At 35.9% G+C, this 144,179-nt stretch overlaps 3 protein-coding genes, 2 long non-coding RNA genes and 1 pseudogene across 5 annotated transcripts in view; 1 reads left to right on the forward strand and 5 right to left on the reverse strand.

Annotated features, from left to right (window-relative positions):
- Positions 1–471, reverse strand: part of LOC110802451 (uncharacterized) — a 929-nt gene extending 458 nt beyond the window's left edge. The window contains exons 1-2 of the mRNA XM_022007885.1: positions 223–471; positions 1–130 (exon numbers count right to left, since the gene is read on the reverse strand). The exon at positions 1–130 is cut by the window's left edge and continues 458 nt beyond it. Of these exons, the coding sequence (XP_021863577.1) occupies positions 1–130; positions 223–471 (379 nt within the window). The remainder of the gene's footprint in view (positions 131–222) is intronic.
- Positions 472–24,581: 24,110 nt separating this feature from the next.
- LOC110802457 (uncharacterized) lies at positions 24,582–30,110 on the forward strand. Its single transcript, XR_002537168.2, has 5 exons — positions 24,582–24,767; positions 24,853–24,937; positions 25,420–25,537; positions 27,554–27,754; positions 29,854–30,110. It is a non-coding gene; the product is annotated as an uncharacterized lncRNA (long non-coding RNA).
- A 2,340-nt stretch (positions 30,111–32,450) lies between these two features.
- LOC110802459 (serine/threonine-protein kinase GRIK2-like) lies at positions 32,451–50,236 on the reverse strand. The gene is made up of 8 exons (XM_056833389.1): positions 49,630–50,236; positions 49,384–49,505; positions 48,337–48,432; positions 35,620–35,730; positions 35,204–35,362; positions 34,743–34,905; positions 33,694–33,943; positions 32,451–33,418 (listed from the first exon to the last, which is right to left on the reverse strand). The coding sequence occupies exons 1-5, from the start codon at positions 49,706–49,708 to the stop codon at positions 35,321–35,323; spliced, it is 450 nt and encodes a 149-aa protein (XP_056689367.1). The 5' UTR covers positions 49,709–50,236; the 3' UTR covers positions 32,451–33,418; positions 33,694–33,943; positions 34,743–34,905; positions 35,204–35,320.
- A 27,786-nt stretch (positions 50,237–78,022) lies between these two features.
- LOC110780482 (L-type lectin-domain containing receptor kinase IX.1-like) lies at positions 78,023–86,973 on the reverse strand (annotated as a pseudogene).
- Positions 86,974–113,724: 26,751 nt separating this feature from the next.
- LOC130462679 (uncharacterized) lies at positions 113,725–118,751 on the reverse strand. Its single transcript, XR_008923332.1, has 4 exons — positions 118,578–118,751; positions 117,448–117,513; positions 115,508–115,627; positions 113,725–114,002 (listed from the first exon to the last, which is right to left on the reverse strand). It is a non-coding gene; the product is annotated as an uncharacterized lncRNA (long non-coding RNA).
- Positions 118,752–123,940: 5,189 nt separating this feature from the next.
- Positions 123,941–129,810, reverse strand: LOC130463011 (uncharacterized). Its single transcript, XM_056832024.1, has 9 exons — positions 129,801–129,810; positions 129,585–129,707; positions 128,327–128,390; positions 128,138–128,209; positions 127,743–127,770; positions 126,755–126,838; positions 125,300–125,438; positions 125,126–125,207; positions 123,941–124,169 (listed from the first exon to the last, which is right to left on the reverse strand). The coding sequence occupies exons 1-7, from the start codon at positions 129,808–129,810 to the stop codon at positions 125,391–125,393; spliced, it is 429 nt and encodes a 142-aa protein (XP_056688002.1). The 3' UTR covers positions 123,941–124,169; positions 125,126–125,207; positions 125,300–125,390.
- Positions 129,811–144,179: the final 14,369 nt, after the last annotated feature.

A 144,179-nucleotide genomic window follows, 5' to 3' on the forward strand; every position in this document is an offset into this window, starting at 1 on the left:
TAAATGCTTCTACTTGTCCATTGGCTTGTGGACAACCAACGGATGCAAAATAGGGCGTGATGACGTGGTCAACCAACCATTCCTCTAACTTGGGCGTCTGAAATTGCGGCCGGTTATCAAAGACGATCGACTGCGGATACCAAAACGAGTAATAATTAACGTTTTTCCAAATGAATGTCTGACATGTTGCGTCTTGATGTTTTTTAATGCTTTTGCCTCTACCCATTTGGTAAAGTAGTCCATGGCTACTATGACATATCGTAAACCACTAGATGCTGTTGTGTAAGGTCCTAGCAGATCCATTCCCCACTTGGCGAATGGTATTGGACTAGTGATAGGGGTCAAAAGCAGAGCTGGTCTTCGGATTAGGTGAGCAAACTGCTGAAACTTGTCGCATCTTTTTACTAGACTAAGCGCGTCTTCTTTTAAGGTGGGCCAGTAGTACCCAGTCCTAAGGAATTTTTCTGCCATGACTCTGCCCCCTATGTGAGAGCTACACAACCCCTAGTGCAGATCTTTGAAGACTTTCTATCCTCTTTCTGACGTCACACATCGTAAGAGGGGACGTGAGAAGGATTTGTTGTGTAGGGTTCCGTTCCACATTTCAAACCAGGAACTCCTCTTTTGAAGCTTTGCCGCTTATTTATGATCTTCTGGGAGAACTCCATTCATTTTGAATTTGATTATGTCGTTCATCTAGGTGAATATCCGATCCATAACGGCTGCCGCAGGTTGCTGAAATGACCAATTTTGACAGGGCATCAACTTTGTTGTTTTCAGATAGAGGTATTTGTCGTACCTCAAAGTTCTTCATATTTCGTATCTCTTGGTGGACGACTTCCAAGTTTTTTTTTTTATCATAGTAGCTTCTCTACTTCATATTCTCCATTCACTTGACTGAAAACTAGTTGGGAGTCGGATAAGGCCAAAATTTCTTCAGCTCCTGCAGCTTTGCACATTTGAATTCCACATAACAATGCTTCATATTTGCCTTCATTGTTAGACGCTTGGATTTTAAAACGTATGGAATATTCGTATATATCTCCTTCTGGTGGTTCACATATGATGCCTACCCCACACCCATTTTGAGTGGTGGACCCATCCACATAAACTGTCCATAACGTTTTATCATTTTTTTTGCAAAGGTTGGCCGAGTCATTTCTATAATGAAGTCAGTAAAGGCCTGCCCTTTTACCGCCTTCCTTAGCTCATATGAGATGTCAAATGCATTAAGTTCGATGGCCTAGTTTAGCATTCTGTCTGCCGCCTCCAACTTAGTGAATGGCCGTTTCAGAGGTTGGTCATTGTAGACTACTAGCTAATGAGCCAAAAAGTAGGGTCGCATATTTTTGCTTGCCAAAAATAGAGCTAAGCCAAATTTTCTACAGCTGGATATTTTAGCTTAGCATTCTGCAATACATGACTTACAAAATAGACGGACAATTGTATTCCTTCCCTCTTTGTCAGTAAGACAACGATGAGAGAATGTTCTGAAATTGCTAGATAGATGCACAAGACTTCTCCTTGGAGGGGACAGACAAGACGTGGCAGAGTGTGCAAATGTTCCTTTAGACATAGGAAAGTGGCTTCCGCCTCATTCGTCCATTCAAATCGAGCCTTCTTTTTTATGGTATTGAAGAAGTAGAGACACTTATCTTCTTCCCTTGAGAGGAAGCTTCCCAAGGCCGCCAGACAACCCGTAAGTCGTTGCACGTCTCTAATTGTTCTGAGGGAAGTCATGTTGATGACAGCTTGCACTTTATCAGGATTTTCTTCTATCCCCCTTTCGCCTATTAAGAAGCCGAGAAATTTACCAAAGGTTACCCCGAAAATGCACTTTTTGGGATTTAGCTTCATTTGATAGGCTCGGAGTGTCTCAAAAGTTTCTCTCAAGTGGGTAAGGTGTAGTGATTGATGTTTACTTTTCACAATCATATCATCAATGTAGGTCTTTATGTTCCTGCCAAGCTGTTTGGCAAAAACAGTGTTCACCAGACGCTGAAATGTGTAGGCCAAATGACATGACCTTGTAACAATATAACCCATGTTCTGTGACAAAGTAAGTCTTTTCTTGGTCTTCGGGCCACAAAGGGATTTGATGAAACCGGAGTACAGGTGCATGACACTCGTTATAGCGTGGCCTATAGTAGAATCTACCAGCCTCTTGGGTAAGGTAAAGCTATCCTTGGGGCAGGCTTTGTTCAAGTGTGTATAATCAACGCACATTCTCCATTTTCCATTTGGCTTGGGGACAAGGACCACGTTAGCCACCTAGTCGGGATTTTGGCTCGGATGAATGAAGCCTGCATCCATAAGCTTCTGCACATCAGCTGTTGTGGCCGGATTTCTGGCTTCACCATGATTTCTCTTATTCTGACAAACCGATCTCATTTTTTCGTCCGCGTTTAACTTGTGTACTGCTACGGCTGGGTATATACGGGGCATTCCCTCCGCTGTGAATGAAAATATCTTCTTGTATTCTTGCAGCAGGCAGACTAACTATGCGGCCATTTGATCATCAGGAGGAATTCCTATCGGAGCAGTTCGAGCCGGCCTTTCAAGATCTAGGACAACGTCATAGTGTGCCCACACGGGCTCTGGACGCCTATCTGCTCTGTGAGTCGTAGGAATTTCCAAGAGTATCCTTTTGCCTTTTTGTTCGTATTTATGGTCGACTTCCTTAGCATCTGTCCCCCAGACTGCAGGGTCAAGCGTAGTGAGATAACAATATGTGGGCAATTGATGATATCAATAAATAGTGCCAATGCCTCCATTGTCTCCCACAAATTTCATGAGTAACATGTGATGGACGATTATTGCTCTAATATAGTTCAAGGTTGGTCGGCCTAATATAATGTTGAATGCAATTAGGTGTTGTATAATTATAAAATATACTGAACTCATCCTAATCAGCGGAGTCTCTCCAATATGAATAAGGAGGGAAATGACACTTATAGGACCAATGATGCTTCCTCCGGAACTTACTAACGGGCTATGGACGCCCATTATTGTGCTTGGATCACATTGCAACTTCTTTAGGAATTCAAGACTGATTATATCGAACGCGCTCCCCATATTAATGAGAACTCTTTTTACTCTGAAATTGGCCATTTTGATCTCAACAACTAAGGGGTCATCATCATATGGGGTTGCCGATCCTCGGTAATCGTCCTCCGAGATTTCTATGCTAGGGATACTCTCCAGATTGCTGGTATTTTTCTACTTAGAACTCCGTTCATAGTCTTGAAGCGTTGGATTCGTGGGTCCTCCAGAAGCTAGCCCACCCGAAATGACAGCTACGAACTCCCCGTCCGAAGGAGTATCCTCATCTTCAGACGTAGGTAGCGATGTCTCTTTGCGACTTCTAGCACTGTTGCTGATTGTCTTGCGGATGTATTGTTTTAAAAAGCCTCTAGCTGCCAAACCATCCAGAGCTCTCTTCAGGTTTCGACAGTCCTTGGTGTCTTGACCTGTGTCATTATGAAATTGGAAAAATAACCCGGAATCTCGATTCTCTATAGACGACTTCATTGGGAAGGGACGCTCTATCTCTAACTATTGTCCCACGTACATTAGGATTGCAAAGGTTAGCATTGTATTCATATGCGTTATCAGCTACCGGACATTCTCTCTTCAACCCGTGTGCTCCTGATATTTTGTCATTTACAGCCCAGATACCATTAGACCGAACAATTGAGTTATCTCTCTTGACTTTGGAGGGGTCGCTGATCGAGGTCGGTAGGTTTCAACTCTTTTGGGAAGCTACATATTTCTGTGGCGTGTATGAAGGCTTCTGCCTCGTCCTGTACATCTTCCATTTATCTCACACTCTGTTTTACCAGGTCAACTTTAAAATATCTCCTCTTCAACCCGCGCACAAAGTTATCAAGGGCTATCCCATCTGGCAAGTCTGGGATTTGGTTAGCTTCCATATTGAACCGCTTTACATAGCTTTTCAACGACTCTCCGTGCCCTTGTTGTATGTGTCCTACATGCACACTCGTCTTTTTCTCTTCCTTGTGAGCCATGAATCGAGAGGAAAACAGGGCCTCTAACTCGCCAAAGGAAGTTATAGACCCAATCGGCAACCTTTCAAACCATTTGGACGCGACTCCTTTCAATGTAGATGGGAAGTATTTGCCCCAGGTGGATTCATTAGTCCTTGCACGTACATGTGATGCCGATACGCAACCAAATGCATGTCAGGATCCGAGGTACCATCGTAAGCGTCCATGGCTGGTGCTTTCAGACTACTACATCTCTAATCAGATGCAACACCTAAAATCATTGCAGTAGGCATGAAAATCCGTTGCATTAGACCTAACGCAACGATCACTGACCAGATGCAACGGTAAATTACTACCGTTGCATTAGGTGGACATCTAATGCGACGATCCTTAGATGGGGTGTCGCATTAGTTCTTTAGCTAAGGCGACGGATATTTTAGCTAAAGCGACAGGTATATACGATGGCTTAATGAAATAATGCAACACCTTTTTCCCTAAATGCAACGGTAATTTATCGTCAAAAGAGTTTGTTTGTACCTTTTGCAACGACTCCATTAGCAACAATTCCTATCTATATATATATATATGTATATATATGTATATGTATATATATATATATATGTATATACATATATATATATATATATATATATATATATATATATATATATATGTATATACATATATATATATATACATATACATATATATACATATATATATATATATATATAATCAGGATTTGGTTAGAACCACCCCTTAAGATGAGAACTGAGAACTAATCTCAGCCGTTGATCAATTGAATCTAATGGCTGTAAAGCTACCCGAAATTTCAAAATTAGTAAGGGTAAAATGGTAATTTACCCGCATTGAATGACCTCCCCCAACCCCTCAATTTTCAGAATTTCTTTCTCTCTCTTCCTCCCTCCTCCCCTACGAATTCTCTCACTCTCTCTCTCTTTCAATCTCTTCCTCCTTCTTTCTCATATCTTCTTCTTCTAAATTCATATTTTGGAATTTGTTTTTCGTTTCTTCCGTTGCCCAGGTAATCCCCTTTTCAATTTTTATTTTCGAACAAGTGAAATTAGTGTTAGGTTATGATACATATGAAAAACATAAATCATGCGGGAAAACCTTAATGCCAGGAAACATATTATTTACACATAATCAGTTAGCATAATTTAGATGCATACACTTTGTAGCGTGCCCTCCCTAGCTGCGCCCGAACCGAACAAGAACAAGTCTTTAGGACTCCAAGTGTCGTCCCGCCGTAGATAGTCCACAGCACGTCCGGATCCGCCTTAAGATTGACCAACTAGAATCGCCTTAAGGTACTATTATTTTCGGCTAATATGGGCAAGTAATGTTACAGATTTTTCTGCTCAAAACCACAGCTTTAATTGTCTGAATACTTGTTAAAAAACTCGTGTGTAAATTTATGACCCTAGGCATATATTTATAGAACCGTGGAAAAGGATTTCGAATCCTGTTAGAATACTAATTAATTAATTAGAATCCTTTTAGAACTCTAAATAATTAATTTTATCTTTTAGGATTAGGATTTAATCATAGCACGAATTCCGATAGCTTTCGGATTCGTATAGCACGCACACGAGCACGAGCACCGAAAAGCCCGCGCACATGCCTCGCGGCCTACGCGAGCTGCACGACGCCTTGGCCCAATGCTCGCAGCCCATTCGCTGAGCGCGCGCGCCATACCTTGCTCGGCCTGGCCTTGCGCTGGGCCTGGCAAGGCTTTTGCGTGTGTTGATGCGTGTGGCTTGCTGGGCGACGGCCTGGCTTCGTGCTGGGCCTTCGTCTAGCAAGTCTCGTCCGATGCTAATTCGTACGATAAGCTTCGGATTAAATTCCCGATTTTCGGAATTCATTTCCGATACGAACAATATTTAACATTTCCGATTCCAGAATTAATTTCCGTTTCGAACAAATATTTAATATTTCCGTTTCCGGAATTATTTTCCGATTCCGATAATATTTACGATTCTGACAATATTTCCGTTTCCGGCAATATTTCCGATTCCGGCAATATTTCCATTTCCGATAATATTTTCCGATACGTACCATGTTTCCGTTTCCGGCAACATCTACGACTTGGATAATATTTATATTTCCGATGCGATCCATATTTCTGTTTCCGGCAATATCATCGTTTCCGGAGTATTCGCTTGCTTGTGACGATCTCAGCTCCCACTGAAACCAAGATCCGTCGATTCCGAATATCCATAGATAGAGTATTTAATACCATTAAATACTTGATCCGTTTACGTACTATTTGTGTGACCCTACGGGTTCAGTCAAGAGTAAGATGTGGATTAATTGTCAATAATTCCACTTGAACTGAAGCGGCCTCTAGCTAGGCATTCAGCTCACTTGATCTCACTAATTTATTAACTTGTTAATTAATACTGAACCGCATTTATTAGACTTATCATTGAATGCATACTTGGACCAAGGGCATTATTTCCTTCAGTCTCCCACTTGTCCTTAGGGACAAGTGTGCATTTCCTAATTCCTTTGTCGCTCGATGCTTGCTCTAGAACATAAGGTAAGAGTTGTCATCCTTATTATGTCCAGAGGTCTTTCTCGATTTCAGAGTTCAACTGATCAAATAAAACAGATAATCATAGCCTATGATTCATCCGAGCACGGCCATGCATTTCACAGTTTCTAGCTCTCCGAGTGGCCTTGTACAACTTTTAAGCATCTCATCCCGATTTATGGGAGGACAATCCCAATCTTGCGATCTTGAGATTAGACTTCGTTTGATAGGTGATTACCTGAGCGTTGCCTTTATAGCCTCCTTTTACGGTGCGACGGTTGGTCAACGTCAAAGCAACCAGTACGTTCTCAAACAAGTAATCTCAAATCACTCAGGTATTGAGGATTTAGTGTCTAATAATTTTAATGAAATTTACTTATGACAGATTTTCATCTCTTACAGTAAAGTTTCGTAGGTCTGTCCGATACTAGTCTTCCCGAAGTAAGTATCTATGCAAATGATTATGACATTGCCATGTCCACATAGTTCAAGAAACATAACTACTAGTCATCTTGCATTCTAGTCGTCTAACGTTTTCTATGCGTCCAATTTTATAGAAAACTCCGACCAGGGACCATTTTCAACTTTTGACATTCAAGTTCACTTGATAGACATTTCTTAGTCACAGGACTGGTCCTGACAGTCTATCTTGAATATATCGTCAAATTGAAGGGACTCATCATTTAATACTAAACCAAGATTAAATGGAATATGAAAATACATTTCATATATGATAAATGTTCAACCCCATTGTTTTACAACCATGGGCCTCAAACCCATATTTAAAACAGTTCATGGAATTCAAAGCTATGCTTGATTTCCAGTGCCACAATGTTAGTGTTGTTTCTCACTTGTTGCATAGGTTTAGTTATCATGCTTTGCCAATCTTAATATCCTTTTCATCGAATGTTCTTAGAGATAGATGATAAGATCTTTTGAGTATGTTTATTTTGTGATCTAGTCTTTCTTGCTACAATAGTGGTTCTACGCATTTTGCAATGAAGAACCATTAAGTCAACAAACATGTGATCTTCCCAAGTTCAATGAAGAACTCTGTTTTATTGCTTCTTAGGCAATAAGTACTTTTACTTCAACTGTTTAGGTTGCTAGTGATGCTTTGTTTGGATTTACTTATCCAAGCAGTTCACAGATATGTGGAATACTTTCCAGTTGTATCTTAGAACATAGAAATTAATATTTTAATTTCCCACGCAACAACTCATGGTCTCCAATCCATGTTGCCATTTTAAAACACGATGCTCTATAGCTCGTCCTTATCAATGGTTAACTCCAAAGGGTCTTGCTTGATCCTTTGCCAGTGTTTATGCGTGTAGCATCAATATTTAGCATATCTTTATTTCCTTGAATCAAGAACTATTCCTATGTACCTTTTCAAGTACCATAAGTATTCTTGATCTCAATCTAGTTGATCTTCACTTAGATCAATAGAGATTGGTATATGTTCGTCATGCCTAAAGTCATACAATACGTTTTTGGCGATCCTCATATTATATTATACATGATAAATTCTTTTGCAGAATAATTCCCAATTGAATTCTATTCATATAACTTTAGCTCATTGGAGTTTCAGTAGATACTAAATCCAGCTAAATTCCTTGACATATAATATAGGTTAAGAATCTCACTTAGATCCTTTGATGTTTAACTTAGTAAATGCTTATACATAGTTCAAACATTCATTACTTAGATTTATTCATATGGGTCGAATATCTCCAATGGAGTCTTTCGTGTTTGATTTAGTAAATGCCATTACTTAATCCAAAACAATATTATAAGATCTTTGTAAATAGATCTTAATACCCAGTATATACTAAGTTCCGCCATGGTCCATAATTGATGAATAATTTCAAACCTAAGTCATTAGCATTTGAATGTTATTTCACAATAGAGAGATATGTGTGTGATACACATTGGACAAATTAAGTTTTTATGTACTCCCACTAAACTTCTTATATATTTATAAGATTCATGTACATTTTATGAAACTAAAATGCTTATTAGCTTCACTAAAATACAGTTCCAATTCCCAATTGCTTACTTAAATCTGTACTTAGATTTCATAAGCTAGCTTTCACTTTCAAGCATTTATTTGGATCCATAAATCCTATGACATACCATGTACATAGTTTATTCCAACATTTGATTGAGGAATACGTTTTGCAATCCAATTGCCATATGTACCAATATGCAATTATTGCTCGATTTATAGACTTGAACATTATGATTATGCATGAGGTTTCAACACAATCCACGCTGTGAATTTGCTTGTAACCTTTAGCAACTAATCTAACTTTGTGTGTGAACCCAATTTCATGTTTGATGGTTTTTATCCTTAAAACAAACTTGCGACCAATAGGTGTAAAACTATTCTTGGAAATCAACAAAATTTCAATTTTGTCATCAAAACATTGAGTATGTTTTATGGCCTCTAACCATTTAAAACATTTGAGTCTATTTATGGCCTCTAACCATTTTAGGGAATCTGGGTTTCGTCATAGCTTTCTTACAAGTCACAAACTCATTAATCTACGTGATAATAGTTTGACTGCAAGTTGTAGGTTTCTTCGCTATCTAATAGAAGAATCGCATAGCTTCAGTGACCTGGACTCCATGTTTCTTCACTATCTAATAAAAGAATCTCATAGTTTCAGTGCCTTGAATTCTATGCCTACTTGGGTATAGAACATCAAACAATAGAATATCAATAGCCACTTGAAAGTCCTTTGAATATTCTGTTCTCTTTGAAGCACTTGTAAAGTCTTCTAAGGGATGTCTATTCTTTAAAGCCACTTCTAAATTCCTTAACAATAAGTGTTCGGATTTTCTGAAGAACTTCGAAAAGCCTCCTGAATGTCCGTTTATGTTTGTTGTTCGCCTCGAAGACTTTTGAGGTCTATTTTCTCCCACTTGTCATTTTGGAAACGAATCTCCAAAAGGACATTATTTCGAACAAACAAACATTATGTTCTCAAAATTTCATGGAAGAAACAATACCCTTGTGTCTCATTTGAATAAATTACAATGAAACATATATATATATTTGGGCCTTAGTTTGTTGAATAACAAACACTAAGCTCCCACTGAGTTTAGCAACTCGTTAGATATATATAATTGAAAGATATCCTGAAATTACTTTTCAATAGCTTTGACGAATTTGGTTTAGTTTGGTGGTAGTTGAGCATTTTGTTTTAGAAATTATAGGAAAAGTCTTTATGATTCATCATTGATCGAATCAAGTACTAATTGACTTCGATCATTCCACTTAGATATGCCATATCTCATGGAGCTAGATTGTGAAATTACAACACACAATCATTGATGATCATTCTTGGTATAAGTAATCAACAACATGATCTAACCTAGATCTTTATGATTTCTTGCCAAGTGGATTTTATACTTCTTAATCTTTGAACTAGCCAAACAGATTCAAACTTATATCAAATTGAGTAAATAAACCTATATTCACTCAAATCTGTGTGAAATAATAAAGTCATAAAACCTTTCTTTAGCTTTGAACTCTATCGTCTAGGTGTTCTAACAATAGTTCATATCTTTTGTTACTTTCAACAAGTAAGACTAGTTGTCTTAAATTGATATACAAATCAATGAACTTTCAAAAGTCCATCAAAATAGACTTTTTGAATGTTAACTAGTTGATATGGTCTAAGCAACAATGCCAAAGATTAGTTGAACTCAAATCAAGGGGTTGATTTGAACCTAGTAAAGTTCTTATTGTTTAAAGAGTTGTTTGTTTTAATCAAGCATATTGACTCAACCCGTAAATGACCATTTCATTCAAATAATCAAACAAACATTGTTTTTGTTTTTCTTGAATGTGAGTCTTTCTGTGTTTGAAGCAGAAATTTAGGTATGCTGATTATGGAACAAAATAGCCATTAAGTTCCAGCCTTGAAAGGACTTAAAACAAACCAGATGACCCTACAACTAATGTAGCATTTCCATGCTTCATTTCCCACTTGTAGGCCATTAGTGTATCCTAGCTTCCATTGTTTGAGTCATTACCGAAGTAAGAACCTCAAGCGATATATGATATCAAGGAAGTTTGATTGCTAGGTCACTTCTCTTTAAATATTAACTTTTAGGTAGAAACGGAATTGTAAATTCCTTTCATTTGTTCCTTTGTTTTCCTATTTCTTGTACCCTTTCTTATAGTCTTAAGAATTGAATTCTTTAGAGTTGACTTTTATACTTTGTTAGACATGTCCAATGTCACTCCAACAAGGTTCTTACCATTTTAATTTATGTTGAATATTTTGTTTCAACTAGATGATCTTACCAGAAGCTTCTAAAGTTCTCTAAGCATGGATCTATTCGGATGTCTAGGGACTAGACTCATTCGAGAATTAAATGGACAAAGATGTTAGGTTGTTAACCATTGGTAAAACTGAGCGTTTAAGCTCAATGCTTTATGATCCCAAAACTACAGTGTATTTTGAATTCACAAGCACCAATTGGTTTGCCATTCGATTTTGATACTCGAAAACAACCATAAAAGTCGCTATAAGAAACGTACATTTTAAATTGCTCATTTTCCCTCATTTCATTGAATTGTTCTTGGATTCACTACCAATCGAGGAAATTTACTGTTACCTTTCTAAAAGGATTTAGCGCAGTGCAAGATATTTAATTATAAACAATAATTAAAACATACATTGAAGCATGCAAAGTCTAAACATTTATCATGAATAATAACTTGAAAATTAAAGCAATCATGCAATTCAAACAAGTTATTAACAATTTATTCGAATTTATTGTTCCGGCAGGTGTGAATAAAATGATTCCAAGACCCTAAAATCCATTGAAGAATTAAGCACATTATGTATTTAGACACAATTCTAAAATCTTTTAGGTAAGCAAAAGCCTTTTGCTAATAGTCTAGAAACTATTCTTGGTTGATAGCCACGTCTAAGAACTTATTAGGTAAACCTATCGATTTTGCCACGACATAAAAGGACTCCTTACTTATATCGTTGAGTTTCACCAAAACTAACATGTACTCACAATTATTTGTGTACCTTACCCCTTTAGTATCGACAAGTAACACTTCGCTATGGCGGAAAACTATTACTAAGATCGATGTAAAGGATATCCAAGTAAGTGTTATTTTGGCATGGCACCTTTTAACTCAATTTTTACGTTTGGAACTTAAGGCTCTTACTATGTTGGTTAGATTTTAAGTGAACTAAAATCCTTAATCATGCAACATAATCAAGCTTTGATCTCATGCATATTTAAGACATATTTAAAGCAATAAATAACTTAAAGCATGCATAAGATAAATGTGATCTAGTATGGCCCGACTTCATCTTGAAGCTTCAACTTCAAAGTCCGTCTTGAAAATCTCCGTGGGAGGCGCCATTTTTTTCAAATAGGATAAGCTATAATTAAACTAATTACAACTATTTGATGGTACGCAGACCATATTTGAATTGAAAAACAATTTTGGTACTTTAGACCAATTACATTCAAATTAATGGTACGCAGACCATATTTTCTATCCTATTTGGGCCATACTAGTCACTTCATAACCTGCAAAACAGTACATATACAATATATACCATTCACCCATTCATTATCATGAATGGCCCACATAGCTGGTTAGTAAAACACGTTATGCATCACATAAATATTTGCAGCAATTAATCAAGGGCACCAATAATCTACAAATTATTCACTCCTTATTAATTCTAATCAAGTTGTTCTAACCTTAAGGATTTGTAGACCTAATCAAAAGTTTATGACTAAAAGGGCTCCCACATAAACCAATAAATTCATATGCTTTACTAATTTTAAACATAAAAATGTATTTCTAGTCTAACCGGAAACATACAAATTTAATTAAAATTTAAAGCTCATATAAATTTATAATTGAATCCACATATTTAATTTATTTTCAGTCGTAATTAAATTAATTCGTGATTTTAATTTTAGTAAAATAATTAGAATAAATGAAATTTATTATAATTATAATATTCAAAATTAGAATCCAAGAAAACAATTTAAATTATTAATTTTAAAATTAATTAAAATTACATAAACTGAAAATTTCAAATTAAAATTTTAAAACGATCTAATCGTAACACAAGGTACGCAACATCACCACGCAACGCACAGCCATAGGCCACACGCACGCAGCCATCGTTGGCCATGTGCGCGCAGCCTATGTGCTGCGTCGCATCCATCGCTGCACACCATCGCAAGGCGCCTCGAGGCACGCTTGGCCTCTGGCTCGCTGCGCGCGCCTGCCCTCGACGCACGCGAGCTTGCGCTCGTTGCGTGCGAGCGTTCGTCGCTGGGCGTAGCGCTCGTCGCACGAGAGCTTGCGCTCGCTGCGCGCGAGGCTTCGCACGTTGCGCGCGGCAGTTGCGTCATGGCGCAGCTCGCTTGCTGCCCACACGCGACTGTCGCGGCCTTGCTCTCGCCCTTGCCCACTCGCCCATCGCACATAGCACATGACACAAGGCAGGGCTGCTGCCTTGTGCTCGTGCACCATAGCCTTGCTCGCTGCATTCGTACCGCATGGGCGACGAGCTCCCTTGCTCGTCGTCGCATGCCCGCACTATACAACACCCCTTAAGGGTAACACGTAGTGTCCATTGCTTTGTGCGTGCAAGTTATATGAGCGAATCGCATAAAAATTAAAAAATTTATTTTCAAAATTAATGACAAATTAATAAATCATATTAATTTCATAATTTTAGAGCGAAAAATCGAAAATTTATTAATTAATTGATTTCCGATTAACATGGATTCAAGTCTAGGTCATAAAAATTTAAAATTTAACACAAATTTACAATTTTTATGGTGGTTTTTAATCATAGGTATCTAATTAAATTATTAATTAATTATGAAAATCAAATGAATTCTAAATTATTCCAATTTTCAACAAATTAATCATAATTACAAATTAGATTGCATAATTAACAAGGTTAGGCATTCAAACTTAAACATATACAGTAGGTCAATCAAAATTCAAGATTTATCAACAAGAATCGCAAATATTTAATTTAACATCTTAAATTTACAAACTTTTGCGTTCGAAAAACTAAAACCTCCGAAAAGTCATAGTTCGGCTTCGAATTTTAGAATGCCTTTTACATGCGGAATTGACTCAAAAATCACTCAATTTGGTTGAGTAACGAATATTCTGCCGAAAAACTGCGTACATATAATTAAATAAACGCAATTTGCAATTAATTAACAATTACGAATATTAATCACCCCTTTTAATTTCTTGCAAATTTGTATAATTTAACCATGTTCATTCAATTTAGATTATGAAAATAATAAGAGGCTCGTGATACCACTGTTAGGTTATGATACATATGACAAAACATAAATCATGCGGAAAAACCTTAATGCCAGGAAACATATTATTTACACATAATCATTTAGCATAATTTAGGAGCATACAATTTGTAGCGTGCCCTCCCTAGCTGCGCCCGAACTGAACAAGAACAAGTCTTTAGGACTCCAAATGTCGTCCCTCCGTAGATAGTCCACAGTACGTCCGGATCCGCCTCAAGTTAGACCAACTAGAATCGCCCTTAAGGTTACTAGGAATTTCGGCTATTGTGTTTGCAAGTGTATGGCTGATTTTTCTTTCAAAAACTTACCCTTTGAATACTTCAATTGTCTCTATAAATAATGACCCTAGGCACTTATTTATAGAGGTATGGAAAAGGAACTGGAATCCTATTAGGATGCGATTTAATTAAAACTTAGAATCCTACAAGGACTCTTATTAATTAAATAATCCTTTTAGGAATAGGAATTTAATCATACACCAAATCCTAATAGATTTAGTAATTGTGCATGGACACGAACACACACACGCACGGAGCCACGAGGGCGCCCGCACGCGTGCGCTCGGCCCACGCAGCCCACGCTACGCAGCCACGCCTTGGCGCGCTGGGCCTGCCTTGCGGTGGGCCTGGCGCTGCCTTGGGCTGGGCGTTGGCGCGCGTCTTGCTTGCTGGGCGATGGCCTGGTTTCGTGCTGGGCCTTCGTCCGGCAGGCCTCGTCCGATGCTTATTCGTACGATACGCTTCCGATTAAATTCTCGGTTCCGGAATTCATTTCCGATACGAACAATATTTAATATTTCCGATTCCGGAATTAATTTCCGTTTCGAACAAATATTTAATATTTCCGTTTCCGGAACTATTTTCCGATTCCGATAATATTTCCGATTCTGACAATATTTCCGTTTCCGGCAATATTTCCGATTCCGGCAATATTTCCATTTCCGATAATATTTTCCGATACGTACCATGTTTCCGTTTCCGGCAACATCTACGACTTGGATAATATTTATATTTCCGATGCGATCCATATTTCCGTTTCCGACAATATCATCGTTTCCGGAGTATTCACTTGCTTGTGACGATCTCATCTCCCACTGAAACCAAGATCCGTCGATTCCGAATATCCATAGATAGAGTATTTAATGCCATTAAATACTTGATCCGTTTACGTACTATTTGTGTGACCCTACGGGTTCAGTCAAGAGTAAGTTGTGGATTAATTATCATTAATTCCACTTGAACTGAAGCGGCCTCTAGCTAGGCATTCATCTCACTGGATCTCACTGAATTATTAACTTGTTAATTAATACTGAACCGCATTTATTAGACTTATCATTGATTGCATACTTGGACCAAGGGCATTATTTCCTTCAATAGCCTCCTTTTACGGTGCGACGGTTGGTCAACGTCAAAGTAAGCAGTTCTCAAACAAGTAATCTCAAATCACTCAGGTATTGAGGATTTAGTGTCTAATAATTTTAATGAAATTTACTTATGACAGATTTTCATCTCTTATAGTAAAGTTTCATAGGTCTGTCCGATACTAGTCTTCCCAAAGTAAGTATCTATGCAAATGATTACGACATTGCCATGTCCACATAGTTCAAGAAACAGAACTACTAGTCATCTTGCATTCTAGTCGTCTAACGTTTTCTATGCGTCCATATTTATAGAAAACTCCGGCCAGGGACCATTTTCAACTTTTGACATTCAAGTTCACTTGATAGACATTTCTTAGTCACAGGACTGGTCCTGACAGTCTATCTTGAATATATCGTCAATTTGAAGGGACTCATCATTTAATACTAAACCCAGATTAAATGGAATATGAAAATACATTTCATATATGATAAATGTTCAACCCCAATGTTTTACAACCATGGGCCTCAAACCCATCTTTAAAACAGTTCATGGAATTCAAAGCTATGCTTGATTTCCAGTGCTACAACGTGAGTGTTGCTTCTCAATTGTTGCATAGGTTTAGTTATCATGCTTTGCCAATCTTAATATCCTTTTCATCGAATGTTCTTCGAGATATGATGATAAGATCTTTTGAGTATGTTTATTTTGTGATCTAGTCTTTCTTGCTACATTAGTGGTTCTACGCATTTTGCAATGAAGAACCATTAAGTCAACAAACATGTGATCGACCCAAGTTCAGTGAAGAACTCTTTAACATAAACAACCTTGTTTTATTGCTTCTTAGGCAATAAGTACTTTTACTTCAACTGTATAGGTTGCTAGTGATGCTTTGATTGGATTTACTTATCCAAGCAGTTCACATATATGTGGAAGACTTTCCAGCTGTATCTTTAGAACATAGAAATTAATATTTAATTTCCCACGCAACAACTCATGGTCTCCAATCCATGTTGCCATTTCAAAACACGATGCTCTTTAGCTCGTCCTTGTCAATGGTTAACTCCAAGGGTCTTGCTTGATCCTTTGCCAGTGTTTATGCGTGTAGCATCAATATTTAGCATATCTTTATTTCCTTGAATCAAGAACTATTCTTATGTACCTTTTCAAGTACCATAAGTTTTTCTTGATCTCAATCTAGTTGATCTTCACTTAGATCAATAGAGATTGGTATATGTTCGTCATGCCTAAAGCCATACGATACGTTTTTGGCGGTCCTCATATTATATCATACATGATAAATTCTTTTGCAAAATAATACCCAATTGAATTCTATTCATGTAACTTTAGCTCGTCTAGTTTCAGTAGATACTAAATCCAGCTAAATTCTTTGACATATAATATAGGTTTAAGAATCTCACTTGGATCCTTTGATGTTTAACTTAGTAAATGCTTATACATAGTTTAAACATTCTTTACTTAGATTTATTCACATGGGTCGAATATCTCCAATGGAGTCTTTCGTGTTTGATTTAGTAAATGTCATTACTTAATCCAAAACAATATTATAAGATCTTTGTCAATGGATCTTAATACCCAGTATGCACTAAGTTTCGCCTTGGTCCGTCATTGATGAATAATTTTCAAATCTAAGTTATTAGCATTTGAATGTTATTTTCACAATAGAGAAATATGTGTATGACACACATAGGACCAATTAAGTTTTATGTACTTCCACTAAACTTCTTATATATCTATAAGAATCATGTACATTTTATGAAACTAAAATACTTATTAGCTTCACTAAAATACAATTCCAATTCCCAATTGCTTGCTTAAATCTGTACTTAGATTTCATAAGCTAGCATTCATTTCAAGCATTATTTGGATCCACAAATCCTATGACATGACATGTACATAGTTTTCTTCCAACATTTGAGTGAGGAATACGTTTTGTCATCCAATTGTCATATGTACCAATATGCAATCATTGCTTAAATTATAGACTTAAGCATTACGATTTTGCATGAGGCTTCAACACAATCCATGCCGTGAATTTGCTTGTAACCTTTAGCAACTAATCTAGCTTTGTGTGAACACAATTCCATGTTTGATGGTTTTTATCCTTAAAACAAACTTGCAACCAATAGGTGTGAAACTATTCTTGCAAATCAACAAAAATTTTATGGCCTTTAACCAATTAAACATTAAGTCTATATATGGCCTCTAACCATTTTAGGGAATCTGGGTTTCGTCATAGCTTTCTTACAAGTCACAAACTCATTAATCTACGTGATAATAGTTTGACTGCAAGTTGTAGGTTTCTTCGCTATCTAATAGAAGAATTGCATAGCTTAAGTGACCTGAACTCCATGTTTCTTCACTATCTAATAGAAAAATCTCATAGTTTCAGTGACTTGAACTCTATGCCTACTTGGGTATAGAACATCAAACAATAGAATATCAACAGCCACTTGAAAGTCCTTTGAATATTCTGTTCTCCTTGAAGCACTTGTAAAGTCTTCCAAGAGATATCTATTCTTTAAAGCCACTTCTAAAGTCCTTAAGAATAAGTGTTCAGATTTTCTGAAGAACTTTGAAAAGCCTCCGGAATGTCCGTTTATGTTTGTTGTTCGCCTCGAAGACTTTCGAGGTCCATTTTCTCCCACTTGTCATTTTGGAAACGAATCTCCAAAAGGACATTATTTCGAGAAAACAAACATTATGTTCTCCAAAATTCGTGGTAGAAACAATACCCTTGTGTCTTATTTGAATAAATCACAATGAAACATATATCTAGACTTGGGCCTTAGTTTGTTGAATAACAAACACTAAGCTCCCACTGAGTTTAGCAACTCTTTAGATATATATAATTGAAAAGATATACTGAAATTACTTTTCAATAGCTTTGACAAATTTGGTCTAATTTGGTGGAAGTTGAGCATTTTGTTTTAGAAATTATAGGAAAAGCTTTTACGATTCATCATTGATCGAATCAAGTACAAATTGACTTCAACCATTCCAACTTAGATATGCCATATCTTATGGAGCTAGATTGTAAAATTACAACACACAATCATTGATGATCATATTTGGTCTTAAAGTAATCATCGTCATGATCTAACCTAGATCTTAATGATTTCTTGCCATGTGGATTTTATACTTTTGAATCTTTGAACTAGCCAAACAGATTCAAACTTATATCACTTTGAGTTAATGAACAAATATTCACTCAAATAAAGTCATAAAATCTTTCTTTAGCTTTGAACTCTACTGTCTAAGCGTTCTAACAATAGTTCATATCTTTTGTTACTTTCAACAAGTAAGACTGGCTTGTCTTGAATTGATCTAGAAATCAATCAACTTTCAAAAGTCCATCAAAATAGAGCTTTTGAATGTTAACTTGTTGATATGGTCTAAGCAACAATGCCAAAGATTAGTGGAACTCATATCAAAAGATTGATTTGGACCTAGTAAAGTTTTTATTGTTAAAGAGTTGTTTGTTTTAATCAAGCATATATGACTCAACCCGTAAATGACCATTTCATTCAAATAAACAAACAAACGTTGTTTTTGTTTTTCTTGAATGTGAGTCTTTCTGTGTTTGAAAACAGAAATTTAGGTATGCTGATTATGGAACAAAATAGCCATTAAGTTCTAGCCTTGAAAGGACTTAAAACAAACTAGATGACCCTACAACTAATGTAGCAATGCCATGCTTAATTTCCAACTTGTAGGTCATTAGTGTATCCTAGCTTCCATTGTTTGAGTTATTACCGAAGTAAGAACCTCAAGCGGTATATGATACCAAGGAAGTTTGATTGCTAGGTCACTTTTCTTTAAACATTAACTTTTAGGTAGAAACGGAATTGTAAATTCCTTTCATTTGTTCCTTTGTTTTCCTATTTCTTGTACCCTTTCTTATAGTCTTAAGAATTGAATTCTTTAGTGTTGACTTTTATACTTTGTTAGACATGTCCAATGTCACCAACAAGGTTCTTTACCATTTTAATTTATGTTGAATATTTTGTTTCAACTAGATGATCTTACCAGAAGCTTCTAAAGTTCTCTAAGCATCGATCTATTCGAATGTCTAGGGACTAGACTCATTCGAGAATTAAATGGAAAAAGGATTTTAGGTTGTTAACCATTGGTAAAGCTGAGCGTTTAAACTAAATGCTTTATGATCTCAAAACTACAGTGTATTTTGAATTCACAAGCACCAATCGGTTTGCCATTCGACTTTGATACTCGAAAACAACCATAAAAGTCGCTAAAAGAAACGTACATTTTAAATTGCTCATTTTCTCTCATTTCCGTGAATCGTTCTTGGATTCACTACCAATCGAGGAAATTTATTGTTACCTTTCTAAAAGGATTTATTGCAGTGCAAGATATTTAATTATAAACAATAATTAAAACATACATTGAAGCATGCAAAGTCTAAACATTTATCATGAGTAATAACTTGAAAATTAAAGCAATCATGCAATTCAAACAAGTTATTAGCATTTTATTCGAATTTATTGTTCCGGCAGGTGTGAATAAAATGATTCCAAGACCCTAAAACCATTGAAGAATTAAGCACATTATGTATTTTGACTCAATTCTAAAATATTTTAGGTAAGCAAAAGCCTTTTTCTAATAGTCTAGAAACTACTCTTGGTTGATAGGTTCGTCTAAGAACTTATTAGGAAAACCTATCGAATTCGCCACGACACAAAAGGACTCCTTACTTATATCGTTGAGTTTCACCAAAACTAACATGTACTCACAATTATTTGTGTACCTTACCCCTTTAGGATCAATAAGTAACACCTCGCTGAGCGTAAAACGATTACTAGATTGATGTAAAGGTTATCCAAGTAAGTGTTATTTTGGCATGGCACCTTTTAACTCAATTTTTTTTTTTTTAAGTTTGGAACTTAAGGCTCTTACTATGTTGGTTAGATTTTAAGTGAACTAAAATCCTTAATCATGCAACATAATCAAGCCACAATCTCATGCATATTTAAGACATATTTAAAAGCAATAAATAACTTAAAGCATGCATAAGATAAATGTGATCTAGTATGGCCCGACTTCATCTTGAAGCTTCAACTTCAAAGTCCGTCTTGAAAATGGATTGGAAACTTCGTCTTGAATTTCACCGTGGGAGGCGCCATTTTCTTCAAATAGGATAAGCTATAATTAAACTAATTACAACTATTTGATGGTGCGCATACCATATTTGAATTGAAAAAACAAACTTTGGTGCATTAGACCAATTACATTCAAATTAATGGTACACATACCATATTTTCTATCCTATTTGGGCCATACTAGTCACTTCATAACCTGCAAAACAGTACATATACAATATATACCATTCACCCATTCATTATCATGAATGGCCCACATAGCTGGTTAGTAAAACACATTGTTATGCATCACATAAATATTTACAGCAATTAATCAAGGGCACCAATAATCTACCAATTATTCAGTCCTTATTAATTCTAATCAAGTTGTTTTAACCTTAAAGGATTTGTAGACCTAATCAAGAGTTTATGACTAAAAATGCTCCCACTTAAACCAATAACTTTATATGTTTTACTAATTTTAAACATAAAAATGTATTTCTAGTCTAACCGGAAACATACAAGTTAATTAAAATTTAAAGCTCATATAAAATTATAACCGAATCCATTTATTTAATTTATTTTTAGTTGAATTAAAGGAATTTAAATTAATTCATGGTTTAATTTTAGTAAAATAATTTGTATAAATTAAAATTTATAATAATTATAATATTCAAAATTAAAATCCGAGAAAACAATTTAAATTATTAATTTTAAAATTAATTAAAATTATTTACGAACTCAAAATCTAAAATTAAAACGAAACGTATCAATTGTCGCAGGACGAGGCACTTGGGCTTGCGCCCAAGCCCCATCGACCTACGAGGCCCCATGCCCCGTGCCATTGATCGTTGCACACAGCTTGCACAGCCACACGCACACTGCCCCTCTGCCACGCACACACGCAGCCTTGCTGGCTACGCTGCGCGCAGCCTCGTGCTGTGTCGTGGCTGCCTACCGCTTGGCGGGCCTGGTGCGTCGTGGCGCAGCTCATCGCTGCCCACACGCATCTTGCTCGTCGCATATGTTGCCCATTGCCCTCGCCCATCGCCCAACATGCACGCCTAGGCTTCGAGCCTTGCGTGCCGCCTAGCTTGTTGCTCGTTGCATTCGTACCGCACGGGCGACGAGCTCCCTTGCTCGTCGTCGCGTGCCCGCACTATACAACACCCCTTAAGGGTAACACGTGGCTTCCATTGCTTTGTGCGTGCAACATTTATGAGCGTATTTCATAAAAATTTAAAATTTTTAATTCAAAATTAATGACAAATTAATAAATCATATTAATTTCATAATTTCAGGGCGAAAAATCGAAAATTTATTAATCAATTAATTTCCGATTATCATGGATTCATATCTAGGTCATAAAAATTTAAAATTTATCATAAATTAACAATTTTTATGGTGGTTTTTAATCATGGATACCTAATTAAATCATTAATTAATTATGAAAATCAAATCAATTCTAAATTATTCGAATTTCATCAAATTAATCAAGTTGTATATTTAACAAGTTTAGGCATTCAAAATTGTTAAACATATACTGTAGGTCAATAAAAAATTCAAGATTTATCAACAAGAATCGCAAATATTCAATTTAACATCTTAAATTTACAAACTTTTGCGTTCGAAAAACTAAAACCTCCGAGAAGTCATAGATAGGCTTCGAATTTTGTCAAAATTTTAGATTGCCTTTTACATGCGAAATTGACACAAAAATCACTCGATTTGGTTGAGTAACGAAGAAACTGCCGAAAAACTGCGTACATATAATTAAATAAACGCAATTTGCAATTAATTAACAATTACGAAAATTAATCACCCCTTTTTAATTCTTTGCAAATTTGCAATTTATAGATTATGCAAATAATAAGAGGCTCTGATCACTGCTAGGTTATGATACATATGAAAAACATAAATCATGCGGAAAAACCTTAATGCCAGGAAACATATTATTTACACATAATCAGTTAGCATAATTTAGATGCATACACTTTGTAGTGTGCCCTCCCTAGCTGCGCCCGAACCGAACAAGAACAAGTCTTTAGGACTCCAAGTGTCGTCCCTCAGTAGATAGTCCACAGCATGTCCGGATCCGCCTTAAGATTGACCACCTAGAATCGCCCTTAAGGTACTATTATTTTCGGCTAATATGGGCAAGTAATGTTACTGATTTTTCTGCTCAAAATCACAGCTTTTATTGTATGAATACTTGTTAAAAAACTCGTGTGTAAATTTATGACCCTAGGCATATATTTATAGAACCATGGAAAAGGATTTCGAATCCTGTTAGAATACTAATTAATTAATTAGAATCCTTTTAGAACTCTAAATAATTAATTTTATCTTTTAGGATTAGGATTTAATCATAGCACGAATTCCGATAGCTTTAGGATTCGTATAGCACGCACACGAGCACGAGCACAGCAAAGCCGCGCGCATGCCTCGCGGCCCACGCGAGCTGCACGGCGCCTTCGCCCAATGCTCGCAGGCCATTCGCTGAGCGCGCGCGTCATACCTTGCTGGGCCTGGCCTTGCGCTGGGCCTGGCGAGGCTTTGGCGTGTGTTGATGCGTTGGGCTTGTTGGGCGACGGCCTGGCTTCGTGCTGGGCCTTCGTCTAGCAAGTCTCGTCCGATGCTAATTCGTACGAAACGCTTCAGATTAAATTCCCGATTTCCGGAATTCATTTCCGATACGAACAACATTTAACATTTCCGATTCCGGAATTAATTTCCGTTTCGAACAAATATTTAATATTTCCGTTTCCGGAATTATTTTCCGATTCCGATAATATTTCCGATTCTGACAATATTTCCGTTTCCGGCAATATTTCCGATTCCGGCAATATTTCCATTTCCGATAATATTTTCCGATACGTACCATGTTTCCGTTTCCGGCAACATCTACGACTTGGATATTATTTATATTTCCGATACGATCCATATTTCCATTTCCGGCAATATCATCGTTTCCGGAGTATTCATTTCTTGCTTTTGACGATCTCAACTCCCACTGAAACCAAGATCCGTCGATTCCGAATATCCATAGATGGAGTATTTAATGCCATTAAATACTTGATCCGTTTACGTACTATTTGTGTGACCCTACGGGTTCAGTCAAGAGTAAGCTGTGGATTAATATCATTAATTCCACTTGAACTGAAGCGGCCTCTACCTAGGCATTCAGCTCACTTGATCTCACTGAATTATTAACTTGTTAATTAATACTGAACCGCATTTATCAGACTTAACATTAAATGCATACTTGGACAAAGGGCATTATTTCCTTCAATTAGGATTTTTAGTTCTTATTCGTTTGTCGATGTTGTGTTTACTTTTTCTGATGTTGTGTTTACTTTTTGTCGATGCTGTGTTTACTTTTCATTATTTTCTGTTTACTTTTATCCGATGTTGTGTTTAGTTTTTCTAATCTTGTGTTTACTTTTTCTGATCTTGTGTTTACTTTATGTCGATATTTTACTTTTGATTATATTGTGATTACTTCAACTCGATGTTGTGTTTACTTTTTTTGATCTTATGTTTACTTTCTGTCGATGTTGCGTTTACTTTTGATTATATTTTGTTTACTTTTACTCGATATTGTGTTTACTTTTTCCGATCTTTTGTTTACTTTTTGTCGACATTGTGTTTACTTTTCTTGATCTTATGTTTACTTTCCGTCCGTTTTGTTTTAATCCAACAACTATCATAGGTTCTCATTATAAAGAAGGTTCTCATCTTAAGGGAGGTTCTCACCAGAACCTGGTCCTATATATATATACTTCCTCCATTTTTTTATTATTGCACCATTTTCCTTTTTCGGAAGTTGCATATTAATTGCACCATTTCCTTTTTTAGTAAGTTTACCTACATGCAATGACATTTTTATCCTTGTATGGGTGGTGGGGACCAAACCCCACTTGTTCTTTACCTACAACTTGTACTTAATCACGTGGGTATTTTTGTCAATCTCTCACCTTTTAACACCTTTCTTAATTTTGTGCCCAATGTAGATGGTGCAATAATAAAAAAATGGAGGAAGTATATATATATACACTCAAATGAGAAGGGATCTTAAAATGAGAAGAATGAGAAGAGATCTTGTGCGTTGGCTGTGATCAGATCTAACGGAGGTAAGTTCTACATAACGCGTTTAGTAATGGAAAAATTGTAAATATTTCAAATATTTTATTTTTCCAAATTTGCTCCTGTTTCTCAGTTTCTCTCTCCTCCTGTTTCAATCTCAGCAGCTCCTTAGTCTCTCTCCCTCCATTTTCGTTCTCCTTCGTGGTTCTCTCTCTTGCTGCAACCACCGCGCCGCCACCATCTCCAAGCTTCCATCATCTACGCGTCGTCTTCTCTGCTGCAATTTGTGAGTGATGTTTTTAGCTCATTTCTCTAAATGGTGGGTTTATGCAATTGATGAGTGATTCCTAATGTTTTATAGTAATTTTCAGCTTCGATTTTGATGTTTGCATCTGGATAATGCTGCAACACTTAATTATTCATTTGAATTTGCAATAATCGAGCTTAAAATTTAAGGTAATCGTTGCTAATTTAGTCCAAATAGTTTTCTAGGTTTTCAATTTTCGTAATGTTCATTGTGTTTTTTATTTCATTTCCGCATACTGCTTGAATTTAATGTTTATTCATGCTTGATTTCTGGGTCTCAGAGTTTTTGTGTCCGGGAATCTCGAATTTAAATCAAGTGTAATTTGTCAAATACTTGTGGGAATTGTAATCAAAAGAGTCACTTCCAAAGCTTGTGAATGGGTTCTTTTTCTTTTCCATTAGCATTGTTTTCTTGTAATTTTGATAGAGAGTACATATATTATCTTATTCAGAAGTAAGCCCTGGGCTTTGAGTACATAGCTCGTGGATTTTGTCAATGTAATTGTGATTATAAACCCGTCCCCATAGAGAATTGGATAGTAGTCCATGTTGAAACCCTTCCCTGTATATGTCCCTTTGACTAAGAATTTGATAACGTTGCTGACAGATAATATGATATGAATTTGTGTTAGGCGCATGACATATGCAATGACTCAAATAGACAAATCATAGATGCTGGAGATTTGTTTAATGCACTAGAGGAAGTTGAGTTTTCCGAGTTTGTTGATCCACTCAGAGCTGCCCTTGATGGTTAGTGGATTTTTTTTCTTTCAGGTTACTGCTTTCAGATACATTTTATCCCTTTTCAATTGAGTATTTCTCGTGTTTGATTATTCCTTTTGCTTTGGAATGATTTCCATCTTTACTCTACACTGGTGTGCCCTCGCCATAGCCTAGGATGATGTGAAGTGTTATGAAATTGAGATTTATGTGTTGGATTTCAGAATTTCTCTCCTTACAAAGACCTTATTGATGATTAAATGGATATTGTTAAGTGTTATATGTAGTGCTGGAATTCAAAATCTTGCTCATCACAAAAGTTTCTTCTTGTTCTGTGTTATGATCTGTTATCCAAGGGAGTGAACCGAAAGATTTTTGCTCATTTGCACAAATGAGTAAAATTTATTTTGCCAATTTGTGTAAATGAGTAAATTTATTTTGCTCATATGCATAAATGAGTAAACTTATTTTGCAAGTTTTGGCGAGATCCTCCATGAGAAACTTTTCTTGCTGAGACCCAGCACATGAAGCTTCTGTAGTCGACTTATCTCAACTGGAATACATCCACGAAGGTGGTTACCTTTGAGGTATATTGCTGGAGGCAGGTGTGCGAGTTGGTTGTATTGGTGGCTACTAGCGCTGTTGGGGGAAACGAAGACTGGGAGCTGAAGATAACTTCGGTTTAGTTTTTGAGCAACTTTCTCTGAAATCAATGCTGGAAGCCTTGAGAGTTGTACAGGAAATTCTTCTCTGAGAAGATTCATAGACAAGTCTAAGTAGAAAAGGCTTGGCAGATAGCCAATCGAATCCGGAACTTTACCTGTAATTTGATTGAATGACAAGTCCAATACTTCTAGACTGTTAATATGAACCAGCCACTTTGGAACTTTCCCCTTGAAGCCATCCTCCCAAGGAAAGAACTTGTAGGTTTTCAAATCCTTCTTGGCCTATAAGGTCTTTTTTCTGGTAGCAGAAGTTTTTAGACACGATGAGGGTGACAAGGCTCTTGCAACCTGCAAAAATCCTGATTGCATTCGAAACAATTGTGAAGCTATTGTTAGAGAGAGAAAGGAAAGTTAAAGATGTTAATGCCATTATACTGGGAGAAATTGATCCAGTTAAGCTGTTGGTGGCTACTCTAACCGCAGTTGGTGATTTGCACGAGAACAAGCTCTCTAGCAAATTTCCTGTGAATTTGTTGTTACCAAGGTCAAGTACTTGGAGGTGGATAAGTCTAGAGAATCAAGCATAGAGTTGTTACCTATCAGGAAATGCACTCTAAGAATGAGTTTTAAAAGATTTGTGCAGATCATCAATGATTCTGGATTAGAACCATTGAGATTGTTAATGTGAAGGTGCAATTGCTCCAATTTTAATAGCTTCCCGATTTCCTGAGGAACTGTGCCAGCAAAATTGTTCGGGCGCAACTTGATGATCCTGAGGTTTGCAAGTCTGGAAATTCATTTTCCAATGGTTCCACCAATGTTATTTACAGGCAGTGATAACTCAATAAGTGAGCTTAGCCTGTAAATGTCACCGGGAGGTACTCCAGAGAGATAATTGATACCTGCTCGGAGTACTCTAAGTTTCAAGCAGCCCCCTAGTCTAACAGTGAACTGACCTCTAAAAGTGTTTTCGGAGAAATCAAGTGTCCTAAGCTGGTAAAATGCCCTTTTAATTGATACTGCATTGAAGTGAGTGATTAAATTGCTTTTCTTCAGTAGCTTCAATGTTTTATGGCTCCTTAAATGTTATAGTTAAGATGTTGGTTTCTGGTAAGGAGTTAAATTATAATTCCCATATAGTAAGATGGATTACTTCTGAATTAGAATGAGCCAAGTAACTGTATTCTACCATCAGTGCATGTATACGTATAAGCATCATTTAGTATGATTCTACCAGTGCTGATGATTGTTGTTTAGAGAAAGTTAGGTGAAGTAAGATATGCTAATCTGAGATACTTGAGTTGCTAGATTTTGCAGTTCAGGTGTCAACGTGCATTCTATCAGGCTTGCAGCTAATCGAGTGAGATTTTTTTTCTCGCAGAAAGATGACAAATATCGCTGTAGTGAAACTAGATATCATATTCCTTTCAAGTGTATCAGAAGTGGAAATGTAACAAAGGAAGCAAGTGGTAAAGTTCTCGAAAACAACCATTCTACTCAAGAAGGATCTGTTAATGCAGATAATGCTGCAGCAAAAGTCCAACTTGATAATGGCATGGTGTTTGAGGCAATGCAGATCCAAGTAAGTTTTTATCCAGAAATGTGACAATGTCTATGCTCCATTCTAGTTGTGATGTCTTGTAAATTGATGTGAACCTCCTGGAATGTAATTTTGCTCATTTAAACAAATGAGTAAATTTATTTTGCTCATTTGCATAAATGAGTAAATTTAGTTTTCTTATTTGTATAAATTAGAAAATTTCAAGTACTCCTAGTTTGTTAGTTGTTTATCTTCCGGACACCTGATTTAGAAGAGTATTGGTTCTATAATAAGAATCAATATCCCAGGTTTTAGTTGCTGATGAAAGAGTCATCAAAGCAACTACAACTGATTTCATACAAGGGTGTAACCGAGGGTTCTCATGAGTATAAACTTTCGCAAGTTCAGCCACCTATAAAAATCATAAACTAGAACAATGGTTTCAGAATCATAAACTCTGTACTGGTTTGAAATTTGAGATCAGTGGGATTCTGACCTGACGAACTGAGTCTAGTGAGTAATCATCACCCAGATTAGGATCAACCAGCTTGCATATCTCACTTGGATCAGGAAGATTCAGAACATCTTCAAACTGCAACGCAAGATAATGTGAACTCAGTTTTTAAGTAATTCAATATTGGTTAAAGGTGGCGAACTGGATGTTTAAATCAGGCTTTGTTCGGGTCATATGTCAGGTGATGGGTCGTTCTGGTTAATTTGAGTCTCGGATCATATTCGACTTTGTAGTGTTCCTGGAACTGAAATATTAGTTATGTGTTTAGTAACATTGGGCAGATGCAAAAAACGAGCGAACCAGAGCATGCGATTTTCTTTCCTTTAAGATAACTGCTTTTGCTGATATATATAAGTTCATAGATAACAACTCCAAATGCAAAAACGTCTATCTTGGCGTCACTTCGCCATATTGAACGTTCCTTAAGAAGCAATATAAGAAATTCATGGTTGAAACTGCAAAGAAATAAATTTTCATCAGCTAATCAACGTTAAAGAAAAACATTGTCATACACTAGCCTACTAGCTCAATAGGTAGGGATGGCAGATGGGTAAAAATTTGCGGATACCGCACTGCACCTTGGCGGATAGTAGGCGGGTGGTGGGTATGAAATCCATACCCGCCATGGGTAGCGGGTAGGTAGTGGATTTTAGGTCATACCCGCTCCATACCCGCCTGCCCCGCCCCGCCCCGCCCCGCCTCCTACCCGCCCGCATGTCTTATACCCGCATTCTTTGAATTTTTTTTACAAATTTTACTAATATATTAGCCCAGATTTTAAATAAGCCCATTTACTCCATTTGCACATTTGGATGAAAAGTTGAAAACCCTAGTAACTTAGTCAGTGAAGCCGGCGCCTCCTTCTCTTCGTCGGCGAGCCTCCATCTCATTCCGTCTTCCGTCGAGCCTCCTTCTCATTCCGTCTTCAGTCGAGCCGGCGAGCCGCATCTCATCCCTCAAAGTCAGTTTTACACTTCGTTTATCTACACTTCGTTTATCTATAATTCGTTTATTTACAATTCGTTTATCTACTTCCTATTCGATTAATTTGAATTCCTCTTTCGTTTTTTGGTGATTATAATAGTAATGTGATTTTTGGGAGTTGTTAATTACACTGAATAATTCAAATTCTGAAATTATGTGTGGAATTTAATCCTTTGAAACAGAATAATAATGAGAATTTGGTTTAGAAATTTCTCTATATTTTGACTTGAGTAGCTAAAAAATTTAATACTTGGTATCGAATATGGAGTATGGAAGGACTTTTCTTTATTCAGCTATTTTTAAAAAGCATATTTGAAGTCTCAGTCTGTTCCTCTGCTTCGACTGTGTACTGATGAACAATATACTTCTGGAATTGAAAATTATGGATGTAGTAACTGGTAAATAGTAATGTTGTGTGAAATAGAATAAAAAAGGGCAATTACATTAGCAAATTATTATTAACTGGTAAATAGTCAATAGTTTTGCTATTTTATTATTTGATGTTTTAATTGAGGATCTCCCTGAGATGCGCTTCAACTTGGCAATTTGCATTAGCAAATTATTTTCAGACGTAGAGTAATAATTTATGATATATTAAAATCTAATTTAGACTCTAATTATATAAATTTATGCAATTTTGCAGGTGGTGGTGTCGTTAAGGTGGTGAATATATATGATATTGAGGACGATGTCGAAGATGAAGATGATGCGAGATTGTATATGGGAGCAAATGTTGTGTGTATTGATTGAGATTTGTGTATTTCTTTAAGTAATTTATGGTGAAATTATTAATTTTCGGTATTTAAGAACGTTCTAAAAATACTTTTATTGTTAGTTTGAGAACATTGATAAACATGTCATATAAACAAGATTTTTTTTATTATTTTATTATATTATTAAGGAGGCGGGTAAAAGCGGTTGGTGGATATCCACGTGGGTGGTGGAGCGGGTACGGTTATAGGAATGTACCTGCATAGGCGGGTGTGGACGAAAAAATTATACCCGCTGCGGGTGGCGGGTAGGTGATGGGTGTAAATTTTTTTGGCGGGTACGGGTGCGGGGGAGGGGGCCCCCGTACCCGCACTGCCCAATTGCCATCCCTATCAATAGGTAGAGCATTGTGCAAATGCACAAAGGATGTGGGTTCGAATCCCACGTAGGTTAATATTTACTTTTTGTATTGTTTTATTTACTTTTGGAGCTTTGGGTTAATATTATTAAGTTCTTATCAGTTCATGTTCTTTTTGAGGTATTATGTTTCAAGAAATAAGAATAACTACCTATTCTTTTTTTCTTGGTAAGATCAAGGATCAATTTGATTAGTGCCTATAAAAATTTAAACCTTTGTAGTAACAAACAAATGAGCAAAATTTAAATTTCGAATTTGTTAATATTCAAAACTTTTACTCATTTTGTCTTAATGAGCAAATATTTTTAAATCTCAGATTACTTAACATTAAAAAACTTTGCTCATTTTTTATCCTTTACACAAATGAGCAAATATTTTTGCTCTTTTTGTATCGTTTACATAAACTAGTTGTTGGAACGTGCGCTAGCGCGCACGTTCCCCCAAGATATAAAACGCTATCTCCCATAACACACTATACAAATCACAAGCCAAATTACTCTATAGAAATAGTTGAAGACATGAATATAGTACTCCGAAGATGATAATAAACATGACTAATTACTTGATGTAGTTTACATATATAGAATTCATGGCTAAGCATAAAAAATTTACACGGCTAAGTTTAGAAAAATTAAAAAAGACCGGCCTAATAGGAGAAAGGAGAAATAACAGTCATGATAGTTCCTCGGCTAACTTTGTGGCAACATACGACTCTGCAAAAAAAGATTCATGGTTACTTAGTTGATCAATGATGAAGCAAGAAATATGTCTATCCTGCAGTTATTGATTGATTGTACACATACTACTGTCATACTCAATCACCTGATATATAAGGCTTTGTAGAGCTGTTGCTGTTGCAATTGCAATTTCAGCTAATATTGCAGACGAATCAACAACTGCGCAAGTCAAGTCAAAATCTGAAAATAGCACGAGATGCCAATCTTCAGGATTAAACTCTTTCCACAAGGGAGCCACGATCTTTTGTGGAATTATGTTTCAAGCTTCATGGCCTGTTTATTTAATTAAGTTTCTAAATGCAGCACATCACATCATCTCATATAAACAAAGAGGAACTGAGGAAGCTAATAGACTCGAACAAACTTCTTAAGTTCACAACCGCTCAACTTTACAGCATAGTAGACGCAAAGCGAGAGGCAGGGGGTTGAACTAAAACAAACTTTCTTTTCCTAGGAAGTTGTAAAAACTCACAGAAAAGTAGGTACTTAAAAAAAATTCACACTATTCAAGAACTATAAACAAAATCTAAAACCGCTAGGATGAAATGCAGTCTCTTCAAAGTTCAGCCATCCTTTCTAATGTGACAGACACAATGTTGAGTATCCTCAATGACAACATTTATATTTCCAATACATACTGCTAAATAATGAAATAGAAGCAATGCTAAGAATTTCTAATCAGCTTTCCTCTTTGCTAATGACTCTTGTCAGCGAAAAGCTGATAACCCCAAACATGATATTACATATTAGAGTTGAACATAAATGTCGCTAGGTGTGACTTATGCCTGTAGCGGCTAAACGACTGCAAAACTAAACACACATAACCCTGGTGAAATAACTGAATCATCTTTATTAGGCATGTTCATTACACATTACTGCTGAAAATATTTCTAAAGTTTTCTTAGGTGTTAAAGGAGTTGCACAATAAGTACAGAATGAAAAGAATCACAACCTTTTTATGAAACTCAAAATTGAGAGGCACAGACTGTTAGAAGTCCTAGACTCCACGATCGGTGAAAATAGAGAAATGTACATCAATACCTGATCAGAAGCATCTTTGAAAAATCTCAAAGAACTCCTTAGCACCGAATATTCGCCGCATCATTTAATTTTGCTACATCATTTGATCTCTGTCTCTCTTTAAAATTCCTTATAATCTTGAGTCCACTTCCGAACTGGTAGTTCAGTGATTCTGAGAGTTACATCGTCCCTTCACTTGCATCACTTGCATCACTTGCACTGTCTACATCCACTACCTCAATAGTTCCACTAACTGTGAAGTGATTCCAGTATCTTTCCTAGTAGTTCTCTAGTGATTTCAGTCATCCTTGTGTACATGTATCTGACAATGGCAGCATCCTCTCCTCCCTGTGGAATAGCAATATCAAATAACGGAAATTAGAAAAGCAACTGAATTCACAGTTATAAGATCAGTTCAAAAGAAGACAATAGTGGATTGCTTTCTACATAAATTATGTACTTTATAGCTTGGTGATTATTATTAATAGATCAGTATTCAACTGCTACATAACTCTTTTCCGCTCTTCGATGAAAACTGCCAACCACTCACCCAACTCCAAATTCGCAATTCTTTTGCCAAGTATGTGGATTAACTAAGTAATTACAGCATAGAACATTTAAAGTATATACTTCGTATTATTTAAGTATATACTTTAGTGGAAGTTTTGTATGGAAAATAGTAAAATAAACATGCGAATGACCTCCTAATATTGTAACTCATGGGCCTTTATGAACCTTCTAAAAACTTATGCACCAAAGCGCGGCACCGTCCTGTTTCAGCAAATGGCACAGATTTTCGATGACAACCCTTTCACATGTATAAAATCCAAAATGAAATTTACAAACAGTGAAGGCTGAATGACTTACGACAAAGCCCATATGTACAAGGTAGACAACATGTTGGGTTTAAGTTTAACCCACAAAAATTGAGCTTTTGAAGTAAAAGGTTAAAAATACTTTTGAGGGGGGGATGGGGATACAAGACTTGTTCAATAATTGACCGTAAAGCACATCAAAGGAAGAAGAACAATAAAAGAAAGAAACTAATAAACAAAATCCACAATCAAGAAGTTCTCAAAAGAATTGGGAGACATACTATGATGGCACAAGTGGACCATACGCAATACTTGGGCCCAAAATCTTACAAGCACCAGAATAACCCCACCATTTCCTCCTCCTTTCAAAAATGGGAAAATGGTTGAGGTGTTATTACCCTGGAAGAAAATTGAGATACAAAGGACAAGCCCTGCTGACCAAAACCAAAGATCCCATCAAGAGCACGTTCTGAATTGATCAAATCTCCAGATTGATAATTGTTGCATCTGCACCAGAACCATAGATTTAAAATCAAAACATACAAGCACAAAGAAAAATGTAAAAGACAGAAAACCAAGGAGAGTAGACATTAACATTCAGCAAAAGCATAGATAGGAAAATTTTCTCCTTCAAAGTAAGTTCAGATATAAACTGAATTTGCTAAAAGGTAAACTATTTATTTTGCAATGTACCAGTTTCGTATACATATTTATCCTTTACAAAAAAGTTAGCAAGATAGATTACCATTGTAAACAAATTAGAACAGAAAAATACCCCTCACCTGAAAACGATAGAGGCAGGTGAATTAGCGTTCATAGAGCTCCCTAGATCATATAAAAGTACATCATAGTAGACACATAAAACCCTGAGGTCCCACTTCCATCACCATATTGAAACGAGTAACCGCACTGTTTACTTTCAGCTGAGCAGTGAGACGATGCTGGTGGAACCATAGTACTACATACTGGGTCTGAACAAGAAACTGCGTTGGCAGTTGAGGAGCCATTGATATCATAGAAATTGAGCTCGACCTAATATCAGTCAGCAGAAACTAATAACCATCATTCAAATAATCACACAATAAAGCGCGATATTGAGTAGAAACATAAATGAAACCCACTCGCCCGTGGACAGTCAATAAATGGAACCCATAATCTGCACATTGTATTCCCTTGGGGTAGTTCCTAGTCTCACTCTTGTAAAATACAGCCTACCTTAAACCAACACCACACGAAATTCAAAAACAAACAAAAAAAGACTTTCATCAATACAATGAAAAAAGGCGCAGATTAATGCTTAGGTTCTATTTATAAACTTCTCGATTTCTTGAAGTATAACATCAAGACAATAAAACACAAAAAATACCTTTATTATAAAATGGCAACAAAAAAGGGAATTACAAAACTAAGTCAAAATTAATTCGATAAGAGAAGAGAACATACATTTAGCTACTTCAATGATCCCTTCTCTACAGGACATTTATGAGAGTTTTAACTTTTCAATGTCCTTGTCATGTAAGAAATAAAAAGATCTTGGTATTAATATGGTACCAAAGTAAGATGGCAATCAACTTGGGTACAAGTTGTATGATAGATTATGAATGTTATATACGAATGAACACAACTTAGGCACATCTATTATAAAAGATGAGTCGGACAATAAAAGGCCCTCAATCTCTTCAGTGAAATCAGCATTAAGAACATATCATACACTATGTATAAATCATAAACCCAGAAAATTAGGAAATAAACCCAATAAAATAGTATTTGCTCCACGTTCAAATGTTTTAAGGCTTGAAAATGAAAAGAAGCAAAAAGATAAGGAACAAACCCAATAAAATAGTATTTGCTTCACGTTCAAGTGTTAGCTCGAGCAGCTCCAAGTACTATAGAGGCAACCCTCTCTGCAAAATTGAGGGTACTTATTCTCTCTCCGACAACATTCACATCCGTTATTAGGTACCCTTGTAATACAGACCTTCTGTCCCACATGCCTGCCAAAATTCGTGAATTGAATTAGTCATTCTACTAAAGAGGTAGTTGCGGAATAACATCTCATTAACAAATAAAAGGAATCATCCTGAAGAAAGAGCTTCAATCATCTTAACAGCGGACTGGATGAAATAGTAAGGCTAACAAAAACAGAATCTTTTTTTTTGAGGGAAACAAAAACAGAATCTTGGTCCAGGCAACCCAGATATATCTCCTTGATTATGGAATATGGCATAGGAGAACTCACAGGTTGGTTCTCCACTACTATCATAAATATACAAAAGCATTTTTGGTCAATACCTGACACTGTCTCGATAATTGTTCGGGTCAAAAAGTGGAGGTTTCGCACCAACTTCACGATTCAGATAACAAATGTTGTTCAAAGGCTTCCTCCATATAGCAATATAACCCTCCCTTTTACCAGTTCCCAGCAAATATGGGACGTAAGATTCTCCATTTCTGTAGATTTATAAGTAAAAAGAGAAAAAAGCATAAATAAATATGTTCCTATCTTGAAGAGTATCAGATTCCATGAAATCTAAATTAACAACTCAAATATTGACCAGCGGAAACTTTGAATTTAAGTAAGGGATTTCAAGCAAACTCAAAAGTCTTAAGAAGGGGGAGGAAGGGAAAACGGTGATAAAAAAGGTAAGCACTGGTAATTCCCTACTTATGAAGCAGGAAATGCATGTGTAAGTAAATAATAATGATACCTTTCCACTGCTTTTGCAAGTTATCTTCAAGTTTATAGACTGGCAATACTGCCCATACAAAATATCCTCCAGCTCTGAACATTCTATTAGCTTCAAGAAGCAAGATTCCATCTGGCAAATAGTTTTAATAAGTAGATCAGAACTTCGGTTGAATAAAAAAAAGTCTAATGAAAAGGGTTTACAATTTAATTTTGATTTTGCGGATTATATATGTGTAGTTCAGTGATATCAATTCAATCTTTATTAGTGTTTAGTTTAGGTCTGAATCTTATTTTTTTGTTGCTAGTATGTATTATCATGAAGAACATACAAGATATTACTAAGGAACATACAAGCAAGACGCTTGTACGAAGATAATACGTATAAAATAACACATACTTAGTACTCCGTAACATGGAGGCTGACGTTCTTTAGTATTGCTCCGTTTAAAAAAGAGAACATGAAGTGAATATATAAGAACATAATATATCCCAAAAGAGAACATCAGGTCAATTATTAAACAAATAATAAAAAAGAAAGAACATGGAGTGAATATATAAGGACATAATTTATTCCAAAGAAGAACATCTGGTCAATTATTAGACATATATATTAAAAAAACATGGAGTGAATATATAAGAACATAATGTATTCCAAAGAAGAACATCTGGTTAATTATTAACTGATCGGTTTGGTCTCTGGTTAATTATTTGAAATCTCTATTAATGTATTGTTTTGATGCAAAGCCAACTCCATTTTTCTTGAAAACTTTGATTTAGGGTACTACCACGCCATTATAAAGAGAACCAAGTATGCTATACTTAATCTATATTGTAATACTCCACTATACGCTACCATAAATTGCTATACTAATCTATATAGCAGCAAGAAAATATTTACATTTACAAATTAAAACATCCATACTCCAATACATTCTAATCACCGTATAATCTCAAAGTACTACTACATATTTGATCCAAAGTCTTTGTTCTTTTAATAAAATAAGGCTAGACTACATACGGTGATTTTAAAGACACAAAATTCCATGTCTAAAAGATAATCTGCACCTTCATACGTTGCCCTACTCATGGCTACCATACTGCTGGCTTACTCCCTCTCACTGATACCTCTTCTTGTTACTCTTTCTCTCACTTGAAACCACTGACTCCCAAATATTCAATTTGAAGGAAATAATGCCCTTGGTCCAAGTATGCATTCTATGTTAAGTCTAATAAATGCGGTTCAGTATTAATTAACAAGTTAATAATTCAGTGAGATCAAGTGAGCTGAATGCCTAGCTAGAGGCCGCTTCAGTTCAAGTGGAATTAATGATATTAATCCACAGCTTACTCTTGACTGAACCCGTAGGGTCACACAAATAGTACGTAAACGGATCAAGTATTTAATGGCATTAAATACTCCATCTATGAATATTCGGAACCGACGGATCTTGGTTTCAGTGGGAGCTAAGATCGTCACAGGCAAGAAATGAATACTCCGGAAACGATGATATTGCCGGAAACGGAAATATGGATCGTATCGGAAATATGAATATTATCCAAGTCGTAGATGTTGCCGGAAACGGAAACATGGTACGTATCGGAAAATATTATTGGAAATGGAAATATTACCAGAATCGGAAATATTGCCGGAAACGGAAATATTGTCAGAATCGGAAATATTGCCGGAATCGGAAAATAATTCCGGAAACGGAAATATTAAATATTTGTTCGAAACGGAAATTAATTCCGGAATCGGAAATATTAAATATTGTTCGTATGGGAAATAGATTCCGGAAATGGAAATTTAATCGGAAGCGTATCGTACGAATTAGCATCGGACGAGGCTTGCCGGACGAAGGCCCAGCACGAAGCCGGGGCCATCGCCCAGCAAGCGTGCGCGCCACAAGCCCAGCCAAGGCAGCGCCCAGGCCTACCGCAAGGCAGGCCCAGCGCGCGCCAAGGGCCACGGCTGCGTGGGCCGTGCTGCGCGGGCTGCTGCTCGCACGCATGGGCAGCCCTTGTGGCTGCCGTGTGTGTGTGAGTTTGTGCTCATGCATGATTCCTGAATCTGCAAGAGTCAGTGTATGATTAAATGTCTATTCCTAATTGGATAAATTAATTAAATAGAATTCATGTAGGATTCTAATTCCAATTAATTCGCATCCTACTAGGATTACGATTCCTTTTCCATAACTCTATAAATAAAGGCCTAGGGGTCATAATTTATACATAAGTTTCAAAGTATTCAAAAGTGAGTTTTTTGAGAGAAAATTAAAACACATCTTGCTCATAAAAGTGCCGAATTTTCTAGTACCTTAAGGGCGGTTCTAGTTGGTCAATCTTAAGGCGGATCCGGACGTGCTGTGGACTATCTACGGAGGGACGACACTTGGAGTCCTAAAAGACTTGTTCTTGTTCGGTTCGGGCGCAGCTAGGGAGGGCACGCAACAAAGAGTATGCATCTAATTATGCTATATGATTATGTGTAAATAATATGTTTCCTGGGTTAATGGTTGTTTCCGCATGATCTATGTAAATGTCATATGTATCATAACCTTACAGTGGTATCACGAGCCCCTTATTATTTTCATAATCTAAATTGCATGAACATGGTTAAATATTACAAATTTGCAAGAATTAAAAGGGGTGATTAATTTTCGTAATTGTTAATTAATTGCAAATTGCGTTTATTTAATTATATGTACGCAGTTTTTCGGCAGTTTCTTCATTACTCATCCGAATTGAGTGATTTTTGTGTCAATTCCGCATGTAAATGGCATTCTAAAATTTTGACAAAAATAGTATTTTTCTGCCGAACCCAGAATTCTCAAATTCGAAGCCTAACTATGACTTTTCGAAGGTTTTAGTTTTTCGAATGCAAAATTTCGTAAATTTAAGATGTTAAATTAAATATTTGCGATTCTTGTTGATAAATCTTGAATTTTTGATTGACCTACTGCATATGTTTAACAAGTTTGAATGCCTAGTCTTGTTAATTATGCAATCTAATTTGTAATTATGATTAATTTGTTGAAAATTAGAATAATTTAGAATTAATTTGATTTTCATAATTAATTGTAATTTAATTAGAAACCTATGATTAAAATCCACCATAAAAATTGTAAATTTACGATAAATTTTAAATTTTTATGACCTAGACTTGAATCCATATCAATCGGAAATCAATTGGATAATAAATTTTCGATTTTTCGCCCTAAAATTATGAAATTAATAATATTTATTAATTTGTCATTAATTTTAAATATAAATTTTAAATTTTTATGCGATTCGTTCAAATAACTTGCACGCACGAAGCAATGGACGCTTCGTGTTACCCTTAAGGGGTGTTGTATAATGCGGGCATGCGACGACGAGCAAGGGAGCTCGTCGCCCGTGCGGCACGAATGCAATGAGCAAGGGCGTAGTGCACGAGCACAAGGCAGCAGCCCTGCCTTGTGTCGTGTGCCACGAGCAATGAGCGAATGGGCATGGGCGAAGGGCGAGCCAAGGCAGTCGCGTGTGGGCAGCAAGCGAGCTGCGCCACAACGCGCGCTGCCTCGCACAAGTGCGCGCAGCCTCGCGCGCAGCGAGCGCAAGCTCGCGTGCCACGAGCGCTGCGCCCATCACTACTCGCGCGCGCAGCGCGCGATGTCGCTCGCCCAGCGAGCGATGTCGCGCCCCAGCGAGCGATGGCTCGCGCGCACAGCGCGCGATGTCGCCCGCCCAGCGAGCGATGTCGCGCCCCAGCGAGCGATGGCTCGCGCGCACAGCGAGCAACCAGCGCGCCCAGCGAGCGATGCAGCGCGCCCAGCGAGCGATCTCGCGCGCGCGCACTGCGAGCGATAGCTCGCGTGCGATGGGGCGCTGTGCGGAGGCTTGCGATAGGACAGCAGCAGCTATGCGACGAGCGCATGAGCTGCGCGCACATGGCCAGCAATGGCTGTGTGCGTACGGCCCATGGGCGTGCAACGCGTAGGGTGTTTTGCGTTACGATTAGATCGTTTTGAATGTTTAATTTGAAAATTTCAGTTCACGTAATTTTAATTAATTTTAAAATTAATAATTTGAATTAATTTCTTGGATTATAATTTTGAATATTATAATTATAATAAATGGAATTTATTCTAATTATTTTACTAAAATTAAAATCATGAATTAATTTAAACACGACTGAAATTAAATTAAATTTTTGGATTTAATTATAAATTGATATGAGCTTTAAATTTTAATTAAATTTGTATGTTTCCGGTTGGACTAGAAATACATTTTTATGTTTAAAATTGGTAAAGCATATGAATTTATTGGTTTAAGTGGGAGCGTTTTTTTTAGTCATAAACTCTTGATTAGGTCTACAAATCCTTAAGGTTAAAACAACTTGATTAGAATTAATAAGGACTGAATAATTGGTAGATTATTGGTGCCCTTGATTAATTGCTGCAAATGTTTACGTGATGCATAATGTGTTTTACTAACCAGCTATGTGGGCCATTCATGATAATGAATGGGTGAATGGTATATATTGTATATGTACTGTTTTGCAGGTTATGAAGTGACTAGTATGGCCCAAATAGGATAGAAAATATGGTCTGCGTACCATTAATTTGAATGTAATTGGTCTAAAGTACCAAAGTTATTTTTCAATTCAAATATGGTCTGCGAACCATCAAATAGTTGTAATTAGTTATAGCTTATCCTATTTGAAGAAAATGGTGCCTCCCACGGAGATTTTCAAGACGGACTTTGAAGTCAAAGCTTCAAGATGAAGTCGGGCCATACTAGATCACAAATATCTTATGCATGTTTTAAGTTATTTATTGCTTTAAATATGTCTTAAAATGCATGAGATCAAAAGCTTGATTATGTTGCATGATTAAGGATTTTAGTTCACTTAAAATCTAACCAACATAGTAAGAGCCTTAAGTTCCAAACTTAAAAATTGAGTTAAAAGGTGCCATGCCAAAATATACACTTGCTTGGATATCCTTTACATCAATCTAGTAATAGTTTTCGCTCAGCGAGGTGTTACTTATTGGTCCTAAAGGGGCAAGGTACACAAATAATTGTGAGTACATGTTAGTTTTGGTGAAACTCAACGATATAAGTAAGGAGTCCTTTTATGTCGTGGCAAATTCGATAGGTTTACCTAATAAGTTCTTAGACGTACCTATCAACCAAGAATAGTTTCTAGACTATTAGCAAAAGGCTTTTGCTTACCTAAGATGTTCTAGGATTAAGTCGACAAACTGTGCTTAGTTCTTCAATGATTTTAGGATCTTGGAATCATTTTATTCACACCTGCCGGAACACATAACTTGAATAAAATGCTTAATAAACATTGAATTATGCATGTATGCTAGAATTTAAGTTTATTAAGAGAAACTGTGAATGGTTATTTATTTGTTTATTCTTTTCAATTGTAGTTTTTAATATGGCAAACAACAATTCATTCAACATTCGATCAATTCTCGAAAAGGAGAAGTTGAACGGGAAAAACTTCCTTGACTGGCAAAGGAACTTGCAAATAGTTCTTATGCAGGAAGAAAAGGAGTATGTCCTAGATGAGGCGATGCCCGAAGCTCCTGGCGACGGGGTCACTCAGGCTGCCCTCAATCGTTGGATTGATGCCAACAAGGATGTGAAATGTCTAATGCTCGCCACCATGAGTGCGGATCTGCAGAAAACGTTCATCAACTCAGATGCTTTCACAATCATCAGTGAGTTGAAGAACATGTTCCAAGATCTGGCTCGAGTCGAAAGATTCGAGACTCATAGGCAAATTCTTGAGACCAAGCTTAAGAAAGGCGAGCCCGTAAGTCCACATGTTCTCAAAATGATTGGACTCATTGAGAATATGAGTCGGCTGGATCAGCAATTTTCTCAGGAAATGGCTATAGACACCATCCTCCATTCTCTTCATAGCGGGTATGATCAGTTCAAACTGAACTACAGTATGAATAGTCTGGACAAAACGCTCACTGAGCTTCACGGTATGCTGAAGACCGCTGAAAAGACGCTCAAAAGTGATAAGCATGATGTGCTTATGGTGCGTGGGGGCAAGTTCAAGAAATCTGGAAAGAAGAGGAATGCTAAGAAAGGTGGCAACAAGGCCAGCCCAACTAAGCAAACTGGCGCCAAATCTGCAAAGAGGAAGGTCAGTCAACCCACTTCTGAATCCGAATGCTTCTACTGCAAGAAGAAGGGGCATTGGAAGAGAGATTGCTTGAAGCTAAAGGAAGATCAGAAGAACGGAACAGTCGTTCCATCTTCAGGTATTTTCGTTATAGACTGTATACTTGCTAATTCAACTTCTTGGGTATTAGATACAGGTTGTGGCTCACACTTATGTTCCAATCCACAGGGACTAAGAAGAAGTAGAAAGTTAAGCAAGGGAGAAGTCGACCTACGAGTGGGAAATGGAGCACGGATTGCTGCATTAGCCGTAGGAACTTACTATTTGTCGTAGCCCTCCGGGCTAGTTTTGGAACTGGAAGAATGTTTCCATGTTCCAAGTCTTACTAAAAACATCATTTCAGTTTCTTGCTTAGATGCTAAGGGATTTTCCTTTATAATAAAAGACAATAGTTGTTCGTTTTATTTTAAAGAGATGTTTTATGGATCTGCTAGATTAGTCAATGGACTTTATTTATTAGATCACGACAAACAAGTATATAACATAAATACCAAAAAGGCCAAAAAGGATGATTCAGATCTCACCTATCTGTGGCATTGTCGATTAGGCCATATAAACTTGAAACGCTTAGAAAGACTTCAAAGAGAAGGAATTCTAGAACCATTTGACTTAGAGGATTATGGTTAATGCGAATCATGTTTACTTGGCAAAATGACAAAGCAACCTTTCTCTAAAGTTGGAGAAAGAGCAAATGAACTATTGGGTTTAATCCATACAGATGTATGTGGACCAATGAGTACAAATGCTAGAGGTGGTTTCAGCTACTTTATCACTTTCACTGATGACTTCAGTAGGTATGGTTATGTCTACCTAATGAAGCATAAGTCTGAATCCTTTGACAAATTCAAGGAATTTCAGAGTGAAGTAGAGAATCAATTAGGCAAGAAGATTAAGGCACTGCGGTCTGATAGAGGCGGTGAATATCTGAGCTATGAATTTGATGACCATCTGAAAGAATGTGGAATTCTATCAGAATTGACTCCTCCTGGAACACCACAATGGAACGGTGTGTCAGAACGGAGGAACAGAACCTTGCTAGACATGGTCAGGTCAATGATGGGTCAGGCCGAACTTCCATTAGAATTTTGGGGACATGCACTAAATACAGCTGCACTCACTATAAATAGAGCTCCGTCTAAAGCTGTCGAAAAGACTCCATACGAATTATGGTTTGGAAAGCCTCCAAATGTGTCTTTTCTTAAGATTTGGGGATGTGAAGTATACGTCAAACGATTAATTTCAGACAAACTTCATCCAAAATCTGACAAATGTATCCTTGTGGGCTATCCAAAGGAAACAAAGGGGTATTACTTCTACAATACATCTGAGAACAAAGTGTTTGTTGCTCGAGATGGTGTCTTTTTGGAGAAAGATCACATTTCCAAAATGACAAGTGGGAGAAAAGTAGACCTCGAAGAAATTCGAGTCGAACAACAAACTCTAGAGAATGCTCAAGATGACATTCAAGATGAAACTCAGAGATCTTTAGAAGAATCTGGTGAGAATCATGGTCAATCTAGAAATGTTACCCCGCGTAGATCGCAAAGATATAGATCTCAACCGGAAAGGTACTTAGGTATTTTGACGAACGAGAGCTATGACGTTCTATTACTTGAAAGTGATGAACCTGCGACTTACAAGCAAGCTATGACGAGCCCTAGCTCCAAGCAATGGCAAGAAGCCATGCAATCTGAATTAGACTCCATGTCTGAAAACCAAGTATGGGATTTGGTCGATTTGCCAGATGGCTACCAAGCCATTGGAAGCAAATGGGTTTTCAAACTGAAAAAGGACAAGGATGGGAAACTTGAAGTTTTCAAAGCTAGATTGGTTGCAAAAGGTTACAGGCAAGTCCACGGTGTGGATTACGATGAAACCTTTTCACCAGTTGCAATGCTAAAGTCTATTCGAATAATGTTAGCAATCGCTGCATATTACGATTACGAAATATGGCAGATGGATGTCAAAACTGCTTTCTTAAACGGCGTTTTAACAGAAACTGTGTTTATGACACAGCCTGAAGGTTTTGAGGATCCAAAGAATGCTAAAAAGGTATGCAAGCTAAAGAAATCAATCTACGGATTGAAGCAGGCATCCAGGAGCTGGAATATACGTTTTGATGAAGCAGTCAGTGACTTTGGTTTCATCAAGAACGCAGACGAATCTTGTGTATACAAGAAGGTCAGTGGGAGCAAAATTGCTTTCCTAGTATTATATGTCGACGACATATTGCTTATCGGAAATGACATTCCTATGTTGAACTCTGTCAAGATTTGGCTTGGGAAATGTTTTTCGATGAAGGATCTAGGAGAAGCACAGTACATATTGGGCATCAAGATTTACAGAGATAGATCTAAAAGGATGATTGGACTTAGTCAAAGCACTTATATCAATAAGGTGCTTGATAGGTTCAAGATGGCGGACTCCAAGCGAGGCTACCTACCCATGTCTCATGGAATGACTCTAAGCAAGACTCAGTGCCCAAAAACACTTGATGAGCGTAGACGAATGAATGGGATTCCATATGCATCATTGATTGGTTCAATAATGTATGCTATGATATGTACACGCCCGGATGTTGCGTACGCACTCAGTGCTACGAGCAGATACCAGTCAGACCCAGGAGAGGCGCATTGGACTGCTGCCAAGAACATTCTGAAGTACCTGAAAAGGCACAAAGATGACTTCCTGGTCTATGGTGGAGATGATGAATTGTTAAAGGCTATACGGACGCAAGTTTCCAAACCGACAAAGATGATTTCAGATCACAGTCTGGGTTTGTCTTCTGCCTCAACGGAGGAGCAGTAAGCTGGAAAAGTGCTAAGCAAAGCACCATTGCGGATTCTACAACTGAAGCGGAGTACATTGCTGCACATGAAGCAGCAAAGGAAGCTATATGGCTAAGGAAGTTCATAGGAGAACTTGGTGTAGTCCCCTCCATTAAAGGACCAATAGCCCTGTATTGTGATAATAACGGAGCTATTGCACAGGCAAAAGAGCCTAGACACCACCAGAGAGTCAAGCATGTACTTCGTAGATTTCACCTTCTACGAGAGTTCGTTGAAAGAAAAGAAGTCGAGATAAGCAAAATTGGAACTGATGACAACATATCAGATCCATTAACTAAACCTCTGCCGCAAGCGAAGCACAACTCGCACACTGCAGCTATGGGAATCAAGCATATTGGAGAATGGCTTTGATGTCTCTGTTTAATGTTTTAAAGTTTTAGAGTTTAAATCTTTGTAAAACATTATTGGTTAATCATTCACAATAAATGAAAGGAATTCATTTTTCCATTTAATTCGTGGTTTATTAAATGATGAGTCCCTTCAACTTGACGATATATTCAAGATAGACTGTCAGGACCAGTCCTGTGACTAAGAAATGTCTATCAAGTGAACTTGAATGTCAAAGGTTGAAAATGGTCCCTAATCGGAGTTTTCTATAAAATTGGACGCATAGAAAACGTTAGACGATTAGAATGCAAGATGACTAGTAGTTCTGTTTCTTGAACTATGTGGACATGGCAATGTCATAATCATTTGCATAGATACTTACTTTGGGAAGACTAGTATCGGACAAGACCTATGAAACTTTACTGTAAGAGATGAAAGTCTGTCATAAGTAAATTTCATTAAATTATTAGACACTAAATCCTCAATACCTGAGTGATTTGAGATTACTTGTTTGAGAACTGGTTGCTTTGACGTTGACCAACCGTCGCACCGTAAAAGGAGGCTATAAAGGCAACGCTCAGGTAATCACCTATCAAACGAAGTCTAATCTCAAGATCGCAAGATTGGGATTGTCCTCCCATAAATCGGGATGAGATGCTTAAAAGTTGTACAAGGCCACTCGGAGAGCTAGAAACTGTGAAATGCATGGCCGTGCTCGGATGAATCATAGGCTATGATTATCTGTTTATTTGATCAGTTGAACTCTGAAACCGAGGAACACCTCTGGACATAATAAGGATGACAACTCTTACCTTATGTTCAAGAGCAAGCATCGAGCGACAAAGGAATTAGGAAATGCACACTTGTCCCTAAGGACAAGTGGGAGACTGAAGGAAATAATGCCCTTGGTCCAAGTATGCATTCTATGTTAAGTCTAATAAATGCGGTTCAGTATTAATTAACAAGTTAATAATTCAGTGAGATCAAGTGAGCTGAATGCCTAGCTAGAGGCCGCTTCAGTTCAAGTGGAATTAATGATATTAATCCACAGCTTACTCTTGACTGAACCCGTAGGGTCACACAAATAGTACGTAAACGGATCAAGTATTTAATGGCATTAAATACTCCATCTATGAATATTCGGAACCGACGGATCTTGGTTTCAGTGGGAGCTAAGATCGTCACAGGCAAGAAATGAATACTCCGGAAACGATGATATTGCCGGAAACGGAAATATGGATCGTATCGGAAATATGAATATTATCCAAGTCGTAGATGTTGCCGGAAACGGAAACATGGTACGTATCGGAAAATATTATTGGAAATGGAAATATTACCAGAATCGGAAATATTGCCGGAAACGGAAATATTGTCAGAATCGGAAATATTGCCGGAATCGGAAAATAATTCCGGAAACGGAAATATTAAATATTTGTTCGAAACGGAAATTAATTCCGGAATCGGAAATATTAAATATTGTTCGTATGGGAAATAGATTCCGGAAATGGAAATTTAATCGGAAGCGTATCGTACGAATTAGCATCGGACGAGGCTTGCCGGACGAAGGCCCAGCACGAAGCCGGGGCCATCGCCCAGCAAGCGTGCGCGCCACAAGCCCAGCCAAGGCAGCGCCCAGGCCTACCGCAAGGCAGGCCCAGCGCGCGCCAAGGGCCACGGCTGCGTGGGCCGTGCTGCGCGGGCTGCTGCTCGCACGCATGGGCAGCCCTTGTGGCTGCCGTGTGTGTGTGAGTTTGTGCTCATGCATGATTCCTGAATCTGCAAGAGTCAGTGTATGATTAAATGTCTATTCCTAATTGGATAAATTAATTAAATAGAATTCATGTAGGATTCTAATTCCAATTAATTCGCATCCTACTAGGATTACGATTCCTTTTCCATAACTCTATAAATAAAGGCCTAGGGGTCATAATTTATACATAAGTTTCAAAGTATTCAAAAGTGAGTTTTTTGAGAGAAAATTAAAACACATCTTGCTCATAAAAGTGCCGAATTTTCTAGTACCTTAAGGGCGGTTCTAGTTGGTCAATCTTAAGGCGGATCCGGACGTGCTGTGGACTATCTACGGAGGGACGACACTTGGAGTCCTAAAAGACTTGTTCTTGTTCGGTTCGGGCGCAGCTAGGGAGGGCACGCAACAAAGAGTATGCATCTAATTATGCTATATGATTATGTGTAAATAATATGTTTCCTGGGTTAATGGTTGTTTCCGCATGATCTATGTAAATGTCATATGTATCATAACCTTACACAATTTCCCAGCAATAAAGCTAAATAACACTAAAGAAGCAACAATGATTCAATTTCCCAGCAACGAATAATTGATAAAACACACACAATCCCAGACCATAAAAGATAATAAGATATGATCAAATCTGAAACAAAACCGAAAATGTCAGGCACAAAAACCGAACCAACCCTGAGATAAGCTATATAATTCTCAAAAACCAACATCAATTCAATTTACCGGCAATTTTACTAACACGTACATTAGACCACAAACATAATTTAAAAAAAGTTAGTACATAAGATTTTTTATTATGTGTTCTTCTTCGGTGTTCGCCGTGTTCGTTCTCTAATTTCTAGTGCCATGCGAATTTAAATTTCTTCAGATTTAACCCCTTTTATCGAATCGGTTGTGTATAAGAAAGCTATACAAATTACACTGTGATGAAATTGGGGATAAATTCATTTTCTGGTAGTTTGGAGATATTTTAGGGATGAAGATTGAGATTGTTTGGGAAGACGGAGAAACCTCTGATTGCTGAATTAGCGAAATCAAAGGAGTTTTAATTTCTAGAGATTTTTTTCCCCTAAATTTCGGGTACAGAGGGTTATACTAAGGATGTGCTTCCCGTATTTTTTTTAATGTTTAATATGCGTTTTATATACAATTCTTTGCGTTTTGAAAGTGGTGCACGTACCTCTACGTGGACTATTGTCAGCCATCCACAAATTGGGCACACACACACAATTAAAAGAAAAGAAAAAAGATGTCAAATTGACAATAGTCTTGATAGATAAACAGAAAGGCGCACAAAGAACGTGTAATATCAGTATATGGTCACTTAAAAACAAAAATAACATTCATAGAAGTTATGAGAATTATCTTCCCAGTTACAACTGTCAACAAAAATATTGACTATAGTTTCACTTCCCATATCTTCTGACCTCCGCATGTAGGTACTAACATGTTGTCTCTAGAAATGTTATGATATATTTGCATTTGCAACAGAATCAAATGAAATCATTGTATCCTCAACCAAATAATGAATGGAAAAGATCACATGCACAAAGTTATCAAGAATAGAAATAAATTGATATTTAATATAATGAGATACTATTCCATTACCTCAAAAACTTGGCTGACACTGAAATTTGCAATCTTTACAGTGCCATTACGCGAAACCAAAAGATTTTGAGTCTTTATGTCCATATGCACTATATTCTGTTTCTCAAAAGAAAAGAAAATTGTTAAGATTCAATATATGCCAATAGCCACGTGAAAAAATGAAGTTACAACTCAGATGGTTCAAGTGCCAAATTTAGAAGAAAAAAAAAGAAAAAAAACTCCTAGAAAAAACTCATTGTTTCTTCTCCTTTCAGCAATAATATGCATTAATGAACAAGTCAAAAGTAAATAGTTATAACCAAAAGAAACCTAAACAGAACAACACCACCTCCCAAAGAAAAAGCCCTAAGTTTGGAATAACAGATTTAATAATGGGTATGAAGAATCCCCTGTTCATTCCTCTTATCTCCTTATTCTGAACCTTTGTGGAAAAAGTTATGAATGTAAATATAACTACATTAAGCTTGATCATCTATTACAACCTATCAATCTATCATAGACTTAGATTAACTGCAAATGAAAAACACCAGGAGAACTACATAAGATTCGAACTTCTAAAGAGATTAACTGCAGTAAACTTCACATCTTAATGCTAAATTACAAATAAATCAGCAAACTCTCTGCACTTCTTTCTTAATGTAAAGTAGGAGACAGTTTTTTGCGCTGAGAAAAAAGGTAGGGCAGTGAGGCAGTATTCAGTTCTTGTTTTGAATCACAGATCAAATTTTTTTTTAAGGGTATCACAGATCAATTGGAAACCACCTATCTTTCATCTTATAAATAAGCTACATACATCCAATCCTCCTTTACCCTAGAATGATCAGGAGCCTCTTTTAGAGGCATTGGGACAACATTTAAGATGATTTTGATGTAGGAAATGCAGTAAACAAAGTGTCAGAATCCCCATATACTCTTCTGGATTCCCAACACCATACGAATAGAAAAAAAATAGCACCAAGCAGACTTTTTTTGAAAAGCGCATTACAAATAAGACCAATATGGACCTTGGGGGCAACAAAATTTAAAATGGAACTAAAGTGATCTTACATGTGAATGAAGATACATTAACCCAGAAACAATATCTCGTAAATATTGTCTCATGATAGCTTCCCCTAAGCCACCAGGTGGTCCAACACCCTCACAATCCCATTTGCCCTCCACATACTCAACTGAACAAAGAAAATTACAATTTCATTGACTAAAAGGCCAAAAAAAAAAAATTCCAGATCCATTTAGCCTCCAACAAACAAAAATTCAGAAGTGTGATACGAAAGGAAATGGTGGAAAAAATACCCATATAGAAGTGATCTGTGTCTGGATCATTAATCACCTCGATAAGATTGACTATGTTGGGATAGCTTACAATTTTCATAATTACCACCTGCAAGCAATAATAGAGTACTCAGAGATTCAAATAAATTAAGGGAGATAATAATGTAGGCAATAAACCCTAGTCAATTTAGAAAAAGGTTGTTTCTGATAACTATAAAATCATCATAGAATGCAGTTCAGATAAAATTTGGCAATTTACAATTGCTTCCCAAAATAAGCCTTGACAAACTCTGGTTCTTAAAACAAAAATCTACTCCGTAACGCAATTTCCACCCCCACCGTTATGGCAAACAGGATTTTCTACGGTCCAACTTAATGAAAAGGTTTGGCAGAAAAGTCCTGTATCAGAACTCTCAACATATAATGGTTAATCTGGCATAAAAGTGAATCTTATAAAATCAAGCACCTTTATAAAATCAAGCACCAGTATTTATCTTATGGTAAGTATGGAACAATTGTCTTCATGTATTACCTTATCTTTAGAAGTAACAGACTTCATGAAATCTCAATACCAATCATATAAACTCAACTCCAATTACAATCATATAAATGCAACTCCAATTACAATCATACAAACTCATATATATCTGCCTTCACAAAAACCCGTGACCAAAATCCTCAACAATTATGGTGATGATGGGAGACATTGAAGAAGAGTAATTTTATTCTCTAAATTAAAATGGGAAATCGAGTATGATCCCAAATTCTGCCAGATGAATTCAAATTACAATTCCTAATCTAAAGTATGTGCCAATAAACTTAGTCGTGTTTCAAATAATATCAATATTCCAATTTAATTAAACCAGCCATAATTCAAAAAAATCAACAATTAAAAGCAAATCAACCATTAAAAGCAAGAAATAAAACCCTAATTCAAAAAATCCAGACAAAGGTGAATCATACCAGGGAGAAAGAGACGAACTGATAGTGAGGAGATTAAGAAGGAGTGAACCTGGGTGCCGGTTATTGAAGAGGCGAATTACGAAGCAACAGATTCGTCATATGAGAACGAATAGCTAGGGTTGAAAATGGAAGGAGACAGTGAGTTTAACTAATCTAAAATAGCAAAATCAAGAACAAAACTACCGAAAACAATCGATTTTCACCTTCAAATGTATCAATGGTTCCATAGTTGGACTCCTTCTCAAAATCCTCGAATGTGGGCCTTCGATCACCATAAACTAACATCCTCTTGAAGAAGAACGGAGATTGACGATCTGGAAATCTAGGATGATGGAAGGAGAGAGGTGAAGGGGGAGGAGGAGATTGCAAAGATGAGAGCTAGGGTTTGTTGAAAATGGAAGGGGAAAAAGATCCCATAGTCGAGGAAAGAGAAAGGGGAAACAAAGACGATCAAATAAAGCAGATAGATGATGGAACACGTGGCATCATCCAACATCATGGAAAATTTAGTAATTAAGGTTGAAAGGTGGGGTAAAATCGGCACAACACTATTGCAGCAATAGTAAATTGAAGTTTGTGTTTTTTAAAGTGTTAGGATGAGCAAATATTTTTGCTCATTTTTTATACTTAACACAAATGAGCAAATATTTTTGCTCATTTTTAAAATTTATAATTTCGGGTTTGTTAGTACTTAATATTCAAAAAATTTGCTCATTATGTCTAACTAAGCAAATTTTATATTTTCATTCAAATATCCGTAGAATCTTCAATCAAAGTACCCACCTCTTTTTATCATTAACCAATCCACGTCCATATTATAGTACATATCTGACTAACCCAGATTCCAAAAAAAAATTATGCCTAGAACTTTATATTCTTTTTTTTTTCAAAATCTAATACTTGTATTATGAGAAATCACCTACGATATTAAAAATAGAATCTAACAAAAACCCAGAATTAATAACTAAAAAGTAACTATAAATTAAACAGAGAAATATCAACAAATCGTCTAAATTCTAAATTTCTAATACCAAGAAATTAAAACAAACAGATAGAGAGAGATGAATACGTTGCCTATGTAGGATTCGAACCTACATCATTGTGCAATCGCACAAAGCTCTAGCAATTGAGCTAATAGGCATAGCTTGCATGTTGGTACCAACACAATTTCAGTAAGAATATAGGTAACAAGAAATTTCACCTTCACTTGTAGCCAAGTTGTATACCAATTCTTCTGTCGACATGCGCTTTTCTCCAACCTCTAAAATTTCCACTTTGACAGGAGCAAAATCTCTAGCTGCTAGACATCTGGCAGCCTTGCAGCTCGCCTTACTCCATTTTCTTCCTTTTCGACCCACAACACCAACGATGGATATACTAAGTTCCAAAGTTTTTTCATGCATATCATCATCATCATTAACCATACGCATCTTTGTTCCACCAGCAGTAACACCCTTCCTCTTGTAGTCATCTTTAAACTTTCCCGAAGGCATTTTTGCAGGTTTAGGTGGGGCAATTACTGCTTGAGCAACCGTTGAATCAGTTGCTAATTTATTTGAGGCAAATTTGTCAACCAGAATAGGTCCTTTCTCTTTCACAGTCTGGTCCTTCCCATCAACTGTGGAGGACATTCCCACGTCCTTCAGTATAGGCTTCTTCGGCACTGGTGGAGGAGCCACAGAAGGTCTTGTCTACAACTGAACTAAATTGATTGCCCACTTTCCGATGCCTGAGAGCCTGAAGTTTGAGATTATTCTGCACAAACACAAAATCTTTAGCTTGATCTGATCCAAACCCGAGCTTTTACCTTACACAAAATTTTTGCTCATTTTTTATAGTTTATACAAATGAGCGAATATTTTTGCTCATTTATAAAATTTTAAAGTTCGGATTTGTTAATATTCAAAACTTTTGCTCATTGTGTCTAAATGAGAAAATATTTTAAAATACCAGATTACTTAACATTCAAAAAATTTGCTCATTTTTCATAAATGAGCAAATATTTTCGCTCATTTCTTATAGTTTATACAAATGAGCAAATATTTTTGTTAATTTTTAATATTCTAAAGTTCGTGTTTGTTAATATTAAAAACTTTTGCTCATTGTGTCTAAATGAGAAAATATTTTAAAATCTCAGATTACTTCACATTCAAAAAATTTTCTCATTTTTTTATTGTTTACACAAATGAGCAAATATTTTTGCTCATTTTTTAAAATTTAAAGTTCGGGTTTGTTAATATACAAAAATTTTGCTCATTTTGTCTAAATGAGCAAATATTTTAAAATATCAGATTATTTAACAGTCAAAAACATTTCTCATTTTTTATAGTTTACACAAATTAGCAAATATTTTTGCCCATTTTTAAAATTTAAAGTGCGGGTTCGTTAATATTCAAAATGTTTGCTCATTGTGTCTGAATGAGCAAATATTTTAAAATATTTGATTACTTAATATTCATAAAAATTTCTCATTTTTAATAGTTTACACAAATGAGAAAATATTTTTGCCATTTTTTTTAATTTTAAAGTTCATATTTGTTAACATTAAATTTTTTTGCTCATTTGTGTCTAAATGAGCAAATATTTTAAAATCTCAAGCTTACTTAACATCCAAAAAAATTACTTTAAATTCTTAAAGTAAGGATTCATTAATATTTAAAAATTTTGCTCATTTTTTAAACTTTAAAGTTCGGATTCGTTAATATTCAAAACTTTTGCACATTTTTTAAATAGAGTTGATTCAAAAGTAAAGAATAATCAAGTAGGAGAACTAATATCATAAAGAAAAATACAAATAGTTGCCTATGTAGGATTCGAACCTACATCATTGTGCAATTGCACAAAGCTTTACCAATTGAGCTAATATGCATTACTAACACTTGAAGAATTCTCGTCAATTCGGGAATACCTTCCAAAAGCCATGACCCCCTCAAGAACAGAAAATGCTTTCCTTAAGTATGATATTCACAACACTGTAAAAGGAAAGGAATAAATCAAACAAAAAACCACAGAAAAAGACTTATATTAGAGGAAATTCTTGCCACTCAAACTCCCATCACTAAATATTAAAGAATCAACATGTTAATCAGGTTTGGGGTTAATTGATTGATTCAAAATATCCATTTCCAATGACTAAATGGAATAAAAATACTGCAACCTATTGTAATCTTTGCATAAGGAGACTCCAACTAGTCAAGATTATATGCATTATTGAAAAAAAAAACATCCTAGCTAATGCAACAATTGTCTGCCTCGCTCCCATATCAGAACACTAGCTTCACCTTCTCATAATTGTCAGTCTGAAGCTGTTGAGTGATGATGCTAGACAAGAATCAACATGCAGAAGAGACTTAACTTTACTGAAATTCCTTTTATCAATATAGCTCCAGAGACCGATAACATATGCAGTAGACCTCCAAATCTGGTAACCAAAAATAAATAGCTCATTTGAACCAAATGAGCAAAGTGTTTTGCTCATTTGAACCAAATAAGCAAAGTGTTTCACTCATTTTAACCAAATGGTGTGCTCGAAGTTTAAATCCTGCATGTTCCTTCAGACTTTGGATTGCATAGAAGTGATGTTGTCTCTATAGTTACGTTCCTGCCCCACATCATCCCTTCCTGGCCTCAGAAAATCCTAGAGAAATAAAAGGAGTTAGAGAGATCGTTGATTAAACCAAAAATACGCTGTTAAGGAAAGATTTGGTTACCAGACTTGGAGAGAGATTGTACTAAATCATAGAATGGCTTGTAAATGTCGAAAATAATAAGGTTAAGGCCGGGGAGCGTCTTAGACAACTTATTGGCAGCAGCATTGAGATTCCTATTGAATCCTTGCGCGTCCGAGTTGGGCCTTGAAACACAACCACCCTGATGAAATCCAAAGAGATTGATGGTAGCAGGTACACAACCTAATGGGGGAAGTGAAGTTGCCCCAATCTTTCTTGCTCCTAATCCATACAGTTCTTGTGGGTCAACATTAAGTATCATTAGTTTGTCTGATTTGGTGATCTCCTTGGTATGCAATCAGTTGTCACATTATCCCAACTTATCATATCTACGATTTCTCTAATATAACTAAAAATCCATTAGAGTTCTGTTTCTTTTTAATTAGCTTAATATCTCGAATTAAACTTCATATAAATGAGCATGTGACCATTATATTAAGACGGAGAAAGTACTATAAGCCCACAGCTAAGCGGATGATACTTGGACAAGTAGCAATATAATTGACCTTATTGGTTTAAATAAACCCAAAAAACTTAGTATATGTACAGTTAACACAACTGTTATTTCCTGAAAACCCTTCATGTTAATGGATCTTTAGCTAGCAGACTCGACATATTTCCAGACATACCAACTTAAACCAACAACTAAAAGTGCCAAAAGGAAACTTTAAGATGCCTGTAGGCTGCAAGCTAAAGATCAGATTTACAGTTGTTTACAGGAAAACACATTTACATACATGAGCAAATCAGATTTATGAAATTTGCTCATGTATGTAGGCTCAAGCACTCGTTACTTTCTTACTTATGGCACCTAGCATGAATAAGCTATAGAGCGATATTCTCAGATGGATGGCTAAGCTATAGAGTACTAATGGTGAAGATTGTGCGGCCAGATTGTTAGCACAAAAGCCACATATTTTGTTGGCTTGTTTCTGATACAAGCTCCTTGTTTGCAGAACTTATTTCGTTTGTTAGTTTGTTATTTATTGCGTGACTGGTTTAGTTTTGTTATCTGAATAAAACTGTTAATTCTTTTGAAATATAAAGATACATCCACACACTATGTATCCAATTGTTCACAAATTCTTTCATGTCCGGTGTCAACAAAAAAAGTCGTTGATAACCTTCTTATCAGGTACATTGGATACAATTTGTAGAAGCAATTTCATTTATTCCCTCCCATATTTAGCATTTTCTGCTACCAAATCCTTTGAAGAGTATTTCCCAAACAACTTCACTAGATTTAATCAAACCATTCAACTTATTCCTAACTTTTAAGATAATCTAGTAAAACTTTGACAAATAAACTTTTGGTGAGTTTATGTGGGGGCTAAACAAGGAGTGTTAAGCAAGGAGCTAAGATTTCTTGCATTAGTAATAAGAACCAGAAGATTAAGGAGACACAAGCTTACAAAATAGGCTAGTATTCCATATATACGTACTATAAAGCACCACATGATTCATACACTATGAAATTTTCTCATAATTTAAATTGCTCATTTATGCAAAACATGAGCAAATTAGCAAAAGTTGTTCAAATTTGCTCAATGCTTAAACAAAAACACATACCATATTATATATTTGGATGAATGTGCAACATTTTGAGCTAAAATGCACTCCCTGTTTTGGTGCTTAAACCCCCACTTTACACAATCCAACAACAGAGCTTAAACCCCAACGAAATTCAACATGAGCAAATCCAAATTTAACAATTTCGCAATCAAAATTTACTAATTTCCTAATCAAAGTTTACTAATTTATTCAATTTTGCTATCAATTTGTAATTGGTTCAATAATTCCGAAAGCCTAATTTGGAAATTCAAAACTACTGAGTAATTGATTACAACAAAACAGAAGAAAATACCTTCATGCTAGTGAGTCGTTAACATCTTTTCAGAAATAATGCAATGTGAGAACCAGAATTAGGAGATACAATTGATTTTGAGAGGTATAATTTCCGCCATGGAAGAGAGCTCAACAAGCAAGGGAGAGAACCGCAGGAAGGAGCAGCGAAAATCGTGTTTTAATTCCTTTAATTGGGGTTCAGTTTTTCTTATTTTCACGTGCCATATCACAGCGTTTGGTTTTAGTTCGTTTGGACAGTGGATATAGCTTCTCATTCTTCTCATTTTAGTGATCTTCTCATTGGAGGGCCCTATATATATATATATATATATATATATATATATATATATATATATATATATATATATATATATATATATATATATATATATATATATATATATATATATATATATATATATATATATATATATATATATATATATACACACACACGAGCTAGTAAAAATATTTATTTATTTATTGGCACATATTATAAAAGAAAATATGTAAACCTAATAAGAAATAATTTGTGATAGTGAAAATGTATACACATGTAACTTATCATTACCCTTTAATAAGGTTACAAAATGAAACACTACCAAATTAGTCAACAAAGTAAAACCTCCTATGGAAATATCTACGCATTACATTCCAGAGACTAGTTATCCGTATGCCATGGGATTCAATCATCATACGTCTATGTTAATCCATTTCTTGACCAATATGCCTTCACGAATTTTTTTGGAGAAAGTAGAAAAATAAATTTTTCGCCTTCTTTTCTTCCAATTTGATTCATGAAATCAAACAGAACCTATAAAAATGAACAAAATGGAAACTTAAAGATAGAGGGTATATTTAATATACAAATAAACCGATATTGAGTTTAGAATTACAAATCAATCACAAGACACTTACGTAGTTGCATATGAACTTGGACCGTCCATCTCCTTAGTCTCATTTTCTGTGATATATAGCTTAAATGTCATGTATCTGTCATTCCACCTCTAATCCATAGAACTTTACTCCTTAAAATTCCAAAATATTGACTATATTAGTAAAGTCTTAGTTGAGTGCATAAAAAATAAGTTGTAAATATTTACACCACCTTTTGTCCAAAACTTGGGTAAAATAAAACCTTAAAAGTTTATACCATCACCTCACATTAGATATGGTCAAAATTGCAAGAAAGGGAAGGAACTTCCATAATTGATTAAATCCAATGTACTTCTATATATTTTATCTAAAGAAGGAGAAAAACTAAATCTTATAAAGCATAGGGAACTGCTGAATTCAACCAAGATTAATATGTGTTGTCTTTACTTCTCCATTTCAATCTTGTCCATATCTAGTCATTTATTTATCTAGATAAAATGTATATCTCACAAAAATATATCAATTTCAATTCATCTATCAAATCATTATAATCTACACGCTGTATGAGTACAAAATGTTTTGATGTTGAATGTGCCATCTTATGAAACATAAATATCCACCAATCACTAAAAGTTTAAACAAAGATCCATATAAAAGGATTTGATAAGTAATATACCACCAGTTGCTACGATAAATAACAATGATCCCTCATGTATATAATGTGATAATAACCAATTCAAGGACGGGGAAAATAGAAGGCAAGATGCACAAAAGAGAGGAAACCATGGGAAATTCGAACCCTACATTTCCTAGACACAAAGTTATTGCAACTCTCGACCGGATAGATTCAAGACTTCTTGATCCATTACAAATGCTCAATCTGAAAAGGCTTCACGGCCATTTGAGTTAAAATGAGAGTTAGTATATGAATCCCTTATCTTCTGGTGTAAAAGAGCCATAACAGAGCCTATGAATTTGGATGATTTCTTAGAGTTTATAAGAAATGTTAAAGAATTGAGACATAAATTTTGTAGTCATAAACTTGTATCTAATTATATAAAGAAAGGACTAGCCCTAAAGAGTTTATCTTATTACAAATATAACAACCAACCAGGAAGAACAACCTTCCGTAGAAATTTTCCATCATATATAAATGCAGTTCATTACCTTAATCGTCTAGAAAATCAAGCATGTAACTCCAATTCTAGGTAATGCATTAGCTCCGAATAGATTGATGTGAAAAAATAGAAAATCAAGTTAAAAATAAAGGCAAAGCTCCAAATTAAACTAACATTAAACTTTACTTCTCCAATGACTTTTTTCTTTCAGTTTAATTCTTCTCTTTTCCAAATTGATTCCTAGAACTAGGTCTAAAAATATCTAGAATGTTAAATTCCATAAATATTTCCGGCATCAACACACAATATATTTCCAATCAAACTCTAGAACAAGAAAAAGCACAATAACTATCCTAAACACAAAAAATAATTAAAAAGTCTGTAGTACCCTAAAGATTGAACGCAAACACAACCAAACCATAAAATTAACATTAAAATCCTGAAAATTGAAGTAGGTATTGGTACAATTACTTCATCGAAAATCAAACACTAACCAGTACGTCTTTAAGAATTGTTTGGAAGGAGAAAGAGTAACAATATCTTCGGATCAGCAAGTAACCACATTCAATTCTAGAAGCCCTATCATAGAAACCATTATTGAAAATATTTAACTACCCTAAATTTTGATAAATGACAAGAAACGAAATTGAAATATTGGGGGAAATTAAGAAAGGAACGACAAAAAATTAACCTTTAAAATATTTCTCATAACAGAAGAATTTTTCAACAAAAAATAGGTAGAATCCTTTCTCAACCTGTTCTATTTCGACAGATAACAAGGCTCGAACTGTTGGCTCCCTTTGTGTTAAATAGCTTGCTATTCCTCTTTAAAGGAAGAAGAAATGGAGAAGATTGAGTTGGAGGTCTAGATTTCGAGGCATGAAAAAACTAATTAGGGTTTCTCTCTCCTCTTCCTTTTCTCTCTCTTCAGGAACACGGGAACTCGATTATTTTGAAATTATTTGGGGAAAAAAATTTTGGGGTAGGTACGATTTTATACCCAGTTGGTGCGACAAGTTAGATTTTTTTTATTTAAAACATATGGCCGTTGCATTAGCCTTATCATGTCATAGACCGTTGTTGGAAACGTTGCATTAGCCCTCCTAATGCAACGACTCTGAAGGATTCGACCAAACCGTTGCATTAGCCTCACCTGTTGTAACCGTAACGAGACAACCGTTGCATGAAATACATTTACACCGTTGCATCTGATAAAAAATGTAGTAGTGTCATCTTGGGCTCTTTTGGTCCAGACATGATGTTGATACAAAAGGGGAATGTGTGCCCTAGCATCATGGGCGTGACCCTCTTCTGGATATGATGCACTGGTCCCATCCGCCGCCATGGGCGTCCTTCTCTCACATGGTAATTGGGAGTTTCATGCAAGCGAACTACCCTAAGTGCCCTTCCGTCACCGTATATCTCCTGAAAGGGCTGAGAAGTACGTAGTTCGTCTTCGCATTCCCTGGTTTCTAGTGCACTTGACTTGGATTGTCCTGACTCTAGGCCGACTTCATTAAAAGCTCTTGCAATCTCTTCTTGGAGGGTGTATGTATTGTAGCTGCATCTGCCACTCTGCAGTGATCGATGTCCAGCCGAAGGTCGTGTAGCATCTGTTGCAAGGAGCTTACTGAAGTAGGCCGGCTTACCGTTGCATGACAGGTACCACAACTCCACGTTCCTTTTTCTGCGCGTACCTTCAGTTGTAGGCTGGAAATCTGCCATGATACTGTACCTCCCCACTGACGGTGCCAAATGATGTGGGAACTTTCGTTGGTGCTGACGTGTCACTCTTTCCACGGAGGTATCAGGTATGCGCTGGCACAATCTTCGTACAACCTTTGGATCTAGGCTATTTATAAGACTAGGGTTTTAGGGATTTGTTCCAAAACTCTAGTTGTCTGATTGGTTAGCCTTGAAGATGAGGACACGTGTCCTTAACAGATTTGGAGATAGAGGAGTTGAGTGGGTCGTTTAGTATTTGGGCCTCTTCTTGTCTTGGGCCATTCTTACCTTGTAATCCAATTACAAGGTTTGTAATACAAATCAAGAGTGTATAACACTTGGTAGGGTAGGTGTCACATGTCTCGTTACGATTAATTCAAGGTGGACAAGCCTTTTTAACCACATCAGTAAATTAGTAATTTTTCACGTCAAAAAACTAGAATAAAACAAAGTGTAAAGAATATTACGAAGCGGACTAAAACAAAAAGTGTAAATGTTATTTTAAAACGGAGGTAGGACAAAATATGAAGTAACATTTTATATCTATAGTAGTATTTAGCTTGTATAACTAATACACAGTAATTTATTTGTCAGTCTTATGGATTTAAAGGTTGAAAATGAGGTATGCGGCCAGAAAGCCAAAAGTTAAAACATTAGGTGCAATTAGAATTGATCCCTTTTATTTGCTATCCAAATACTACGTACGTCGTTGGTCTTTCTTAACAACCACGAAAAGGAAGTTTGATGAACTAGGATGTTTGTAACTCTTCGCACACATAATGCATTTATGCATGTACTCAAGTTTCTTTCAATCAACCCCAAACACACACACACCCCCTATCCCCACAAAAACTCAATCCACAGGAATCATTTTATTAGAGAACAACGACCAATATGTTTTAAATTGAGTTCATGTCATTATCACCATAATAAACTAAATAATTGCTAGTAAGTAAAATTTCCATTAGTTTAGACACGTCACCTATGTTCATCTAAAGCTAGGCTAGCAAACACATTCAATTTACAACCAAACAAAATTATATCTTGCGCGTAGACCTGTAAACAGGTCCGTCGGAAGCGCTTATTAATAAATTATTTTCTCATTCTAGTAAATTTGGGTCGGTCATTTTTAAATTCGGATTTACAAATGTTGGTTAATGATCGGAGTTTGGGTTTTGGTCGATCTAACATGTAGAATTTTTTCAAAATGGGTATTATATTTTCATTAGTTAACGTAATAATTATAATCCTATCTCAATAAAATATACAAATTCACTACAAGAATTTGTATCTTTAACGACAACCTAATTACGACGGGTCAAAAATCCCGTCGCAAAAGCCTTTTGCGACGGGGCTAACAACTAAACAATGACGGGAATAACCGTCACAAATGTCTTTTACGACGGGTTTACGACAAATTTACGACGGGATTTCTATTAACGACGGTCCTCTTTTATGACGGGTTCGCGACAGGAAATCCCGTCGTTAATCAACGATTATTGGCCTTTCGCGACGAGATTTCCCGTCGTTAATAGTACCATTTCTTGTAGTGATTGTATGCACAAATTAACAGTGTTAAAGACAAGTTTATGGGCGTGTTCGGCGGTAGCGTTTCAGGTAGCAGATAGCGTTTTGACCTAGTTAAGACGCTACTTGTAAAACTTGTAAGTGTTTAGCCTGTTAGCTGTTTCGGTAGCGGTTAGCGGTAGATGCAGCGATTAAGTAGCTTTTGTCAAATATTAAAATTAGGCCATGTTCGGCAAAATTAGCGGTAGCGGGTAGCCGTTAGCGGTTGAGTAGCGGATAACGGGTAGAGTAGCGAGTAGCGGTGAACAGTAGCGGGTAACGGTTAGCTGTCAAAGTAGCGGCTAACTGATATGTGTGTTCGGTAAAAGTAGCGGTTGATATTCTAAAATAAAATAAAAGGTAGAATATTGTTTAAAATTTATTATAAATTTGTCAAAAGCTACCCTCTACCGTAAAAGCTACTAATGTTAACGTTTGTCAAAAGTTACCCTAACGCTACCTCTATCGCTAACCGCTAGCTAAACCGCTACCTTGTCAAACATTTACAAATTTTACAAGTAGCGTCTTGACTAGGTCAAAACGCTACCCGCTACCTCAAACACTACTGCCGAACACGCCCTTAGTAGGGTTTAAGGTAGCGGGTAGCGTTTGACAAATTTATATAAATAATATTATAGCTTTTATTTTAATATATAATATCAACCACTACCTTTACTGAACACTCATATTAGTTACCTGCTATTTTGACAGCTAACCGTTACCCCCTACTATTAACCGCCACGGGTTACTCTAACCTCTACCCGCTACTCAACTGCTAATCGCTGCCAGCTACCACTAATTATATCGAACATGGCCATAGTGAAATTCAGTCATTAACCCTTCTAAAAGCAACAACTATACATTTGGAATAATAAAATGACGTCCCTAACCATCAAATCCTTCCTTGAAAAAGTAATATTTCTCTTATGAATAGTGAATTAACGATTTGACCATGCTTTCTCTCTTTTATCTTCACCACGTTTGCTTTGTTGCGCGCTCTCTCTCTTTTCTTCTCTTCTCTTCTCTACACTGGAGCTCCTATAATGGCAATATCTTCATCTTCTTTCTCCACACAGCAAACCCTAAAATTCCTTCACTTCTCTCTCTTTCCTCTACCTTCTCCTTCCAAATTTTGCTCATCTACCTTCTCCTTATCCGAATCTTTGATGCTGCGCGTAGACGAGAAGTACGCGCAGTGGAATACTCTTGCACGGTATTAAATTTCTCAATCTTCTTCTTTAATGACGTGAAAATTAAATATCAACTTTCTATAAATTATTCAGATTTAGGGTTTTCGATTTGGGCTTGTAATCTTTTTGATGTTATGGGTGGTGTAGTTGACAACCTGATTTCCAATTGTTGTACTAAGTAATAACAAGAATGTGAATTGTCCGGAGTAGTACTGACAGAGTATACACTATCTGAATTGTCCGGAGTAGCTGTTGGTGCGGTCATAAAAATTCAAAAACGGGTTACCTTGAAGTTTTTCATTTTGTAGGTGGAATCCTTGAACGAATCCTCTATTTTCTTCTCTTTTTTCTTTCGTACTTTGTACTATGTAATAACAAGAATTTGAAAATATGTGATGTTTCAAAACTGCAGCAGCAATTTAAGCACTTCATTTAGAAGGCTTGATAGCAGAATGCACTTTGGACGCCAATCATCTGCCTCTCAAGGGTACTTTACGAGGTAGGCTATGCCTTGGGCACTGCACGTACTTTACTTTAGCCCGGGGCCTCTTTCTCACTCCAAGAAACTACTACCCTCGAATTTAAGTTAACTTCTCCAGTGACATCTTTCTATATTCTAGTGAAAACATGATTTATTCCAGGAGTATGTTCTGCTAAGTGGGTAAACGAGAAAATACTACTGCCCCTGAGTCACCTTTATTTTCTCGTCCTGCCTCTATACAACCACTCTTTTCTAGACCTGCTCGAGAGGAATTGAACTGTTTCGATAGTAGTGCAACTGAACCCGTTAAACAAGATAAGATGTTACCTAAATCAAAATGTCACACATCTACCACACCAAAAGAGAAGTAAAGAACTTGCACAAGACACACTTTTTCTTCTCCAATAAATGGTAAGACAAAATGCCACATATATGTTGTACTCCAGTTTAAAGTAGCAGACTATCAGACTGTTTTACTGCAATCATATTCATCTAGAGTCACATAAATCATTCTTAGTAATCAAGAAATTATATCATATGCTATGGTTTGAGTTATCCATAATCTGTCGTAGAAATAGGATGGTCGTCAAGGATAAACGTTATTGAATCCGAATCCAGCCATGTCGTCACAGTAGAACTTCCTGGTGTTGAGATCAATGATATAAGAGTGGAGATGGATGACAAAAAGTATGACATGATTAAAAAAACGTTTATGAAACTTTTCAAATATTCCTTTGTTGATTTCATTTTCATTAAAACCGGCTATTCTATTAATCTTTGTGTTATTGTAGTTTAATTGTGAGAGGTACACGCTCAATGAAGTGGTTAAAAGTAGCAGGTTGTTCAAACTATTCTGACAGGGCCACTTACCATAGGAGGGAAATCGTGCAATGACCATACCAGATCATATGGCCTCTTCCACCCGGTGCAAACAAGAAACAAGAATTTTGTGTCTGTAGAGAGCTTGGTAAATACATATCAATTTTAAGGCATGCGCACACTCTTACAATTCATCAGCATGTTCTCATGCACCTAATATAAATTTGATTTTTATTTTGATGCAAGGAGGAAATACTTATCAATAGTGGATGCTTTTCTTTGTATTGTGTTGTTGAATTCATAGTTTCTTATCTTTCACATTGATGACTTGCTTGCAGCTGCCGAACACTGAAGAGTATATCGAAGGTCAAAAGACTGGAGATCTTCATCAGGTTATCAAAGTTTTATTTCGATACTTACTGTTATTGCAAATGAAATTTCTTAGTAGATGATTGCACCTCTTGTCTTTTTAGCATGATAAAGTAAATTTTTTGCAACTATGACTTGTGCTTCTGCCACAAACTTCGTTCCTTAGAATTTAGAATATACAAAATCATTGTCCAACTGGTTGCACCTATTTAAATTGGTATAACCAGCTGGTTTTTGGGTGACTTGTTATACTTTTGAGCTTTGAGGGATTGGTTATATATGTAGGGAGGTGACATGGAGTGATTTCTTGTTTATTGAGAGGTGCCTTTCTGCACTCCTCATCCACAAATTGGGTGAGATTGGGATTGAGCTTATGATATTGGTGTTGTGATATGATGGTTTATAGAATAAATATTTGGCTGATTAGATTCGCTCATAACAGACTATGCCATCCATTCTTTCATGTGAACTTGTTGCTGAGTTTATTTAGTTTGCATGTTTCTCATTTTAGCCCCAAACTCCAGAATTTAACACCACCTTGTATTTCTAGGGTATTTTTTTTCTTAGGTGCAACAATGTCCTATATCTTCGAGGAGTTCCTGAAGACGAGGAGATAGAGGATGGTGTTAAAGACTGACATACAAGCTTTAGGATTGTTATATGTTTTAGATCTATCACTGCCAGCTCATGGGAGACAGATATATTTGGGCGTAGAAATTACTGGCTAGGATAGGTGTGATGTATGATATACAATTTACAGAGTGCGTATTATGTACAAGAATCGCTTAATATGGCGTAACAAAATATTCGTATGAGTTTTATAGAAATGGAAATGGTTACTTGGATGTGGTATTGTTATTGATTGTTATAAAGTCGGTTGAAGGGACTTGATCGGCGTCAAATATCCATACATCTAATATTACTTTTTGATCTTGTTCGTGAAAATGAGTTTGTTCGGATATTCATCTCTACTATTATGAGTTTGGAGATGAATACAAAAATAAATTACAGAGAACGGAGGAACGAAGAGTATGCGAAAGAGAAACAAAACCACAAGGATACATAAATGACATTTACAATCTCATACGTTTCTGTTACACATGCATATAAGGATAACCTCCATGACATATAGATATGTGTTGACTATGAGACTATTTTACAGAATTTCTAAACCACTAAAACATTGTCCTCCATATTTATAAGATAATAATGATAAAAAAAGAGCAAGAAAACATATTTTATTCATTTTTTCGTGTTTGATTTAGGAGACAAAAATTCATCATTTTTAACGATGGGCATCCGCGCGCGATAATGTGCGGTCCGGGTCCTAGTCTTAAAAAAGTAGTGCAATTCAATCTTAAGTAAGTCAAATAAAAATCATGTCACACCCAAGTACCCAACAATAGTAACAATAACTTGTTTATTTTTGGATTAATTTTTTTTTTTAAATTATGAAGTGAGTTTTCAAGTGTTTTTATAGAGGTTATATAGTTACCTTTACACAGTACATCATGAGTGATTTTGATTGAATAATCAATACCTAGTATTTAAAAAAGAAAATCATCTCCACGACATGTCATCTTCTTATTCTACCTTTTTCTTTGTTGTACCACGTGTCACCTACTTATTCTCCATTCCCGGATTGGCTTTGGTTGTTGTTAACTGTCCCTTGATTACCATCTTGCCCGTTTTTATCTTCTTCCCATTATTTCCTTGCAATTAAGCCTTCCCAATTTGATTTGTTACCCCCAATTCTCTCCCTTCCCACTTAATTCTTCAATTTTGATTTAATTCAATCCCTTAATCTCCTCCCTTCCCTAATAAAACATCAATTCTAAATTAAATGGCTGGAATTAAGGAGGTTTATGGAATCTAGGGGTGTTCATCGGTCCAAACCCGGACCGGACCGGACCGACCCGGACCGGACCGAAGACCGAAATTTGATAATTTGAGACCCAAAGACCGGACCGATTATGCTTGGACCGAACCCGGACCGGACCGATAAAATCGGTCCAAAATCCGGACCGGACCGATTTGGACCGGTTGTAGACCTTTTTCTATATATTTTTTATTTTTCTAAAAATTAAGGTAAAAAAAAATATATATATATAAAAAAATCAATTTTTTAAGGCCTTTTTTGGAAGCTAAAATAAAACATATCACAATATAATAATATTTACAACATATTAAAGGAGAGAATTAACTTTTTAAGTATTTTATATTATATTTTATTAACAAAAATCGGTCCGGTCCAAAATCGGGTTTTGGACCGGACCAGACCGGACCGGACCGAAGACCGGAAATTGATATTTCTCGACCCGATGACCGGACCGATTGTCTTCGGTCCGGTCTGGTCCGGTCTGGGTCGGTCCGGTCTGGTCCATTTTTCGGTCCAGACCAATTTTTGCACACCCCTAATGGAATCTACTTTGGCAACGGCTCATCCATTTCTTCTTCCTTTCACCAGTCCACCATTTCATTCAATTTTACGGATTATATATTTAATTCATTGTCAACTTTGGCCCAATGTCCCCTCTGTTTCTCCCTTTATCCCTTTTCATTATGTATCTTGCCTACCGTAGTTTTAGCATATGAAATTTCTAAATACTACCAGCGTAGATATAATCATAAATTCTAGATGATTTTATTTACAGACACGAGGGGGAAGAAATCATGTGCTGGTGCTAGGTTACTCAATCTGGCTGATTGGAACTGTGTATGTGTTCTATGGGTGTTTTAACAGAGGGGAAGAAATCAAGGTGATATATAGGTGGTCTTGATACTGGAATTGATGCAATGAATTCCATAATTTTGCATCATTTCTTTCTAAATTCCTGCTTAGTAACCTACTATGTGATAATATATTACTCAATCTTTATCATATAACTCTTTATTACACTCATATTTTTGTAACATATTGTCGATAATTGTATGTCATATGACTATACACCATACGTGTGACCAACTGGCCATCGTTAAGTTAATGAAAAGCAGTTGATCTTTAAAAAATACAATTGTGACAGGTTTGGCATCAATGTTTTACGGTATTCATAAGGTAATATTTTTTTATAAGAAAAATGAACCAGGTTAACTCTTCGATAGGGTAAACCTAACTGATAGGGCGATTTTCCGTTGTTGAAAAGAAAACCACCTAACCAAACAAAATTATAAACTCCTAACTAACCGGCTATATGGACTATAGCGGCAAGCATAGGGATCGTCCCGTAGAAACGGTGTGCATTGAGTCAAGACGTTAAGCTTGTTTAGACAAAAGTTGGTTTAATTTGAATTAATTTCTAGGAAAACTAAGCTAACAATCTAACGAATTAACCAATATAAGGAAACGCTAGGAATCGGGGATAGGCTAGGGAATTGGGGAAAACGATCTAAACAATCCAGCAATCATGATGATGCAACGACTTGGTGCATAGGGGAATAGAATCGAATGATGTGCTCGCCACCTCTCGAATGGAGCACGCGAAGCATCTAATCTATAGAAGAGCTTTCGCCTAATCCTAAACTTAGACAACTTGCATATAGGAACCACTATTCACTTGTATAAAATAGGCTCACAATGTCTTGCCAAACCTAGACTATACATTCCAATCAAATCCAATCAATTAGTATTTGCAACTACTACTCAATTAGTCATGGATGTCCTATCACCAAATCAAATTTAATTACATCAATCAATCAACATTCAACCATCAATTTCCCCTAATTAAGCCCCTAGATTCTCCCCTATCCCTAACTAAAATCTACTCACTACACATGCTTGAAATTAGGAAATTGATGAATTCTAGGCAAGTAATCATGTAATTGATAGAGTAAAAGGAAGGAATCAAGAAGCTGGGAATTCAATTGCAAAATCAATTAAAGAATTGAGAATTAATAAAGCTAAAATCAAAGCAAAGAGGAATTCAAGAATTAAAGAAGAATTAAAGAAAAATAGCAAAATAGCAAGAACAAAGAACTAAGAAATTGAATTAAAATTGCAAGGAATTGAAAGAGTTGAAGAAATTACAACTTGAAGCTTCAAAACTATGGAGTTTCTCTCTCTAGAAATGCTGGAAAAAGTAATTGGAATTTCTAATTATGTGAATGTAAAAGTTAATGTTCTAAAATTAAAATGAAAAATCTATTTTTAAGTTTCCCCAAATAAAAGCTTTAATTCAAAAATCTGCAGCCCGCGTCGACGTTCGATCGCACATACCCTCCGTGCAATCGTACGGAGAAAGCTAATTTGAGCACACACTTGATCCTATGCGAGCAAACAAAGCAAAGATGGCCTCCTTCGTCATGTGCGACCGAACAAGAAATCTTGTGCGGTCGAATAAGCTTTTCTTGGCCAATTCTTCTAAGACTTCCAATGTGGTCGCACAAACAAGTTGTGTGGGCACACAAATATCTGTGCGGTCGAACGAAATCCTGTGCGGTCGAACGTCAAAATTGGGGACATTCTGTCTCTGAAATCGATTTTGTGCGATCGTTTAACAGAGCTCGATCGCACAAAGGGGCTCTTGTGCGATCGAACATAAAGTGTTGTTCGGTCGCACAAAGCTGCATCTTCCTTGAGTTCACCAGTTCATCACTGTTCGGGCGCACGAACTCCTGTTCGGTCGCACGTCCCCTGTTTTGGCTCCAATCTACTTGTTTTCCATCATATTTCACCATAATCACCTATAAAGCACAAGATGGAGAGAAACTTATAAAAATCATACGAAAAACTATAAAAACTATGAAAAAGCATAATAAACTAACATGAAATCCTAAGCTAAGAGCGACATAAATGTCGCTCATCAGTAACTCATTACTTCGGGTGATGAGGGAGAGAGAATGATCAAAAGATGAAAATCATAAGATTGTGTAATGGTATATCACGACTTTTTATTATTATCAACTTCAAATTTTCTTTTCCCCCAGGTTTTCATATTTAATGTTGGAAATATGTGACTTCTGTTTCTTGAGATACTCAATACGTAGTATTTGTTGTTTTTGCAGCTCGGCGTAATATTTGATTGTCCACTACTGAAGATCACAACTCAAGACCAAAAATATTAAATAACCAAGCACATCTACAACTAATAACCTTCAATAGATATTGTTTTACTTTTATGTAGCAAGAGAGGTCTTCCCTCTTAATCTCGATTATATAAGCCAAGAGGGGAGAGACATTTCGGTAACACCACTTTTGGTGTCCCCAATCAAAAAGACTATATTACCCTCTATTTCATAATTAAACCACAATCCTCTAACCTCAGTAAACCCAATCTCTCTCTCTCCTCAAAAAACCCTCCTTTAGGAAAAACTCAATCTCTCTCTCTCCTTCGCACTCAGCCGCATGGCTGATCCAAAACCCTAATTTACATCAGGTTTTTAACCTAAATTTCTGTCTTAAGTATTTGCTTAATTTTTCTGCAAATTAATGTGTTTTCGATCTCTCGAAGCTTAATTTCATCTTTAATGGCGGTTTTCCGACAATAATTTGACGGAGATCGAGTATGATGTAGCAACCAAGGTCGCAACCGTCGCAGCAGTTGTTCTCTCAAGGATTTTCGTCATAGAAGAACCGAGTTGACGTGAACCTCGCTGACAATAAGGCCGTTTTCTCTCTCCTCTTGATTTTCCTTGCTTAATTTCTCATATTATCTGGTGAAATATTACTTAGAAATTGATTGAAATTCTAGAAAGTTTTGAAATGATTTTATTATTCATTTCAAATTTCTGGTGAATTAATTTTTCGGTCGATCATCCTGTAATTAATTGCAAACACGGCTCCGGGTTTAAGGCCTTGAGATTTTAATTCCTTAATTGCAATTTTTACCTGTAAAATAGATCGAGAATGATAATGAAATACTTGATTGGTTTTGGTGAATTTTCAATTTTCATTTTGGATTGAATTTAATTATCAAGAGGGAAATTCAATCTCTATTCATTTAAAAAATGGGTGTTGAATTGAATTTGCAGAATAACAAGCAGTTGGTGTTTGGGGATGTGTATGGAGCTGTTTTGCTTCCCAAATAGGTTGAGCTTGAAAAAGCCCAGAATGTGGATCTTAAATAGAGATAAGTAAGGAGGGAAGGGACATTTCGGTAACACCACTTTTGGTGTCCCCAATCAAAAGGACTATATTACCCTCGATTTCATAATTAACCCACAATCCCATAACCTCAGTAAACCCAATCTCTCTCTCTCTCTCTCTCTCTCTCTCTCTCTCTCTCTCTCTCTCTCTCTCTCCTCAAAAACCCTCCTTTAGGAAAAACTCAATCTCTCTCTCTCCTCCGCACTCAGCCGCAGGGCTGATCCAAAACCCTAATTTACACCAGGTTTTTAACCTAAATTTCTGTCTTAAGTATTTGCTTAATTTTTCTGCAAATTAAAGTTTTTTTCGATCTCTTGAAACTTTATTTCTTCTTTAATGGCGGTTTTCCAACAATAATTTGACGGAGATCGAGTATGATGCAGCAACCAAGGTCGCAGCCGTCGCAGCAGTTGTTCTCTCAAGGATTTTCGTCACAGCAGAACCGAGTTGACGTGATCCTCGCTGACAATCAAGTCATTTTCTCTCTCCACTTGATTTACCTTGCTTAATTTCTCATATAATTGGGTGAATTGTTACTTAGAAATTGATTGAAATTCTGGAAAGTCTTGAAATGATTTTATTATTCCTTCTGGTATTTTTTAGGTCGATCCTCCTGTAATTAATTGCAAACACAACTCCGGGTTTGAGGCCTTGAGATTCTAATTCCTTAATTGCAACTTTTACATGTAAAATAGACCGAGAATGATAACGAAATACTTGATTGGTTTGTGTGAATTTTCAATTTTCATTTTGAATTGAATGTAATTATCAAGAGGGAAATTCAATCTCTATTTATTTATAAAATGGGTGTTGAATTGAATTTGAAGAATAACAAGCAGTTGGTGTTTGGGGATGTCTATGGAGCTGTTTTTCTTCCTTAACAGGTGGAACTTGAAAAAGCCCAGAATTTGGACATTAAATTCCAAGTTCCTGATGGTTGCAAATTGTTTCAAGTATAATTCGTAAGTTCAAGTGGAATGGTTTTTTTAGCTTTCAAATGTGCGTGATATATATATATATATATATATATATATATATATATATATATATATATATATATATATATATATATATATATATATATATATATATATATATATATATATATCGCGTGCATATAAGAATGGTAATTAAACAAGTCAACATGAATAGCAAACATGTAAATACGTGTATATTCACTATTTGATCTCCGTGCCATAAGCACAGCCCGTGCAGTGCGCACGGGCTAAAAGACTAGTTTTATTAAAAAGGAAAACAAAATTATCACTAAAACATGAATGCATTTTACGTTATATCGGGTACCATTTAATCAATTTTAATATAACTTTACATCCGACTTAATATATACTTCCTCCGATTCTTTATTGTTGCAACATACCCCTCTACACGGTATTTAAGAAAGTGGTACTTAAGTGGGGCCACAACCACTTTAGTCACATTATTTACTTTATCTTAGGTGTAAAATTGTAACTTTGGGTAAAAAATATTTCCATTTTAGGTGTGTTGCAACTATTGTAATATTTCCATTTTAGGGAAGTGTTGCAACTATATAGAGACGGAGGAAGTATTTCACACCGGGTTTAATTAAGAGTTTGTGATATAAGTCTGTATTAACACCCATAATTAATACAAGAGCATTATATTCCGATCACCTGATTCAAACACGAAAAATTATACAACACAAATCCGATCCATTTCCGATCCACATAATAAAATGTAAGTTATTATTGATAGGACCCTAGTAGTATATCAATTACCCACAAGGATCACCTCCAAGACAATCAACCAAACAATACAACTCCAATTCACCACAAATAATCCACCAAACAAATAACCTAACAATCAACCAATAATGAACAGCAACAATAATCAAATGCGGAAGAACAAAATGCAATCAACATCACACGAATTATACGTGGAAAACCCCTTCGATGTGAAGAGTAAAAAATACGGGACTTGTAAGGAGTCCACCCTTGCCACCTTCTCTTATTATGATAAAATTGAGGGAAAAGAACCCAAATCAGACATACAAAGGTTCACAACCCACCAACACTTTCATAGATAAGAGATCAACAATTAAGAGACAAGAGATGAAGAATATCACCAAAAACGTAGGTTCTGTCCAGCAGCGACCACGGACAAACCAGAGCTCAAAACGACGATCCAACCATTCAAAATGAGGCCCTATGTATCCTCAACAAGCTGACCAAAAATCTGCACGATCCAACCGTTCAATCTCCGGCAAACAGAAGTTTTCTGATGGCTGCCCTGAAAACTACAAACTCTCTCTTCTCTTTCTCTCCTCTCCTTTTTTGTGTGTGTTTAATCTGATTTCTCACACAGCTAACCTAACTCCCTTTAGGTCATGACTAAACATCAAAAAACACTCCAAGGCTTCTAACATAAGCCAACCCATTTAGCCCCAAATGGACTAAAACCATTACCCAATATTTTGGGCTCACAAACACAAGATAAATGACTTACTTGTGCAACAAGTGGACTGAACCCACAACAATCTCCCCCTCCAGCCCATCACGGGGAAGACACGATCATACAATGATCACTTGAACCTCATCCCGGCAAGCTTACTACAAAGCTCAACCTTGCTTCCGGGAACTACCTTTGTCAACATATCTGCACCATTCTTGTCGGTGTGGACTTTCTTCAGTTTCATTCTCTATTCTTCAATTACATCTCGCAACCAATGATATCTAATGTCAATGTGTTTGGTGCCAGCATGATACATCGAATTCTTGCTCAAATCCATAGCACTCTGACTATCACAGAACACTACATACTCCCCTTGCTTCAAACCCAACTCTTGAAGGAACCTCTTAAGCCAAAGCATCTCCTTGCTTGCTTCCACTGCTGCAATATACTCTGCCTCAATCGTGGACAAAGCTACACATTTTTGTAGCTTGGATTGCCATGAGATGGCTCCCCCTGAAAATGTAAACACATAACCTGAGGTAGATTTTCTATTATCAAGATCACCTGCCATGTCTGCATCAGTATAGCCTTCAAGTATAGGTTTGCCACCTCCATAACATAGACTCAATTTGGAGGTGCCCCGCAAGTATCTGAAGATCCACTTCACTGCTTCCCAGTGAGCCTTACCCGGATTGGATAAGAAGCGGCTCACCAAACCGACCGCATGTGCAATATCAAGTCTAGTACACACCATAGCATACATCAAAGAACCAACAGCAAAAGAGTAAGGAATGGATGACATAACTTCTTTCTCCTTCTCTGTTGTAGGACAAGCTCTCTTACTTAGCTTGAAGTGAGTAGCTAGTGGTGTACTAACAAGCTTAGCATGCTTCATATTGAACCTTTCAAGCACCCGTTCAATATACTTCTCCTGGGATAACCACAATTTCCTAGCTTTCCTGTCACGAGCAATCTCCATGCCTAAGATTTGCTTTGCAGGACCCAAGTCTTTCATGTCAAATGACTTGGAAAATGCTTTCTTCAAACTTTGAATCGTATCTGCATCTTATCCAACTATCAGCATATCATCTACATATAAAAGAAAGATGATGAAATTACCTTCAGGGAACTTTCTGAAATACACACAAGGATCGGCAGTAGTTCGTTTATAACCATTGCTTGTCATAAACGAATCAAATTTTTGGTACCACTGCCTTGGTGCCTGTTTGAGCCCATAAAGACTCTTCTTCAACTTGCAAACAAGTTTATCTTTCCCTTTTTCTTCAAAACCTTAAGGTTGCTCCATATAGATCTCTTCATGCAAGTCACCATGTAAAAATGCAGTTTTTACATCAAGTTGCTCCAACTCAAGATCAAGACTGGCTGCTAAACCCAACACAGTTATGATAGATGTCATTTTGACCACCGGAGAGAAGATCTCATCAAAATCAATGCCCTTTTTCTGGTTGCATCCCTTTACCACCAATCTGGCTTTGCACTTTACTATCTTCTCACCATCTTTCTTGTTCTTGAAAACCCATCTTTTTCTCAAGACTTTCTTGCCCTTGGGAGGCTTCACTAGCTCATAGGTGTCATTCTTTTCCAAGGAATCCATCTCCTCCTTCATTGCATCGAGCCACTGGTTTTTCTCATCATGAGACAACACCTCTTGATAGTTCTCTGGCTCTCCATCTTCACTAACTAGAATGAACTCTAAGCTTGGATACTTTGTTGAAGATTTACGCTCTCTAGTGGACCTTCGAACATGTGTATCCTCCACTTGAGGGGTAGGTTGCTCCCCCTGCTGATGAACCTCTTCATGAACCACTTCCTCATGTGCATCTTCCTCATGTATTTCTTCATCAGATGAAGACTCATCAAGATCATCAACATCATCAACATGATCTGGTACATTGTCATCAGGTTGTACCTCACCAACGTCATCATGTATATCATCAAGTACATCCTCAACATTCTCATTTGCTGGCTGAATAACAGGAGGAGTAGAAGTAGAGCCATTAGTAGTATCAAAAGACAAGTCTGAAGTAGAAGTGTACCTTGTACTCAGAAGATCTGCACCCTTCTCGTGCTCAAAGAATACTACATCTCTGCTTCTCACTACCTTCTTCTTCTCTGGATCGTAGAGTCTGAAAACATACTCTTCATCCCCATACCCAACAAACACACATGGATTGGATTTCGAATCAAGCTTTGACCTCTGCTCTTTAGGCACATGCATGTATGACTTGCTGCCAAAGACTCTCAAATGTGAATAAGTGGGATCACGTCCCTTCCATGCTCTCTCTGGAATGTCAAGACCAAGAGGAATCGATGGAGATCGATTAATCAAATACACAGCACATTGCACTGCTTCGGCCCAAAATGTCTCAGGAAGATCAGACATTCTAAGCATGCATCTCACCTTCTCAACAATGGTTCTGTTCATCCTCTCAGCAACTCCATTGTGTTGTGGTGTGCCGGGCACTGTCTTCTCATGTCTAATGCCATGTTGTGAGCAATAATACTTGAACTCATTAGAAGTATGCTCACCACCATTGTCAGATCGAAGACACTTCAACTTTCTTTCGGTCTCCCTTTCTACCATGGCATGAAACTTTCTGAAAATCTCGAACACTTGGCCTTTTGTCTTCAACATATACACCCAAGTTCTTCGAGTAGCATCATCAATGAAAGTGACAAAATATCTATTGTCACCAAGAGACTCCACCTCAATAGGACCACAAACATCGGAGTGAACTAACTCCAAATTTTCTTGCCTTCTGGTGGACTTCCTAGAAAAGGAAGCTCTATGTTGCTTACCTGCCAAACAATGATCACAAGGGTCAAGAGAAACTGATTTATCAACAAGAATAAGAGATTTACCTGCTAACAGTTTGATCCCCTTGTCACTCATATGCCCTAGCCTCCGATGCCACAAATTTGGAGAATTCTTTTCTTCAACTGCATTCAGCTCACCAGAACATACACTCAAGTATGTTTTATACAAAGAACAACACAACTCGCCACGAGCAACTGTCATCGAGCCCTTAGACAATTTCCACTTACCATCACCAAAGGTGTGTCGGTACCCTTCTAGATCAAGGACATTTGCAGACAACAAGTTAAGGCGTAAATCAGGAATATGGCGCACATTCTTCAATGTAAGCATGCACCCAACACTTGTCTTCACACGAATATCACCCAACCCAACAATGCTAGCTGAGCTCTTGTTTCCCATCTTCACACTACCAAAATCACCAGATTGATGGTCCGTGAAATACTCCCTTTTGGGAACACAATGATATGAAGCACCTGAATCTACAAGCCACTCTGTGTCTGAACTCCCTACATGATGACACTCACTAGTTGCACAAATCAAAGCGACATCATCTTCACTCTTAGAAGCGGTTGCTGCAGTATTTTTATCATCTCCCTGCTTTTGTGAGTCTTGCTTCTTACCTTGTTCTCTCTTCCAACGGTAGCAAAACTTTTTGATATGGCCAGGCTTGTTGCAGTAATGACATGTCCTGGTCTCTTTGTCTCTAGACTTGGACCTCCCCTTTGAGTTATCACGACCTTTGGGACCCTTACTCTTGCTTCTTCCACGATTCTCAACAACAAGAGCATGTGAATTATCAACTCCCATCTCCTTTCTTCTAATCTCTTCATTGAACATGCTTTCTTTGATGACATCCAAAGATAGAACACCTTCTGGAGCAGAGTTACTAATAGTCACAACCAAGGTTTCCCAACTATCTGGCAAAGAACTCAACAAGAACAAAGCCTGCAATTCATCATCAAGAACAATCTTCATAGTAGTCAGCTTGTTAATAATATCCTGAAAGTCACTCAAGTGTTCAGAAACAGACTTTCCACCTTTCAATTTCAAATTAACAAGTCTCTTGTTTAATGAAGCTTTGTTATGTGCGGTCTTCCTTTCATAAAGACCTTCTAATTTCTTCCACAAATCATATGGGTCAGACTCCTGAGACACATGGTTGAAAATGCTAATGTCAACCCACTGCCTAATAGTCCCCAAAGTTTTTCTCTTTAATTTTCCCCAATCTTTCTCTTCCATTTTTTCTGGTCTTTCAGGTTTAGAAATTGTGCCATCGGCTTTTGTGGTTGTTTCAATTGGATCATACAAATCTTTGCAATATAGAAAATCCTCCATCATCGGTCTCCAGATGGAATAATTGTTTGATGTCAATTTAACCATTGAACTACCTCCACTACTACTAGTAGACTCCATAACAATGATCAAATTAAACCCCGCTCTGATACCAACTGATAGGACCCTAGTAGTATATCAACTACCCACAAGGATCACATCAAAGACAATCAACCAAACAATACAACTCCAATTCACCAAAAATAACCTAACAATCAACCAATAATGGACAGCAACAATAATCAAATGCGGAAGAACAAAATGCAATCAACAACACACGAATTATACGTGAAAAACCCCTTCGATGTGAACAGTAAAAAGCACGGGACTTGTGAGGAGTCCACCCTTGTCACCTTCTCTTATTATGATAAAATTGATTGAAAAAGAACCCAAATCAGACATACAAAGGTTCACAACCCACCAACACTTTCATACATAAGAGATCAACAATTAAGAGACAAGAGATGAAGAATATCACCAAAAACGTAGGTTCTGTCCAGCAGCGACCACGGACAAACCAGAGCTCAAAACGACGATCCAACCATTCACAATGAGGCCCAATATATCCTTTACAAGCTGACCAAAAATCTGCACGATCCGACCGTTCAATATCCGGCAAACATAAGTTTTCTGACTGTTGTCCTGAAAACTACGAACTCTCTCTTTTCTTTCTCTCCTCTCCTTTTTTGTGTGTGTTTAATCTGATTTCTCACACAGCTAACCTAACTCCCTTTAGGTCATGACTAAACATCAAAAAACACTCCAAGACTTCTAACATAAGCCAACCCATTTAGCCACAAATGGACTAAAACCATTACCCAACATTTTAGGCTCACAAACACAAGATAAATGACTTACTTGTGCAACAAGTGGGCTGGACCCACAACAATTATCTACTGCGTATACAATATCCAGTTACATAAAACATTGTAAAATAATTCATAATTAATTTCAAACGACACCATGTACGTTTACAACTCCATGAACTAACAGATCATTAATCAAGGGACTTATATACTTGAATATGGAACATACATATAATTGAATAGATTTAACGACCAACTTCAAGGCTTGTAGTAAGCGATGGAGGGCCGCCGCTAGAGGCGGTATCCGACAATGGCAGCATTACAGGCACGTGATAAACCGGAACAGGCATCGTAGGTGGAAGACTAGGCAAAGTAGCCTCAAAGTTAAGAACTTGAATAACTTGTTTTATAGATGGCCTATAATTATAATCAGGATGAACACACCACAAACCAACAAGCATCAAACACTCTACTTGTGTAACATCAAATTCCTTACGAAGCCTTTGATCAATAGCCGAATGTTGTTCCCCATTCCCATAAAGATCCCACACCCATTGTATTAATCCCTTCATATTAATATTCCCTTCATCAATTAGATCCATTAATTTCCTTCCAGTAGCAATCTCTAAAACAACCACACCAAAACTGTATACATCTGATTCTTTACTAGCCTTTCGAGTACTCATGTATTCCGGTGCCATATACCCTAATGTCCCAGCTAAAGTTATAGTCTGTGATAAACGTCCATGTTCCATTACCGTTGCTAGTCCAAAATCCCCAAGCTTCACATTGAAATTCGAATCTAACATTATATTACTCGACTTTATGTCACGATGCACAACACATTGTTCCCACTCTTCGTGTAGGTAAAACAATCCAGAGGCTAATCCAATAGCTATTTTATACCTCACACCCCAATTCAGGGGAGCCTTTTTGTTACCAAATAAATGAGAATCTAAGCTACCATTTGGCATAAACTCGTAAACAAGTAGAAACTCACCTTCGTCATGACACCAACCAATAAGTTGTACGAGGTTTCAATGCCTTAACCTACTAATAATCTTAACCTCAGCAACATACTCTTTTTTCCCCTGTCTTGATCCTCTTAATATTTTTTTAACCGCGATTGGCATATCTGAGTCAATAAGGTAGCCCTTGTAAACACCTCCAAACCCCCCTTCTCCCAACTTTCGTCTGGTTGAGAAATTGTGTGTGGCTGATTCAAGCTCAAAGTATGAAAACCTTCTTGGACCAGCTCCTCTTTCGAGTTCATCATTGAATGATGTTTCCTCATCATTCAACAATTTCTCCTTCTTCCTCTTTCGGCATAGAAAAAACACTATAACAATAATACCTCCCAAAACAACAAAGAAAACACATGATGACACAGTAATAATAATCATACGATCATTGTTGTTAGTAGTTGAGTCCATACTAGAAAAGAACTCCCAAGATTCCACAATGTGTCGCTCTGTGCTTACCCCTGTCGCAGCTGAAAAACCTATGTTCACCCATTCAGGGATGACTTTCTTAAGATCAATTTGTAAAGATAGACTTACATTTTTATTATTAAAACTTGGATCATTCTTGTAAGACCATAAGACTCTCATAATCTCAGTAGTCGCATTGTAAATGACCCAAACATCGGCTGAATCTCCACTATGCTCGCTTGCATTCCAACGTTTTTTTACAGAAGATTTCATGGAGTTGACGTTGATACCTACATGCTCATAAGCAGGGTCATATTGATTATCATTGGCAAACGAATCAAACTCAACCACGATCATTTGATTATTATTATTATTATTATTATTATTATTATTACTTGAGGAGGAACTATATGTTGAAGTGTTAAAAAGGCCTAGAAAGCTTGCTCCTGAGTTTAGTGGGATTTCAAAACCAACAGGAGCAATGAAAAATGTGAACCCATGCCTATATTTAGGTGCCTTCTGGTTTAAAGTGTCAATGACAAAGGTGAAATGGGTTGAAAAGTTGGAGTTTTTACCTGAACTTTTATCCCAAAGGCGAACCTTGTCACCATAGGTAATTAGACCAACACGATACTTTAGTTTTTCGTTGGTTAACTCTATGGTCCCAACTCTCCCACGGACATATGAGGCATCTCCCTGATAATTTATTTTGGAATTCGGCTCAAAGGTAGGAAAGTTGAAGGTTGTAATCGAGTTAACAACCCGAAAGAGAGAAAATGGTGGAAGGGAAAAGAGAGTCAAGTATATAAAAATAACTCAAAACAATGTTAGGGAGTATACAAAAGATGTAATCATTCTTTGTATGTACTTGGTTAATGAACAATGAGTTATACTAGTTTCGAATTCGGAGGGCGGAGTTGCTCAAAGGGAAATACAATAGCAACGTACAACAACGAAGAATTCGTTCGTGGAAACAACCATCTACATCTCTCTACACTATTATTATTGTTGTTTTGGGATGATTTGAAACGGTCGTACCGAGTACTTGCGCGTAAAATATTATTTTGGTGATGAAATTGCAACGAAAAACAACAATAACAAAGAGAATTTGACGTAGGATTAATCTTAAGATTCTTTCTGTAAACTAAAGGAAATAGTGCCCTTGGTCCAAGTATGCATTTAATGTTAAGTCTAATAAATGCGGTTCAGTATTAATTAAACAAGTTAATAATTCAGTGAGATCAAGTGAGCTGAATGCCTAGCTAGAGGCCGCTTCAGTTCAAGTGGAATTAATGATATTAATCCACAGCTTACTCTTGACTGAACCCGTAGGGTCACACAAATAGTACGTAAACGGATCAAGTATTTAATGGCATTAAATACTCCATCTATGGATATTCGAAATCGACGGGAGCTGAGATCGTCACAAGCAAGAAATGAATACTCCGGAAACGATGATATTGCCGGAAAAGGAAATATGGATCGTATCGGAAATATAAATATTATCCAAGTCGTAGATGTTGCCGGAAACGGAAACATGGTACGTACCGGAATATATTATTGGAAATGGAAATATTACCGGAATCGGAAATATTGCCGGAAACGGAAATATTGTCAGAATCGGAAATATTATCGAAATCGGAAAATAATTCCGGAAACGGAAATATTAAATATTTGTTCGAAACGGAAATTAATTCCGGAATCGGAAATATTAAATATTGTTCGTATCGGAAATAAATTCCGAAATCAGGAATTTAATCGGAAGCGTATCGTACGAATTAGCATCGGACGAGGCTTGCTAGACGAAGGCCCAGCACGAAGCCAGGCCGTCGCCCAGCAAACCACACGCAACAAACACACGCCAAGCTCGACCAGGCCCAGCGCAAGGCCAGGCCCAGCCAAGCCTTGGCGCGCGCGCATAATGGGTTGCGGGCAAAGGGGTTGTGCGTCGTGCGTGGGCCGCGAGGCTTGCGCATGGGCGTGCGGCTCGTGCGTGCGTAAGTGTTTGTGTTCCTGTATGAATCCTAAACCTATCGGGATTCTACATATTGATTAAATCCTAATCCTAACAAGATTATATTTATTATTTAGAGTTCAAGTTGGATTCTAATTAATAAATCCAAATCCTAGTAGGATTGTAATTCCTTTTCCATACCTCTATAAATAGGAGCCTAGGGTCATAATTTATAGATACAATTGAAGTATTCAAAGGGTAAGTTTTTGAAAGAAAAATTCAGCCATACACTTGCACTAACCTAGCCGAAAATCCTAGCACCTTAAGGACGATTCTAGTTGGTCAATCTGGAGGCGGATCCGGACGTACTGTGGACTATCTACGGAGGGACGACACTTGGAGTCCTAAAGACTTGTTCTTGTTCGGTTCGGGCGCAGCTAGGGAGGGCACGCAACAAAGTGTATGCATCTAAACTATGCTAAATGATTATGTGTAAATAATATGCTTTCCTGGCTTTATGGTTTTTCCGCATGATTTATGTTTTGTCGTATGAATCATAACCTAACAGTGGTATCACGAGCCTCTTATTATTTTCATAATCTAAATTGCATAACATGGTTAAATTTCACAAATTTGCAAGGAATTAAAAGGGGTGGCTTTTAAAGAATAGACATCTCTTAGAAGACTTTACAAGTGCTTCAAGGAGAACAAAATATTCAAAGGACTTTCAAGTGGCTATTGATATTCTATTGTTTAAAGTTCTATACCCAAGTAGGCATAGAGTTCAAGTCACTGAAACTATGAGATTCTTGTATTAGATAGTAAAGAAACATGGAGTTCAGGTCACTAAAGCTATGCGATTCTTCTATTAGATAGTGAAGAAACCTACAACTTGCAGTCAAACTATTATCATGTAGATTAATGAGTTTGTGACCTGTAAGAAAGCTATGACGAAACCCAGATTCCCTAAAATGGTTAGAGGCCATATATAGACTCAAATGTTTTAAATGGTTAGAGGCCATAAAACATACTCAATGTTTTGTTGACAAAATTGAAATTTTGTTGATTTGCAAGAATAGTTTCACACCTATTGGTTGCAAGTTTGTTTTAAGGATAAAAACCATCAAACATGAAATTGTGTTCACACACAAAGCTAGATTAGTTGCTAAAGGTTACAAGCAAATTCATGGTGTGGATTGTGTTGAAACCTCATGCAAAATCGTAATGCTTAAGTCTATAATTCAAGCAATGATTGCATATTGGTACATATGGCAATTGGATGACAAAACATCTTCCTCGGTCAAATGTTGGAAGAAACTATGTACATGGCATGTTATAGGATTTGTGGATCCAAATAATGCTTGAAATGAATGCTAACTTATAAAATCTAAGTACAGATTTAAGCAAGCAAATTGGGAATTGGAACTGTATTTTAGTGAAGCTAATAAGTATTTTAGTTTCATAAAAGGTACACAATTCTTATAGATATATAAGAAGTTTAGTGGGAGTACGTAAAACTTAATTGGTCCTATGTGTATCACACACATATCTCTCTATTGTGAAATAACATTCAAATGCTAATGACTTAGATTTGAAATTATTCATCAATGATGGACCATGGCGAAACTTAGTACATACTGGGTATTAAGATCCATTTACAAAGATCTTATAATATTGTTTTGGATTAAGTAATGGAATTTACTAAATCAAACATGAAATACTCCATTGGAGATATTCGACCCATGTGAATAAATCTAAGTAATGAATGTTTGAACTATGTATAAGCATTTACTAAGTTAAACATCAAAGGATCTAAGTGAGATTCTTACCTATATTGTATGTCAAAAGAATTTGGCTGGAATTAGTATCTACTGAAACTATATGAGCTAAAAGCTACATGAATAGAATTCAATTGAGAATTATTCTGCAAAAGAATTTATCATGTATGATATAATATGAGGATCGCCAAAAACGTATCGTATGACTTTAGGCATGACGAACATATACCAATCTCTATTGATCTAAGTGAAGATCAACTAGATTGAGATCAGGAATACTTATGGTACTTGAAAAGGTACATAGGAATAGTTCTTGATTCAAGGAAATAAAGATATGCTAAATATTGATGCTACACGGATAAACACCGGTAAAGGATCAAGCAAGATCCCTTTGGAGTTAACCGTTGGCAAGGACGAGCCATAGAGCATCGTGTTTTGAAATGGCAACATGGATCGGAGACCATGAGTTGTTGCGTGGGAAATTAAATATTAATTTCTATGTTCTAAGATACAGCTGGAAAGTCTTCCACAAATCTGTGAACTGCTTGGATAAGTATATCCAAACAAAGCATCACTAGCAACCTAAACAGTTGAAGTAAAAGTACTTATTGCCTAAGAAGCAATAAAACAGAGTTGTTTATATGAGTTCTTCATTGAACTTGGGAAGATCACATGTTTGTTGACTTAATGGTTCTTCATTGCAAAATGCGTAGAACCACTATTGTAGCAAGAAAGACTAGATCACAAAATAAACATACTCAAAAGATCTTATCATCTATCTCGAAGAACATTCGATGAAAAGGATATTAAGATTGGCAAAACATGATAACTAAACCTATGCAACAAGTGAGAAACAACACTCACATTGTGGCACTGGAAATCAAGCATACCTTTGAATTCCATGAACTGTTTTAAAGATGGGTTTGAGGCCCATGGTTGTAAAACATTGGGGTTGAACATTTATCATATATGAAATGTATTTTCATATTCCATTTAATCTTGGTTTAGTATTAAATGATGAGTCCCTTCAATTTGACGATATATTCAAGATAGACTGTCAGGACCAGTCCTGTGACTAAGAAATGTCTATCAAGTGAACTTGAATGTCAAAAGTTGAAAATGGTCCCTGGTCGGAGTTTTCTATAAAATTGGACGCATAGAAAACGTTAGACGACTAGAATGCAAGATGACTAGTAATTCTGTTTCTTGAACTATGTGGACATGGCAATGTCATAATCATTTGCATAGATACTTACTTTGGGAAGACTAGTATCGGACAGACCTATGAAACTTTACTGTAAGAGATGAAAATCTGTCATAAGTAAATTTCATTAAAATTATTAGACACTAAATCCTCAATACCTGAGTGATTTGAGATTACTTGTTTGAGAACTGGTTGCTTTGACGTTGACCAACCGTCGCACCGTAAAAGGAGGCTATAAAGGCAACGCTCAGGTAATCACCTATCAAACGAAGTCTAATCTCAAGATCGCAAGATTGGGATTGTCCTCCCATAAATCGGGATGAGATGCTTAAAAGTTGTACAAGGCCACTCGTAGAGCTAGAAACTGTAAAATGCATGGCCGTGCTCGAATGAATCATAGGCTATGATTATCTGTTTATTTGATCAGTTGAACTCTGAAACCGAGAAACACCTCTGGACATAATAAGGATGACAGCTCTTGCCTTATGTTCAAGAGCACGCATCGAGTGACAAAGGAATTAGGTAAATGCACACTTGTCCCTAAGGACAAGTGGGAGACTGAAGGAAATAGTGCCCTTGGTCCAAGTATGCATTTAATCTTAAGTCTAATAAATGCGGTTCAGTATTAATTAAACAAGTTAATAATTCAGTGAGATCAAGTGAGCTGAATGCCTAGCTAGAGGCCGCTTCAGTTCAAGTGGAATTAATGATATTAATCCACAGCTTACTCTTGACTAAACCCGTAGGGTCACACAAATAGTACGTAAACGGATCAAGTATTTAATGGCATTAAATACTCCATCTATGGATGTTCGGAATCGACGAATCTTGGTTTCAGTGGGAGCTGAGATCGTCACAAGCAAGAAATGAATACTCCGGAAACGATGATATTGCCGGAAACGGAAATATGGATCGTATCGGAAATATAAATATTATCCAAGTCGTAGATGTTGCCGGAAACGGAAACATGGTACGTATCGGAAAATATTATTGGAAATGGAAATATTACCGGAATCGGAAATATTGCCGGAAACGGAAATATTGTCAGAATCGGAAATATTATCGAAATCGGAAAATAATTCCGGAAACGGAAATATTAAATATTTGTTCGAAACGGAAGTTAATTCCGGAATCGGAAATATTAAATATTGTTCGTATCGGAAATAAATTCCGAAATCGGGAATTTAATCGGAAGCGTATCGTACGAATTAGCATCGGACGAGGCTTGCTAGACGAAGGCCCAGCACGAAGCCAGGCCGTCGCCCAGCAAGCCACACGCAACAAACACACGCCAAGCTCGACCAGGACCAGCGCAAGGCCAGGCCCAGCCAAGCCTTGGCGCGCGCGCATAATGGGCTGCGGGCAAAGGGGTTGTGCGTTGTGCGTGCGCCGCGAGGCTTGCGCATGGGCGTGCGGCTCGTGCGTGCGTAAGTGTTTGTGTTCCTGTATGAATCCTAAACCTATCGGGATTCTACATATTGATTAAATCCTAATCCTAATAAGATTATATTTATTATTTAGAGTTCAAGTTGGATTCTAATTAATAAATCCAAATCCTAGTAGGATTATAATTCCTTTTCCATACCTCTATAAATAGGAGCCTAGGGTCATAATTTATAGATACAATTGAAGTATTCAAAGGGTAAGTTTTTGAAAGAAAAATTCATCCATACACTTGCACTAACCTAGCCGAAAATCCTAGCACCTTAAGGGCGATTCTAGTTGGTCAATCTTGAGGCGGATCCGGACGTACTGTGGACTATCTACGGAGGTACGACACTTGGAGTCCTAAAAACTTGTTCTTGTTCGGTTCGGGCGCAGCTAGGGAGGGCACGCAACAAAGTGTATGCATCTAAACTATGCTAAATGATTATGTGTAAATAATATGCTTTCCTGGCTTTATGGTTTTTCCGCATGATTTATGTTTTATCGTATGAATCATAACCTAACATAAACAACATTGGACAAAAATTAACTTTGTCAAAATCGAAGTAGTATATAATTCGTAGTGTCAAATCAAAACAACAAAAAATAATACGAAGTAGCATTTAAATTCATGGGTTCAACATTTTGTTGTACAACGTGGTGAACACTTAACGATCGATCCATATTATCCATGAATTTAATTAGATAATTTAGCTAGTAATAGTATACATAAATTTCTTGTCAACTCAAATTCAGGAAAGATCTTGTCAACTTATCGAGAAAATATATAAAATTTAACTAGGAGAAACATGGTCTTCTTGTCCTCTAAAGTCAAAGAACCTTCGTTCTTTTCTTGAATTATCATCTTGTTTTCAAGAAAATCAATGTGTACGTATTCCAGAGCCACGACCTATTTAGAGTCTTGTCACTTTGAGGTCCGGAATCGAATCCTATCCATGACAACCTCGAAATTACAAGTTCATGTCCTTAGTCCTTAAACAATTATAGTTATAATTAATTGAATTTTATTGACACCACACTTAGTCTCTCACCAATGAGGTCTTGACCTAATGAGAAAGATTGAAAACTTATGTATGTTGATACGTTATCACTTATCACAGGTGTACGAGGATATATGCGACCTACCAGACCATCTTGCTCATAGCAGAGCAAGTCGGCATCAAAGCGAATCCTCTAACAGAACAACCACAAGATAATTAGCAAAAGTAATACAATGCATAAAGAACCACGCAGGACGAGAGGTCTGCGGGGTAAGGTCCTGATAGACGACAATTGAGAGGTTTCGTTAACCAAAAGGACAAATGACAAGTACATCGCCAGCGTACACGCGGCAGCATCCGAATAGGCGAAAAGTACGCCTATAAATATCGTCCTCCCCATTCATTTGCGAACACGTTCAACTCAAGTACAATCCTCAGCCCTATTAACTTTCTCTCTCTAAGAATATAAATCTAATTGCTGACTTAGGCATCGCAGGGGGTTTCCTCGGTTAAACACCCGAGGTTAGCTTACGTTTGTTTAGCCTAACAGGACAAGACCTTCACTCAAGACGTCAACCCATTTCCGGACTCGGAACAAGTGGCGCTAGAAGGAGGGGGACCTCTTAGACCTTACCCTCTAAAACACCCAGCCCCCACACAATGACGGAGTCAAGTGAGCCAATAATCCAACAAATAGAACCACCTACCTCCAAAAACAATCAAAGACCCACCGCAAAACCCCAATTCGGCATGCCTCAAAGTGTCGAACAGCCAAAAGAAACACCACAGCCCAGAACCACAACAACCCTTAGTCAGATTGTTCAAGTTCCAATTGTTGCCTCGTTAGCACGTCTGGGAGCTCAGTTCTCGCCAGACCAGATGCGTACAGCTTTTGAAGTTCTAACTTTCCTAACTCAAACCACCCCTCAGACACAGGCCATAAGGCCGCCGCCAGAGGCAGAAGTCGAGCAAAGAAGGAAGCGCCCCAGGCCTCAGAACAACCCACGTGTTTGGAGAAGAAATTTGCAGCGAGACATGGACGACACAGACTATCAGGAATATGAGGCAGAGAGTACCACACCTAGAAGAGCTCGACCCAGGACAGGGACAGAGCAGGGACCCAGCCCAATGCACCACTCCATATCAGGTATTCCGAACCCCATTCGAGCTATAGTTAAACCTGATAATTCTCCTTTTTGCGATGAAATCCTCTCTGAAAAAATGGAAAAGATAAAAATGCCCACATGCAAGTATTCTGGGAAGACAGATACAATTAACCATTTACAGCTTTTGGGGGGCACATGATGTTGTATACCAACACAGATTCCATGTGGTGTAAGGTATACCCTTCCACACTTGAGGGGATAGCATATAGTTGGTTCGACAAGATACCCAAGGGGGCGATAACATCTTTCCGGCAATTAGCCATTTTTTTCGCGCCCAATATGTGGCAAACATTGCCAGGGAGAGGATGACAGGATAGGTGATGTCAGTTGTTCAAGGGTCGAGGAGTCTTTAAGAGACTATATTTCTAGGTTCAACATGGAGGCATCGAACATACCCAAATTACAGCAGGAGGTGGCAGTTCTGGCGATGATGTCTAGCCTCCGAGATGGAGAATTCAAGAGTTATTTGGGTAGAAAGTTATTCACGACCCTGGCGTAAAAAACTAGGAAAAGCAAATGGGTTCATAAAGAGCGAAGAAATTGGCAAGGCAACCTCTCGAAAGTATGTGGCAAGTGAGAATAACCATACTGGTCAGAACAGAAAAGAACTATACAGAAAGGAGTACACAGACAGAAGGGATAACCACCAGTCTAACAAAAAGAGTGGGGTGGACCGAAAAAAAACAGGGGTAGTGAATTCAGAGCTGAAAGGAGAGGTAAATTCAATTAATACACTCCTTTGATTGCATCCAGAACACAAATTTGTGCATCCAGAACACAAAAGTGGCAGAGGCCACCTAAGATGTACAACAAATACAGAGACCCAAACAAATATTGTGATTTTCATATGGACCATGGTCTTCTCACAGAGGAGTGCCCCCACCTCAAGGACAACATTGAGGGCCTGATCCAAAGAGGATATTTAACGCAGTTCAAAGCAAAAATCTCATATAGCAGAATGTATGAGAATAAGGATAATGATGGTAAGGTTGAAAGTAAGAAGGTGGATTACAGGCAAAACCAGTCAGCGGACCAGAAAAGGTCATGGGATATACTGGTCATACTAGGGGGACCAGTTTATGCTGGGACCACGGCTAATGGTGCCAAGGCTAGCGTGAACGAGTTCATGCACCAGGTTAACTACCACAACGCAGGCAAATGGCCTGCTCCTCCAAAGATCCCACAGTGTACCTTCACAAAGGATGATTGCAAAGGCATAATCTACCCCCATGATGACCCCATGGTATTATCCCTGAATGTCGCTAACAGGAAAATCCACCGTATTCTGATAGATGGAGGTAGCTCTACGAATATCTTGTTCTGGCCAGACATATAAAACCGGTTAATTACCCAATAATTAGCTTCGCGGGGGCGTTAGTGATACCAGAAGGGATAGTAAGTCTACCAATGCAGGTGTGGCAAGGAAAGGATATCAAATGTGTCATGGAAGATTTCATGATAGTAAAGGTCCCTGCAGCTTACAATGCCATCTTGGGCAGGCCATTCATTCACGATGCAGGAGCCGTAGTCTCCACTTATCACCTCACAATGGTGTATACCACAAATGATAATCGTTCGGCTAAAATCACAGGAAGCCAAGAGCAAGCCAAGAAGTGTTACCACATGTACAGCACTAAAATATCCTCCCAGACCGCCACCCTTGGCAGAAGCAGAACTACCCCAATCCAGAAAGCGAAAAAGAGCAGAGCGTAAAAGAGATACACTGTTGAATATGGAAAACTTTGACTTTGCAAGGGAAGCTTGGGGGAGTTAACTTTGAATCCTTAGATGATGTTTATGGACGTGAAACTCACCTGTATGGGATTAAAGTAAGAGAGTTTGATGGAAATTCTGGTGAAAAGAGGAAGGGAAATGGAAACTTCCAAGGGAATGAGAAGAAACCTAAGCTGGATGGGGATTTTAACCATGGAAAGAGGGAAGGGAATTTTAACCAAAATAGGGAAGAGAATCGAAATTTCAACCAAAAATGGAAGGAAAATTATGAAAATGGAAGTAAGGGGAACGAGGATTAGCCTAAAAGGAACTACTTTTGCAAAAAGTGTGAGAATAACCATCCAGGAAAGGATTGTGAGGGAAACCTAGTTACTTGTTATTTCTGTAAGAAGCAAGGGCATCGTGAGTTTGAATGCTACAAGAAAGCATTTGGGGAATCAACATATAACCTAGGCCAGAATGGAAAAAATTCACATTCAAGTCAACAAGGATCGATTAAGCCAACAGGATGGAATCAACAACACCAAACCTGGAGGTGGGAATAACGCCACCCAATTGAAGGGACAATTGTTCGTTATGAATCATCGTGAAGCTGATAACGCGTATGAAGTAGAAGCTGGTACTTTTTCTATTTATGATCTACTTGCTAGCTAAACTTTATTCTAAAAGTAGGGCATCACATTCATTCATTCCAAGAGTTTTAGTATTCAAAAACTTAATAGGCGAGTTACTGGGTCGTAACTTTCATTTTGAAAGGAGTAGAATGTGATAGAATTTCGCGCGCTTTTACCATATTTTAACATATTTTTGGAAATTTTTGAAAATTTTGGTCTATTTTATGCATATGCATTAGCATCTTCTTCTTTTTAAAAGAATCGAAAAAGTTGAGATATTTCCATTTTCGAAATATAGTGTGGTATTTTGTCCTAAGTTTCGGGACGAAACTTATTTTAAGGGGCGTACACTGTAATACCCCATATTTTTAGGCATTTTATTAATCATTTTATGCTTTCTTTTAATATATTTTTGATATTAAATTATTTTGGAGGGAAAAATATTCAAATATTTTGGAGGAAAAATATTCAAATGTCTTTGAGGAATATTATTTACAAAAACAAGTTTAATTTATTATTTTTGTATTTTATTAAACTAATTAGATTTGATATATATTCCTAATTCTATTAGGAATCAATTTTGGAGAAAAAGAGTTTTAATCAACTTAAAATTATTTTATAAATCCGAAAATTATGTTTAGTATTTTATAAAATCAGTTTTATAAAATAAGATATTTATGAGAATATATTTCAGATTTTATTTTGGAAAAATAAGATAATTCTATTTAAAATTGGATTTTTAAGAGTTTTAACAATTCAAAATCCAGAAAAACCGAGTACTTCAAGATAAATTCTGAAATTTTCAGGACAATTCCCAAATACTTATTTAAGCCTCTGTATAAAATTTCGTAATTTTATCTTTCGTATTTCTATTTAAAACAAATGTTACTCTAAATCGAAAACCACCACAATTATGACTAGATTCAGAATCCTACCCTAACTTAAACACCAACTCCGAATCTACCTATTAGGGTTCAATTCTGACCCTAACTCTAATCCTACAACTATAAATACCCCCTCCCTCATTCATTATTATTCAAATCAAAAGTTGAGAGCGAGTTTTCCCAAACACGCTCTTAAACTTCTTCTCCCTCTTTGGCTCTAAACCTTCTTACCTAAAACCCTTATACCACCACCGCGATACTCCCGCCGTGCACTCCTTGCCGCCGACGCCTACACCTTGGTGTCGTGACTTCCACACCCCAATTGGTTTCAAAGCCTTCTCTTTTTACGATTAGTTTTTACTATTTACACTCTTCTAAATCAATGCCGTAATTTTTAAAAGTATATTTTTTAAACAATGAGTTCGAATTTTTGATTTATAATATTGTTATTATGCATGCATAACTCATGAATTAAATTTAATTCCATTAGATTTATTTTTATTAAATTAATTGTTTAATCAGTAATTAATTAGGGTTTTATTTATTAATTGTTAGGAACTCGTGAGTGATCCGTAGCAGGATCAAATTAATCTTTGTGTGAGGTGTTATTTAATCAAGGTACGTGTATGTGGCTTGATAAATTACGTTTTAAAGCTATGTATGGTTTGAATTGTTATATTCTAATTGATTAATTGATTTTCAATTGAATTGTGATTATAGGCCGGATTTTGATTTTATTCTTGAATTTATGGATTAATATTTTATGGATTTCGATTTGATAATTAATATACTGATTTTCAAGTTTAAATGATTAAATAAAATGTCACTTCGAAAATTTTGACGGTTTAATAATAATCATTTATTTACACATGTTTTTTATCGAAAATTTTATGTTTGATTAAATAAAAAGAAGATTGTTGGTTTATCATATCGTTGGAATTGGATGGTCTTTCATGAATCATGACATTATTAGACTTTTCTAAAGTCTCAAAGTGGAATGGATTTTTATGGAACTTTTATGTTCATACGCATCACTTGTTGTGTAAGTCGATGGTCACTTGTTGACTATTTTTGTTAGGTTATGACAAATATAAAACATATATTTCATGCGAAAAAACCATAAAGCCAGGAATCCAAATTAATTTCCACATAACAATTAGCATAATTTAGGATGCATACATTTGTAGCGTGCCCTCCCTAGCTGCTCCCGAACCGAACAAGAACAAGTTTAGGACTCCAAATGTAGTCCCTCCGTAGATAGTCCACAACACGTTCGGATCCGCCTTAGATTCAATTAACAAGAATTTAGCCTAAGGTATTATTTTATTCGGTTATAATTGTGTGGCAAATTATTAAGCTTAGTTTTTAACTTAAAACTATATGAATACTTGAATTGATGATGTTATAAATTGTGATTTCCGTCACCTATTTATAGGATAGGATCATCGGAACTAGAAACCTACTAGAATTCAATTTACCTAACCTTATTAGAATTAGATATTAATTAAATCTATTAAGTTAGTGTTTATTTCAACAACTAACTCTAGTAGTTTTAGGAAAATAATCTTTAATCGAACTAATCCTAAATGCTTATGGATTCGAGGCATGCACGAACTCAACGCACACACACGGACATCCCACGAAGGGCGCAAGGCGTGCGCGCGCGGAGCTCGGCCCAGCAGCGCTAGCTCGCAGCCCATGCTTGGGCGCGCCAACCTGCTGGCCTTGCCTTGCTCGCTAGGCCTTGCCTTGCTCGCTAGGCCTTGCCTTGCTCGCTAGGCCTTGCCTTGCTCGCTAGGCCTGGCCTTGCGTGCTGCTTGGCTGGGCCTTGCTTGCCTTGGCGGGCTGCTGGCTCGTCTTGCTGTGCGCGGGCTTCGCTAGGCGCAGGCCTGGCTTCATGCTGGGCCTTGCGTCTAGCAAGATCGTCCGATGTTTATTTTGTACGTCGCGCTTCCGTTTAATTTTCCGATTCCGGAATTCAATTCCGATTCGAACAATATTTAATATTTCCGATTCCGGAATTAATTTCCGTTTCGAACAAATATTTAATATTTCCGATTCCGATAATATTTTCCGATTCCGATAATATTTCCGTTTCCGGCAATATTTCCGATTCCAGTAATATTTCCATTTCCGATAATATTTTCCGATACGTACCATGTTTCCGTTTCCGGCAACATCTACGACATGGATAATATTTATATTTCTGATACGATCCATATTTCCGTTTCCGGCAATATTATCGTTTCCGGAGTATTCATAATTTGCCTTTTGACGATTTCAGCTCCCACCAGAACCGAGATCCGTCGATTCCGAATATCCATAAATGGAGTATTTAATTCACTTAAATCCTTGATCCGTTCACGTACTATTTGTGTGACCCTACGGGTTCAGTTAAGAGTAAGATGTGGATTAATATTATTAATTCCACTTGAACTGCAGCGGCCTCTAGCTAGGCATACAGTTCACTTGATCTCACTGAATTATTAACTTGTATAATTAATTAATACTGAACCGCATTTATTAGACTTAGTATTGAATGCATACTTGGACCAAGGGCATTATTTCCTTCAGTCTCCCACTTGTCCTTAGGGACAAGTGTGCATTTCCTAATTCCTTTGTCGCTTGATGCTTGCTCATGAACATAAGGTAAGAGTTGTCATCCTTATTATGTCCAGAGGTATTTCTCGGTTTCCGAGTTCAACTGATCAAATAAACAGATAATCATAGCCTATGATCCATCTGAGCACGGCCAGGCATTTTACAGTTTCTAACTATCCGAGTGGCCTTGTACAACTTTCAGCATCTCATCCCGGTTTATGGGAGGACAATCCCAATCTTGAGATCTTGAGATTAGACTTCGTTTGATAGGTGATTACCCGAGCGTTGCCATTATAGTCTCCTCTTACGGTGCGACGGTTGACAACGTCAAAGTAACCAGTTCTCAAACAAGTAATCTCAAATCACTCAGGTATTGAGGATTAGTGTCTAATAATTTTGATGAAATTTACTTAGGACAGATTTTTATCTCTTACAGTAAAGTTTCATAGGTCTGTCCGATACTAGTCTTCCCAAAGTAAGTATCGATGCAAATGATTGCGACATTGCCATGTCCACATAGTTCAAGAAATAGAACTACTAGTCATCTTGCATTCTAGTCGTCTAGCTTTTTCTATGCGTCCACCTTTATAGAAAACTTCCGACCAGGGACCATTTTCAATTTTTGAGATTGAAGTTCACATGATAGACATTTCTTAGTCACAGGACTGGTCCTGACAGTCTATCTTGAATATATTTTCAAATTGAAAGGACTCATCATTTAATACTAAACCAAGATTAAATGGAATATGAACATACATTTCATATATGATAAATCTTCAACCCTAATGTTTTACAACCATGGGCCTTAAACCCATCTTTAAAACAGTTCATGGAATTCAAAACTATGCTTGATTTCCAGTGCTACAATGTGAGTGTTGCTTCTCACTTGTTGCATAGGTTTAGTTATCATTCTTTTCCAATCTTAATATCATTTTCATCGGATGTTCTTCGAGATAGGATGATAAGATCTTTTGAGTATGTTTATTTTGTGATCTAGTCTTTCTTGCTACAATATCGGTTCTACGCATTTTGCAATGAAAAACCATTAAGCCAGCAGACATGTGATCTACCCAGGTTCAGTGAAGAACTCTTTACGTAAACAACTCTGTTTCATTGCTTCTTAGGCAATAAGTAATTTTACTACAACTGTATAGGTTGCTAGTGATGCTTTGTTTGGATTTGCTTATCCAAGCAGTTCACAGATATGTGGAAGAATTTCCATCTGTATCTTAGAACATAGAAATTAATATTTAATTTCCCACGCAACAACTCATGGTCTTCAATCCCTGTTGCCATTTCAAAACACGATGCTCTATAGATCGTCCTTGCCAATGGTTAACTCCAAAGGGATCTTGCTTGATCCTTTGAAGTGTTTATGCGTGTAGCATCAATATTTAGCATATCTTTATTTCCTTGAATCAAGAACTATTCTTATGTACCTTTTCAAGTACCATAAGTTTTTCTTGATATCAATCTAGTTGATCTTAACTTAGATCAATAGAGATTGGTATATGTTCGTCATGCCTAAAGCCTTACGATACGTTTTTGGCGATCATATTATATCATACATGACAAATTCTTTTGTAGAATAATTCCCAATTGAATTCTATTCATGTAACTTTAGCAATCCAATTTCAGTAGATACTAAATCCAGCTAAATTCTTTGACATAAAATATAGGTGAAGAATCTCATTAGATTCTTTGATGTTTAACTTAGTAAAAGCTTACATAGTTCAAACATTCATTACTTAGATTTATTCATATGGGTTGAATATCTCCAATGGAGTCTTTCGTGTTTGATTTAGTAAATGCCATTACTTAATCCAAAACAATATTATAAGATCTTTGTAAATAGATCTTAATACCTAGTATGTACTAAGTTTCGCCTTGGTCCATCATTGATAAATAATTTCAAATCTAAGTCATTAGCATTTGAATGTTTTTTCACAATAGAGAGATATGTTTGTGATACACATAGGACCAATTAAGTTTTATGTACTCCCACTAAACTTCTTATATATCTATAAGAATCATGTACATTTTATGAAACTAAAATACTTATTAGCTTCACTAAAATACAGTTCCAATTCCCAATTGCTTGCTTAAATCTGTACTTAGATTTCATAAGCTAGATTTCCTTTTCAAGTATTTATTTGGATCCACAAATCCTATGACATGCCATATATGTACATAGTTTCTTCCAACATTTGATTGAGGAATACGTTTTGTCATCCAATTGCCATATGTACCAATATGCAATCATTGCTTGATTTATAGACTTGAGCATTACGATTATGCATGCGGTTTCAACACAATCCATGCCATGAATTTGCTTGTAACCTTTTAGCAACTAATCTAGATTTGTGTGTGAACACAATTCCATGTTTGATGGTTTTTATACTTAAAACCAATTTGCAACCAATAGGTGTTAACCTATTCTTGCAAATCAACAAATTTTCAATTTTGTCATCAAAACATTGTTTATGTTTTACGGCCTTTAACCATCTAAAACATTTGAGTCTATATATGGCCTCTAACCATTTTAGGGAATATGGGTTTCGTCATAGCTTTCTTACAAGTCACGAACTCATTAATCTACATGATAATAATTTGACTGCAAGTTGTAGGTTTCTTCACTATCTAATAGAAGAATCTCATAGTTTCAGTGACCTGAACTATATGTTTCTTCACTATCTAATAGAAGAATCTCATAGTTCCAGTGACTTGAACTCTATGTCTACTTGGGTATAGAACATCAAACAATAAAATATCAACATGCACTTTGAGAGTCCTTTGAATATTCTGCTCTCCTTGAAGCACTTGTAAAGTCTTCTAAGAGATGTCTATTCTTTAAATCCACTTCTAAAGTCCTTAAACAATAAATGTTGGGATTTTCTAAAGAACTTCGAAAAGCCTCAGGAATGTCCGTTTTGTTTATGTTTGTTGTTCGCCTCGAATACTTTCGAGGTCTATTTTCTCCCACTTGTCATTTTGGAAAAGAATCTCCAAAAGGACATTATTTCGAGCAAACAAACATTATGTTCTCAAAAATTCGTGGTAGAAACAATACCCTTGTGTCTCATTTGAATAAATCACAATGAAACATATATCTATTCTTGGGCCTTAGTTTGTTGAATAACAAACACTAAGCTCCCACTAAGTTTAGCAACTTTTTAGATATATTATATATATTTGAAAAGATATTCTGAAATTACTTTTCAATAGCTTTGACGAATTTGGTTTAGTTTGGTGGTAGTTGAGCATTTTGTTTTAGAAAATATAGGAAAAGTCTTTATGATTCATCATTGATCGAATCAAGCACTAATTGACTTCGATCATTCCAACTTAGATATGCTTCTGAATCTTATGGAGCTAGATCGTGAAATTACAACACACAATCATTGATGATCATTCTTGACTTAAGTAATCATCAACATGATCTAACCTAGATCTTTATGATTTCTTGCCAAGTGGATTTTATACTTCTGAATCTTTGAACTAGCCAAACAGATTCAAAATTATATCACATTGAGTAAATAAACCAATATTCACTCAAATCCAGGTGATTTAATAAAGTCATAAAATATTTCTTTAGCTTTGAACTCTATTGTCTAGGCGTTCTAACAATAGTTCATATCTTTTGTTACTTTCAACAAGTAAGACTTTCTTGTCTTGAATTGATCAAGAAATCAATCAACTTTCAAAATTCCATTAAAATAGAGCTTTTGAATGTTAACTTGTTGACATGGTCTAAGCAACAATGCCAAAGATTAGTGGAACTCAAATCAAGAGATTGATTTGAACCTAGTGAAGTTCTTATTGTTAAAGAGTTGTTTGTTTTAATCAAGCATATCGACTCAACCCGTAAGTAACCATTTCATCCAAATAAACAAACAAACATTGTTTTTGTTTTTCTTGAATGTGAGTCTTTCTGTGTTTGAAACAGAAATTTAGGTAAGCAGATTATGGAACAAAATAGCCATTAAGTTCCAGCCTTGAAAGGACTTAAAAAAAACTAGATGACCCTACAATTAATGTAGCATTGCCATGCTTCATTTCCCACTTGTAGGTCATTAGTGTAGCCTAGCTTCCATTGTTTGAGTTATTACCGAAGTAAGAACCTCAAGTGGTATATGATACCAAGGAAGATTGATTGCTAGGTCACCGCTCTTTAAACATAAACTTATAGGTATAAACGGAATCGTAAATTCCTTTCATTTGTTCCTTGTTTTCCTATTTCTTGTACCATTTCTTATAGTCTTAAGAATTGACTTCTCTAGTGTTGACTTTTATACTTTGTTAGACATGTTCAATGTTATTCAACAAAGTTCTTACCATTTTATTTATGTTGAATATTCTGTTTCAACTAGATGATCTTACCAGAAGCTTCTAAAGTTCTCTAAGCATCAATCTATTCGAATGTCTAGGGACTAGACTCATTCGAGAATTAAATGGACAAAGATATTAGGTTGTTAACCATTGGTAAAGCTGAGCGTTTAAACTCAATGCTTTATGATCTCAAAACTACATTGTATTTTGAATCCACAAGCACCAATCGGTTTTCCATTCGACTTTGATACTCGAAAACAACCATAAAAGTCGCTAAAAGAAATGTACATTTTAAATCGCTCATTATCTCATTTCCGTGAATCGTTCTTGGATTCACTACCAATCGAGGAAATTTACTGTTACCCTTCAAAAAGGATTTACTGCAGTGCAAGATATTTAATTATAAATAATAATTAAAACATATATTGAAGCATGCAAAGTCTAAACATTTATAAGTAATAACTTGAAAATTAAAGCAATCATGCAATTTAAACAAGTCATTGGCATTTTATTCAAATTTATTGTTCCGGCAGGTGTGAATAAAATGAATCCAAGATCCTTAAAGCATTGAAGAATTAAGCATATTATGTATTTAGACTCAATTCTAAATATTTTAGGTAAGCAAGTCCTTTGCTAATAGTCTAGAAACTACTCTTGGTTGATAGGTACGTCTAAGAACTTATTATGTAAACCTATCTCATTTGCCACGACATAAAAGGACTCATTACTTATATCGTTGAGTTTCACCAAAACTAACATGTACTCGCAATTATTTTTGTACCTTACCCCTTTAGGATCAATAAGTAACACCTCGCTATGGCGGAAAACTATTACTATGATTGATGTAAAGGTTATCCAAGTAAGTGTTATTTTGGCATGGCACCTTTTAACTCAATTTTTAAAGTTTCGAACTTAAGGCTCTTACTATGTTGGTTAGATTTTATGTGAACTAAAATCCTTAATCATGCAACATAATCAGGCCACAATCTAATGCATATTTAAGACATATTTAAAGCAATAAATAACTTAAAGCATGCATAAGATATAAATGTGATCTAGTATGGCCCGACTTCATCTTGAAGCTTCAACTTTAAATTCCGTCTTGAAAATGGATTGGAAACTCCGTCTTGAATTTCACCATGGGAGGCGCCATTTTCTTCAAATAAGATATTCTATAATTGAAACTAATTACAACTATTTGATGGTATGCAGACCATATTTAAAGCAAGAAAACTATGGTACTTTAGACCAATTTTGCATTCAAATTAATGGTATGCAGACCATATTTTCTATCCTATTTGGGGCATACTAGTGACTTTTCATAACCTGCAAAACAGTACATTTACAATATACCATTAACCCATTCATTTATACATGAATGGCCCACATAGCTGGTTAGTAGAACATATTACGCATCACATAAATATTTGCAGCAATTAATCAAGGCTTCCAATAATCTACAAATTATTCAATCCTTATTAATTCTAATCGAGTTGTTTTAACCTTAAAGGAATTTAGACCTAATCAAGAGTTTATGACTAAAACGCTCCCACTTAAACCAAGAAATTTACATGCTTTACGAATTTTAAACATAAAATTGTATTTCCTAGTCCAACCGGAAACATACAAATTTAATTAAAATTTAAAGCTCATATAAATTTATTATTTAAATCCTTTAATTTATTTTCAGTTTATTAAATTTAATTCGTTTAGATTTAATAAAGGTTTTAATTTTAGTAAATTAATTAGCATAAATAAAATTTATAATAATTAAGTTATTCAAAATTAAATTCCGAGAAAAAAAAATTAAATTACGAATTTTAAATTTAATTAAAATCGTTTTTTCAACTGAAAATCAAAATTAAATTAAAACGAACCAATCGGGTCTAGACGAGGCCATGGGCTCGCGCCCATGCCCCGTCGAGTCCACGTAGCAGCAATGCCCCACTCGACTGATCGCATAGCAAGGCACTAGCAGCCACGCGTACACGCAGCAAGCCGAGGCAGCCACGCCTACGCGCAGCAGCAACTCGCTTGTTGTGGCGAGGCAGCGCTCGCTGGGCGAGGCATCCCTCGATGCCCGCGCGTGCAGCCTGCTTGCTTCGCTTGCCTTGCTTCTTCGCCCCACCCGCCCACTACTCGCAGCACTCGACGCAAGGCAGGCTGCTGCCTTGCACTCTCGTGCCACGCCCTTGCTCGCTGCATACGTACCGCATGGGCGACAAGCTCCCTTGCTCATCGTCGCATGTGTTGGAATTAAAGCTTGAAAAAGAGGTCCGCACGATGGTCATCGGGCGGAGGGCGACCGATCGGGCGCACGTTCAAAGGAAAAATAGGCGAGTAATTCGCCCGATCGGGCGGTGGATCGGGGGGATGCAAAAAGACGTCTTTTGGACGTTGGATTTGGTTCCTCGTGATTCCTTTTGTAAACAACCTTTTTGTTGATATTTTGAGTGACTTAATTGTTCCAATTATGTTGAGTTAAGTTGTTTGATGATCCCCTTGATTAAGGAGGTTATTAAACTCTTCATAATCATACTTAAGTCTATTGATGATGGTCATTGGATTCCTTTGAATCCTTTGGCTTCCTTGGGTTGTTTTAATTCCTCCACTAAGTCATATGTAACCTCCCTTTTTCTGATTTTGATGAATTATTCTTTGTGGTTATTCTCCATGTTTATGGAGATAATTAAATCTCTCATGATTATGAGTGATTTTATTATTCTTTATGGTCATTGATCTCTTTAGATATTTGGACTTCATTTGGTGGTTGGTTTTCCCAAAACCTTAGAGGTTCCTTCTCTTCTTGATTGGAATATAATATATATATATATATATATATATATATATATATATATATATATATATATATATATATATATATATATATATATATATATATATATATATATATATATATATATATATATGTTCTTTCATTCTTGGAAAACTAACATAAGAAATGTTCATACTTGTCATCTATTTCTCTTCTTTTGGGCATAAGTTTATGTGGCTCCATCTCATCACCCAAAAGTGCCTTTGTGTGATGAGGGTTGTGTAAACCTTAGGGAACGAATCGGTGAATACAATTGTGCACCCCAGTTGCACCGAATCTCGTTTTCAAGGCAGTGGTTTGGTTACCACTGCGCAACGATTTCCTAAACACGTTCTTATTCTTATTCTAGTATTTTGCCTTGAAAACCCAATTATTACAACAATTTGAAAACGAGATATATTTCATTGGCTAAATACTTCATATGATTTGTGAGGAAATTTTTATTAGTGAGTTTGAGTGAAAGATAAAGGGAATTTAGAGGATTTCCAAAGATATTTTTCATTCACGTTTTTCTGGGAGCAGTCTCAAAGATTGACCCCGATCGAGGGTCATCCGTGGTGCGATTGTCCTGATATTTCTACACAATATTCGAGACATCTTGGGATTCATTTTCAACGGTCGGATTGTCAATTTATGATCTTAATCTACAGCTACAACTACCACAACAAACCTGATTTTTCTGGATAAGAAAAGTCAAAAGCAATGTCTTGGAGAAGATGATTGATGAATGGTGGTCATGATATCGTGATGGAGGATTGATTGAAGATTTTGGAATGTCTTACAATACAAATACTTGATTTAGTATCAAGGGAGGTTCATTCTAAACTACTTCTTTTAATAAGATATTATTCTAAGTTGTTCATTTCTAATAGCCATTTCAACAAATTATATTTTGTGAAGATGACAATATTAAAATTGATTTTTATATTTTCAAATGATGTTTGTTGGAATGATTACTAGAAAGTAGAGTATTTGAATTATTTATGGTGTATGAACATGTTATTGCACTCTATAGTTTACTTTGGTTTCATGCATGTTTAATTTCATGAGGAGACCTTAGTTTTATTAGAGTTATGTTTTTAGTCTTTTAAAGACTATTGTGAATTATTTGTGCATTGTCATATTTTCCTTGGTAGAGGAATTTTGGGCTTGTGACTTTGTGTACTTGCTTTACTAAGGGTATTTAGTAAGTAGTTTTATTCTAATGGTGATTAGATTATTAGCCTTGTACGTTGTCATTTCAAGCGCTAACTTGTCATAGTAATATTGGTTTATATGTATGATTCCAAGTTATTGTTTATTACCATGAATATTGGGTATGTAACTTCATAGTTAATGGTTTCTTATGCATTGTTGGAAATATGCATATTTAATTCCTTGGAGTTTTTTGTGTACTCATTTGAGCAAGTTATCATAAGCTTGTGATGACCCCCTAGAACATAAGTGTTTGAGTTTGTGGAAGCAAACAATGTTGAACCCTTTTCCTTGGAATATGTTGAGTGAGGTTTTACTTGTAATATTTTCCTTGGATGTATACCTGATTATTCGATTCACTGCACTTTTGGAAATTGGACCATCAATCTTGTCATGATTGGTATGGTGTTGTTTAATGAATTTTCTATGGTTGAGACTAAATAGACTTTTTATTCTCACTTTGTGTTGGTGTTGAAATTTCATTAAAGTTGGCCAAAAGTTTTGAGACTTGAGTTTAAAGGATTGATTGATCTTTAAATGGTTTTATGGGAATTGTTGAGTACATAACTTTATTATGGTATTTCTCAATAGTTTAACCTTGTTGAGTGATCATTTTATAATCTTTACTTTTGGGCTTATTATTTCCATGTGGGGTTTGTATTTTGTATGCTCATGTATCTTGAGGGTTTCTCTTGGGAAACCTTTAGACCCCGTTGTTTTTTGGAAAGTGATTGTAAGTCCAAGTCCTCGTTTCCGAAGTTTTAAAATTTAGGCGTCATGCAATTGAGACTTTAAGTCCTCTATGTGGGAAGTGCCTAATATTTCAATGTTGGACTAGTTTTTCGGTCCTTGTATTTTTTGAGGGTACTCATTTTATTTTGCGTTTAAATCCATGACTTTTTGGGTGTCCTCTTATTGATGAGTCTTGGTATTTATTTTATTTGAGTAGTCTCATTTTAATGGTAATTTTCTTTTAGCATGTTTGTGCATGATGAATTTAATTGTTTGGCTATGCACGTTGGGATTAAAGCGTCTCTTGTTTGATTGTTCTATTTTCTTCCAATTCTTTTTCTAGTAGTGAACAAGTTGAATTTAAAAGAGACTTGAAGTTAGAGTTTTCAAAGCATGAGGATTGCCCGTTATGCTAAAAGACGTTTTTATGTATGCCTTGAATTTGGGTTGTGTTTTCGATTCCTATGAGTAAGACCTTAATTCGTCAAAGGAGACTTTTTGCCGTTAACCTTTGAGAGGGAACTATTAGGAGTAAGTTAAGCTTACTTAAGAGTTTCGCAACCTACCTAAGGAATGTGGATATCTAGATGTTTTCTTGAAAGGTTTTGTTGACTATTCACTGGATGGTTATTAGGAGTTTCAAGGCCATACTTGGTTTTTGGGAGAACCTTATCAAATTAAGGGATTAAGGTTTTGTGATTCTTATTTTGGGAACAAGTTTTATGTCACTTAGATTTTTGGCGATTTGGCTTTCATTTCTATATTGCATGCTCTTTTTACCAAAGGTATGTAAAGTGATTTTTCTAAGTGGTAAAACCATGAGTTGTGAGTTCCCATGTTTGAGGATAAGAATTATGTGTTTATGGAATTCATTATTTGTATTGAGGTTATCACCTTTGTAATGGTACATGTACCTTATCAATATCTTGATGCATATTGATTGTGTAGAATTTTAATTCTCATAGTTTTTTGAGTAATGACTTGTGTGGAGAATTTCAATTCTTAGTTTTCCAAGTTGATAATATATTTGGTTGTTTTACTCTATATGTTGGTGATGTGCTCCAATTAGTTTTACATCACATGTTGAATATTGAGTTTCAAACCTTCATTAAATTCCAAGTCTTCTCCCTTGAAAGTTGAAGGTGTTATTTAATTAAATGATTTTGAGTAATATATGAAAACAAATGTTTGGTTTTCATATATAGTAAGCCATTTTCTTAAAATTTTGAGAAGTTTTGTGAAATATAAAATCATATCATTTGTGGGTGTGTGGAATGTACTATTTAGCACCAACCTTTAAAAGGACCTAAAAGTGATTTAGGTACTGTATACTAATATGTTTTCCACTATGATAATGATATGTATTGTTGGTATTTTGACATAGCAAGTATTTGTGAAATTTCTGTGAAATAATTGACTTGTTTTTATTTTCACAATTTTTATAGTGAACGTGTGTTTACTTCATTTTTCCCAAAGTACCATGGATAAGGTATAGCGGTCTTCATTTGCATTGTTTTCAAGGTATGTTACTTTGAAGTTTTCGATGCGAATTATAGAGGTTGATATTGATGAAGTACTTTAACTAAGAGATGCTATGTTGATCTTGAGGATCATACTTTAATTTTTGTAAAATAGAGTTATACAAAAGTGTCCCCTCAAATTTAATTTGTTTAACCAAGAACAAATTGTTTTATGATTTCTAAACCATGTGTGCTTTTGAGTAATCATATATTATCCTTGCTTGTGGTTATATTTCTAACGGAAATTGAAATGCAAGGTACGCACTATGGTAAGAATATTTAATTGGGACTTATGATGATCTTTGAAGATAGAAATGTTGAGGGGGATAGGCTTTATACAACACCCCTAAACGGTAACACTTGGCGTCCATTGCTTTGTGCGTGCAAGATTCGTGAACGGATTTTATAAAAATCAAAACTTTATTATTTAAATTTATAGACGAATTAATAAATCATATTAATTTCTTAAATTTAGGGAGAAAATTCGAAAATTTATTATTCAAAATAATTTCCGATCAAGTTTATTTTCATGGATTTAAATCCACTAAAAAAATGCGGCAATTGTGACGCTTTTTGGGTCGAATTGCGACGGAAAATTGTGTCGCAATTTCACATAGCGACGCTTTGGCAGAGGGTCGCTGTTTTCATTGCCGCTATTTACGGACGCTTTAGAGCGTCACAATTTGCAAAATATCGATGCATTTCACCGCCACTATTTGGGATATAGGGACTCTATAGACAGTCGCAATATTTAGACTGCAAAAAGCGTCACTATTTGCACGCTTATAGACACATTTCTCCGCCACTATAAACCATATAGAGACGCTTTAGAGACCCGAAATATATAGACTCTTATTAGAGTCCCTATATGTTTATTTTCGTGCGAGTTCTCCTAATTCCCTCCAAAATAATTTAGACCCTTTGGAGCGTCACAATTTGCATCATATATATATATATATATATATATATATATATATATGTATATATATATATGTATATGTATATATATATATGTATATATATATATGTATATGTATATATATATATATATATATATATATATATATATATATGTATATATATAGACTCTTATTAGAGTCCCTATATGTTTATTTTCGTGCGAGTTCTCCTAATTCCCTCCAAAATAATTTAGACCCTTTGGAGCGTCACAATTTGCATCATATATATATATATATATATATATATATATATATATGTATATATATATATGTATATGTATATATATATATGTATATATATATATATGTATATGTATATATATATATATATATGTATATATATATATACTTCCTCCGTTCCGGAAATATCGCACCATGCACGAGCTCGTCGCCCGTGCGGTACGAATGCAGCGAGCAACGAGCTATGCGGCATAGAATATGTATGGTTAAAGCGCCGAACCCCAAATGCGGCACATTGTAGTTCGTTGCTATGTATGCCGCATGTACTATATTTTATTTCACATGTATGCCGCACATGCGGCACATTGTAGTTCGTCGCTATGTATGCCGCATGTACTATATTCTATTTCACATGTATGCCGCATGTACTTTATTCTCTTTCACATTTACGTGCGGTACAAATTCGTAGCCCGTGCGGTACTAACTATATTCCACTTTTTCCATGTACTATATTCTCTTTCACATGTACTTTATTCCACTTTTCCATACAACTCAATCATCATTTGTACTTTATTCCACTTTTTCATGTACTATATTCCACTTTTCTTAAAATCCGTGTTTTTGGTCAAACAGGAAGATAATTATGAGACGGAGGGAGTATCTGTTTTTCTTTTCATCGTGGAACAGTCGAATGTGATGTTTTAAAACTTTTTCAGAGCTTAACATTTTGTCAGTAACACGTACTCGTGATTAACTATTTATCTTTCCTAATCAGATACAAAATATTGTTGCAAAACAACTTAGATGAAATATGTATAAAAGCTTTTATGTAAGACCTCCTAATGGTTAGACCACTTTTTTGGTACTAATTAAACTAGTGTAAAACATAACTAAAAGTAATAAAATCATAACTAATTGAATAACAAAATAGTCAAGGTATAAATACAAATAGTTAAATATATGAGTCGAATAGTTATTACTACGCATTTTTTAACAAATTTATTATTAACTAAAACTCATAAAATCTTAACTAATTGATCTCATTGCTTAACTAATCAGTTTCATTGTTTAACTAATTGGTTCAGTGCTTAACTGATTGGTTCGGTTGCATAAATAATTGGTTTCGTTGCTTAACTATTTGAATTTCAGACTTAACTAATTGGTTTCAGTGGTTAGCTAATTAGTTAAAGTACATAACTAATTGGTTCTAGTGAATAAAAGTGGTCTAACAGTTAGACCGTCCTTCCTAAAAGTTTGTAAATATGTAAAGGGTCGTATGTAAATAAATTAAGATTTGCCTTTTTTTTTCCAAAGATCATACGGAGTACTCCCTTCGTCTCGAAATACTCGAAACGCTTTACTTATAAGACCGTCTCGGATTACTTGCAACGTTTCTAAAAATGTAAACTTTATTAATATTATATCAATTTCTCACTTATCCAATGACACATTTACATTTTTACTCCCTAAAAAAATGTGCCGCACATGCCGCACATGTACTCATTTGGAGAATAAAGTACTAAGAGTCAAAGTAATGGTTAAATGTGAAAGAGAATAAAGTACATGTGAAAGATAATATAGTACATGGGAAAAGTGGAATATATTTAGTCTTGGGGGGTCTTGTTAGTACGAATGCAGCTACGAATTTGGGGTTTTCTATTGATTTTGTGGAATTAGGTTTATGTGTTGGAATTCAATTGATTCCGTGGAATTTGTAGTTTCCTTGAATAGAGTTCATTCGATTCAATCTTCCAATTTAGGGTTATACTTAACAAGCCAAATGTTAAAAAATTCGTGCTCTATGGTGCAATATAGCGTGAGTATTCACATATTTGCTTACTTGGTTACCTTTCTCTTTTCTGCTTCTTGTCTCACTGTTAGTGGTAGTACTTCAATTTTGTGTGTTTTTCTATGTCCCTATGTATTTAAGCTTTACTGTTAAGGTTCAATCCAAAGATTACCTTTTACATTGGCTTGAAAGTTAACAGGATCCTGTTTTTGGTTTGTTATAATTATGACAGTGAAAGAGAAATGAGATTATTTTTCTGTGTTTAGAATGACTTTGGCATCTTGTTCCCTAGCTCTACTCTCTCCTCACTCTATTATTAAGCAATACTTCTTCGATTTGGATTGCCTATAGGCTGAAGCCAATTGCCATTCAAAATTGTTGCTTAGTTGGTTAGGTGTTGTTGGCTTGCTTGGTTGTGTTGGGGATACATTATTGCATGTTCAGCTTCTCCTATGCTGCTACTGTTTATGTTAATAACCGAGATTACCCAAATGCTTTGTGTTATAATTAGACAAAAAACCAACCAAAATTCAAAACAAATCTGATTATTTCCTTGTCTTTTTTTTAATTAAAACAGTTAAGTATTTGAGGATTTAGTATGGGTGCTGCTATTGGGCTCTACTCAGCATCCTGTTTCGCTGTTGGGAAATACCTAATGGAAACTTCTATCCGATTAATTTGAGGGCAATAGTTGGACTTTGTTGTTGGCTTCCAAGTGCAAGGTATTAATGATTTCCTGTTTATGAAATATGGAGTAAATTACACTCTCATGTACATTATAGAACATGTCATTAGGATGCTTTTTTCTTCTTAATGCTAATAATACTTTATGTTCATTGTTGCAGGAACTTGAGGAACAAGATGGGAGGTTCACATCATGCTGCAAGGAGGGTCGCGTCCTTTCCTATTTTCACCTGTCATGGAAAATGTAACTCCTCATGTACCTTTTCTCCTAGATTCATGCTATTGTCATAGAACATCAGAACAATTCAGAGAATACGGAAAACTTGGTGTAAAACATCAAATACTCAACTAACTCGGACAATGTTGATGGATAATTCTAACATCACCATTTGTTCTTGCAGCTGATGAAGTTGTTGCATATAAATTTGGGGAGAAATCTGCACAAGCCTTGACTTCAGCTGGATTTTGAAATCTCACATTCAAAAGCCATGATGGGTATGATCTAGCATCTGTTTCTTTCCTAGAGAGGCTGATGAAGCAGTATCATCAACTTGTAGTGTTTCAGTTGGTGTGGTCAGTTGTTATCTGGCTTGTTCTCAATTTGGTGGTCTGGTTTTTTTTTCTTTTGGTGTTGTTGGCCTGCTTAGTTGGGTTCTGGATGGCAGTATTGTCCATCTTCTACTACACTGATGTTGTTAAAAGTAAGGTGTTTCTTCTGGGTTGATGTTTAGTAGATTAGTGCAGTGTTAAGAGTAGTCTGCAATACGTTTGCTACTGAGATGGCAGGTTATAGTGCATATAATAAATTCTCCTTTTTGATGATCTTTACTTTTTAATCGCTTCTATTTACTTTAAAGGGTTTTCTATATACTTTTAAATTGCACAAAAGGAAAAATATGTGAATGCTTTCTCATTCCCCCGAGTCTATCTTTAGATAATATCCTACTAGCTCAATTGGAAGAGCATTTTGCAAAAGAGCAAACGATGTGGGTTCGAATCCCACGTAGGTTAATCTTTACTTTTTGTATTGTTTGTTTATTTTTAGTTTGAAAACCTTTAATTTGGCCTCCATTACTCCAATACTCGGAGTTTCTATGTTGTACATATACTTTTGAGTTTTTATTAATTTACTTTTGAAATTTTTAAATTTACGTTTGAGTTTAATATTATTTACTTTTGATTTTTTATGTTCCTCTTAATCCTATAACAATTTGATGGACTTTGATTCAAGGCAGTCAGGCAAGTCACCTGGATGACAAGTCCACAAATTTAAGTGCATAATTGCATGACATTTTTCTATACAGAGTTCCAGTTAACTTGTTTCCTGCTATGTTCAAATAGTTAATCAAGGGCATGGATAACAACGACATAGGAAACGACCCCATAAATTTATTTGAAGAAATGTCCAGGTTTTTGAGCTGATAATATGACTCAATTTAAGCAGGAATACTTGATCTAAACTTATTATTTCTTAAGATCAGTAACACCAATTTGTTCTCAAGATGAGAGAAATCAGGTCCAAGTGAGTTACTCTCCAGGTTGAGCTTTTCAAGGTTCTTCGGTCCCCTAAGATCAGGTACTTCTCCAGGAAACTTATTATTTGCATGTGTCAGAACTCTGAGACCACTCAATTTACCCAAACTATTTGGTAACGACCATCGAAAGAGTTGTTGATCAAACCCAGAGCATTCAGAGCAGGAAATGAACCCAGTATAACAGGGATTTCACCACTGAACTTGTTATCATCCAGTACAATACCTTGAAGGTTTGTCAGAGATGAAATTTCCCTAGGGATCTTTCCATATAAGAAGTTTGGTCTACTTTTTACATTTTAATTATTATGTTTTGGCTAATTAGTTTTCTACTTATATTATTTAGTTTTTGTATTGTTTTACTTACTTTTAATCCAAAAACCTTTACTTTGACCTCTGAGCATATACTTGTTTCTTATAATTTGGATCAGCTTGTAGATTGATGATGAAAGTTAATGACTTGGAGTTTCTTTGCTCGATCATAGCAATTGCCGCATCTAACCATTTTGATTTACTTTTTAGTTATTATGATTTACTTTTGAGGTATTTTGATTTACTTCTTAGTTAGTTTGATTTACTTTTTAGTTATTATGATTTACTTTTGAGGTATTTTGATTTACTTTTTAGTTTCTTGTATTTACTTTTGAGTTATTTTTTTTAAGTTTAGTCTTAGAGACAACCTATATAGGAATTGAACCTACATCCCCTATGCAACTGCATAGTGCTCTACCAGTTGAGCTAATAGGTTTTTACAAAACATCTCAAGTTGCATCACATTTTCAAAAGTAGATAAATAACTAAGAAAAGTAAATGAAACTAATTTAAAAGTAAACCTCATAAACAACAGAATCTCAAGTTGCATCACATTTTCAAAAGTAAATAAATAACTCCGAAAAGTAAATGGAACTAATATAAAAGTCAATTAATTCATAGATGACATAAACTACTGGAAAGACAAGACTCTTGTGGGGAAATCCTAATATGTTTCGTAGACTGTTGTGAAGAAGGTAGAGGATGGAGAGATCGTTGTCTTTACTGCTGATAAGCACATCAGCAGTGGCATAATAGATCAGGAGAGTGATAACTTCTCAACAAGATCAACAAGTGGAAAGTTCCAACAGTTGAAACAAGAACATAGCCATGATGAAGAGCTTACTGATGATCAAAAGGTTGCAGGGTTAACTAGAACAATAAGCTGAAAGTTCGGTCTCGGACTTCTAGCAGTCAGTCAGAGGTGAGTTCGAATAGCCAGAATGCACTATTGAGATGTTTTCATAGGATTACTGGCCTGCTCTAGTTGTGTAGGGAAGTCTGTGATACTGATCAAGAATTCACCTACGTTTGCATATACTAATGGAACCTTACAACGAAATTGAACTCATCAAATTTTCTAAATATGTAGATTTACTTTTAGAGAGGTGTAATTTACTTTTACAAAGAGGTAGTTTACTTTTGACACCAAGAATCCAAACATCATACTTTTGGCCAGATTTTCTCTTCAATACTTAATAGTCTAATTGATTTACTTATTTAAGGTAATTCTCATAAACCAAAATCTCAAGTTGCATCACATTTCCAAAAGTAGATAAATACCTAAGAAAAGTAAAGGAAGTTAATTTAAAAGTAAATCTCATAAACAAAATCTCAACGCCCTGAAATTCGAATCTCTGGCGACTAAGTTTAGGTATACCAACAAACTTGGAAGCAGATGTGCATTGAGGATTTCTAGCAATAACACACACAACTGCAGAAAAATTAAACACAAACCCCAACTAAAACACAGACGACTGTCATAGCAATAAAACACACATATACACATACACACACACACATATCACTGTGGACAGCGGTTATAAAGACCATATCAGCTGCCCAGCAGGAACACAACTCAACACTGGAAGCAGACCACCCATACCAACAACAAACTTCTATCCAAACATGACGCAGACCCCTGCAAAACAAAATAGCAAGCTACAACAGCTCAACAACCATTGCAGACCAACAACAGACTGTGCACAACCAGGTCAACAACCAACAAGCAGCTTAACTGAAATCGAAACTAATAGCACAAATTTGACCTGATCAACTTGCTTCAAGTCACCTACAGACTACAGTGCCCACCAACCAGAACCTGTCGATAATTTTTTTACTTTTGGATCATTGCTATTTACATTTTTCAATTTTTGCTTTACTTTTGGATCATTTAATTCAATATTTCCTTCAATCTCTAAAACATAAGATGAGCATCATAGAATCAATGAATTAAGTAATTTGCTAGGCTTTGAGCTAAAAATCAATTTGCTATTTTTCTCCAAATTCAAATAATTTAGTCCGCAAATTAGAATATCTAAGATCCGCAGAAATTTGACCAAATTCGTCACAATCTATCTGAAGATTCACACACAATTAGTAGCAAAAACACTAACAATGCTAAAATATCACACAAAATTCAAATGCGATAATATTCTTAAGAATTCATTCAAAATTCGTTCACAAGATCTATGGAGTTTTGCACAAATAGGAAATCCAAAATTCACCAAAAAAGTAATAATTACGCAAAAAAAACATAAAAAATCACTTGCAACGGCTGTTGTTGAATTTAGACTCAATATAGCAAAAAAAAATAAACTACCACAAAACTTAAGAAATCGTGAGTAATACCTCTGAATTTTTCTTAAGCATACATCGAATTGCTGACATTAAACAACGAACTCCAACATTCGAGTGTAATTGCAGCTTTACGTTGAAGATATATCCAGTTTTTCGAAAATCGAAGAGTGTAGAGTGTTTTGGGAGTAGAGAGAGAAACACGCTATTATTTTGGAAGTTGATAGAGATGTCTGCGATTTGATTTCGTTGGAGCAACAGGGATGGTGAGATGCGATATCGAATCTCGTCCGTATGTTTGATCTAGATCTAACGGTTTCTATAGGTTCTCATTATAAGGTAGTTCTCATTTTAAGTGAGGTTCTCAACAGAACCTGGTCATATATATATATATATATATATATATATATATATATATATATATATATATATATATATATATATATACACACACTCAAATGAGAAGGGAGCTAAGAATGAGAAGAATGAGAAGCGATCTCATGCGTTCTCTAAGATCAAATCTAACGGCTCCTACACATCTACCTAGCGCGTTTAGTAATGGCAGACTTGTAAATATTGCAAAAAAAATCGAGTAAATTTTGAAAAAGAAAACAAGTACTTTCTCTCTCCTCGCGAGTTACCTCAGCTCTTCTCTCTCCTCCGTATTTGCTCTCCTTCGTGATTCTCTCTCCTCACCGTCACCACCACCTGCTGCAACCACCGAGCCGCCACTATCTGTCACGCTGCCATCTTTCACGTGTCGTCTCCTCTGCTACAATTTGTGAGATTTCTTTTATTTTTATTTTCTCCTCTCCTGCGATTCAGCAAGCCATCTATCATCCCCCAATTTTGGAGATCTATTGCCCAGTTGCTTTGATTGATCTTCGATTTTCCATGTTAGGTATTTGATTTTTATTTCTTTTGTTTTTCGATTGAAGTTTTGTCCTGGTTCGTTTTTCTTTCTTCTAATTTTTCGATTGAGGTTTATGAATTAGGTTTTCTTTTCTTCGAATTAGCGTATTTTGATTATTTGTTAGTTATTATGCTAATGAATTTCTCTTTCCCTCGTATTTTTTATGATTGTATGCTGTAGTTTTTAAAATTCGAATTAGCGTATTTTGATTATTTGTTAGTTATTATTTTTTATGATTGAAACATTAGATGAAAATTGACGACATCAAACCTAAAATTTCGTATGTATTCAATTTCACAATCAAATTTTACTAATTAATTCGATTTCGCAATCAAGTTGTAATTGATTCAATAATTTTGAAAGGCTACTTTTGCAATTCAAAAGATGATATTCATCCAATTTCTCTCCAACAATAAAAAATTTAGAAGAAGATTTTCATCATAAGATGAAATTATTATTGCTAGAGTTTTAGAGTTTTAGTGTGTTTGAGGAGAGTGAAAGATGGTGTGGAGAAGATTAATTATTGCTGCCATTGAAAGAAGAAGAAGGTTGTGGAGGTATAAATTGGAGGAGAGAGAAAAGGTGGGGGTGGGTCTGATTTTTGTTTTGTTTTTTCTGCTTTTAATGACTTGATGCTGTTGTTGCACGGTCATCGCGTCATCCGTCGGATTATCTCTTAGTGCACGGTCGTGATCTCTTCTCATTCTTCTCATTATAATAATCTTCTCATTGGAGAGTGACCCTATATATATATATATATATATATATATATATGTATATATATATTGTGAATTAATCTAAAATCATGAATTATCTATAAAAATATATATTGACCATAGATGATGGTAATCAAATACAAGTATCAATTTACTACATTATCATAAAACAACGTAACGTCGTGCTTTGATTAATTTATAAAAAGTGATAACAATCATCCATACATTGGATTAATTTGCAGAGTCTAGTCAAACTGAAGTAAAAGCAATATGTTATAACAAAAACAACTTTATAACATCATTTTTTCTATAAGATAGTCCAAAACTAAATACCAAGGAAACCGAACTAATTACCAAGTAAACCTATTGCTATGTTAGCTGCTTCAACATAACTTGTTAATCTTGATCTATATTTTACCATTACCACTTGAATCATCAATAATCTGCAAAGAAAATTTAATATGTCAAATATATATATATACAAAGCATGATGAACACATTTTTAAATCAAAGGAAAATTAACAACAATAGTCATTTGAATCACTCAAATTATAAGTGACCATGTGTTCCCGATGCACCACTTCAGCCTATCCTTTTTCACCATATTCCTCCTTCTAACCTTTCTGCTAAATTTGTTGAGAATGTCCTTGGCCGCTTGTTTGCAGCCAATACTAATGGTGTTAAGGCTTTCGAGTTCTTCAAGTTCACCCTTCACTATTTCAACGTATCTCTCACTTCAGATGCATTTCAATTATATATGTTGATATTAGCTTTTCATGTTTATTTTGTCATCTACAATTAAGTTCTCAACATTTTCTATCAGCTTTAAAGTTAAGCACGAGGATAATATCCCACATAGCATCATGTTAGCTCTTCAAAAATGATTTTCCAAACCTGGATAAAACTAAAAAGAACTTCTCATAAAGATGAAATATCTTATCAGCTTATTCTAATTGCTACTCTATGTACTTTGTTTTAACCTGCAACCATTTTTAAGACATTTCCCAACATTTCTCTTACCGTTTAGAATACATCCAAAAGAACAGACCCGCATCTTCAATTCAGACCACATATGCGCCAAAATCCATTCTCAGCCTTGATCAAACAGTTTAGGTTCTGTTTGCAGCTAATTTAGCACTAAAGTCCGACAAACATTGCTATGCTCATGCTAGGCAACAACCTTAATCGTCTGATGGGTGTTGTGAGTGGTACAAATGATACAATACAAAGTAGGTAGGATGAATAACTCACATCTTCACTATTACTACTGGTCAAACTACGGGGCAAATGTGATTTTAAAACGCTCACAAAAAAAATGAAGATTGTACAAGATTAGTTGTATATCGTCTAGGTTATAATCCAAGTTCACAAATTGTGCATCAGCCTTGGTTACTTTCATTCGTCATTTAAAAAGTCCTTCTATGACGTTGTGCCAAACAAAATAAGGCAACAAAAGATATGACCCTCAATCCATGTCCAATAATTCGTGAGAGTATATGGCCAGAGGCCTCAGCTGGGGATCATGAATCTAAAATCAAAATTCACATAGGAAGCAGGAGACACCACGTACTGTAAGTTCTTGAGAGAGTAAATGGTTTTAAAGGAAATCGCTCCACTCAAAGGTTTGTCTCCAACAGAAAACAAGCATTGTATCATTTGCTTGTAAACTACAACTCACTAGAGCAGCCTAGCCTTTACTGACCAATTCTTTTTTTCCTATACTTGTTTAGCAAACTTATTACCTATAGCTATCACAAAGTGTTTGAAAGTCTACTTTACTAATCAGTTGCATTTCAGACATTTCTACAGTTATTCTGCAGATAATCAAATACACAGTATGGCTGATAGGCTGCAGCAACATTTCTTACATTACTACTCTGTATAAAAATAAGTTTTGATGGCACATTATCCACAAAAGACAGAAGCAAAGAACAATTCAGACACTCACCACGATAGCACATATATCTTGGGACTCAAAACGATCAAACAAAAATTTCAGATTCTCTCTGAATGCCTTGTTCATACGTTGTGAGATCAGGCATCTCAAATCAATACTTCTTCCCAGTAACTGCGCATACATCATTAACAATATTAGATTATTGATGCAAGAAAGCCAAGACTACTTATTCAAGCATAACTAACTAATAGAACATGAGGTTTTGCTCCTTTCTAGATCCCAACAACTGCAAGATCCATGGGTGTCTATAGTTAGGATTTATCCTTTTACAGGGGCATGGGTTGACTTGTCGTGTGAAAGGATACCATTTTATAAAAATCTAATGTTCATTTATTTTTTTCCATATAGTGAGCATAACCCTTTTCAATTTCCTGTCAAATATCATTTGACTTGTACAGGGGCATGGGTTGACTTGTCGTGTGAAAGGATACCATTTTATAAAAATCTAATGTTCATTTATTTTTTTCCATATAGTGAGCATAACCCTTTTCAATTTCCTGTCAAATATCATTTGAAATTTTTGGCAAAAGAAGAAGAGAGAGATTATACTCTTTTAACTTTTCAAGTGTTACCGATCTCAAAAGATATAATTTCATTTTCCTACAAAACCAGATAATATCAAATTAAACAAAACATCTACCTTTATTTTTTTCTTTTTAAAATCCTTAAGAGAAATAAAGTAATAAATAAATGTAGAGCCAGGAGCACCACAAGTCCTCAAGTAATAGAAGGAAAAGAATATCAGCATAGAAGTGCTTGCCAAACACAACCATGCAGTCAGTCAAAGAAATTCCTCAGAAGCTTCAATGGAACATTTAAAGACCTTTTCCTATGACAATCTGCAATTATTATGATTCAACAGTCCAGTAGTTGCCGCAGAAAGATTTCAGATATAGGATTGCATTTTAGCAGCACGTAGGAATTTGGTGATTCCAGTTAAACTTCGTCCAAATATTTCAGTTTATTTTCTATTTGATGAAAAGTTGAGAAAAAACTCGAAGACTTATTTATATTTTTGAATGTTGAGGCTATTTTATAGGTGGAATCAAGTGCTATATTCTGGGAAGCACTTTTTTTTGATTTGTAGACGAACTGTAACATGATAGCTCGAGGTAATCCTTTATCTTTTTGGTATACGTAAAATATTACTCATCAAAATTAAATGAACAAGTCACTGGGAGATATCCTGATGATTAAAGGTGGATGATCACAAAACTATGTTGAGCCATGGTCATCCCATCCCAAACAACATGCAAAACCATGCTCACCTTAACTCTAGTCATTATCAATATTGAGAGGATTCCTTGTCCTTACACTTAACAAGTTAACAGATTACTCCATTCACAGTTGCAATATTTTCCCCTTTTTAGATGACAAAAGAGTCGACGACACTTAGCAACATTTAAGGATAATATAGAAAAGCACCAGAAATGCCATAAATCAAAATAATTTTTAAAATTTCTTGCCGCACTCTTTTTCTTTCCCTTAATATGACAAATAATAGATGGCCGGAGCTTTTATTTTCTCCTGGATATGAATGAAAAGTTTCTTGATAATATTAAAAATTATTTAGAAACCAAACCAACAAATGTGGACTTCATTCACTTACAGATAAGCCATATCAAAAAAATGAAAAATAATTAAAATATCATCCTTGATGATCCAACATCAGTAAACCCAAACATTTAAAAAATAAACTTAGACTAACATCTCTAGGCAAGTAGGTAAGAAGTTATTACATTTAAGCCTATGATAGCGGAAAGAAACTCATAGATATGAGCCAAGTTTTAATGGCATCCAATAAACTTTATTCTATCATCACTAACAATACACAATGAAAAATAAAGGGGAGAAAGATATATGAACAAATTACTTCAAACTAAGTATGCATCATAACTTGAAGAAAAGTCATTAAGCTCGAAAACACTTACCCTATAGACGTCAACACTCAAGAGAAAATAATCCTCGAGGGTTATTGTACTGCAACAATTTACAATCTGCTCAAATAGATATTAAAAAGAAATCAGAGTATTAAATTAGTAGCATTTTTTTGAATTTGGGGGAAAAATTAGTATTTTAGATTCTTTAAACTTATACCAATTCTAATAAACCCCACTCATTAATAAAAAAATAAAAAAAAAGACTAACATCTCTAGGTAAGGAGTTCTAAGCCTATGATTCCCGAAAGGAAGTAGCAGTTGTAAACCAAATTCTAATGGCATCTACTAAACTTTATTCTAGTATCACTGACAATAAAATGAAAATAAAGGGGAGACAAATATCTTAACAGAATTCTTCATACTAAGTATGTATCATAACTTGAATTCTCGAGACCCTGTTCCAAAATAAAGTCAAATCACTAAACTCAAACAAGAATCTAGTATATTTAATTGAAATTTGCAGGAGGGGGAGAGGCAATATTTAATTGAAGGGAATACGGTAAAATTTCTTCTTTTTAAGGCCATTTTCCATTGGTCTATGCCAAGATTATTAGCCATATGCAAGTCAATGAAGAGTAATTACTTCTTTTAGGTGCATATGCATCAATAATCTAGTATATTGGAGTATATATCTAGTAGTCCCAGACTCCCAGAATAAACTTCTCATATCATCAATCTTTACTAATATGGCATGATTTGCATCAAATTAAAGAAAAAAATTTATTCTAATTCTATACAACAAAATTTATTTCCAATTGGATTAAATCCCGAATATCAGCAAATAATTTCACTACTTTCGTCCTAAAATTAAAGCAAACTGATCAATATTCAGGCAAAACCAATCAAAGCAGTAAATACTACGGAGTAATTAACAGAATTACGTGTCGTTATGCCGATGTCTCAAAATTTAGACTCTTCAATTTTTTTGCATCCGAAATTTGAGAAGCAATTGAAACTAAAAGAATCTATAAACAATAAAAGAACAAAGCAGATAAACCTGAATCCTATATGCCGCCGATAGTTTGAGCTTCAAGGAAAAATTAGATTATGAAGAAACTTATAAACCCTAAAATTAAATTAGGGGGAAAGGTCAAGGGGGATTTTTTTTTTGAAAAAAATACCTAATTATTTGATGGGTAGCCCTTCAAAACCTCGGCATAGCCAAGGAGCGATTCGGTTGTGGTGAAGAAGAGGAAGCAGCGAGTTCACAAGTTGGTTTTCAGATGAGTAGTTGAGGGTTTCGTGGGAGGTGGGAGGTGGGAGTTTAGACCGAGGTTTATGGAAATTTGAGGCGTGAAAAGTTTACACGTGTTTATTTTGTATACTGGAGTGACGGTTTTAAGCGTCGATATATGTTTCTAAAGGAAATAATGCCCTTGGTCCAAGTATGCATTTAATGGTATGTCTAATTAATGCGGTTCAGTATTACAAGTTAATAATTCAGTGAGATCAAGTGAAATGTATGCCTAGCTATAGGCCGCTTCAGTTCAAGTGGATTAATGATATTAATCCACAGCTTACTCTTGACTGAACTCGTAGGTTCACACAAATAGTACGTAAACGGATCAAGTATTTAATGGCATTAAATACTCCATCTATGGATATTCGGAATTGACGGATCTTGGTTTCAGTGGGAGCTGAGATCGTCAAAGGCAAATAATGAATACTCCGGAAACGATGATATTGCCGGAAACGGAAATATGGATCGTATCGGAAATATAAATATTATCCAAGTCGTAGATGTTGCCGGAAACGGAAACATGGTACGTATCGGAAAATATTATCGGAAATGGAAATATTGCCTGGACCTGAAATATTGCCGGAAACGGAAATATTGTCGGAATCGGAAATATTATCGGAATCGGAAAATAATTCCGGAAACAGAAATATTAAATATTCATTCGAAACGGAAATTAATTCCGGAATCGGAAATGTTAAATATTGTTCGTATCGGAAATGAATTCCAGAATCGGGAAATTAATCGGAAGCGCGTCGTACGAATTAGCATCGGACGAGCTTGCTAGACGAAGGCCCAGCGCGAAGCCAGGCCCACGTCCAGCAGGCCTGGCGCGCCTCACAGCAGCCCAAGGCCACGCCAGGCCCAGCACAAAGGCCAGGCCCAGCGCGCGCCTAGGCTGCGAGCACAAGGCAGCACGCGTGGGCTTAGCTTATGCGCGGGCATGGCCTGCGCACATGCGGGTCATGCTCGTGTGTGCTTGCGTACGAAACCTAAACCATGTAGGATTCGTTTAAAGATTAAATTCCTATGTCTACTAGATAAATTAATTAATAGAGTTTTAATTAAATTCAGATTAATTAATTCGTTTCCTAGTAGGATTCCAATACCTTTTCCATACCCTATAAATAGGTGATCAATGCTCACAATTTATAACGAGTTTTTAAAAGTATTCATAAGAATTTTAGGCATAAAATTCAGTCACTTATTTGCTTCATAATAACCAAAAATACATAGTACCTTAGGGGCGATTCTAGTTAATTAAACCTAAGGCGGATCCGGACGTGGTGTGGATTTTCTACGGAGGGACGACACTTGGAGTCCTAAAGACTTGTTCTTGTTTGGTTCAGGCGCAACAAAGGAGGGCACGCTACAAAGAGTATGCATCCTAAATTATGCTAATTGTTATGTGGCAATTAATTTGGAATCCTGGCTTCAATGGTTTTTCCGCATGATTTATATTCAGTTATATATATCATAACCTAACAGTGGTATCACGGGCCTCTAATTAATTCCATAATAATTTCTTAACATGGTTAAATTTTATAAATTTGCAAGGAATTAAAAGGGGTGACTAATTTTCGTAATTGTAATTAATTGCGAATTTGCGTTTATTTAATTATATGTACGCAGTTTTTCGGCAGTTTCTTCGTTACTCAATGAAATCGAGTGATTTTTGTGTCAATTCTGCATGTAAAAGGCATTCTAAAATTTTGACAAAAATAATACTTTTCAGCCGAACCCAGAATTCCCAATTTCGAAGCCTAACTATGACTTTTCGGAGGTTTTAGTTTTTCGAACGCAAAAGTTTGTAATTTTAAGATGTTAAAATATATATTTGCGCTTCTTGTTGTTAAATCATGAATTTTTGATTGACCTACTGTATATGTTTAACAAATTTGAATGCCTAAGCTTGTTAATTATACAACCTAATTTGTAATTATAATTAATTTGTTGAAATTCGAATAATTTAGAATTGATTTGATTTCTTAATTAATTAACGATTTAATTAGGTATCCATGATTAAAAACCACCATAAAAATTGTTAATTTATGATAAATTTTAAATTTTTATGACCTAGATTTGAGTCCATGATAATCGGAAATTAATTAAATAAATTTTTGATTTTTCGCCCTAAATTTATGAAATTAAAATGTTTTATTAATTTGTCAATAAATTTGAATTAAAAATCTTTAATTTTTATGAAATTCGCTCATGATTGTTGCACGCACAAAGCAAAGGACGCTACGTGTTACCCTTAAGGGGTGTTGTATAGTGCGGGCATGCGACGAGGAGCAAAGGAGCTTGTCGCCCATGCGGTACGAATGCAACGAGCAACAAGCAAGAGGCGCGCGCGCGAAGCAAGGGAGCTGGGAGTGTGTGACTCGATGGGAAATGGGCGATGGGCAATGCAGGTGCCAGGCGAGCAGTCGCGTGTGGGCAGCAAGCGAGCTGCGCCACAGCGCGCGCTGCCTCGCCCAGCGAGCAGACCAGCAGCGTTGAGCAATGCGGGCTGCGCGCAGCGTGGCCTGGCATGGTTGCGATGCGTGTGGCCTGCTCGTGCATGCCGAGCGATCAGTCGATGGGGCGCAGCTGCCTCATGACTCGATGGGGCTTGGGCGCAAGCCCGAGTGCCTCGTTGTGTTACGATTGATGCATTTTGAATTTAATTTTGAATTTTCAGTTCGGAAACGATTTTAATTAACTTTAAAATTTGTAATTTAAATTGTTTTCTCGGAATTTAATTTTGAATAATCTAATTATTATAAATTCTAATTTATACTAATTAATTTACTAAAATTAAAACCTTGAATAAATTTAAATTCATTTATTAATTCAACTGAAAATAAATTAAAGGATTCAATTATAAATTTAAATGAGCTTTAAATTTTAATTAAATTTGTATGTTTCCGGTTAGACTAGGAAATACAATTTTATGTTTGAAATTAGAAAAGCATGTAAATTTATTGGTTTATGTGGGAGCGTTTTAGTCATAAACTCTTGATTAAGTCTACATTCCTTTAAGGTTAAAACAACTTGATTAGAATTAATAAGGATTGAATAATTGGTAGATTATTAGAACCCTTGATTAATTGCTGCAAATGTTTATGTGATGCATAATATGTTCTACTAACCAGCCATGTGAGCCATTCATGATAATGAATGGGTGAATGGTATATATTGTATATGTACTGTTTTGCAGGTTATTGAAAGTGACTAGTATGGCACAAATAGGATAGAAAATATGGTCTACGTACCATTAATTTGAATGTAAAATTGGTCTAATGCACCAAAGTTTTTAATTTAAATATGGTCTGCGTACGATAAAATAGTTGTGATTAGTTTAATTATAGCTTATCCTATTTGAAGAAAATGACGCCTCCCATGGAGAATTCAAGACGAAGTTTCCAATCCATTTTCAAGACGGACTTTGAAGTTGAAGCCTCAAGATGAAGTCGGGCGATACTAGATCACATTTATATCTTATGCATGTTTAAGTTATTTATTGCTTTAAATATGTCTTAATTATGCATGAGATTGTGGCTTGATTATGTTGCATGATTAAGGATTTTAGTTCACTTAAAATCTAACCAACATAGTAAGAGCCTTAAGTTCCAAGCTTTAAAATTGAGTTAAAAGGTGCCATGCCAAAATAACATTTACTTGGATAAACCTTTACATCAATCTTAGTAATAGTTTTCCGCCATAGCGAGGTGTTACTTAATGATTCTAAAGGGGTAAGGTACACAAATAATTGTGAGTACATGTTAGTTTTGGTGAAACTCAACGATATAAGTAAGGAGTCCTTTTATGTCGTGGCAAATGAGATAGGTTTACCTAATAAGTTCTTAGACGTACCTATCAACCAAGAGTAGTTTCTAGACAATTAGCAAAGGCTTTGCTTACCTAAAATATTTTAGAATTGAGTCTAAATACATAATGTGCTTAATTCTTCAATGATTTAAGGATCTTGGAATCATTTTATTCACACCTGCCGGAACACATAACTTGAATAAAATGCTTAATAAATGATAAATTATGCATGTTTGCTAGAATTTAAGGTTTATGAAGAAAAATTGTGAATGGTTATTTATTTCTTTACTCTTTTCAATTGTAGTTTTACTATGGCAAACAACAATCAAAACATCATCATGGGTTCTGAGCTTATGGTCAAGCAGAACCTAACAAATTTTCTTGAATGGGAAGCTAAGCTAGTTGAAGTAGTCAAACTCAATGGACTTGAGTATGTACTGTTACATCCCATGCCAAGCTACTATGCCAGAGACATGACCCCTGAAAGATTTGCCGCCTGAGATGCGGATCTCAAAAAGGTTACGAGTCTCATGCTGAACAATATCCCTGATGAATGGGCTAGAAGGTTTGTATCTTACGAACGTTTTACGCTCATCAAGAATCTGATGGATATCTGTCGTTGAAACACGCAGGACAGGGACCTAAATGTCCATGAGTTGATTGAATCAATGTCTGGTCTAAAGGTTAGTTCTCCTAACAGGTGTTTTAGGATGGAGGTCCAAGAAACACACGTTCAGCTCCTTCGCACTAAACAGAGGGTAGGCGTCCCAGTAAGGTTCCATGTGTAGCTTATGCTTTCATATTTTGATCGCCTAAGTCTGCTAGGAACACCAATAAGCGAAAGGATGGCAGTCTCTATCTTGCTCAATTCACTGCACAGTGGGTTTGGTCGCTTCCAGCAACTATACCTAAGTGATCCAAGAGAAGAAACAGTTGCAGAGTTTGTTCACCTTGTCAGAAAGGCTGAGATAATACTCGACTGTGAAGCCAAAGATTTACTCACTAGAGGAAAAAACCTCAAGTGCGGGCTCATTTTAAGGGGTTTAGTGCGGGCTTTTACATGTGCAGCACATGGACTGCCCGCACTTGATGTTTCTCAAGTGCTGCCAAAATATTGGCAGCACTTGATGTTTCAAATGTTGCCAATTTGGAAAATGAGCCCGCACTTGACATATTTTGTGCAGCCAATTTTAGAATATGAGCCCGCACTTGATATATTTGGTGCTGCCAATTTTGAAAATGAGCCCGCACTAGACATATTTGGTGCTGCCAATTTTAAAAATGAGCCCGTACTTGACATAGAAATGGGCAGCACAAGCATAAAAATGAGCTGCACTTGGCCTATAAATGAGCCGCACTTGATAGATTTGTTGTATAACCGATTTTCCTGCTACATATTACAATTGGACCACGCCACTAATTAACCTCCATACGTCATATAAAAGTATCCAATTATATAGATAATTAAATTAAATAGTATATAATTGTAAATATAAAAGTCGATTACATTACAATCATATGAAAAACTAGCTAGCATCCATAATTTAAGATTCAGTACAAGAAAATATCAAAGACAATCACTGGTTATGAAGTTTTCCAACATTTCTCGAACTTCATCTATCTCCTCAAGGGTGAAAGGCCGCTCCCTCGGATTATTGAATACCTTAAAAAGATGGACCATCAAAAAATATATATAAACTTTAGTTATATTATAAATATTGAATCGTACAATAAATTAAGACTTAATTTGTTCATAAAAAAGAAATAATGAACCGTATAATAATAAAATTGGTTAATTTCGGTCCCAACTTTCATCTAATGAACTTATATAAATATTTTAAAGTCCTTCCATTTTTAATAAACTTAGTTTTATGTTTCAAATACTCATTCTCACCCATTTTGGTGAAGTTATGCACATTTAAACCTCGTTAGTTCATTATCGGTCACATTTTGACTAAAATGGCTAATTTCGGTCCCAACTTTCAACTAATGAACTTAAATGAGTATTTAAAAGTCTTTCCATGTTTAATAAACTTAGTTTTATGTTCCAAAGACTCATTCTCACCCATTTTGGTGAAGTTATGTACATTTAAGCTTCGTTAGTTCATTATCGGTCACGTTTTGACTAAAATGGATAACTTCGGTCCCAACTTTCAACTAATGAACTTAAATGAGTATTTTAAAGTCTTTCCATGTTTAATACACTTAGTTTTATGTTCTAAATACTCATTCCCACTATTTTGGTGAAACTATGCACATTTAAGCTACGTTAGTTCATTATCGGTCACGTTTTGACTAAAATGGCTAATTTCGGTCCCAACTTTCAACTAATGAACTTAAATAAGTGTTTTAAAGCCTTTCCATGTTCAGCACACTTAGTTTTATGTTTCAAAGACTCATTATCACCCATTTCGGTCAAATTATGCACATGTAAGGATTGTTTGATTATTATAGGTCACATTTCGACAAAAATGGCTTATTTCGCTTCCAACTTTCAACTAATGAACCTAAATAAATATTTTAAACCCCTACATGTTTATTAGACTTAGTTTAATGTTTCTAAGACTCGTTCTCACGTACTTTTAGTCAGGTTATATACAGTTATAGCATAATGTGTACCTTTTCGAGATCTTGTGACTATATCGTACATGAACTTCATCACATAGTAGTCGCACTCCGTATTGCCCGTTTGTTGTGCACACTTGGTATCACAAATAAAATGCATGCAAGACAAATGTAAGTTTTTGAGCTAATAACAACTAATGAAAATATATAACAATTGAAATCATTTACCTTCCCTGATTTCAAACTCTCTGTCTCATTTTAGTAATCCAACCACTCACTAACTTGGCCTTGAAATCCCTGAATCTTTTGCCCACAACTTTTAGAAATATTTTTTCTTGACTGGATCATTTTCAACATTGAAAAGATTCTTCACAAAACAAGAAAACCAGTAGTCAGTCTATTTTATTAACCAAAATTCAAATGCAAAGCAAATTGGAGCACGTAGATTATGAAAAACGAGAAAGAGATTTAATAGAGTGAGCAACAATATTGGGCTTGAACAGCATATCGAAAGTAGCAGCAGCAGCATATCATAAGTAGGAACATATCAGATTCAGAACTGTTGATATGATATATTGCTGGTTTTGATCTGCTCACAACAGATCTGCAACAGCAGATCAGAAGCAGCAGCAGATCAGTTTCACAACTGCTTCTTCGATATGCTGCTTCTGATATGCTGTTGCTACTGATCTGTTGCCTGATGTAGGATTTCATATCCTTAACAAAAACACCACACTGATTACTTATTAAGGTTGCAATTCATAATCTCCTCACTGATTACTGATTAAGGTTGCAATTCAGAGCAGCCAGCAGCCTGATGACCACCTGGTAAGTAGATTTAATTAGAAGCTAATGTCAATTCATGACCAAGCTTATGAGAAACCTCACACTTAGCTCCTTTCATTGGATATGATATCCGATTTTCCAACAAAAAGTGATTTTCATTTCAGCTTACATAAGATTGCAAGTTGGGTAAAGACATCTCAATTTCATTCTAAAGGTTGTTGTAATATTTTACCAAGCACTGATATAATCTCATTTTCAAAATGCTAAAGTTAACAGAAGATGCTTCATTTTAATAAGAAATATAGCAGGGTTGGGGGGCATAACATGTTAAGCAATAAACATGTCATTTTAATAAGAAACATAGAAGGGTTAGGGGGAAAACAGAAGAAAGAAGAAGCTGCCATCTTGAAAGAGAAGAGGGTGAATTATTGAAATTCAGAAAGAGATTAATTAACCAGTCAAGGGTACATTAGTGACTTATGGAAAATAAAAAAATCACCACATAAGTAGATGTTTTTCAAATTAAACATAATTACAACCTACACAATCACATTTGATGTTTTTCTACTAGTATTAGACAACCTATACCTTTTTAACAACTGATTAAGACAACCAATACATACAACTAAGACAACCAATTCATACAACTACAAGTAATAATGTCTATAATAATTATAGTTCACACTAGTTTTGAAACCCGTGCGATGCATGGGTTTGTCAATTTTATACATCTTTGTCTTATTATATCATCATCTATACATAGGTGTTTTTAAAAATTATGCGTATAATGAAAAGTTAAAATCGGTCCCTAATTGGTATAGAACCAGTAAACTTATTGTTGTTAAAAACACTTAGGTTCCCATGGAAAATATATAAGAGGGTGTTGAAGATTGAGACCTCATAAGCATCTTTTATCTCTTGAAACGTCCTCTTCGCAGAAGGATTATTCTTATTCGTATCAGGATGATATTCCTTTGCCAACTGCAGATTTGTTAGAGATATCAAAAATTAAAAAAAAAAAATTAAGAATTCTTCAGGACGAAACAAATGCGAAGGAGATGGAAATTAGAAAAATCAAGTGGAACCGGAACCCCTAGTATCTATAAACATCCGATCATGTGGAGCAGAAAATTAACGGATATGTTTTCTCTAAGTTCTTATGTCAATGACTTCTATATGTAGAACCTCATAAAAAAATTACAATTTAGATCTGAAATGGCTGAATCATCTGATAAGTCTCACAAATAAAGGTGTTACTTGACTTTTTTTATTTTGAATAAACAAATTGCACTCTTAACTCTAAGCTCCATTTTCGCCCAATCATCCTAAACATAAACTAATTTTCCACTGAAGTAAAAATACTCTAATCTAACATTTCCATAGGTCCAACAAAAGTTCATTGATCCAAAAACTGAAACTTGGACAAGCACTGTGATTTTTACATATCTCATAAGAGTCGTAACCTTCTTCAGCATATAGAAACTCGATATGAGTCTGCATTTTGCAAGCTAAATGTTCTTTCCCTAGAATTTTGGGTTCTGGTTGTTTCATATACATCTTTTCACTAAAATCAATTCCCTTACTGACCTTATTTTCAGTAGGCAATGTATCCAAGGTCCAACTCATATTCTTTTTTACTCATCCAAAACCTTTTTCCCACTCAAGAGAATTATCCAAATGCATCAATTAATGACTATAGGACTATAGGAGTACGAATAATCACAAGAAAGGCAGTGGAATAATTATTTCATTTATTGGAGGAAAAATAAAAAGAAAAGTCGGAGCATTAGTATTTTTAACCTTATCTAAATAATCCACACACCAAACCGAATAAATCGCAAGCTCAAAAAAAAATCATCCAAAACAGGTGGGATCAAGCTGGTACCTTGTGATAGGAATACACGTCACTTGCACTGCCAACAACAGGAAAAAGAATGAAGTCTAAAGCTGAAACTTGATGAATAACACTGCTAGTGAAACCAAAAGGATAGTACGCCTCGTATGACAATGTGAACAATCAAGTAAATTGAAGTCTTCTCATCTAGAAGTCATGTAATTCTTAGTTCATACACTCACATCATATCCAATCAATCGGAAACCAGAATCATTAAATTCGGACATAAGGATCGTACAGAATTTTCAGACGCTTCAGTTGTCCGATTTGAGGAGGAATAGGTCCTGTGAACTTATTTTTGTGGAGGTCCTTGGCATGCAGGTGTGTTCATATTAATCAAAGTTTCAAAGTATCAACACCAAGGGATGCTAATTAAAGACACTTACAGCCTCTGAAGATCCAACAGATTAGTAACAGCAATGGGAAATAGCCCAACAATTGACACTGCATAAACTTCCCTGCCAGTTGAATAAGCAATGCAAATCCGTAAAATAATCAATTCATCCCTCCGCCTTTATTGAAAAATAAAAACATTTAAAAGTAAAACACGATAAAGCAGGAGAAGTTTGACATACAATCCAGTAACAACTCTATAATCACCATCTCCACATGGATCATCACCAACCCATGAATAAACGACTCTCCATCACCAACTCTATAATCACCATCTCAACTTTGCATATAGCCACTTCATCGAAAAGAAAATGCACCAGAATTTACACGACCCAACATACTATAAAACTTCAAAATTGTATAATTCACAAAGAATATACAACATAAAATTATCCAAATACGGAGGTTGAAAACCATTACATAGCCTAACACAAGCAACTTATAGCACTTATAGCAGTCTACTGTTGAGGATGGAATTGCTTTGGCATCCCTGACTTAAAGAAAAACAAAAGACCAGCTGGTTTTGAAAGGTTTTTCTCAATTCTCAAGACAAGATTATTTCCATACACATACACAAGTTTCAAAAGTCCAAGAAATTATACAACACCCAAAATGGGCGATCACATTGACAATTCATAGATTAAAGCAAAGCAAAGGCGCAGATGCTCAAGAGTGAACTCCTAATATTAGATGCAAAAATTAATATTCTTTTTCCTAACGCATTAACATGAAACAGCCACAAACATGTGGGAAAAAGTAAACTATATGGAAATTTATACTCCAAACAATCATCCGAAAAAGAAAGAAAAGTGTGTAGTGCAAGGGAAGTAGGGGGCAGGGCATTAGGGATCCAGAATCCTTTTCGAGCACCAACTCTTAATCAATCAAATACAGAGTAGAATTACCAACATACAACCAAGATTGAAGTAGAACAAATACCGATCCAGTATTGTCAATTACAAATATCATGACAGAAGAACAAATCAGAAAGCAATTACATTTGACTCCTTACAAAATTCTCAATTGATAAGATTTTGTCTTTCTAAAAAAACATAGAAGACTTCCTACATCCATTAAATCACAAAAATTCAATATAACAAAACTTAATCAAACAAGCTCAATCACTACGCTAAATTTCATAATTCCTAAGATTTAAATATGATAACATAAATTCATGTACATCCAAGAAAATCTAATTCAAATACAAAACAATCAGCAAATTCCAAAATCAAACAATCTGAACCCTGCATACATCACCGGTGAACACAATCGCAATTCGAACAATAAAAAAAATTAACAAAACCCTAAAAAAAACTATGAGAAATTAACAATAATTACACAAAAAAAAACACTAGAATCAGACTTTTTCAATGCAAAGCAACATATCAGGAACACAAATCGCCAAAAATAACCGAAAATTTAAAAAATCAAAGAACAAACCTGAATTAGTTTGATCTTGAAGAAGGTAGAGGTCAACGGCAGTGGGAGAAGGAGGAGCAACGCGGAAGGAAGAGGAGAGGGAGAGCAGCAGCGATGAGGCACGAAGAGGAGGAGCAACGACGGCTGGTTAGAGAAATGAAAATGAATAAAAGAATCCGTGAAATTTTGTGCGGCTCGTTTTAAAAATGAGCCTGCAATTGGGTTTAAGGCCCGCACTTGAACTCATGTGCTGCCAATTTTCTAAAATGAGCCCGCACTTGTGAAAATGTAAACTTTTTCCTTTTTGTTGTGCTCTCAAGTGCTGCCAATTTATTAAATGAGCCGCACTTGAAGAGAAGCACATGTCAATTTTTCCTCTAGTGACAAGGCTAAAGGGAGACCTTTCAAGAAAGGTGGAAAGTCCAAGGGCAATGATGAGTCAAGAAAGAAGATAAAGCAGGACAAGTCCACATCAAGCTGTCTTTATTGTGATGGAATAGGCCATTACAAGAGAGAATGTCCAAAGCTTAAGGAAGATCAGAAGAACAGAAAAGTCGTTCCATCTTCAGGTATTTTCGTTATAGACTGTATACTTGCTAATTAAACTTCTTGGGTATTAGATACAGGTTGTGGCTCACACTTATGTTCCAATTCGCAGGGACTAAGAAGAAGTAGAAGGTTAAGCAAGGGTGAAGTCGACCTACGAGTGGGAAACGGAGCACGGATTGCTGCATTAGCTGTAGGAAGTTATTATTTGTCGTTGCCCTCTGGGCTAGTTTTGGAACTGGAAGATTGTTTCCATGTTCCAAGTCTTACTAAAAACATCATTTCTGTTTCTTGCTTAGATGCTAAGGGATTTTCCTTTTTAATAAAAGACAATAGTTGTTCGTTTTATTTGAAAGAGATGTTTTATGGATCTGCTAGATTAGTCAATGAATTTATTTATTAGATCACGGCAAACAAGTTTATAACATAAATACCAAAAAGGACAAAAAGGACAAAAAGAATGATTCAGATCTCACCTATCTGTGGCATTGTCGATTAGGCCATATTAACTTGAAACGGATAGAAAGACTTCAAAATGAAGGAATTCTATAACCATTTGACTTAGAGGATTATGGTAAGTGCGAATCATGTTTACTTAGCAAAATGACAAAGCAACCTTTCTCTAAAGTTGGAGAAAGTGCAATTGAACTATTGGGATTAATCCATACATATGTATGTGGACCAATAAGTACAAATGCTAGAGGTGGTTTCAGCTACTTTATCACTTTCACTGATGACTTCAGTAGATAAAGTTATGTCTACCTAATGAAGCATAAGTCTGAATCCTTTGACAAATTCAAGGAATTTCAGAGTGAAGTAGAGAATCAATTAAGCAAAAAGATTGAGGCACTGCGATCTGACAGAGACGGTGAATATCTGAGCTATGAATTTGATGATTATCTGAAAGAATGTGGAATTCTATCAGAATTGACTCCTCCTGGAACACCTCAATGGAACGGTGTGTTGGAACGGAGGAATAGAACCTTGCTAGACATGGTTAGATCAATGATGGGTCAGGCCGAACTTCCAATAGAATTTTGGGGACATGCACTAAATACAGCTGCACTCACTATAAATAGAGCTTCGTCTTAAGCTGTTGAAAAGATTGCCTATGAGTTATGGTTTGGAAAGCCTCCAAAAGTGTCTTTTCTTAAGATTTGGGGATGTGAAGTATACGTCAAACGATTAATTTCAGACAAACTTCATCCAAAATCTGACAAATTTATCCTTGTGGGCTATCCAAAGGAAACAAAGGGGTATTACTTCTACAATACATCTGAGAACAAGGTGTTTGTTGCTCGAGATGATATCTTTTTGGAAAGAGATCACATTTCCAAAATGACAAGTTGGAGAAAAGTAGACCTCGGAGAAATTCGAGTCGAACAACAAACTCTAGAGAATGCTCAAGATGACATTCAGGATGAAACTCAGAGATCTTTAGAAGTATCTGGTGAGAATCAAGGACCATCTAGAAATGTAACCCCGCGTAGATCGCAAAGATATAGATCTCAATCGAAAAGGTACTTAGGTATTTTGACGAACGAGAGCTATGAAGTTCTATTACTTGAAAGTGCTGAACCTGTGACTTACAAACAAGATATGACGAGCCCTAGCTCCAAGCAATGGCAAGAAGCCATGCAATCTAAATTAGACTCCATGTCTGAAACCAAGTTTGGGATTTGGTCGATTTGCCAGATGGCTACCAAGCCATAGGAAGCAAATGGGTTTTCAAACTGAAAAAGAACAAGGACGGGAAACTTGAAGTTTTCAAAGCTAGATTGGTTGCAAAAGGTTACAGGCAAGTCCACGGTGTGGATTACGATGAAACCTTTTCATCAGTTGCAATGCTAAAGTCTATTCGGATAATGTTAGCAATCGCTTCATATTACGATTATGAAATATCGCAGATGGATGTCAAAACCGCTTTCTTAAACGGCGTTTTAATAGAAACTGTGTTTATGACATAGCCTGAGGGTTTTGAGGATCCAAAGAATGCTAAAAAGGTATGCAAGCTTAAGAAATAAATCTACGGATTGAAGCAAGCATCAAGGAGTTGGAATATACGTTTTGATGAAGCAGTCAGTGACTTTGGTTTCATCAAGAACGCAGACGAATCTTGTGTATACAAGAAGGTCAGTGGAAGCAAAATTTCTTTTCTAGTATTATATGTCGAGGACATATTACTTATCGGAAATGACATTCCTATGTTGAACTCTTTCAAGATTTGGCTTGGGAAATGTTTTTCGATGAAGGATCTAGGAGAAGCACAGTACATACTGGGCAGCAAGATTTACAGAGATAGATCTAAGAAGATGATTGGACTCAGTCAAAGAACTTATATCAATAAGGTGCTTGAAAGGTTCAATATGGCAGACTCCAATCGAGGCTACCTACCCTTGTCTCATGGAATTACTCTAAGCAAGACTCAGTGCCCAAAAACACTAGATGAGCGTAGACGAATGAATGGGATTCCATATGCATCATTGATTGGTTCAATAATGTATGCTATGATATGTACACGCCCGGATGTTGCGTATGCACTCAGTGCTACGAGAAGATACCAGTCAGACCCAGGAGAGGCACATTGGACTGCTGCCAAGAACATTCTGAAGTACCTGAAAAGGCACAAAGATGATTTCCTGGTCTATGGTGGAGATGATGAATTAATTGTTAAAGGCTATACGGACGCAAGTTTCCACACCGAGAAAGATGATTTTAGATCACAGTCTGGGTTTGTCTTTTGCCTCAACGGAGGTGCAATAAGCTGGAAAAGTGCTAAGAAAAACACCATTGCGGATTCTACAACTGAAGCGGAGTACATTGCTGCACATGAAGCAACAAATGAAACTATATGGATAAGGAAGTTCATAGGTGAACTTGGTGTAGTCCCCTCCATTAATGGATCAATAGCTCTGTATTGTGATAATAATGGAGCTATTGCACAGGCAAAGGAGCCTAGACACCACCAGAGAGTAAAGCATGTACTTTGTAGATTTCACCTTCTATGAGAGTTCGTTGAAAGAAAAGAAGTCGAGATAAGCAAGATTGGAACTGATGACAACATCTCAGATCCTTTAACTAAACCTCTGCCGCAGGCGAAGCACAACTCGCACACTGCAGCTATGGGAATCAAGCATGTTGGAGAATGGCTTTGATGTCCTTATTTAATGTTTTAAAGTTTTAGAGTTTAATACTTTGTAAAACATTATTGGTTAACCATTCACATTAATCTATAGAAATTCATTTTTCCATTTAATTTGTGGTTTATTAAATGATGAGTCCCTTCAATTTGACGAAAATATTCAAGATAGACTGTTAGGACCAGTCCTGTGACTAAGAAATGTCTATCAAGCGAACTTGAATGTCAAAAGTTGAAAATGGTCCCTGGTCGGAGTTTTCTATAAAGATGGACGCATAGAAAACGTTAGACGACTAGAATGCAAGATGACTAGTAGTTCTGTTTCTTGAACTATGTGGACATGGCAATGTCGCAATCATTTGCATAGATACTTACTTTGGGAAGACTAGTATCAGACAGACCTATGGAACTTTACTGTAAGAGATGAAAATCTTTCATAAGTAAATTTCATTAAAACTATTAGACACTAATCCTCAATACCTGAGTGATTTGAGATCTTGTTTGAGAACTGCTTACTTTGACGTTGTCAACCGTCGCACCGTAAAAGGAGGTTATAAAGGCAACGCTCGGGTAATCATCTATCAAACGAAGTCTAATCTCAAGATCGCAAGATTGGGATTGTCCTCCCATAAATCGGGATGAGATGCTGAAAGTTGTACAAGGCCACTCGGAGAGCTAGAAACTGTAAAATGCATGGCCGTGCTCAGATGAATCATAGGCTATGATTATCTGTTTATTTGATCAGTTGAACTCTGAAACTGAGGAACACCTCTGGACATAATAAGGATGACAATTCTTACCTTATGTTCAAGAGCAAGCATCGAGTGACAAAGGAATTAGGAAATGCACACTTGTCCCTAAGGACAAGTGGGAGACTGAAGGAAATAATGCCCTTGGTCCAAGTATGCATTTAATGGTATGTCTAATAAATGCGGTTCAGTATTAATTATACAAGTTAATAATTCAGTGAGATCAAGTGAACTGTATGCCTAGCTAGAGGCCGCTTCAGTTCAAGTGGATTAATGATTTTAATCCACAACATACTCTTGACTGAACCCGTAGGGTTACACAAATAGTACGTAAACGGATCAAGTATGTAATGGCATTAAATACTCCATCTATGGATATTCGGAGTCGACGGATCTTGGTTTCAGTGGGAGCTGAGGTCATCAAAGGAAAATATTGAATACTCCGGAAACGATGATATTGCCGGAAACGAAAATATGGATCGTATCGGAAATATAAATATTATCCATGTCGTAGATGTTGCCGGAAACGGAAACATGGTACGTATCGGAAAATATTATCGGAAAAGGAAATATTGCCGGAATCTGAAATATTGCCGGAAAAGGAAATATTGTCGGAATCGGAAATAGTTATCTAAATCGTAAAATAATTCCGGAAACGGAAATATTAAATATTCGTTCGAAACGGAAATTAATTCCGTAATCAGAAATGTTAAATATTGTTCGTATCGAAAATGAATTCCGGAATCGGGAAATTAATCGGAAGCGCGTCGTATGAATTAGCATCGGACGAGCTTGCTAGACGAAGGTCCAACGCGAAGCCATGCCCACGTCCAGCAAACCTGGCGCGCCTCACAGCAGCCCAAGGGCACGCCAGGCCCAACGCGCGCCTAGGCTGCGAGCACAAGGCAACACGAATGGGCTTAGCGTATGCGCGGGCATGGCCTCCGCGCATGCGGGTCATGCTCATGTGTGCTTGCGTACGAAACCTAAACCATGTAGGATTCGTTTAAAGATTAAATTCCTATGTCTACTAGATTAATTAATTAATAGAGTTTTAATTAAATTCAGATTAATTAATTCGTTTCCTAGTAGGATTCCAATACCTTTTCCATACCCTATAAATAGGTGATCAATGATCACAATTTATAACGAGTTTTGAAAAGTATTCATAAGAATTTTAGGCATAAAATTCAGTCACTTATTTGCTTCATAATAACCGAAAATACATAGTACCTTTGGGGCGATTCTAGTTAATTAAACCTAAGGCGGATCCGGACGTGCTGTGGACTTTCTACAGAGGGACGACACTTGAAGTCCTAAAGACTTTTTCTTGTTCGGTTCGGGCGCAGTAAGGGAGGGCACACTACAAAGAGTATGTATCCTAAATTATGCTAATTGTTATGTGGCAATTAATTTTTTTCCTGGCTTTAATGGTTTTTCCGCATGATTTATATTCAGTTATATGTATCATAACCTAACTATTTCGTCTATTTATGAGTCGAAATACTAAAATAAAATATTCGTGCCCACTATCTCATAGCGACTCTTTCCAAGAACGTGGAAGAGATTTCGTCTAAATATGCATCATTTTCTTGTAGTGATATATATGTACAAAGCATGATGAACACATTTTGAAATCAAAGGAAAATTAACAACAATAATCCGAACTCATCTTTCTCGATTAGTTGTATATTTAAGAAGCGTAGATGTAAATAGGGGTTAGCTACAATAAGTATAGGAAAGCCCGGTCCTGGCTTTTTCTAGGCTCGGGCCAAAACGTAAAAGCAGGACCCCTTATATTACATTTCCTTCTTTTTACATCTTTAATACATTTTACATTTTTAAATAAAGTGTAAAACCAAAACATTTATATGAGAATAAAATTATCTAAATTTGTTTCCCCGTTAGTATAAAATACACTTAGACAAAATAAAGAAACAAAAAGACAAGATAAATAAATATCAAACAACAACATAAAACAAATCATCAAAATAAGGACGTTTATATGGTCAGGTATCGAACACAGCTCATTATACAATGTAACTACACTTAAACCATCTGAGCAACATTATGTTTTGCAGTTTCAGTGCAGATTTTTTATATAAACAATTTTCAAACTAGCGTTGAGGATTTCACTACTACAAAAAAGGGCAAAGAGATCTTTAAGAAGAGAACCTTTGATCGACATAACGGATCTCTTTAATGTAAGAGACACTAGAGGAAAAATCCTCATAGGTGGCTCGTCAAAGGTTGCCCTTATACAACAAGAGCCACCATTGATGGTTAAAAATAAATAAATAAAAAATAAATAATTAAAATCTTTCTCTCCCTTTTGTTAAGAGCATCTTTAGACCTGCTTCATTCTTCTATCGCAGTCACTCCATACTCACCTATACTAGGTAACTTTACTTCTTCCCTATCGTGCACAGTCAGCCACTCCGGCCACCATCACCACCGACTACTTTTCAAGTGTCCTTTAGAAATTACTTCCATCTTAAAAAAAATGGAAAACAAAAAACACTTTTGAAACCAAAAAAAATTCTCTCCTTCTCTTTCAAAGTCTCCTGCAATTTTTCTCTGCTTAATTCCCCGCACTCCCTCTCCAGCGCCCTTATGTGCTGTCGTCATATTGATAAAAACATCACCGGCATACAAGTTATCAGCGTCAACCACCACCGTCAAGTATTAATCGAAGTTCATAGTTGATTTAGGTCGGGAATCTTCATCCAGATCTGCTCATTGTGGGTTACACAAGGGCTTATCTCCTCAAACTCAATGAATTTCCGCCGCGAACCTCGAAATTCGGTATATTTCTTTATATTTTCTTATCCAATTTTATTTTTCTATGAACAAGTTTGCTTAAGATTGGGCTAATACTATCGCATAATCTTGTCTTTTCATTACATGATACTTAATTTTCTGTTTATTCGATCACTTTTCATCCAAATTTCTTGAGTAATTTGTGCCCTAATTTTTCTAAAACCTTTCTCACTTGGTTTGATTGAGTAATTTACTTGCAAGGTAATATTTGATTACATATTTCAGGTTTTATGGTTTTCGGCCTTATTTTGTTAATTATTGAGTTCATGCCATATAGAACTGAAGAACCTGTTGTTGTGAAAGAAACTGATGACATCAGAGGCATTGAAAGGGATCTAATTAGTGATTCTGAAAAAACTTCTGCCAACTCTATGTGATTGTTGCTCAATGTATATATCCGGAGGATACTTGAGAATCAGAAGCATAGAGGTACAACATTTCCATTCTAGGAACAAAGACTTTGTTTACAGATGTTCTTTTGATGATTTCTTTTGCCAATTTGAGTTTGTTTAGAGAATATGAGGGTGGTTTTAGTTTGTGTAAACAGACTGTTGTGGTGTGAAAATCAACTGGTACATATATATCAGACGGCTACCAATTGTCAATATTGTACCATGATGTCCAGCTTTTTAGTTGAGTTACAATTTTTCAGCTGACAAAACTAGAACATATATAAGATGTTGTTCACAAGTCCTTACATTTATCAACTAGAACATACAATTTATCGGCTACTAAGTATCATTCACTTTGGCATAGAGTTTCACCAGAAACCATTTCTTAGTTACCTAATAATGTTGGTCTGGACCACTTAATCCTCCCAACAGAACTACACAAGTGGTGGCTTCAAATGCTTGATATCTCAAAGCTTTCATCCCACTTCCACACTACCTTTTATACTAAGAGAAGAAATATTGAACAGAAACATATATTTGCTGTGGTAATTTGAAAGGATTGTCATTGTGCATTGGACGAGAGGAGGGTTTTTATTTTATTTTATCCAAATCAGTGTTAAGATTTTTTATTTTAATTTAGGAAATTTCCTCTTTGGATGTCTTCTTTTAGATTCTTGTTGAAGTTGATAATCTGCAAGAATTTTATTTTTTTGACTCAGGGAGAAATAGCAGCAGCATTCGTGACTCTTTTTCAACGGTGTCAGGACTAGCAACTGCAGACGTGGTAGAAATCCCAATACCATATGTTGTTGCAGAAGTTTCTATTAAGCGTCTAGCCTCTCTAAACAAGACTGAAATCCCAATACTTGTGTTGGGATGTTTGTTTGCAATTGCCAGTGGTGCAATATTTCCAGTATTTAGTATAATATTTGCTAGTGCGGATTGAAATGTTTTACAAGACACCAGATATCTTGAGAAGGGATTCAAGGTTCTGGTCCCTTATGTTTGTTGTCATTGGCTTAGCAGCACTGATATCGTATCTAGCTAGAACCTCTTTCTTTTCTGTACCTGGGTGTAAGTTGATAAGAAGGATCAGAACTTTATGTTTTGAGAGAGTACTGCACATGGAGATTGGCTGGTTTGACGAGGCAGAAAATTCAAGTGGTACAATAGGTGCAAGGCTATCTGCTGATGCTGCAACTGTACGTGCTTTAGTTGGAGACGCATTGGGTTTTCTTGTCAAAATATTTCCTCTGCTATAACTGGTTTGGTTATTGCTTTCCTTGCAAACTAGATTCTGGCATTGATAGTCCTCGTCTTAATCCCTCTCATAGGAATCAGTGGTTATCTCCAAGTAAAGTTTATGCAGGGATTTAGTGCTGATGCAAAGGTTCTTCATCTCTTCTTTCTTTCATTCTCTGCCTACATTTGTAATTTTCACCAAATTTCTTTGTTCTTATGTTTATGTTTCTGCAGAAGAAGTACGAGGAGGCTAGCCAAGTTGCCAACGATGTAGTTGGGAGTTTCGTGTTTTTAGAGTTATTCGAAGGTCAGGCTTCCTCAATTTAATCTTTGTTTGAAACTGGTTGCTCAATTTTGTGCTGGTTTCTTTTCCTCTGAAACTGAGTGATAAACCAATTTGTCAAAGGAGTTTTAAAAGTTCTAAACTTTTCTATGAAACATTTAATAAGTACTTAGGTTTTTTTTTCCTGTGTATTTGTTATGTATAATGATTAATTAATTTCTGAAAATGCAGCGATCTCTTTCATCCTAGATAGTTGCATGATATTTTTATTAGTCTCCCAATTCTAATTCCTCTTTATTTTAAGAGTGCAAGGAATTTTTCTTTCTTGTGCACCTTTGTATTAAGATCTAGACATCCACCTTAGTTCTGTTATGATGCGATGCTTCTGAGAGTTGTTCCTTATATATTTTCTTTCCATGTAGCGCGATGACCACATCTTTATCTCAAGATAGGAGGATCAAGATTGCTGGTGGTGGTGATCCTATTTTCTCTAACAATTTGTTTAAGGCAAGTGTCTTTCCTCTATATAATTTGTTCTCATCTTTGATATCTGGTATGTTGTGAGCATGTTGTGAGCATGCTGCATGAAAATATAAAAACCTGTATGATATGTAATTAGATTTATTAATAGTAAAGGACTACTGTCAGGCTACATAATACTTACACCCATTTCGGTTCTGGGTTGCCGTAGTCTGCGCAGTGTCTATTGCCACAGTGAGATATCAGTTGCTCTAACTTCTTTTGTGGGCCTGATGCACAAAACAATAATTTAAATGAAAAATAAAAAGTGAACTAAAGACTTTTTTGTTTTTTACAGCTAGGACCTAAAGACTACTGTAATATAAATCATCATTATATATAGAAGACAATAAATTGCAAAACAACATTTGTATTCTTTACTGAACAACACAGAGATGGAAAATCCAAGTATCCTGATATGCTTGAACAAAGTAAGACCTGTTTCTTCAAATTTAGCAAGAAATATTTGAAACAACATAGATATTTGCAAGAAATATTTGAAACAACATAGATATTTACTTGAATGAGGCTTCTCTAAGTTAAAGGATGTTGTGACCCTAGATATTTTTACAACAAACAAATACTCAACAGAAAATTCCTTTCAACAAAAATAAGTACAACAGAAGCTCAGCTGGAATGATCAAATGATCGTACTCAAGATACAAATGGCACAACCAAACATGTTAATCAACTTTAAATGCTAAAGGGAGACTTAAATAATGATTCCAATCTTTCCATGAGTCATGACAATCACTTCATGAACTAGCAAATGAGACTTTAAAATCAAACAATGACTACTGTTTAAACATAGTGCGCCAATTTCAGAAACTAACATGGTAGGTGGGAGGAATCATAAAAACGTTTAAAATATGGATATAAGTTCGTTTGTTGGTAGTTGGGATCGAAAATGCCATTTTTGGCCATAAATGACCTATGTCGACCCAAATGACCCATAGTCGTGCATAACGAACATGAAATGAGTCTTAGAAACATATAACTAATCATAAGAATCATGAAAAAGCTTTAGAATTTGAGTATAAGTTCGTTTGTTGGTAGTTGAGATCGAAAATGCCATTTTTCGCCATAAATGACCTATATCGACCCAAATGAACCATAGGCGTGCATAACGAACTTAAAATGTGTTTCATAAACATTTAACTAATCATATGAATCATGAAAAACGTTTAGAATATGGAAATAGGTTCGTTTGTTAGTAGTTGGGATCGAAAATGCCATTTTTGGCCATGAATGACTTATATCGACCCAAATGACCCATAGGCGTGCATAACGAACTTGAAATGAGTCTTATAAATATATAACTAATCATATGAATCATGAAAAAGGTTTAGAATTTGAATATAAGTTCGTTTGTTTGATAGTTGGGATCGAAAATGCCATTTTTTGCCATAAAAGACCTATATTGACCCAAATGAACCATAAGCGTGCATAGAGAACTTGAAATGAGTTTCGTAATCATATAACTAATCATATGAATCATGAAAAACGTTTAAAATATGGAAATAGGTTCGTTTGTTGGTAGTTGGGATCGAAAATGCCATTTTTGGCCATAAATGACCTATATCGACCCAAATGACCCATAGACGTGCATAACGAACTTGAAATGACTATTATAAACATATAACGAATCATATGAATCATGAAAAAGGTTTTGAATTTGAGTATAAGTTTGTTTGTTGGTAGTTGGGATCGAAAATGCCATTTTTGGCCATAGATGGCCTATATCGACCCACATGACCCATAGGCGTGCATAACGAACTTGAAATGAGTCTTGTAAACATATAACTAATCATATGAATCATGAAAAAGGATTAGAATTTTAGTATAAGTTCGTTTGTTGGTAGTTAGGATCGAAAATGCCATTTTTGGCCATAAATGGCCTATATCGACCCAAATGACCCATAAGCGTGCATAACGAACTTGAAATGAGTCTTATAAACATATAACTAATCATATGAATCATGAAAAACGTTTAGAATATGGAAATAGGTTAGTTTGTTGGTAGTTGGGATCGAAAATGCCATTTTTTGCCATAAATGACCTATATCGACCCAAATGACCCTTAGGCGTGCATAACGAACTTGAAATGAGTCTTATAAACATATAACTAATAATATGAATCATGAAAAATGGTTATAATGTGGAAAGAGGTTCGTTTGTTGGTAGTTGGGATCGAAAATTTCATTTTTGGCCATAAATGACTTACAACGACCAAAATGACCCATAGGCGTGCATAACGAACTTAAAATGAGTTTTATAAACTTATAACTAATCATATGAATCATGAAAATGGTTTAGAATATGGATATAGGTTCGTTTGTTAGTAGTTGGGATCGAAAATGCCATTTTTGGCCATAAATGACCTATATCGACCCAAATGACCCATAGACGTGCATAACGAACTTGAAATGAGTATTATAAACATATAACTAATCATATGAATGATGAAAAAGGTTTAGAATTTGAGTATAAGTTCGTTTGTTGGTAGTTGGGATCGAAAATGCCATTTTTGGGCATAAATGGCCTATATCGACCCAAATGACTCATTGGCTTGCATAACGAACTTGAAATGAGTCTTATAAACATATAATTAATCATATGAATCATGAAAAAGATTTAGAAAGTGTGTTTAGGTTCATTTGTTGATATTTGGGATCGAAAATGCCATTTTTGGCCAAATATGATCTATATCGAGCTAAGTGAGCCTTAGATGTGCATAAAGAACTTGAAATGAATCTTAGTACACTCAGAAAGTTTTTTTCGCGAATAATATAATTTCTGTTTTCGCATATGAAACTTAATTTAATTTATTGGTTTGCATGTACGTTGTTCTTTTAAAGGTTTTTACAACTCCAAGGGGAGGGGCCATTTGCCAAGGAGGAGTTGGATGAAGTTAGAGACAAGTGGGCTACTTACTTCAACGATTGTGAACTACCCTCAGTGTAATAAATAGAGCATGCTTGTAGTTATTCGTGACTCTTACATTATTTTGTTATTTATCGATTTAATTAATTACATTTGAATTAATTCGGTAATTTTATTGGAAATTTGAAATTTATGTCATTTTTGAGGAATGTCAAGCTCATGTTTGGTGAAACAGTATTCTATAAATTATAATGCAGAATTTTATATTGCAAAATATCCGGAATTATATTGCAGATTTTTTTTAATAATTTTTTTTTTTTAAAAAACTCAAAAGTTACCCTTGTTTGCAACAAGAGCAACTTATGTGAAGCTTATAAGTTGCCCTTGTTTCAAATAAGAGCAACTTATGTAAAGCTTATAAGTTTCCCTTGTATGTAACAAGGGCAACTTACAAGTTTCACATAAGTTGCCCTTGTTGCAAACAAGGGCAACTTATAAGATTATAAGTTGCCCTTGTTAAGGGCAACTTTTGATAATTTCACAAAAGTGACCCCCCCATATGTTGCCCTTATAATTGGCAACTTATAAGCCTATTTTAAGGGCAACTTATGATGTTTGTTCCTCTAGTGAGATCTAATATTATAGATAACAGATCTCTTATGTATCAAATGACCCACTTTAAAATTGGAGGGAAAAAAATAAAAGATCCGGTATTTAAGTTAACAGGTCTCTAGTGTGTAAAAGGCCCCACTTTCTCTCACGTACAAAATAAATTAAGAGAATCAAGGGACTTGTGTTTTAACTAAACGGGTCTCTACAATGTCTCATGGCCCGCCACGTTTATTTTTATAAAAAATTAATTAAAGAAAAGACATGTGACTTAAAATAACGGGTCTCCAATTTCATTTTGTCCCGCGCCAAACCACACTCGCTTCTTTCTCTTTCCTCAAATGTTAGGGTTACTGTTCCATTGGCAAACAACCTCACCACCAGCGACCTCACCATCAACGACGACCTCACCATCAACGGACACTAGTAGAAAAAACCCTTATTGCAGCGGGCTTTTAGACCCTTGTTGCAGCGTACATCGTATGCTGCAACTGGGGGGCCTGCAACAAGTCTGAACTTGTTGCAGCGTACAATGTTCGCTGCGAAAAGTACTTTTTTGCAGCGTACATATGCATGTACGCTGCAACAAGTGCCAAAAATTTTGCCAAAATCTCGACTTGTTGCAGCGTACGAATTCTTGTACGCTGCAAAAGACCCCACCTGTTGCAGGGTACATCTATTTGTACGCTGCAACAAGTTTGGAATTTTGCCAAATTTTACACCCTTGTTGCAGCGTACACATATATATGTACGCTGCAACAAAACACTTTTGGCGGGAAAATTTTAATCTTATTTAGGGATATCTAGAGTGCCTTGCACCAAATATAGAAACCTGTCACAACAATAATAATATCGCAACCTGTATAACAATTATAAAAACAATAACTGGTGTTTTGTATACTATATATCCCAAAACAAAGTGCATGTAGTACATTTAAATATATGTACATTCAAATTTCAACGTACACATACATTTTAATATAAAAGATTGTTCTATAACATCTAAGCCAACTCGATCAAACGCGCTCAGGCCAATAATAAATACTTGCTGGTAAAAAACTTAGCCCATTGCTCACGAACCACATCAATTTCCTCACTAGCATAAGGCGCATTCCTCATAGTATAGACCTTCAAAAACAAAAATTTGATGGGAGCATTAGATTAAATGTCATTTTAGTCTAAATATGACCTATACAGACCCAATGAGCCTTAAATGTGCATAAATAGATTGGAATGAGTATTGAAAACTTTAAAACTAAGCATATTAATCATGTAATAAGTTTGAAATAAGTCATTAGGTTCTTTAGTTCAAAGTTTGGAACGAAAATGTCATTTTAGTCTAAATATGACCTATAATGACCCAATGAGCCTTAAATGTGCTTAAATAGATTGGAAGGAGTCTTGGAAACATAAAACTAAGCATATTAATCATGT

The sequence above is a fragment of the Spinacia oleracea genome, chromosome 6, assembly GCF_020520425.1.
Source record: "Spinacia oleracea cultivar Varoflay chromosome 6, BTI_SOV_V1, whole genome shotgun sequence".
NCBI classification, from domain to species: Eukaryota; Viridiplantae; Streptophyta; class Magnoliopsida; order Caryophyllales; family Amaranthaceae; genus Spinacia; species Spinacia oleracea.

What these genes read in the sequence shown, in the direction of transcription:
- LOC130463011 (XM_056832024.1), bottom strand. An exon ending in ACGTGTATTCCTATCACAAG is followed by an intron (nt 126,839 to 127,742) that starts GTACCAGCTTGA and finishes ACAAATCTGCAG; the next exon opens with TTGGCAAAGGAATATCATCC. An exon ending in AGATAAAAGATGCTTATGAG is followed by an intron (nt 125,439 to 126,754) that starts GTCTCAATCTTC and finishes TGTTTTGTGAAG; the next exon opens with AATCTTTTCAATGTTGAAAA.
- LOC110802459 (XM_056833389.1), bottom strand. Translation starts at nt 49,708, where the DNA reads ATGAAAATTGTAAGCTATCCCAACATAGTCAATCTTATCGAGGTGATT. An exon ending in CACAGATCACTTCTATATGG is followed by an intron (nt 49,506 to 49,629) that starts GTATTTTTTCCA and finishes TTCTTTGTTCAG; the next exon opens with TTGAGTATGTGGAGGGCAAA. An exon ending in TAATGTATCTTCATTCACAT is followed by an intron (nt 48,433 to 49,383) that starts GTAAGATCACTT and finishes TTTGAGAAACAG; the next exon opens with AATATAGTGCATATGGACAT.